The 144,179-nt window shown below is 37.3% G+C and overlaps 2 protein-coding genes across 2 annotated transcripts in view; both read right to left on the reverse strand.

Annotated features, from left to right (window-relative positions):
• Positions 1 to 14,118: 14,118 nt before the first annotated feature.
• cdc16 (cell division cycle 16 homolog (S. cerevisiae)) lies at positions 14,119 to 106,175 on the reverse strand. Its single transcript, XM_039744784.1, has 18 exons — positions 105,927 to 106,175; positions 105,031 to 105,085; positions 92,122 to 92,219; positions 85,859 to 85,897; positions 75,461 to 75,601; positions 66,201 to 66,360; positions 63,892 to 63,986; positions 58,350 to 58,483; positions 57,323 to 57,402; positions 42,387 to 42,436; positions 37,808 to 37,881; positions 34,831 to 34,956; positions 27,452 to 27,604; positions 26,304 to 26,367; positions 21,822 to 21,883; positions 16,636 to 16,771; positions 16,372 to 16,462; positions 14,119 to 14,811 (listed from the first exon to the last, which is right to left on the reverse strand). The coding sequence occupies exons 1-18, from the start codon at positions 105,972 to 105,974 to the stop codon at positions 14,564 to 14,566; spliced, it is 1,854 nt and encodes a 617-aa protein (XP_039600718.1). The 5' UTR covers positions 105,975 to 106,175; the 3' UTR covers positions 14,119 to 14,563.
• A 27,148-nt stretch (positions 106,176 to 133,323) lies between these two features.
• The window catches only part of cfap97d2 (CFAP97 domain containing 2), an 18,818-nt gene continuing 7,962 nt past the window's right edge, over positions 133,324 to 144,179 (reverse strand). Inside the window, exons 4-5 of the mRNA XM_039744785.1 lie at positions 138,895 to 139,087; positions 133,324 to 133,704 (exon numbers count right to left, since the gene is read on the reverse strand). Of these exons, the coding sequence (XP_039600719.1) occupies positions 133,546 to 133,704; positions 138,895 to 139,087 (352 nt within the window). The 3' untranslated portion in view covers positions 133,324 to 133,545. The remainder of the gene's footprint in view (positions 133,705 to 138,894; positions 139,088 to 144,179) is intronic.

Genomic DNA, 144,179 nt, shown 5'->3' on the forward strand with positions numbered 1-144,179 from the left:
TTCCCTGCAACTGACCCAACAAAAAAAAATGCCTTTAGAAACTGGGCGATGGGTATTTTGCTGGAGAGCCACCTCTTCTGCAGGGGTTAGGTCTGGACCACGTGGACCTCCATCTGTTTTTTGCTTGTCTGCCTTCTTATTAGCTTTAAAATTAATGTTTCTTATATATGATTCTTTATGTCAACAATTCTTTAAATAGTTATATACCAATATTTGCCAGTTTGAAGTATATTCTTGTACTTCACTTTAACCTGTTCCCATGTTCTCCTTGTGCTCACGTCTGATCTGGAATTATGACATATTAAATAATAATTAATCTGACACATAGGAAATGTAACGCTGCATTCAGTAAGTACAATGCCCACTACTTAGCGTTTAATTTGTCAGCCACTTTTTACCAGCTGTCTTTTCTGGTTTGGGCTGCTTTTGCAGTGTTACCCCTTGTGCATATTAAATCTTGAAATTCTTCATATCCTTCGAATAAAAGGTCCTGCTCCGCTTGTGTAAAAAAAAAGTACCCGTTCTTTCGTCATTTTGTTACAGCCTATCAAAGACTTGCTGATCATGTTTTCTAGACTCAAAATACTGTATATGGCTTGTCAATCAGCGCGGGCGCGCGCATTCATCTCAGATGATTAGATCCAGCTAAACCAATACTACAAGACTGCGTTTGAAAAACTGACTTATCACGGATGAGTTTCACCGGCATTAACTCATCCAAGATGAGGCATCTGATCTTGGATGATTTAAGCGACGTACGGAAAATACCCTCCATCTCTATTAACTAGTGAATCTTCCTCTGCATTCATTGATTCGTACTTCTGCAGGGTCTTCCCAGCATCTTCCTCTTTCATGGTCAGTATCTGGGGCAACTGAACCAGACCAATGAATTGGTGCTGGCTGTCACTGCACCACTGACTGACTGTTTTTGCGTGTGCAAGGACAGATACCTTAGAGAGGAATAAAAATTTGGTATATTTATGTAAATCTGTTTTATGCAATTATTATTGATATATAAAAAAAATGATAAAATGTACTTATACTGGCGGTATTGACGCACCCTCACAGTAAAGTATAGTATAGTACGTATTACAGTTCTGATACATAAGATTATTAACGACACAGAATTGTTCTATTTGTTTTATTTTCATTTTACTCTTTATTCACACGTAAATACTGTATACATTAAATTTAAATAATGATAGCAAGTTATGATGGTTGCATAATTGTTTTTTCCTTGGGATAACAGCGGGAACACTAAACTAACACGCTCTAAACATCAGCGCTCTCACTACGCTACCACGGCCATGACCTTAGTAATTACAATAACAGGCAAGCATTTACCTGATCTGTTAAAATGGTAAACATGTTAATAAACCAACACAGGCCTGTCAAACAACGTGAATATGAACATGTTAACATGATTAAGAATATTCCATATCGTTCATAAATGGTAAGACTATAACTAGCAAACGTACCAACTTAGCAATCAGGAAACGACTCCCCGGTTGCACTTCCTGTTGTGGCTGAGTGTGCATCTGACGTCAGTGGCTGAGCGTGCATGTGGCTGAGAGTGCATGTGGCTGAGAGTGCATGTGGCTGAGAGTGCATGTGGCTGAGAGTGCACGGTCTGCAGCCAGACCCTTTTCGATTTTTCTCTCAGACAACCTTCAGCAGTTTTATAGCGTTAGTCACAGCTAGTGCAGTATGTGAGGACTGTCCATGAGACAAGATCATAGTTAGAGTAGGTCTGCACCAGGGATCTTCTTTAAGTCCTTACCTTTATGATTTGGTTATGGATGTGTTGTGTGTGCCATGGGATAAAACACTAATCCCCTGGTATGTGCTTTTAACTGAAGACATTGTGTTGTGTAGCTCCAGAAATGAGGAAGTAGAGAGGAACTTGGAAGAACGGAGAAGGGTTTTGGAAGATTGAGGGTTGAAGATAAATAGGAAGACAGAATATACAAGGTTTGATGATAAGGATTTAGAAGTCAGCCTACAGGTAGAGCTATTGAAGACTGGATACATTTAAATATCTAGGATCAGTGGTAGTCCAAGATGGAAATGTAGATGCAGAGATAACCCACAGAGTGCCATGGGAATGGAAAAATTGGACAAAGGTATCAGGAGTATTGTGTGATTGAAGATTAAGGTTAAAGGGTTTTAAGACAGTGGTAGGACCAGCAATGATGTACAGGGAGATAAGCAGAAAAAGTTAGACGTGGCAAAAATGAGAATTTGAGATGGATGTGTGGAATTACAAAAGAGGACAGAAAAAGAAATGAGAAAATCAGGAGTGCAATAAAAGTGAGAAAAATATCTAAAAGTACAGGAAGGTAGTTTGAGGTGGTATGGATATGTGATGAGGAGTGACAATGAATATGTGAGCAAACAAGTGATAGGAATGGAAGTACAGGGGAAGAGAAAGTGAGGGAGGCCAAAGCAGAGGTGGATGGATAAAGTAAAAGAAGTTCCAAAGGAAAAAGGTCTGACTGGGGAGAAGGTGCAAGTTGATCAAGCACATCAACCCCAGACAGAAGTGGAAAATATAAAGAAGAGGAAGAATAAGAAGTTATTGTTAGTGCAGTCACTGGTGTACATGGAGAAAATGAGGAAACCCTGTAATCAGGATGAAGGATGCTAACTGATATTAGGTCACGCTAACTGCGTAATATAGCCAAAGTTCATACTGAGAACTACAGTATATCTGTATATGATGTGAAGTATATCTGGAATGATTGCATTAAATGATAAATTATAATCCACATATACAATACTTTAGTAGGAACTTCGGGAGTCTAGATATTACAAGATGTAGTGAACAGGTATTTTTACGGCAGGTTCAATGGGTTTCCTGGCATGCAAAGTAAATAGTAGCAGGGTAAGACGTGAACCAGTCATAGACCTAAGACAAAGAAGAATTAGATATTTAAATGTTTTAATTATTGCAGATGTCAGTAACACTGCTCCACAGCCATAAAAGGAAAGATTTTTCTCATTGGGAGCTGGTTGCTTTATAACAATTCTTTCTCAGAAAGGCAAATGTACTTATCTGGTATTTGCATTTGCACTCAGTAATCATTTATAGACCTTTCCAGAAGAAACCCTAATTATTTCTGCATAAGCATATTCTTCTGTTTGCACTTGCTATTCTTAATTGATGCATATACCTAATATGTCTAGAGACAACCATTAATGTAATATAGACATGTAATCCAAATCAGGCTTCTCTAAAAACATTGCACTGTTGAGAGATTCCGAAACTTCCTGCAATCTCTCCACAGCCTCAGTATGCAAACTGCACAATGATTTTATTTCTAATTAATAATTAGAATATTGGCTAATAAGAAAGGATCAGAGAAAACCACTGCATGGCCTCAGTTGCCCAAGAGTGTCCCGTGGGACAGCATGGTGAGTATGTGAATGTTGTTACTCAGTGTTTTTTTTTTCCCTCTAGCAGCTCATCTTAACAGCTGCTTATGTTTAGAGAGCACAGAGACTAACAAAATATAATTAGTTGAGAAGATGCTTGGGGGGTGTAATGCACCTAATCCTGTAGATATTCTTTCCCTGGTGCCTGAACCTAGGTCTCCCACAGGGCAAGGACAATAATTAGGCAGGGGTCTTAACTGAGAAAAGCAAATAAAGCCACTAATCAGCAGATGAGGGATGCCTATGACAAGTACTGTAGGTTGAGTGTCCCGACTATAAACGGCTTTTGGTGTTGCTGTCCATTCCCATTCAAGGAATTGGTTAGTCTTGTCCTATGGTCACATACGCATGTAGTCTCCCAGTTAGGTGGAATCTTACCTATCAGCTTTTCATTTTTAAGTAGAAATGCTTCTTCTCACTCCATCTGGTGAATATGTTAGTTTACTGATGATTTGACATTATTGCTTTGAACTGGTCTTTGCAGTTTGATTTGGTTAAGGACCCACAGGTACCATCTTTGCCATGTAGAGTAAAAAACTAAAATTAAGGCTGCTACTCAGGCAATGAATCGGCAGCACAAGTTGTACTGACTAAAGGTGTTTAATAATAAGGATCAGGAGATGAAACATAGTCTGGGAAAAATCAAAGCCAGAACCAAATTGTCAAGCTGATCACTTGTCAAGACTAAATGGCCAACAAAGAATTTAGGTACCAAAAATAAGAGTGGAGTTCTAAAGCCAGGAACTTAATTGTCACCAAAAGAATTGCACATTAACATAGGGTGTTTACACAAACATGGATTAGAACATGTCTGCCACTGCCAACTTTCAAAACCATCACATTAACAGCCTTCATGACCAACCAGGATCCACATCTTGGTAACTGGACTCACGAAATGGAGGTGCCCAAATACAGAACAATGTTGTTGTGGCGTAATTCTCTATTTTTTTTATTTTACTTTCTCAAAATGTCTTGTAGGAAGAAATTCTATTTTCACAATCTGCGGGTTCCAAACCCCCCAATTAGATGTATACTTAAATCAGCTAAGGGGAACCCACAAAAAAATTAATAAACACTACTAATCACAGAAGGATAGCTGCGAGGGCTCTGACAGCAGACAAGGAAGCATTTGTTAGAGCAATCTGTGAGCAAGTGACACATCATCTGTGTTTAAAGTTGATCCTCTGGCTAGGATTCTGGACACCTTTGGGTCCAGTGTTCTCGAGGCTGAATCTCCAATTAGTTGTGAAACACCCAATCTCACTCAGGTTGCACAAGTGGTGAACCAGCAGAGGGTAGGGAAGGCTGCAGGGATCTGTGATATCCAGGGTGAAATTCTCCAGGCTGGAGGTAAGGCTGACCTCCTGGCATTGCAAGCAATTTTTTCTTCATCCCAACTGACTGGAAAACAGGACAGATCTTCCCTATCCGAAAAGGGAAGTGTTTTCACCTGCATATCGGTAACTATAGGGGCATAACACTGCTCTCAGTACCGGGTAAGTTACTTGCTAGGGTCATCCTCAATAGGAAGTGTGATTACTTGCTCACCTACTAGCAACCAGAGCAGTCTGGTTTTATGCCCAAGAAGTCTACCATCGATCACATCCTGGTACCGAGGGTTCTCATGGGGCACAAACGCAAATATCAGCAGAAATTCTTTGCAGCTTTTGTCAACTTTCGTATTCAACTCAATTGATTGCTTATGGAGCCCCGAATGAGGCACATTACCTATATTGTGAGGGAATGTCAGTTATAAAACTACACCCATGTGGCTCGATTCCCCAAGGGAGATCCGACTCACAGGATCTTTATGGTTGAGGACCTGAGTAGCTGGATCAGGCAAAGAGGACAACACCTGGCTGCTGCAGATAGATGGTCATTTCTGGAGGGTGGGATTGGACCTCGTGTCTGCTTGGGGGATTGCCAGCTGGGATCCCAAGCTGTTTCATCGTATGGTGGATGCAGCAACATGCTGTACCAGTGCATTCTCCCCAAACTGACCTGACTACTAATCACAGCATCAGTCAGCACAATACACAATCTTAGTTACTACCTTAGACTTGATTATTTTAAAGATCATCTTGAAAACAGGGCCGACATTGTCTCCAAAGTTTAATGCCAAAGAAATAAACATTTATTCTGTTCTATAGGGTAAAATCACATTATGTTCTAAGCCAGCCCTTTGACATCCTAACAGCTTGTTTTTAAATACTGGAAGAAACAAAGTCCAGTACCAAGATAAGCTTCACCTTCCACAGACTTGAAGTACACCCAAACATAAGAAACTCCAGAAGAACTTACCATACTGCCCTGGACGCAAAAGCTTTAGGGAGTATAACGGCTCTAAAGAAAGTCAAATATCAGAATGAAATAAAGTGAAAAGGAGGCTGATGCATGATGAACTAAATTTGAAGAATATGTGTTGTTCAGATCTATGTATTCTGAGCACTTGAAATGAAAACACTGACAGCAGAAAATAGTGGAATATAGAGCTAAATCAATCTCTCTATTATAAAAGGAAATCCTGAGATGAGTTTTTTTCTGAGATAATTTCAACTCCCGCTTGAGATAATTTCAGGTCCCGCAAGACAAGACATTCTGCCAAGAGATTTTGACAAGTCCCGCTCTCCTCTCAGACATTTACAACCACGCCCACGGCCCACTCACTTCTCATTCATGTGAATGCTATTGTCAGACACAGTTCCTGCACTCTCAGCTCCAAGCAGCGTCAGAATTAGAAGACAAAGTAGAACATCGTAAAGAGTTCCAAAAAACATTGGTGAGATACACATACAGAGTAGGTTAGAGATGATGAAAGTACTAAAATTCTAAAGTCTCAACAAACTGATAGTAAAGATCGCATTAGCGCTAATAAATGGAAATTATAACTCAGTGAAATAACGGAACAGCAGAATATATGAACATTGAATATATATATTGAATATATGGACATAGGTGATATGACAGAAGTATGTACATATTGCTCGGCTTTAAACTTTAAGTCAGAGACTTGTAGATCGTCTAATTCATGTTGCCACCAGGGAAAAGTAGTGTTTCTTCCCAATGAAGAGGCGTATCCACGAGAATTAAAGGATTTGTTGTTTGGTGAAAGTGAAATCCATATACGTGAGCGGCAGAGACGCGAATTGGCTGGTGCATATCGCCAAAGGGTTGGCGAATGAAGTTAGCAGGGGGCAGAGCCTATTCAAACACTAATTCTCTCTGCTTAGCAACAAAAGATTTGAATAGGAAAATAAAATGTTTAAAAAACTGTCCTTATAATTTCACATCACTTAGCAATGTTTTTCATTGCTGCCTACTGAATGTGACCGTGGTAAACACAAGAATAGTGATGGCGAACCTTTTAAAGACTGAGTGCCCAAACTGCAACCCAAAACCCACTTATTTATCGCAAAGTGCCAACACGGCATATTAACCTGAATACTGAGGTTTTAGTTTAGGAAAACAACTCATAACGCACATGCACGCGCCTTCTGTCCCGCCCCGTCTCCTCCCAGAATTACGCCTCTTTAAATATGCAAATCAATATAAATAGACCTTAAGCTCCGTTTTCTGTGAAAAGGCAAAGGGAAAAGCAAGTGGGAAAATAGAAGAATTTCAGCGAATACCAAGTGGAGGCAAAGAAAAACATACTATTTGTTGGTTTAAACAGTGGAATAAACAAGAAAAAGAAGTTGATTGAGTGACATAGCATTTCGGGAGAAACAAGCTCAAGTTCACAATATCGCACAGTGCCAGACGTAAAAAAGAAGTTGTCAGATATCAAAGTCACCATGAAAAGGCGGGACGTGGCCCACCGTCTGAGTATCATATAGAAGCTTATTAGGGTACAGTGTGAAAAAAAGGCACAGGGAAGGAAAAAAGCACAAAATGTTAACTTCAATCTCGAAATATTCACTTTAATCACAGTTTATTTTGTCATTAAAGTAGAACATCATAAACTTCATCTTAAATTCATTTAATTTACTAGTTTCTCAAATCCCATCGTAACTAAAGTAGCAAGTTAAATGCTTTGTTTTGTATTTGATCTTCTGTGTGATCTATGTGTGTGAATCACCACATGCTTCTTAAACGTTCTTTCTGTTTCTCCGATAGGACACAGAATCCATTACATTCGTTGTATTACAGCTCTCTGAATAATTAAAATACTGAGATGTATACGTGATATCATTTTCATGATGACTGGAATGAAAGCATGTTATTAAGAACACGATGGCGCAGTGATTGTTCATGTCTCATACAAGATGTTGCTGCGCCATGCGCGACCTTCGATGAAATAATTTATTACAGCAGTCCTGTCTCTTTCAAACGTACTAACCTCCAATTCCTGTCCTTACTTTTCTTTCCCCAAATACCCAATCGCCACACAATCGGCTCTGTAAGAGATGTTAAGCCATCTGTAAGCTTACAACGACGACTCTTCAAAACCTTTAAGGAACATTGAAATATCTTCATAGTACGTGTTTAATTATTCTATTCATCTATCCTTCCAGTGTCATGCCAGTCTCAGCAAATATACAGCGCGAGGCAGGAACAATACGCTAGCGCTGCGGCACCATCTCCTCACATGTTTAATCAGTAACAATACAGATTATTTAAATGAAGTTAAAGTTTTGTCTGTACAACTGCATTTCATCTTACAAATGATATCGTCATCATATGTAAATGTGCGCTTTATTAAGTGGCGCAGGTTGTGTAATATTATAACTGCAGTGCAAGTTTACAGTGAGGTAATTGTACTTATAAGTACAAACAGTTCTACAAGGAGCAATTGATTGAGTGCATTTATAGTTCTTGGGATGAAACGGTTTCTGAGCCGTGATGTCCGTACAGGAAAGGCTTTGAAACGTTTTGCTGTGGCTTTGGCAGCGTGGGCTTGAAGCTGTAATACTGATAATTCTCTTTCCGATCAGCTGCTGCTGTGATTCCCCACTCAGATACAGTGTTATAAATACTCCGAGTGGTGCAGTGAGAGTACTATGGAAAAAGATGATCCGCTGTGGCAACCCTTAAAGGGAGCAGCTGAAAGAAGAAGAAGAAGAAGGTGCAGTTAGAGTAACAACGCTAAAGCAGTTATGGTATCTGGAATACTATGGCTATTCCCTGGATCATTATATTGTTACAAGTTAATTACAATCAGATACATTACACTAATAAACAATATGAGGTTAGTTTCAGTGTATTTATAAAGCCGTGTCAGGAAAATAAAGAGTAACCACACAGGAACAGTAGCACTGCTTTGACGCTGGGTGCCGCCAGTCTGCAAAACCGAGCGGAGAACTTGCGTACGACAAGGTATGAGATATTGTGGAAAAGTGCGTGGCTTTACGCCAAGTGTAGGTTTTATACATCGCGATTTGAACGTGGAAAAGTTCTTACGCAACATTTCTGTGCGTACGCACCGTTTATACATGACACCCAGGTGTGGCGATTAGCAGCTCCCGGCAACAATTACAGATGCGGACGACTCCTCACCTGTGCACTTAAGCAAGGACCGCCCGCATCACGAAGCTCCCGGGAACCACTCCAGCCACACTACCACACTCCCCTCTAAGCTGCGAGTGCGGTGATTATGTATTAAAACTGGCCTTTTCAATTTTGAGCTGTGGACCCGCTATACCACATCCGCTCCAACCCCACCATGGTAATCACCTTCACCACAGACTCAACAGGCTGCCATCCGCGCTGCACGTGAGCCACCCGCCTTACCCTAGACAGGGGAGGGAGGAAGCACTCCCATTGGGCTACTGGGCAGAGGGGTGGGTGATGTGAGAAATGTCCTCAGGAGTGCAAGGAGATGGGGAGGGGAGCAGCCCAGGCCCACATTCCTCTTGCTTTCTAGTAACAAACTCTGTGCTGGGGCAACGGCGTGTGTACCCACAGAGAGAGCTCCAAGTGCCCCCTCTGGCACGCATGCCATAGGTTCGCCACCTCTGCACTAGATGTTCTGATGTGATGTTCTATATAACTTTGCATTTATAATGTACAAAATGTAGTCCCAGGTCACTATGGCCTCTTGGTTGAAACTCAAGCTGCAGTGGCAAACACATTTTCTATTCTTGGCCCTGATAGCAGAGCTCCTATCTTGACATCTACTGAAAAACTAGTAATGCTTACTGTAAGTACTGCGTAGATTTAGCACTGTATTCCTAAGCATCTACCTACTTATTTATAAGACACACCTCGGATTTCTTCACCTACTTGCATTTCATTATGCTGTTTAGTAGCGTGAGTGCATGTATCCAATTACTAACATTAGACTAATTCAAGTGGCATGAAGCTCAGATGGTCATTGTAATCAATCAATAGTGAAAAACACTCCTAAAAATTAAAACTTAAGATGAGAAAAAAAAGGAAGCAAGCTAGAAAATGTATGTATACACAACACAGTGAAAACAAGAACAATGAAGAGAAACACTTCTGACTGAAGTGTCAACCTTTTAATAGGAAATAAACTATATTTAATGTTACTATTTTCAAGTAGAATTCTTCCTTCTCTTTGGGTGATCCAGTCCTGATTTTATCACATGCTACATTTGAATTATTCTTTAAACATCCTCCTTTCGAAACTCAGTGATGCAGGCTAGTTAGCTGTCATGATCATATAGTTAAACAGGAAATACTAACAGGGGATTTGAGAGAACAGTTGGAGACTCCATCCACCCGACTTGTTTTCAAGACACTGGTCTGAGTTTTGATAATTAGGACCCATTAATGGCAAATCATCAGTGTTTTCAATGGAAAGAGATACCTCTTAATCTTGGAAACAGCAGCACTTTGACAAGTGTGACCTTATTAGGGCTTCTTACCTTTCCCATATAAATGACTGCACAAACAACAGGCAGCAGGTAAAAATATGCACGTCACTGTAATTTCTGGCCAGAATTATATAGAAAAATAGTTTATGAAAATTCAGATGGGTATTACTCATTTAATATACCTTTTTGTCATGATCCACAATGAAGCTTCATTTTCTCAGTACGAAGACCAAATCTGATATGAATTCCAAATATGCGCTAACACCTAATCATCTTAGCAGTCATTCTTCTCTAGTCTGTTGCTAGCTGTCCTGATTTTACTTTAGTTTATTCAACCAGGAAGCTTAAACCAGAGCAACTGTAGAACTTTAACCTTTATAATCATGTAATGTTTAAGTATGAGCACAGAGTCTGTATAAAGTATTTTCCAATGTATTTTGTATAATACGGTTTTATACATTATGAGTTATAAATGTGAGTGATGTTAGCAAAACAATGTATACTTTTAAACTGATTAAAACTATGTGCCTGAAGACAGATTCACCTCATCATCACTACTGATGAGAGGTGTTTATTATGAGATGTCATGAGGAGGCTAGAAGATTTGTTTACACCATTGCCCAGGTAACATTCTGGCCTGACACTTACGCAAGACAAACCTATACTGTTGCCCAAGTAACACTCGACACTAATGTCTTTAGCAGTGTTTTTACACCCCAAGTGATGCTCAGGGCTAACACTAAGGAGGTTAATGAAGGGAAATGTGTTATTAGGGTTTGTTTGGATGAGTAATGTTATTAATTAAAATAATTCTGAAAAGATTTCATGTATCACCATTTTTAACAACATTTGGAAGCAAGAGAAGGAATAAAAGTTTTCTATTTACATTAATGATAATTAACTTGTTACAAAGGTGATTTTAGGAACAGATTAGCTTTGCAAAGCATACAAAACATATGCTTAAATGAGATTAAAAAAATCTAATGCAGCAGTACCACATGGACAATGCTGGGTACAACCTTCTACTTTTTTTTGTTTTGTTAGTTACTTATTCGAATAACATAAATGGTCTACTGACACACCCCTATCAAGAGTCTAAGCCTGAAAAATATAGTTTCAAACAACTGGAGCGGTAATGAACCTGATGTCACACAAAGGGAGGATGGCTTGATGAAGTAAAACTTTATTCAAGGGTCACAGTTGGACAGATGTTTGCATCCTGAGGTTACCTAGGCTTCAAATAAGTAGGTAGAAACCATCTCTATGCCAACACATTATTGAATACGCCTGTCAGAAGAAAGTGTAGTGATGACTCTCACCTGGAAATCATGTTAAGATGTATGGCATCAGGTCATTCAGTAAAATATCAAAATCTGTCCGCTTCTGCCAGGAGACTAAAACTGGATCGGTGTTAGATCTTCTAGCAGGAAAACAATCCAAAACATAAATTCAAATTGACAGAAAAACAGATCACAGAATTGAGCTTTTGCACTGATGATCCCAGTTCCCAAGCCTAAACCCCAGTGTAAACTAGTGGGGTTTGATGAAAAGGGGCTGTAAAAGTGGTCCAAGGACTCTTGAGGATCTAGAGCAGGGGTCTCAAAACTGAGATCCTAGAGGGCTGCAGTGACTGCAGGTTTTCATTCTAAACACTTTTAAGTTAGTACCCAATTACTGCTGCAAGACTCTTCTATCTTGATTTTAATTAACTTGCTTTGTAACAGTCTATACTATCAATTATTTCTTTTTCCTTAACCAGCACCCAAACAATGAGATGCAAAGGAAACCAACAGATAACCAGCTAAATCAATCACACTTGCACCTATGTATCCCATCATAGAATTTCTGTTTAAAAAACAACATTTGAAAAGAAAAAAAAAGTGATCATCTGAGAAATATATAAAACTTCTGGTGCACAAAACATTTGGATAGTGGTCTCAGAAAAAAGAAAATGAACAGTTTTGGAAAGGTCTGGTGCATCAAAATAAGAACACCAACAAACTACAGACATAACATTTTTCATTAATAGCAAGAACTGTCTTTTAATTAAACAATTAGTCTGAAATGGTGGCCCATCAGAAACTGAGTCTGAGACCCCCGAGTTAGCTGGTTATCTCACTTTCCAACTCATTAATGCTTGAAAACAAAAACACTATACCTTTCAGGGGCCTGAATCTTAAAATGTCATGTTAGTTAAGGTAATCGCAGTAATTGCTCACTAATTACAGCAAGGAACTGGCTGTAATGAAAACCTGTAGCCACTGCCACCCTCCAGGATCTGAGTTTGACACCCTTGATCTAGAGAGAGATTTTACATTGACATATAGTCTAAGATACCATCATGCTTGTTGTCTAGTCTCATCCAGCATTATAAGAAAAGAATCTGTGCTATTAGCATAATGAAAGGTGGGATGCACAAAATGCTATCTGCAGGGCATTATAAAACAGAAACCTTCACAAACCTTGAAACAACTCCTGTGTGAGTTTTTCATGAGGAAACCCATAGTAGTGAGGAAACTTTGATGTAATCTGTTTAGAGTTGAAAGAAAGATAAGAGATCTAGGGTTGAATTGCAGGAATGGATTCTGGGGATGGTAAGTGGTTTTATATAGACCTACTTATTAATTCATATAATGACCATCCCTGATGATGTATATTAGTCAAGTTTTCTTGTTATCTCCACTATGGACATATACTTAACGAGGTAGAGTATTTTGTTTTATAGCAAATGTTTTTTTCTGGACAAATAAAAAGACCCAAAGGGAGAACTGGACATGGCCAAAAGTAATGTATCAGTTTGATGTAAATAATAAAAAAAACTTCTTGCAATTTTGCTCTCAATCAATACTGCATATGCCAAGCCAGGTTACAGACTTTCTTTACAAATCACAGTATGTGATTCCAGACATACAGAGTACATACCAGTTTAACTGGAAACTATCTTCACAGTGTATGAGTCAATATTTATATATCAATATGGACCTGCCTTTTGCCAAATGCTGCTGAAAAAATCTACAAGACTTCATGCAATACTTTAATTGATACAGTGAGCGCATAAATGTAATGGATGACTGGATTTTCAGTAAATAACAAGAAAAGTTCCTTCTTGTAACTGAGGTAATCACTTCCTATTGAAAGATGTCTGCAAGACGACAACATACCAGCATAAAAGAAGACAGATCCACCATAATGTTTTATGTTTGGGGAATAAAGCATGAAAGGGTCTACACATAAAGTACTTACTTTGGATTACACATAACTAGTGCTTACTTAAATATTTTTAAAGAACTGAAGACTATAAAGTGAAATGTGTTAAGAATTCAAAAATAAGATGACACTTAAAAACAAATGGATGATTCAAGAGTTAATTTTGCTCTCGTGCTGTCTCATTTCTAAATTCCTTTCAATATTTTTACATTATCTGTAATCCATACAAAAATCCGCTATATTTTAAATTACATTTTTATATATTGGTCAAATCAGACAATATATTTTTACATCTCACTATTGAAATACAAATTGAGACAGTGGGATAAATCTGACAAACCTAGTCGTTTCTTTTTCCTTTTAGTTTTTACATACCCAAATAACAGAACTTTCATTGAAGAAAACAGAATGAGCTTTTCTATTACCCTTGATATTGATTATCAGGGTGTAAATGAGAACCATATGAAGTACACAATGAGAAGATTTCTTTGTTATAAACTTAAATGGTCAGAAAAGGTTTGGCATTATATAAACGCTCTCATCAAAAAGATTTACTGTGCATTAGGTTTTAAGGATGTCTTTTTAAAGATAATATATATCTTTTAAATAAATAAATGATCTAATTTTTTAATTTCTTAAGCTTCTAAAGCAGAGTCACAGGAATATAAATACAACCATTTGACAATATTACGTAGAATTTTGACACTAAGAATCTTTTATTTTAACTCAAAAATAAACAAGCAGATCTCAAAGTCTTGTTAAATTAAAGTTATTTGTTTAAAACACCGATACAATTAAAATTCTTTAAAAAAAATCTGTTTGGAAATTTTATATTCAAGTACAAAATAAAAAACACTTTTTTTTTTTATAAAAGCATAATGTGTGAAATTGTAAATATAAAAGGCTATTGAAAAGGTTAATAGCACTTCACATTCTATTATTTAAGTTCATATGAGCTTATTTTATTTATTATGCAAAAATCCACAGGTAAGGAATATACATGGATGATTTCATTGTCAAGAGATTTAAAGATTGTTAAAACAAAGCCACTCTGCAATCTCACTTTGTAATTCATCGTACACTTTTGAAACCATTAATTAGAAAATAACTATCTCACTTAAGCAATTGCTAGACTGGACTTATCATGTACTGGTGTCAGACATTGAGGCTTCAAACATCATGTCATTTTCATACATTTCAAAGTCAAACGTTTCATTAAGTACTTGTGTAGCATCATTTGATTTTTCAGTGTTTACAGGGTCTATTGCTGAAATACCACTTTCTTGTAGAGACTGTGTTTGAAACTCAGTTGTGTCAACTTGTTTTGTGAGCATTTTCATTAGTGCTGGGGTGTTCAGGGAGCTCCGTAACTTGTCCTTTACATCTGTGCCTACAGTAATCAAAAACAAGAATTAAAATATATTTTCAGAAAAAAAGTCAGGATCCAGTTTAAGGGTAAAATCAATAAATGTTTTGTATATATTAAATGAAAAACAATGCTAATTCAATCAAGCTGTTCTATTTTCCCTATGAATTGATAACTAGGATGGGTGACTACTGGGGGTAGGGAATGTGAATAGAAAAATAAACATCCCTGGCTTAGTTTAAAATAAAAATAAAAATAATAATAATGAATATACTAAGGACCTAATTTCACCTAAATTTTAAGAAGAAGATCAAGCTGGCATTCATTAGTATAATTATTTATATAGAAGATAATAACTGCCTATCAAACAAATGGGCTTTCTAAAGCATACAGTGTTAGGGGCAGACATTCACATTAACTTGGTTTGAAAAAACTTATACACAAAAGTTTATGATCACCCATAATATTTTATACTACTGATAGAAATGTAATTATTTTTTAATCATGGCACTATTAACTTGATTTAAAATTTAGCCAATACCTAATGTAATGTAGCAAATAACGGTTACTGCTTGAAATGACTGATTTTAATTCAAGTATTACTGTAAAGGCTCATTTGGAGTAGCCAATACTATAGTGTTATGATAGTAGACTCTTTTAAATGCTAACTGGTTATTACAAAAACTCTTGTAATTGTATCAGCATAGCCCTGTCACTTGAACAGCACAAGCAGAATTGTATGTTTACAAAAAAAAGATTGTCGAAATTGCCCTATCGCAAGATTTATGTTACTATACAGTTATATCATATTTTGCCACACTAATAACTACCAGGAGACACAGAAATAGAAGGATTAGAAGGTGTAGAAGTCTCAAAAATCAATTCAGATAGTCAGATTTATGAAGATAGGCACTAGATGTTTAATACAATTAAATTTGATGTTTCAAAAAAGTGAATTGCAAATATTAGATATAATTAGTTATTGGGGGAGGGTTGGAATTTGAAAGTACAACTTAAAAAAAAAGATGAAGTTGAGTTTATTCTATAAAATGAATCTGTAAGGCCAAATATGAAATGTTTTAATCTTTAGATCACAAAAATGACAAAGTGCTACAGGATGTCTACAGAAGAATTACTAAATAGGTTACCTGAATGAGCTTATTTTGTTTAGTTTAAACCAGCTGTAATTAAGAGTTAACAAGATTAATTGTTTATAATCATAGAAGTATAAAGTAGGGAGGACGACTGCTACTTTAAAAAAAAGGCAGGGTACAGGAACACAGAAGAAAGCTGGTAAATAGCAAATTTCAGATAGCATAAACAAAGATACCTGGAATAGATTACCGAGCACTGTCATAGATAATAGTACTTTTTTAACCCTGATATCTAACCTCATCTCAACAATGTTTTACAAAAATCACAAATACAGAATTTTCTTTTAATGGCCCATATGGCATTAAATACCATTTTATTACTGTAAGAACAGCACTCATTGCATAAGCAACTCCTGGTCTTATTCAAACATTCTGAGCTATCAAAACTATTTTGATTAACAAGCAAAACTCAAAAGAATCACCAACTTACCTATGTAAGCATCTGCATCACCAATGTACATTTCTATACAATGTCCTAGCATCGTAACGGAGAAAGTGTCATCTCTTCTAAGACCTAGGGCCTACAAGAAAATAAGGCTGTCAATGTATATAATTATAACTATTTTAAACAAAGTACTGTAATTAAAAAATTGTGAAAAAACTACAAACAAAAATTAAACATTTCCTAAATAAAAAATATAAGTAAAGGGTACACTTTTCATATTTATTAACTAAATAAAAAATAAAATCTTACAGTATGGAAATAATCAATTGCACTTTCAAAGTCTCCCATAAGGCTGTGGACATATCCTATAGCTGAATAGGTAGACGCTTGCTGGGGAATCAGCACAAGTGCCTGTCTGTGGTACTCGAGAGCTTGCTCATACTTCCTGTGTAACATTGAAAAATTGATTAAAATACATTGCATTTAACAGAGTAAATAAAATCACCTACACACTAAAACGGTCTTAAATTAACTCTATTCTATCTATTGAAAGAAAGCAATTTGATACATTTGTATTTTCTTCATCAAAATCTTATTTCTCCTTACATTTAAATAAATCTGTCACTGATTCATGAAATACACTGACCTGTCAACTTCAACTTTGTGCAAAATCACAAATCCTGTTAATACCTCTGAGCCTAATACACAGACAATTGAGTGGAAGACACCCCAGATTATTTTTCACTCTGCTCAGAGAAGTGTAGAATTACATTAATAACAAAATTGATATAAAATCATATTATAATATTATACATACCAGCAGTTAATGTATAAATAAGGTAGAGCGCATTTGATTAAAAAAATTATATATATATATATAACTGCTTATACAGTGCATCCGGAAAGTATTCACAGCGCATCACTTTTTCCACATTTTGTGATGTTACAGCCTTATTCCAAAATGGACTAAATTAATTTTTTTCCTCAGAATTCTACACACAACACCCCATAATGACAACATGAAAAAAGTTTACTTGAGATTTTTGCAAATTTATTAAAAATAAAAAAACTGATAAAGCACATGTTCATAAGAATTCACAGCCTTTGCCATGAAGCTCAAAATTGAGCTCAAGTGCATCCTGTTTCCCCTGATCATCCTTGAGATGTTTCTGAAGCTTAATTGGAGTCCACCTGTGGTAAATTCAGTTGATTGGACATGATCTGGAAAGGCACACACCTGTCTATATAAGGTCCCACAGTTGACAGTTCATGTCAGAGCACAAACCAAGCATGAAGTCAAAGGAATTGTCTGTAGACCTCCAAGACAGGATTGTCTCGAGGCACAAATCTGGGGAAAGTTACAGAAAAATTCTGCTGCTTTGAAGGTCCCAATGAGTACAGTGGCCTCCATCATCCGTAACTGGAAGAAGTTCGAAACCACCAGGACTCTTCATAGAGCTGGCCAGCCATCTAAACTGAGCGATCAGGGGAGAAGGGCCTTAGTCAGGTAGGTGACCAAGAACCCGATGGTCACTCAGTCAGAGCTCCAGAGGTCCTCTGTGGAGAGAGGAGAACCTTCCAGAAGGACAACCATCTCTGCAGCAATCCACCAATCAGGCCTGTATGGTAGAGTGCCCAGACAGAAGCCACTCCTTAGTAAAAGGCACATGGCAGCCCGCCTGGAGTTTGTCAAAAGGCACCTGAAGGACTCTCAGCCCATGAGAAACAAAATTCTCTGGTCTGATGAGACAAAGATTGAACTCTTTGGTGTGAATGCCAGGCGTCACATTTGGAGGAACCCAGGCACCGCTCATCACCAGGCCAATACCATCCCTACAGTGAAGCATGGTGGTGGCAGCATCATGCTATGGGGATGCTTTTCAGCGGCAGGAACTGGGAGACTAGTCAGGATAAAGGTAAAGATGACTGCAGCAATGTACAGACACATCCTCTTGACCTCAAACTGGGGCCACAGTTCATCTTTCAGCAGGACAACGACCCTAAGCACACAGCCAAGATATCAAAGGAGTGGCTTCAGGACAACTCTGTGAATGTCCTTGAGTGGCCCAGCCAGAGCCCAGACTTGAATACGATTGAACATCTCTGGAGAGATCTTAAAATGGCTGTGCACCGACACTTCCCATCTAACCTGATGGAGCTTGAGAGGTGCTGCAAAGAGGAATGGGCGAAACTGGCCAAGGATAGGTGTGCCAAGCTTGTGGCATCATATTCAAAAAGACTTGAGGCTGTAACTGCTACCAAAGGTGCATCAACAAAGTATTGAGCAAAGGCTGTGAATACTTATGTACATGTGATTTCTCAGTTTTTTTATTTTTAATAAATTTGCAAAAACCTAAAGTAAACTTTTTTCACGTTGTCATTATGGTGTGTTGTGTGTAGAATTCTGAAAAATTGGAAAAAAAAATGGCTGGAAAAAGTAAGTGAACCCTACGCTAATGACTTTTTAAAAAAGAATTTAGCACACCTGTAGTCCACTTAATGAAACGAGTTCAGAGGTATGGCCTAGAAATACTTTGATTGATAAAAAAACACTATAAAGTTTGAGTTTGGGCTTTTGATAAGAAGCATATCCAGATGGGAATCATGCCTCGCAAAAAAGAGCTGTCTGAAGAGCTACGATTGAAAATTGTTAATCTACATAAGGCTGGAAAGGGTTACAAAGTCTTCTCAAAGATTTTAGATATTCATCAGTCTACTGTTAGGCAAGTTGTCTATAAATGGAGACAATTTGTTATTATGTCTACTCTTCCTAGAAGTGGGTGCCCTGCCAGATTGACCCCAAGAACACAACGGGAAGTCAGCAATAAGGAAAAGAAAGAACCCTAGAGTTACAGCAAAGGACTTGAAGAAGTCATTAGAACTGGCTAACATCTCTGTTCATGAGTAAACTATATGCAAAACATTGAACAAGAAAGGAGACCATGTCAGGACACCAAGAAGGAAGCCACTGCTATCAAAAAAGAACACTGCTGAACGCCTGAAGTTTGCGAAAGAGCACTTGGACACTCCAGAACGGTACTGGGAAAATGTTTTGTGAAGTGATGAAACCAAAATTGAACTATTTGGGAGGAACAAGCAGAACTTCATTTGGCGTAAAAAGCATTGCATATCAACATCAAAACATCATCCCCACAGTAAAGTATGGTGGAGGGAACATCATGATTTGGGCCTGCTTTACTGCATCAGTGCCTGGACAGGTTGCCATCACTGAGAGGAAAATTAATTCACAATTCAATAATCACTTTTTATGACCAATTCATGCAGATAATTCCAAAGGGTTCACATACTTTTTACTTTGACTGTAGGTCTAAACTATAAAGCTTTATGCCATCCATGATGATTAAGTGAGTCTCCTGTAAAAATACTATCTTGGCATTTAGAACTGTTAGGTGAGAGAATACTTTCTCTTTAATTCATGATTGAGTCATTTGACATTCCAGTACACTGCTTGGTCATACCAGACATTGCTTCTGAACTTTTGTTGTCATTTTATAATCTATTCAAAGATGTCAACATAGCAAATTGTTAATTTTTGCTAGAGTTTCTACATGTGCATAAGCGAGACACTTGGTCACATGGTCAATCATATACTGATATTAGAAACAGAAGAGCTAGGGGTGTTCACCTTGGCCCTGATACACTTTAAAAAGTCAGCAGATTCATGTAGAATCTGGATGAAGAAGAAACAAGAACAGGTAAGAACGAGGACCAGGAGTCTCATGTCATGAGATATCTGAGTTGCAACAATGAAATCCAAAGGGACTGAATTCTGTCACACATTGAGTGTGTTGGCCAGTATCATTACTACCAGCTTCTGAAACATCCATGTTGTATGGTGCTTTATGAAATCTATTTCACTTTTACTTCCTGTTTTGTTTTTAAACTGTATAATAACTAAATAAAGTATATAAACCTGCCCAGTGATTTTTTTGCTGTTCTGTTTTAGTTTCACAGGGTCTAAAGATTTGTGGACACTAGAAGTCACAGTAGCAGTCAGCTCTAGGAGAAATTGTCCCAGAATCCCAGGTGTAAGTTGTCTGCTTCTCAGCCAGGTGAGTACAAGGATAAGAGGACAAAAGATGAGTTAGAGGACATATCTGTAGGTCTACTTAAAATCAGCATATGGCCAAACCAAAACCCTTCCACAATAAAAACAAATTCTCTTCCAGGAAAAAAAAAACTTATTGTTACCTGCAGGTAAGGAGGTCAGCAGCTACACCAAGTCAATGAGTTCAAATAGTTCAGGGTCTTATTTGGAATGATGGTACACGTGGATGAGAGATAGATTAACAAATTGAAGAAACATCAGCCTTTGTCACATGTCATACTTGTCATGGTGGTGAAACAGGAGCTAAGTCTGCAGACAAAGCCGTTGATTGGCTGGTCAGTTGATAGTATCATTCTCGTTGGTCTTCACGAGAATGAGATTCTGATAGAATAGTGAATACAAATGGCTAAAATAATGTTCCAGTGCAAGGTTGTTAGGCTCACTCACTGTTAGGCATTACAAGGTGAGGAGCTTGTCAATATAAGAAAACCTTGGATTAGATTAAAAGATTTGCCAAATCAAGGGAAGCCAATTAAAGTGGTCTTGTCATGTATTTGTGATAAGCCCTTGGCACCTCTCACGGAGGGTTATAGCACGGGAAACAGAAGGAATGATCGATGAAATACTGATGATGGTGCATTATCTGGGAGAATATGAGTGTTCACCAGCAAGGGCTGAAAGAATTTGTCAAAGTCTTGTTAGCCCAGTTTAGCACATTGCTACTGTGACCTTCACCAGGTAAAAGGGGAATTAAAATGATGATTGTGACATACAAAACAAAAAATAAATGTGACTACTCGTTAATCATTACTTGTAAACAAATTAACTCAGTAGTATAGAATTTTATGGAAAAACAGGTAATGTTTGTAACTACATATTAACTAGTCCTTTGTAAAAGTGGTGGTAATTTGAGAGAAAAAAAACTTGAATATGGACACAATTTTTTCTTGGTATTACCTTAGCTGGATAAAAAAATAATCAATCTGGCTCCATCTCCAGGGAGTTGTCATATGTGAAACATTTTTATTATTGCAAACATGCACAGGTGAATGGCATCAATGGAAATCTATTTAAATCCACTTTCTTCTCCAAACCTAACCCTAGAAAAGTATCTCCAATGCTAATTTTTATGGGAAAGGAAAACAAGGAATGAATAAATGTTTTGGTGTCAAAAAGCGAGCAGAATTTCAAAGGCATAGTATTTTCTTCTCCAAGTCATTTTAATTATGTGTATCTATAAGCTAACCTGCTACATTAGGGTATAATAAGCAGTTACGATGTATCTTGATGGAGAGCCAGTAAGAAAAATATATCGGGAATAATTCAAAGTCACTAATACGTATATCTTTTAGATGTAAGAGGCATTTTACATTCCTATAATGTATATAAAACTTACAAGAATACACAAATGTAATGATAAACTTACTTGAGCTTTCGACACACATGACCAAGGTTATTCAGTAAAGGTTCCCACTTGTCTACAGTGACCTAAACAAAATCAAAGAGAATTGTTGCTTAGTTGCAAAATACTATACAAGGCAATGCTAAATTAAGGACAATAACTAGAACCAGACTGTCTTTGTTACAAATACAGAAACATTATTTTCTTTGCCCAACAATGTAAAAATATGGCCAGAGGCAGCAACTGAAATTGCAGTGCAAAAAAGCATTTAATAGAGGATACATTTACAAATGAACACTTAAATTAAAAAAAAAAAGATTAACTATTTTTTGATGCAGTCTTATACATTTTATTTTGGCTTTGTGACAATCATTTCTTCACATAAGTATGCAAGTCTTCGATTGAACAAAACTACAGAAAGCACATATGGTACATCTTGCGGAAAATACTAAATACAGAAATGTTTTGAGCCATTGTTGTTGTTTATTTGCAGCTATAGGTGCAGTCTCATATGCCTTCCTCAAAGCACCATGGCAAACAAAAGACGAACAGAAAAGCTTCCTTTTATCAACTAGGTTCATTTGCATAACACATTTCAAGATATTTTAATTTTTACCAATCACCTTTATGAAAAATGGGATACTCCACAAACACACCCCTGAATTAAGTATTATGTAAATTCCAAAACTAGTTAAGCATAGTAAAAGTCATAGACATAAGAAATAACACTTCTCACATTTAAACTGTTATCACAGAACAAAGCACACAGTTAAATGTTATTTATGATCTCATTTTGTAATCCACAATGTGCTGGTACAAATGAAGCGAGGATGTCCTAGCTTAACTGGAAGGCAGGTTTAAACAGTAAAGTATGGAACAAAGCATTATGCTCAACATTTTACACTTGACTTAATCATTGTGACATCATAGTAATGAGAATTTCAGCATGACATTTTGTAGTACTAGGGTGTTGTTGTACCATGTTAGCCATTATGAATGTATTGAAAAGTCAAGCAAAATGACACCTTTTATTGGCTAACTAAAAGTTTTTAGTTTGTAAACTAAAAAGATTACAATATGTAAGCTTTCGAGGCAACTCAGGCCGCTTCTTCAGGCAAGATTTAAAAACTCTGAGGTTAAATACAAAAATACATTTGTTTGTTTAATGCTTTCTAAACATGTGAACATATTTGTGACATTGTTCAGTAATTGTTTTGTTTTACTTATTTAAATATATCTTCTCTCTTTGCAATATTTTATATTAATAAACATGCAGGTTTATGCACTATTCAAACTGCATCACTAAAAACACAAGGCATTGCAGAGTTGAATGGCTGTCCCAATACATGGCCAGCAGCACACAACATTTTAAACACTTCAAAAAGAAATCTTCTACATAAGAAACTGTGTTGAATATATTGTGTAAAACTGGAAAATATTGATTATGATGACTAATTTGAGTATGTTAGAAATGTGCTAATAATACAATAAATTATCGATAATAGTTTGCTGTTTAATTTTAAAAATTCAGCCAATACAATGTCAGTCTCTACAGGTGATGCCAGCTAGTTCAGCACTTCAAACTCAGAATTGAGGAGAAGGTAGCTACCCTGAATTGTGCTAGAGAATTAAGAGAAACTTACACACTATTTTTCTCAAAGGACATAAAGGTATCACTAAAGTACAGTTAGAGGGGACTCCAGTAAAGTGTGGTAAAGGCAAGTGAGTCACCGTCATGTATAAGCAAAAGGATATAGTCCATAAAAATTAGGCCCTGAGTTGGAGTGATGTTAATCATTCAGACAGAGATAAGAAATCTAAATGGGTCACCTCAAAACTAGTGACTGCTCAGGCCAAATTATCAGTATTTGGATACAATTAACAAAACAAACTCTGCTGAAAAAGTTAAATTAAAAAGGATATGGTAAAACAAAGAATGCATTTAAAGCTAAGACACAAAAAGGCACATTTTTAAAATGTGTTTTTATTTTAATATCATACTAGCACATTTTTCTGAATGCAAAATTAGAGAAGAAAATCACTAGTTTATTTAACAAATAGATTCATTAAAAATAAGATCAACTGACCTGTGATACCAGTGGGAATGAAAACATGTTGCCATAATCATGCCCGGGGACTAAAAAGGAGAACTCTGATCTACTTGTACCTTAGAGCCACATGTGAGAATAAATGTTCATTTTATTAGTGATGAGTGAAAGCTGTGTACCTACTGTTTGCAAATGTCCTATTTTCCAGACAAGTACATTGGGGACTAAGAGGGATGAGCGTTGATCACTTCTGACAGTGGAGCCAGCATTGTGAGGGGATCCAACTGAATTGCTGGTTAGAAGACTGCAGTGTTTGGGACATAGACTTCAGCTTGCTATAGGTAAAGCCAATATTACACTGCACAATTTCTAACTGAAGGATGATTGCAGCTGCTGAGCTTGTCACTGGAAATGTCTGATTACATGACTAGAAATCAGAAAGTATGTAAAATTAGATGTTTGCATGACAACTTCCCAGCAGAGTATTACACTTCCCAAGAACCAGAAGCAAACCACTTTTTCTGACAGCCAATAATGTGCAGCCTGACGGAGCCCATGTGAATGTTTTACAGGTACAGTGAGTACAGCTGCAATCTCTGTACTTTTTTCCTCCGATTCTGTTGTGGTATGTAAAATAAGCAACATCAGACAGACAAGTGTCTCTTCTGTCGATCAAGTCAAAAATAACCATGATCCTTATTCCTCGTAGCTGCAATACATGCTTTGAACTTCTAGGTAAACAGACATTGGATGTCATGTCTCACATGCACATAAGCCCCTCCCCACAACTTATGAGAAACACCTGCTTGATTTTGTCAGGGCAAGACACATATGGGATGAATTGAGTTGATGGATAAATCACATTATACAACTTATGGTCACTGAGCATGCCAAAATTGAATTTGACTCTATAAGAAAATGTAAAGTGTACACCTAAAAATTGAAGGAGAAGTCATGTAACCTCAAACGACCTTAAATTTAAATATTAACATGAAATTAGCTACTCTATAGTCAACATAAAAAAAAAAAAATTCTTTTAAGCAAATGAATTTTATAAACACATGTACTGAAGAAAATGTAGGCCATAACACTACTACTAATATTAAAATAATAAAGGACTTCAGAACTGGGGTGCCACAAAGGACAAAGCAATTTTTGTCATATGAATGTTATTAATTTTAGAATTTGCATTCTAGGATTTATTTTACATGCCTTACGTCCCATCCCAAAAACCATTAAAAAAAATGGTGTCTTCACACGCCAAATGAAACTTGGCTTTTCTGCTCATCAACAGTATATAATCCAGCAGAAACAGATTTCTGATGTCTTATTCTCTTTGGATGGAGAAGCCTATGACAGACTCAAACTGGGTTATTTATCTCAAAATACAAGTTTGTAAAATTCACCCAATATATTTGCATGATCAAGCTGACTCCAGCTCAGCAGTATGAGCAAGTAATATTAAATCTTGTTAATTACCTGTAGAATGTGTTGGAAGGATGTGAACAAGAAACAACAATGAAGATCTAACATACTTAAAATCTATGTACTGTATTACAAGGTAATGCATAAACCCCCTAATTTATATATTACAAAGTAATGCATAAAACCCAGTAAAAAAACAAGTATTCAAATATATGTTTTTCAAATTTGATTCCCTTACTTCCTTAATGTATTCCTCTTATGTTGAAGAAAGACGACTTTTGAGCAGGAGGGAAGATTTGACAGACTAATACTGGCTGGCTTTCAAAGTGACAATGTTAGCAGTTTCTGAACAAAGTCCGTGTATGGATGGAGTTTCGTAAGGCCAAGGAGAACGTAGCCTATAGAATATCAGGATAGCCTTCCAATTTGCTTTCAGCCAAGGAGGGAAAATGCTGTAGTCAACTAAAGATATTTTCAAGTTTTGGAAGGGGCACTTGTATGAACTCATAGCCCTGGTGGATACATGCATCCTACAGACTGTACCAGAAACAGCCCAGTGTAAGAATACACAAAATCAGATTTCAGATATGCTGTAAAGACTCCTCTTGATTGGCAAAGGAATGCCTGAGAATTCCGAAGAAAGAGGTAGAAACTGTTAGTGCTTAGCATGACCTGGTCTGTTTATGTCAGAACTACCAAATTCCATCCAGGGTGGATTTATAGCCCTGTAACTGTTGCTGCAAAGTGCCAAAACTTATTAAAATTAAACACAAGCTTTGACTGTAAGAACCAAATGAAGTGTTTAAAGTTTAGAGACTTTGAGACTATTAAAATGTTAAGCTAAAATCAGCCATTACTGTACTACTATATCTTTTTGTCACTTTTGTACAACTTTACTACTTTTTAATTTAAGGCAGTTCAAAGTCAAGTATTGTTTTAAAATTTTATTAATACAAAAGAAACATATGCACAGAATAGTACTGAAAACAAAAAAAAAAGAGAACACAGGTAAGAAAATAGTCTATAAGGATACCTCACTGCCAATGGCTTTTATCTTATCCATCGCATCAAGAAACCACTTCTCAGCAGTCTTCCAGCTAATAATAATGATAAAAACAAACAAGACAGCCACATTATAAAAACACATACAGTATGTGCATATAACCAACTTTTTTTATTGATTAAATAAAGTAAAGCCACCTGTAATGTGTGGTTTGTTAACTAATGTCAGATATATCTCATCTTAGAATATGCTGGGTAAAAGAACATAGGTATTAAATGGTGGATTTCTGGGTGATTCCAAACTTTTTCCCATTTTAACCCTTTTCTTTTAATTTACCAGTTTCACATATTGCTTTTTCTTTGAAGCTCTACCTGTAAGGCTAGCAATCCACAATCATCTTTTCACTGTTGCAGAAAACACTGGTATTTGCAGGGTACTATTTAAATAAGCAGCCAACCTAGGACCTGTAAGGCATCTGTTTCTCAAACTACAGACTTCTTTCACAACTTTTAATTACTTGTAGATGGCAGAAAGCTTTATGTAAAATTTGCTCCATCAAGTGTACCTTCCATCCTGACAAATGCTGAAACACCCTCAATAACAGATGGTCACATTAACTGTGTTATGTAGTAGTGAACTTTTGGGTGAAGCACAATGCAATATATCTTTTAAAAACATGTAGTAATATTCTTTTAGGCCAAAAACATGCAGAGTCATTGGATCACAAAATGTTTTTCTCATGTCACATGAATGAATCTACAGACTGTTTATTTCCATTCTTGAAGCAAATCTCAATTTGAAAATTTTCATTGCTTTTTCTTCTACATCCACTCTTACCATCAAGTACAGTGGAAAGCTTGAAATATTGCTCTAACTTTCATTCATAAACATTATAATCACTTTTTTTTGTCAGTTAACAGATATTAAAGGCTGTGGATCAATCAAAACTAGTACTAGGTTGCTGGTGGTGGTCTGATTAGTCTCCTCTTTGCACAATCAAACAACAACATGAGTTAAAATTCCAAAATAAGCTTTCTACCTTTTAAATAATTTAACAGTTTTAGACAACTTTATTTTAAATGTATTTTGAAATAATTTATCCATCTCCCAGCTTTGAACCTGCTTCTTACATTACAAAGTACCAGGATACACCCAAAATAATTAGAATGGTTACTTACTCTCCATTTTGATAAGCTACTACTCCCATTTCATGCATTACGAATGGATCCTCAGGGGCAATACTAAGTGCCTGACTGAAAAATCTTTCTGCAAGCTTAGAATTATTAGTCAGCCCATATTCAAGACCAATATACAACATTGGTAGATGACATCTGTGAATGGAAAAAAAAAAAAAATAATAAAAATGCATGTAAACATATTCAGGTCGGTTTAGGGAATATGGATTAAACAGAAATTATTTTTCTCTTTAATTAATTACAACACAAGAAACAAAAAAAAAGTTAATGACAGAGGCAAATAGTGTACATTCATATCAGTATGTGGCACCAATTCAGCATTCCATGTGATTAGCTGTTTATGTCAAGCTTATTAAGTGCTTCACAGATCAGCTTTCAAATGGTAGTTAAACGTAAAATATACAAAAGAATACTTTATATAAGTAAACAAACCACCCTGAAGTTTATCTTTAGTCAGCACTTAGTCGGTAAGGAAGACTATATTCAGTTGTGCCTCAAAAGCAGATTAGTCAAACTAGTTTCCTGCCTAGTTAGATGGTAAGCTTGAGCCAGTCTCATAGTTGTGCTGGAACACTCCTCAAAAGCAGAGTTCACAAACAAAGAGAAGCAGATAAGAGCAGAGAGGCAGAGTCGCACAACTAACAGGGCAAACGGATAGACAACAGTACCATTACAACATTGAGTTTAATACTAACAATAATTTTGCAAAACACTTGCTCAGCAGTCCAAAAAGCTCTAACTACTTTAGAAAGAATAGTCAGAGGAAGCAGGATGCCAAGCATAACAAAGATTAACTCCATCAATAACATACAGTATACTACAGGATCAACAGCAGATAATTAACCATTTTTCTTCTGGTTCGGAAACAGAGCACACCCTACAAGGACAGCCACAGGCCAAAGTAGAGTTTTGCCTGGCTACTGAAAATCATACCTAAGCCTGCAGCAATTTATACTCTTACATTAATTCACATCCTCAAAGTCTAGTATGCTTGCAATGGCAAAGAAATATTTCTCTCAGAAAAACTCCCTCTCGCTGATGCCATGATCTGGATTCAACAGATCAATACTGAGTTGTCACGGAGGAACTGTTTGTCACTGAGAATGAAATACAAGGCATCAAAGGCTCAAATATATAAAACTTTTTAATACAATATATACGCGTCATCAACAATTGATAGTCAGTGGTTTTGCAATGACAAATTTTTCCTTTGGCTTAACTGACTGTGAAGCCTTGATTGTTGCCTTTCCATAGGGAGGATGCAGTCATGTTGAGCACCCGTTTTCGTGGCTTATCCGAAATGCTTACTCACAGCTGCCAAATAAAATTTAAATTAAAAAAGATAAAAAAAAAATCAAAATTGTTAACACAGTGAGTATTAAATAACTGAGTTTTCTTTCTAATCTAAAATGTTACAATTTAACTGTTATTATACGCAAAAAATAAAACATATACTGTCTTGGCTTGGGTCTCCAGCACACCATTTTACAGCTCTTATTTTATTGACAGTTGAATAGTTGGCTCCTAATGTACAATACATACATTCATGCTGGGGAATGTTACAGGTGATTATAAACAATCTTTATGATGTGTACTTAGGCACAGTGTACCATGTCTCAAAAAATGAGGGTAAATCAAAAAATAAAGGCAATTTGAAAATTACACAGTAATTGCATCAGACTGATGCTGATGCAATATAGGATGTTCACAATGGCTTAAAGGTAGTCTGAATATGCACAGTGCAATGCTATTTGTCTGACTGAGGCCTGAGCTACCAGGTATTGAGCACAATTACAGTCTAATCCCCAACACATTTTATATAATCTCTACGGTAAGAGGTGAGCGATTTTCAACTGAATTAAAGCTTATTTTCAATAGACTGTTGAAGAATTAATATATATTGAAATATTATAGAGAAGTCTATTTCCCAGTACTGCTGAAAGGTTCTAGCAATGAGTACCTTGACAATAACTGATAAACTCTGGAATGCTGTCAATTTGCATCTCATTATTAGGTTGATATTTGAGTGTGGGTATTGGTAGAAGTTAGGCAAATTAAAGTTCCAAACTTGTGAAAATAAAAATAAGCGTGTTAAATGATGTGTGCTAAATTTACAACAGAGTAAATTAAAGGATACAAGAATATTATCAACATAAAGATCTCTCAAGGCTGAGATGCCAAACATTTTCCAAGATTTAAAAAACCATGTAACTGAGGAAAGGCTCAAATTCAGAGCTGTGCTGTAATGGAGCAGCAGACAGCTGTCCTTTTTCCTTAAAGTGCTTCCTGCATTGGTTCCATAATTTCAGTGAGTGAAGCACAACCTTATTACTATTAAACTGATGATAATTATTTATGAGAGGAGCACAGAAAACAGCATACAACAGGGCTTCTAACAAAATATTCTTTTCAGATAAAAGCAGGCAGGTGCATTTTCATCACTTTTTGTCTCAAATTACAAATATTTGCAACTCGCCATACAGCTCAAAGTCAAGTAGCGCCTGCTGCCTTCTGGTTTTGAATTTTGTTTTGTTGATTTTTTTAATATGTGGACTTTTAATATTCCATTTGAACAAAGTTATCCTGTATAACTGAGTCAAACTTATAATATAATATTTAATTATTAGAATACTCTGAAACAGAGGGCATTTATTTTAACTTTGTTACCTTTTTAATAATATGCACAAGGGTGTAGTATTCCAGTGGCTGTATAAGTCTACTTCTATTTCAAAAGCAGGCTAGCTTTTGGGTAACACAAGAAAGGAGCAGAAGTAAACATTTATTTTAAAGAGTCAATAAACTACTGAGTTTCAGGTGTCCGTGTAACTTTTCTCAGTACATTTTTTAGTTAGGGATGTAGTTGGGTTAATCAAACAACTAAAATTCTTTAAACGGCGGTAATAGCTGGAGAATTCCACAAAGTGCTCAACTTGTTTCAAGTTCTCTGAAACTTCTCAATTTAAAATCCTTGGACCATAGATTTTTCTATACATAGTCCATCTGTGGTAATTTCATAACCAAAACATTATTGATGATTTGTAAAATTGACATTTTTATAAGTTTCACAATTAAACTATTTTTTACAGTCAAGAATTAACTTCCCTAAAATGTATTTCCTGTTACATAATTTGAGAGGGAAAAAAATCAATGTCATATACTATATATAGACTAAAATATTGTATTTATGCCCAAAATTCCTCCGGAAGATGATATTAACAAATGAATGGAAAAACCTGCTGGACATCATCCAAACCATACTGCATAACCAGATATCTGCAGTGCCCCCAAGGACATGTTAAAACAGTTTTTTACACATCATGCTTCCTAATAGAAAAATTATAAAAACCTCTCAGATCATACTTTGTGGGGATGGCAGAGCTTTTGATTTGATTATATAGGGAGTTGATGAGTGGAAGATGGAAATTATTTTTAATTATAATTTTATTAAGTTCCTGACAACCAATACAAGCACATGAAGTACCATCTTTTTTTCTGTTGAAAGGAAAATCCAGTAGCAATGTGCCTACTGGAGTATCTGTTTTTATTTTGTCTCTCATAGTCTTTACTTCTGGTCTTGACAAAACAGAAAATATTTATCTTATTGTGCTCCTAATAAACGGTCAAAAGTACAATCATATTGTCCATGTGTTGACAATTATTTCTGTTTACTACACACATCTTCAAAATCATTGAATCATTGTGCTGTGAAGGCACAGTTTCTACTAAGCAACAATCAAAGAACCGGGGTTCAAATTTTTAAATAAATATCCACATTCTCTTCAAAATCTCTTTCTCTACCAATATTTTGAACACAATTTATATAACACAGGTGTGTTGGAACCTGGAGAAAGATCTGAAAGGAGAAAACAAGTTATTTTAACTGCTGGCTTGCAAAATCTGTCTCATTATTTATATCATGCTTTGGGGAATATGACAAACTTACTGTACATACTTCAGTTTGTTTTAAAATATCTATCCAGTGACCAAAACTTTCATAATTACATATAGACACCACACTAAACCTATATGACTAACTGAACTAAATGTTTAATAAATGTCCATACTACAGTGTCCTTTAGACTGAATAGGAATTCCACTGTTGTTCTAAGCACGCTTATTATTAATTCAATTACTGAACATGCACTTGAAATAAAAGCTGCGCCATAAATTTATGGTACTTGTAAAAGTTAGTTTTGTTTTCAGTTTTATTCAGTCAGTCACGTTCGCACTCTCCCTCCCCAGATCTCATCCTAAATAACAGCGTCAGCATTATTTTACACCCGATCTGACGCTGTTAGTCTTCAAATAATATTGCATTAGTGTGACAATGTTTTCTGATTGGTACTATTCAGATCATATAATGATTTCTTGAAAATGTCACACACAATTGTCTCTTTCTCTTTTTTCCCCTAGTGTAGCATTGACATCATGGACCAGAAGGCGTAAGCTTATTCAGTGTGTGCAGGAACACGCAGGTGGCCAATTGCTGTGTGCTACAACATGCTTGACCTGGCGGCGATCAACGCACATTTACTGTACTATACAAGGCATGCACGGGGGCAACTGAGAAAAGAAGAGTGCTCTTTCCTCACCTTGCAGAGGAACTTCATTGTCGCTTCTTACATGAAAAAGCGATGGAAAAAAAAAAAGAGGATGCAACATCGACAAGCTTCTGTTCCAAGACAGCTGCATTCCCCAGGAAAGCAAACTCAGTCAGTGTCAATTGCCCTTTCAATGTAATGGGAACCACAGCATAGAGAGAAATGTGTATGTTGCAATAGGTACACGTCGTAAATGTGTGTGTCTGGGGACTGTTAACATTTGAATTTGATGATTGTATATAGTGCGGAACTGACCTCTCTGTACTATTCTTTCCTCAGCATGTCCTGGAGTACAAAAGAAACACCACCATGCACCAAAACGTGGAGATCGGGGCAAGATCGTGGAGGAAAAGAAAAAAAAAAACACAGTCACTGATTACAGCCACAAGAAGGCATGCGAATGAATATGAATAATGTGCATCAGTGCCACAATGTTTTCCGAAATGTACTTCAAGTGACAATAAGATACCAGGAAGGCATGATACACCGACGTTTGTGTGTTAGCTTTTATCCCACCAGATCAGAGAATTCCAATTCCATTGTCTCAAAACACCACTCATACCTACAGTTATTCCAGGTTTCAAATAAAAACTTACAGTGTCAGATCTCTTTGTATCGTGATCGTGACTGAGAGAATAAAAGTGAAAAAAAAAAAAAAAGCTAACTTTTACAAATACTATAAATTTACACCAGCTGTTACAGACACAAATCAAATGTATGTTTTTATTGTATAATATTAACAATAAGAGAAGCTCACTAATCAAAACGGTAAATGTGTGCACCACCCAGGATCAAACCCGCAGCCTTTTGATTACAAGTCAGCATTTCTTACCGCTGTACCACAGAAGCTGTCATATTGCACTTGCACCTTTTGTGAAAGTGTTTATTTGATATTTGGACTTCAGCCTTGACACATTATACAGTACAAGTAACATTTTGTCATTTATTAGTAAAACATGAAAAACGTTACTGTTTTAACAATGCGTTTACATAGATTGTTGAAAACACATGAAATGTATGTTTTCCAAATAACGATCTATTATTTCCCCTCTAAAACTCCAGCACTTCACTCCCAGATAATCAAGACGTGAGGTGGGAGAACACTAGGGGTGGGTGTTTGGGGTTGGGGGGCTATGGGTCATATAGCAGGCTGCTTGCTGCTCGTCTTGATCGGCACATTTACAAGACAAACGACACTGACAGAGAGGGATTTAAGATGGGCCGGATTTTTCGTAGGCTTTGGTAATTCTAGTGTTAAAGTGACACAATTTATCTTGGTGATTAATCATGTCATTTAAAATTAAACACTGAAGGAAGGAGAATAAACATGCATTATAAAATATGCACTTCATATCTGTAGCATGCCATGCTGGCTGTTATTTAAAAAAAAAACGGAAAGCAAATTATACAACACAGAAACTGATCACTAAGGCTAAGAAAAAGTTTCTATAAATAATATTTCTTTTTACAAAAATGCCACAAGAATACATTTTTCATTATATAACATTATTTAAATTTTTTTAGCAAATATAAAAATTAAAAATAAAATTATCTAACATAGTGTTTAACCTGGCAAAGAGGAATGCAGCGTTCTTGTGTAAAATTAACTAATTACGCCTAAAGCATTGCACCTAGACAACAGTTTTAACATAAAGGTGTAAATATTCTGTCTGCATCTGTTCTGTTTGTCAATGTGCCTAGATTATAATTAAAGGAAGAGTAGGGTAAGATATTTAAAACCAATGGTGATCTTGTTAGAAAATAAAACAGCAGCTCCTAAAATGGGAAAATGTGACAAGCTAAAACCACTGAATGTTTCAATGTCTTGCAAAAGTTACCTCATTGCTAATGAGTTATTTGTAATAATTCCTGGAGGAAGTTTAGGGGTCATTTTGTTAACAGCATTTAAGCTGTTTAATTTAGTAAAACAAGAGCATACACCAAAGACACAGTTTCGATAAAAAATGTTTCTTTTTTTTAATGGAAATCTATTTTAAACAATTTATGTATACAGTGTCCTGACTGTGGTCTTTTTACCTTTTCATTCATCCATTACTGATAGATCTGTGAGGAGTGTACGAAATGTCACAAATATGTAAAATTAGAAGACACCACCTACGCAACAATGTGAGTGAGCATAGAATACATATTATTTAAATCATAAAAAAACAATCAGGTTAAAAGCACATGGTATTTCAGACTTGCATCCATGCATGACAAATGGGCTTAGGTCAGAATGTGTTTGTCCTTTGAATCATAGCACAAATGATTTGATGTTGTTTTTCATTTGACAGACCAAAAAAAGGACAGCAGCTTGGATCTTTTCAGACTGTGTGATAACACAGAACAAGTACTGCATACCTATGTACAACCACTGTCACACTATTCCCAGCATTTTCTTTTTATCAACACAATCTTTCAACGACAAAAAAAACTTAAAAATTTAAATTGAATTGAGGTGTTTGTTATATTTTTATTATCTAGATTCTTTCATTATTCTCTAAACTATTCTAAAATATACACAGAAAATTATTCCATTTTTAGTTTATGCAGCTAGTATGTGACAGAGAGGTGAAATGACAAATAGAACCACCAAAAATGGCTAAAAAAAAGTAGTGTAAAACGGCCGTTAATAGGTGCTGAACAAAAGTAACATGAAAAGACAGACAAAAAAAAATGAAGGTAACTGTAACAGAAGTAAAAAGTTAATGAGTCAAAACAAAGGTTTATGAGCTACCATAAAACTGTTATTATACATACCCTTTCATTAACTGCGCAGCTGTAAAATATGCAGCCATTGCTTGATCATGTTCACTTTCAACGGCAAACGAGTGGCCGTAAGCAATCCATGCTGGTCCATATGTCTTTTCTAGATTTGTTGCTTTGCTAAAAATAAACAGAACAATATAGCATTCTTAAAAACATTTAAAGTAGAAAAACAACCTACAAAAGATCATTTACAGTATCTCTTACTCATGTAGTGATTCTATGATAAGATTTCTCTGAGAATTAAATGTCTATGGAGTAAAGGTTGGTTAATATACAACAAATGTTTGTTTCTGCAAATATGCCACCACTATATTATATACCACAAGCAGTTTACATTACAAATGTTTATCTTAAAAAAAAACCCAGTCATCTCAAATTTTGTTTTTTCTATTTACATGTGACTGCATTCCACATAATCCTGTCACTTACTTATTTTCCATTCTGTCATCGTATGTAAAACAGGAGACATCATACAAGCATGTGCATTTCTTATTCCTCATCACTACACTATGAGCATTGTATAGTACTTTGGTTTTAAGCTCTCGTGCACACAAGCTCTTCACTATGAACTAGCAGATGTAAGTCGCTGGGCATGTCACGTTACACAACAGGTTCATGGGAGGGTGTTGCTGCTTGCCTCTGACTCACTAAGATTATGTAAATGAATGCTACAACTTAAAATCACTGAAGAAGTCACATAATCTGAAATGGCCTTTACTTGAATAAATTCTGTGGTATTCTTTGTTTTTTAAAAAGTATGTGAAGTCTTATTGTACATCTTGTTATTGGCTTACCTCATAAATAGGATCTTTTGGCCTTCTGCTCTTTTTTAAGGATGCCCAATATAATAGAAAGTGAGCTAAACAAATCTGATATTAAATGATCAATGATTAGTGCAACATTGTCCAATATACACTTTGGCAATGCAAGGTTAATATGCAAGTTGTCCTTTTATATAATAGGTTGATCTTGAATTAAGTATTTTGATACAGAAACACCTCCAATATCAAAATGTGTAGCCAGATATCTACTCAAATTTAACAATAAAAAGTTGAAACCTGTAGTTTTTATTTTTAATATAATAAACAGATCCATTCTTGTGACCTAGTCATTTAGAAAATTCAATTTCTATAGAGTTAGGTGGATGGGAAGGGGTGATAATAGACTCAAACTGTTAAAGAAGCTTCCATATAGGTGAGATATTATCTTAATATTTAATATATAACAGGATGCAGAGTGTTTTATCTGTGAATTCACCCTAATCCACCAAATTTAAATGATCATATCTACCCTGTCACCAATTCCTCTGCTCACTCTCCTTCCATCCAATAAAAAGTTTAGTTTTTATCAACATTAGGATTACCAGGTTTTAAAACCTATTTATGCGCAAGCTGAAGAAGGAATGAACCTTTGATTATGACCCCAAAGACTCTTGCATTTAACACTTTTAAGTTGTTGTATTTATGGCAATGATGTACAATATTGTATGTGTCAGATACATAATGACTGATAGAAAAAATAGATTGATATATAGATAGGACATGCACATAAGTCTGTACACACATACACATTTTAAAAGATAACAAACATCCTTTTCATTCAAAAAGGGCAGCACGGTGGCGCAGTGGTAGCACTGCTGCCTCGCAGTAAAGAGACCTGGGTTTGCTTCCCGGGCCCTCCCTGCGTGGAGTTTGCATGTTCTCCCTGTAATGCGTGGGTTTCCTCCCGTAGTCCAAACACATGCGGGTTATGTGCATTGGTGATCCTAGTGTGTGCTTGGTGTGTGGGTGGGTGTGTTTGTCTATGTGCCCTGCGGTGGGCTTGCACCCTGCCTGGAATTTGTTCCTGCCTTGCTCCCTGTGTTGGCTGGGATTGGCCCCAATAGACCCCCATGACCTTGTGTTAGGATATAGCAGGTTGGATAATGACTGACTGACTGACTTTCATTCAAAAAATCAAAACTATAAAATTTACGGAAGTTTCAAGTGAATTCTAAGTTTCTAGTCCACCTCCTGGCTTGGTATTATCTGCAAACATAACAAGCTGGTTAAATCTGCAGATGATACAAAGCTAGGTGGATTGTCAGATAACCTAGAATGAAATTTAATTTAGGTAAATGTACACTATTACACATAGGAAGTTAAAATATTAGATTTGAATACACAATGGAAGGGCTGAAACTTATGAGAAGTATTTATGAGTTGCAGTGGACTCCTCACTATCACTTCCGGACAGTTCTCAGAAGCCATTAAGAAGGCTAACAGAATGTTTGGTTATATAGCACAATGTGTAAAGTACAAGTCCAAGGAGGTTATGCTCGAAAAAAGAACATAAGTGCTAGAACCACAAAAAAGAAACATACTGTAAATGCTAGACAAAGTCAGAAGAAGAGTGACTATGCTGATTCCAGAACTGCAGGGAACAAGTTAGGATGAAACAATCAAAACAGTCAGAGTTTTCAGTTTAAACAATAGCAGATTAAGAGGTAACAACAGTGAAGTGTTAACATTTTGAAAGGTGTTAGTACGGTAGATCGAGATTTACTTTAAAATGAGTTCACCAGGATAAGGTTAAATTTCACAAAAAAATGAGGTAGTTTCTCTTTACAGAGAATCACAGACACAATGTAATAACTTACCAAGTAGTGTGGTAGAGAGTAGGACTTTAGGGATCTTCATAACATGACTTGATGTTATTTTGGGTGATTTAAGTAGATAGGACTAGTGAGCTTTGTTGGGCTGAAGGACCTGTTGTCGTGTAAATTCTTCCAATAGTCTAATGAATGCACTACTTATTATCGAGCTATGGCAGACTGTGCAGTGTGAAAAAGAAACATTCTTCAACCACCGGACATTACAAAAACAGTCCTTGTAAAGTTTAATACAACCATATTAATTGAGCTAAATACTTATAATATGCCTTTAAGAAAACACTATCAAGTCTCTTTTGGTATAGTTTGATTTCATACCCAAGGTATCTTCTTGCATGTTCATTCTTGTGTCCGACCATGAGGTAATAGCATCCTACAGCAAACCATGATACCTAAAGGGAAAAAACAAAAATAAATGAAAAAATCCCTCATGAGACAGTAATCCTAAAAATGAAAACCAAAACATGTTAAATGCTTGCTTAATCAATGAGAAATTACAGTGACGTTTAATATATACTTTTACTTCAAATTAATTAGATGTCTCAGCTTAGGAAAAAAGTAAACCACTTTACTGAAAACCGGGGCCTCATGTATAAACAGTGCGTACGCACAGAAATGTTGCGTAAGAACTTTTCCATGTTCAAATCGCGATGTATAAAACCTACATTTGGCGTAAAGCCAAACACATTTCCACGGTACCACATACCCTGTTTTACGCAAGTTCTCCACTCGGTTTTGCAGACTGGCGGCACCCAGCGTCAAAGCAGTGCTACTGTTCCTGTGTGGTTATTCTTTCTTTTCCTGATGCAGCTTTATAAATACACTGAAATTAACCGCATATTGTTTATTAGTTTAATGCATCTGATTGTAATTAATCTGTAAACAAGGAATAGTCATAGTATTCCAAATACTATAACTGCTTTAGCATTGTTACTTTCGTTGCACTTTCTTCTTTCAGCTGCTCCCGTTAGGGGTTGCCACAGCGGATCATCTTTTTCCATATTACTCTCACTACACCACTTGGAAGTATTTTTATCACTATATCTGAGTGGGGAATCACAGCAGCAGCTGATCAGAAAGAGAATTATCGGTATACAGCATCAAGCACACGCTGCCTCAGCCACAGCAAAATGTTTCAAATCTTTCCTGTACGGACCTCGCGGTTCAGAAACAGTTTTATCCCAAGAACTATAAACGCACTCAATCAATTGCTCCTTATAGAATTGTTTGTACTTATAAGTACGATTACCCCACTGTAAACTTGCACTACAAGTTGTGCCACTTTATAAAGCGCGTATTTACATATGATGACAATATCATTTTTAAGATGAAATGCAGCAAAATATGATTATATTATACAGATAAAACTTTAACTTCATTTAAATAATCTGTATTGTTAATAATTAAACATGTGAGGAGACAGTGCCGCAGCACTAGCAAGTTCACGTATTGTTCCTGCAAAGTGCTGTATATTTACTAAGGCTGGCACAACACTGGAAGGATAGAATAATTAAACACATACTATGAAGATATTTCAATGTTCCTTAAAAGTTTTGAAGAATCGTCGTTGTAAGCTTACGGATGGTTTAACATCTCTTACAGAGCTGATTGTGTGGCGATTGGGTATTTGGGGAAAGAAAAGTAACGACAGGAATTGGAGGTTAGTACATTTGAAAGGAATAGTACTGCACAATAAAGTTGGCGGAAGTTGGCGAACGCACAGATTCCTGCATCTGGATTTTTCTGTGCATAAGCACTTTTCGGCTTTTGTGCTTACGTCATGTTATAGTGCGAATTCTACACACGGCGTTATGCATGAGGCCCCAGATCTTTAGATAAAAGATTTAAAAATTATCTGAAGCCTGAAAAAGTACACTAACTGCTGTGGAGCAACTAAACTTGAATTTTTTCCCCACCAAGTTAATGCATGGTTTTGTTAGGCTTTAAGCATATAAATTGCTGGCTAGGCATGAAAGAATGCCCATATATGCATTCATTAAGAAAGAATTAAAGCAGATTTCACTCAGAATAACTATTTGACATATTTTAATTTTTTACATTATAAACTTAGAGAAGGTAAATAATTAGCATAATCAGCATGTCAGGGGCGATATCATAATATCTCTACATTGACATAATTCAGTAACACACACTGACTCACAAACTGATCTGAAGATTAAATAATTTAGCACTGGGAATATGCAAACCTGTTTATTTAAATATAGAGTCACAGCCTACCCCAGCATAAATCTGAATAGGTTGCTAAATGAGAGTAGAAAAAAAAATGTGAATAAACTTTTTGGCTTAACTTATGTATATGAAACGTGCCTACTGAAATGAAAAAGGACACACTTGGTATGAAGAAGAGATACCCCCAACAGTCAGAAGCCTAATTCGTTACTTGAGTTAATGGAGTTCGCCTTTGGCTTGACTGGTTAAAGTTGCTTTCCCCAGTCTGAATGAGTTATGAGTTTACATCCTAGAAGCACAGCAGAGAATGCTGCCTGAGCAAAAAGTTACATATACCGTCAGCTGAAGACAGTGTATAAGCCAATAACTGGGAAGCCAGAAACCTCTCAGACTGTGAATGCATGATAATCTTTTTAATAAATTTAACATACATCGTTCTCTTACTAGCATAGTTTATACAGTATATTCAAACTCTAGGTTGCTTCACTTATGCATCTATTTAAATAAAGCAGCAAGATCAACAAAGGCAAGGATGCCAACTACAGATGCTCCAACCGATCGGCCACCAATTTAAATTAGCCGTTTATCATTACAAAAGACTCTATTCGGTGATGGGTAAAAATGGCCAATCACAAAAAACTATTTTTTCAGCATCTGCTTTTCAAGCTTTATGGTAATGTAGCCGTAGTACTCTTTTACATAAGGTAATGTAATTCTGGCAGTGCACGTCTTTATTTTTTTCTGAACTTCGTATATAAACAGGGAGAAGCAAGGCAGGCTTTTGCAAAGAGAGAGAGAAAGAAGGCTAGATTATTAGCCTTTACAATAAAGTAAAGTAATAACCTGAGAAAAAGAAATTTGAGGATTCATCCTGAGCAATTTGACAAATGGCAAAGAATACAATTAGACTTGTTAAGCATGTTGCCTTTGTATCTTCTTGATCTTAGGAAAATGTGAAACTTTTGTGGCTGTATTGATAGGTTTGTACTATGTTTATTAATTGTATAAATATAGTAAATGTAAATTTTAACAGCAATAACAAAAAAAAACACTAGTACAAATAATGATTAAAAATGATTCAAAACTACAAGTGCCTCTTTATTTACATTTAAGTAGTGTTTAACTGCCAATATTAAGTAACTGAATCACTGTGTGAGAATTATTATATATATATATATATATATATATATATATATATATATATATATATATATATATTTACACACACACAAGGGGGCTTCGCCCCTGCTCGCTTTGCCTGCCAACCCCCGTGTTTGGTTTTCCGGATACACACTTGTTACATTTTTTTTTTCTTTGAATTGTTGCTATTTCATTAGTTTCACTTTTACTTCAGAACTTCTGTAAAAACATTATTTGGAATCTTTTGTGTCCCAATATGAAGAATCTTTTAAGTGAGGTCTGTGAGACTTGTGTTTAATGATTTGTACCATAATTTAGGATAGGTTTCTCTGTTTGGAATTTCTGCCATCAGACAAAACGATCCACATCATCAGCAGTTAATATTTTTTTTTGCAAAGTAAAAAATAAATGCATGTGAGTTAAAACGCGTTTTTGAAATTCTCTGACTTAAACTAATTTCCTTTTGTTTGTGTCGATGCGATCTGTACATTACAGAGAAAAAATTAAACAATATGAAAGCTTGTAATTATGAGAGGCATCTTTTTTGTCATTTTTATTTTGGATAAATATTTTCTGTACATATTATTCTGTACGTATTTTTTTAAGGTAATTTTGTTTACTTAATATTTATGTGGTCACTATAAGCTTACAGATTTTCAATTTGCCTTTAAGAAACATGTAAGCCCTTACCGATCATAGTTTAATTATATAAATACGGAAGTTAAAACTATAACAAATTAAAAAAACAAATTCTGAATTTGCCAATTCAGTATCATGAAATTGGTGATTGGTATCGGCCCTAAAAAACCTGATGGGCGAATCCATAATACTAACGCAATAACTGGACTATTTCCCAACTCCTGTACCTATTCATTTGAAAAGGGCTCTGCAAAATACTCTAGAAGCAAGTTTAAAAAAACTAACTTGTGCAGAATAGAGGACACCGTTTTGGATTATTTTCCTATAAGACTCTTACTATTTAACTCTTAAAAGTTCAAATGATTCATATAAAAATGTAATATTGCAAAGAAAAAATAAATTCAAATTAATAATAATAAATATACTTGCACAAATGTAATTAACTTTAAATTGACCTGGTCAAGTGGGCAACACAATGGGCTAGCTATCCAGTCCAGGGCTGTTTCTTATCTTTCTCACAAAATAGACTCTTGCCCCCACAACCTGAATCAGATTATGTAAGATTTAGAAAGTTTTCTCATGTTCATAAATGAAATAAAAGCAACAGAAACAAAGATTTTATGAAGGAAATCCTAGCCTACACTATAAACTTTCATCTTAACTTCACTAAAAAGTTAAGGAAATAAAAGCACATATAAATACATGTAAGATGGTGCAGAAGTAGTTTTACTTGTTTTATCACAGACACATTACTTAGATTTTAACAAGCATCCCATTCCTACCAGTTCAAGACTTAAAATGTAATTATTGCATAAAGAGTGAACTCTAAAATGTGTGTTGCTCACTACAACAAAAAATGGTGCAAGTAAAGACTAGTTTAGACATAAAGAAAAAAACAAAAGTTCTGTCCAACAAAAGTATACTTTACCGGACTGTTAGGGTACAGGTCCACTAATTTATGAGAAAGATAAAACAGTTCTGAAAGAGAAAACAAAATAATTTTTCAGATTAAAATTTTGATGTAATAAAATGTACTACTTTTAGTTCTGCTTCCAAATTTATAAACTATTGATGTAATTTATGAAATGTTACAAGTTATATATGATATAAATAAAATCCCATAGAGTTAAGAAAGAATTTATATTAAAAAAAACTACTAAATGGTTTAGAAGAATTGATGTTTGCAAAAGAAAAAAAAATATTCAGTTAATTAGGGATTACATCATGTTGTAAACAGTAACTTGGGTTTAGCACCTATTACTGCAACTGTTTTCTAGAGTTGCAAACAGTCCCTGACATCAGCCTTAAGAATCTATGTTTACCTGTTTTGTTCTCCTCTTATATGACCTGCCCACTTCAGATCTTACTACAACACTGCTCTTGCATTGTATTCTTTGGTCACTCAAAAACACAAAATGTATTCTTCAAAATCCACTCTGTCAAATGTTCCAAAGTTTAGGCCTGGACTGGTTGAAGCTGGATTTATATAGAAAGAGGTTTGGCTAATTTAGAGATATTCTTTTTTCTTTTGAAAGCAAAGGCTCCCTCCACCTCCAATGCTCAACCATCAATGCTAAGGCTGTTTACCATGAAACATATTACTAAGTAAAGAATAAGGATACAAGAACAAAGATCTGAAGATGGAGTTCCTGCTTGAGTTTTCTTTTGCACTTTGGTATAATTTTGAAGTCTGCATGTATTTAAGCAAATAAACTGTGACCTTAATCCCCCCGACCACCCCCCACACCCACCCAATTTCAGGTCCTCTTGTCCAACATTATACTGATGACTTCCAAACACTATGATTTTATAACAATTTTCTGACTGCAAAACACAAAAACACCCTCCCCTTGAATAAGCAGGTTGTGAGACTAGATAAGAGGATGGGTAAAACTTTTTCTGATCTTCTGGATATAAAAGAAAAATATCTAAAAATTACAAAATGTATCAATTTGTACGGGCTGTCACGGTAGCAAAATCATCAAACAAACGAAAAAGGGACCAAAGGTTCAATCTTGAACTGGTTGACTGAATGTGCAGCTGGTTTAATGCTGATAAAATGGACTAATACCTTGTAGGACAAAAATAAATATACTTGAGTATTGCAATGTTTTCCATCACGATATATCATCAATACGCAGAGTACAAGCCCCTGAGAGATTTTACATTTTTTTTGTTTCACTTATATGAGTGGGCAGGAGGATGAGTACAGAAAGTTAATCAAGGACTTTGTTAAATGGTGTGACTCAAACCACTTACACCTTAACACCAGCAAGACCAAGGAGCTGGTGGTGGATTTTAGGAGGCCCAGGCCCTTCATGGACCCTGTGATCATCAGAGGTGATTGTGTGCAGAGGGTGCAGACCTTTAAATATCTGGGAGTGCAGCTGGATGACAAATTGGACTGGACTGCCAATACTGATGCTCTATGTAAGAAAGGTCAGAGCAGACTATACTTTCTGAGAAGGTTGGCATCCTTCAACATCTGCAGTAAGATGCTGCAGATGTTCTACCAGACGGTTGTGGCGAGTGCCCTCTTCTACGCGGTGGTGTGCTGGGGTGGCAGCATAAAGATGAAAGACGCCTCACGCCTGGACAAACTTGTTAAGAAGGCAGGCTCTATTGTAGGAGTAAAGTTGGACAGTTTAACATCTGTGGCAGAGCGACGGGCACTAAGCAAACTCCTGTCAATCATGAATAATCCACTGCATCCACTTAACAGTGTCATTTCCAGGCAGAGGAGTAGCTTCAGTGACAGACTTTTGTCACTGTCCTGCTCCACTGACAGACTGAGGAGATCGTTCCTCCCCCACACTATGCGACTCTTCAATTCCACCCGGGGGTGTAAATGCTAACATTAATTTTATTTAAATTTTTTTCATTTTTATTACTATTTAATTTAATATTGTTTCTTTGTATCAGTATACTGCTGCTGGATTATGTGAATTTCCACTTGGGATTAATAAAGTATCTATCTATCTATCTATCTATCTATGACTTATAGTGCTTTGAAAGAAACTTCAGCCCTTTTTCACATAAACCAGGGATTTCCATCAAATTAACTGAGAAATTTTATTTGCACATCATTTTTATAGTACTACCCAAAAGCAAAAAATTATAAACTGTTGATATTTTTGGAATTCAGTTTTTAAATGGTTTGTCAGAAATACAATGCATACGGAAAGTATTCACAGCGCATCACTTTTCCCACATTTTGTTATGTTACAGCCTTATTCCAGACAAAGTGAAAAAAGTTTACTTGAGATTTTTGCAAATTTATTAAAAATAAAAAAATTGAGAAAGCACATGTACATAAGTATTCACAGCCTTTGCCATGAAGCTCAAAATTGAGCTCAGGTGCATCCTGTTTTCCCTGATCATCCTTGAGATGTTTCTGCAGCTTAACTGGAGTCCACCTGTGGTAAATTCATTTGATTGGACAAGATTTGGAAAGGCTCACACCTGTCTATATAAGGTCCCACAGTTGACAGTTCATGTCAGAGCACAAACCAAGCATGAAATCAAAGGAATTGTCTGTAGACCTCCGAGACAGGATTGTCTCAAGGCACAAATCTGGGGAAGGTTACAGAAACATTTCTGCTGCTTTGAAGGTCCCAATGAGTACAGTGGCCTCCATCATCCATAACTGGAAGAAGTTCGAAACCACCAGGACTGTTCCTAGAGCTGGCTGGCCATCTAAACTGAGCGATCAGGGGAGAAGGGCCTTAGTCAGGTAGGTGACCAAGAACCCGATGGTCAATCTATCAGAGCTCCAGAGGTCCTCTGTGGAGAGAGGTGAAGCTTCCAGAAGGACAACCATCTCTGCAGCAATCCACCAATCAGGCCTGTATGGTAGAGTGGCCAGACGGAAGCCACTCCTTAGTAAAAGGCACATGGCAGCCCGTCTGGAGTTTGTCAAAAGGCACCTGAAGGACTCTCAGACCATGAGAAACAAAATTCTCTGGCCTGATGAGACAAAGATTGAACTCTTTGGTGTGAATGCCAGGCGTCACATTTGGAGGAAACCAGGCACCGCTCATCACCAGGCCAATGCCATCCCTACAGTGAAGCATGGTGGTGGCAGCATTATGCTGTGGGGATGTTTTTCAGTAGCAGGAACTGGGAGACTAGAAAGGATATAGGAAAAGATGACTGCAGAAATGTACACAGACATCCTGGATGAAAACCTGCTCCAGAGCGCTCTTGACCTCAGACTGGGGCAACGTTTCATCTTTCAGCAGGACAACGACCCTAAGCACACAGCCAAGATATCAAAGGAGTGGCTTAAGGACAATTCTGTCAATTTCCTTGAGTAGCCCAGCCAGAGCCCAGACTTGAATCCGATTGAACATCTCTAGAGAGATCTTAAAATGGCTGTGCATGGAAGCTTCCCATCCAACCTGATGGAGCTTGAGAGGTGCTGCAAGGAGGAATGGGCGAAACTGGCCAAGGATAGGTGGGCCAAGCTTGTGGCATCATATTCAAAAAGACTTGAGGCTGTAACTGCTGCCAAAGGTGCATCGACAAAGTATTGAGCAAAGGCTATGAATACTTATGTAGATGTGATTTCTCAGTTTTTTATATTTTTAATACATTTGCAAAAACCTCAAGTAAACTTTTTTTCGCATTGTCATTATGGGGTGTTGTGCGTAGAATTCTGAGGTAAAAAATGAATTAAATCAATTTTGGAATATGGCTGTTACATAACAAAATATGGAAAAGTGATGCGCTGTGAATACTTTCCGGATGCACTGTATATATTTTTCGTACCATAAGACGCACCTAGTTTTTAGAGCAGGCAAACAAGAAAAAAATATTCTGAACCAAATAGTACCAGTATACTAAAATATTTATTAAAATATAGCAAAATACGGTAATATTTAACAGCATAAACTCAACAGTGGTGTTAAGAACCATCATCACTTCCATTAACAAATGAGGAAAGACTTTTCTAGTTTTCTGGAAACCCCAAAAACTCATCATCACTGGTGTCAGAATTTATGAAGCTCAGTTGCTCACAATCACTTATATCACTTTCTTCGCTATCTTCATATATGATATCTTCAGTTCCATCTAAGACAATGCTAAGGCCACATTTTTTGAATGATCGTGCAATGATTTCCTCCTTCACTGACTGCCATGATGTTTTAACCCCATTCACAAACTTGAGTGACAGTGGGCCTCTTCATTCGTCCAGTAGGACTCAGATCATGATTCCCAGCAGCCATCCATTTGTTCCACTCTTCTCTCATAAAGACTTTAAATGGTTTGTTGATTGAAACGTTGACAGGTTGCAACTGGCTGGAAAGACCACCAGGAATTACAGCAGGATAAGCCTTCACCTATTTAAATCTGTTTTTTGTTGTTTCGCTAATATGTGCTTTGAACTGGTCAAGCACTAATAAAGTAGATTTTTTCAGAAGCCCTCCAGGACGTTTGGACCACACTTTCTCAATCCATATTTTTATTTCCATTTTCGTCTATCCATCCTTTTTCATGAACATGTACAACAACTCCTCAAGGAATAACATCTTTTGGAAAGGTTTTCCTTTTGACAATTAGTATCGGTGGCAACTTGGTGCTGTCAGCACAGCAGGACAACACAGCAGTGTAATGTGTTTTCTTATGTCCTGGGGTTTTCACGGTTATGGTTTTGGCACCTTTGAGGTCAACCGTCTTATTAGATGGCACATCAAAGGTTAGCGGGACTTCATCCATATTCCCAATATTTATTTTTCCTAGCATTAATTACAAATTTATGAAAAGACAGAATCTTCGATTCATATTCTTGTGGCATTTTTTGTGCAATTCTAGCTTTGGTGTGCATAGCAAGGCCGCTTCTCCTCATAAATATGTAGCACCATGATGGTAAGACAGTAAAATCCTTAATGCCTTTCTCTATAGCAATGCGTCTGGCTTCATAGATGATCATTTTTGTAGAAACTGAGAAGCCCATATTCCGGTGACGTGTGATCCATTCTTTCATGTCTATATCTAACTGTGGCCATTTTGCAGCATGCCCACGCAGTGTGCTTACCGGTAGTTTTATCAAGTTTTTGCAGCTGATCCTCCCGTTTCCTCCACTCTCTTATTTTTTCAGTTGGAGGTGGCCCAAAATGTCTCTCCGCTACTCTGTTTCCGTGTTCTTTTGGATATTTTACTACCTCCAGTTTAAGTGGAATTTTATATGCTAATCTTTTTGTCTTTGATATTTTGTACCATTAGAGAATTGGTGTTTTTCCTGAGAAAAATACAGTAATGAAAGAACTGTCAGTTGTTATGAGAGACATATTACCGTACACATCAGTAATTTGACTCATACCGCTTGGCGCCAAGCGGTATTAAAATTAAAGGGCATCAACCAGCCTGACAGGCAGGGCTTTCTCTCCTGCCATGACGGGCTCCTTGCCTGATTGTCAGGGCACTGTGCGGCATCACATAGTCCCGGCCGGCCAATCAAGAGGCCGACTGGACGAACCCGTGCTCCGCCGAATGGAGCAGGTGACAGGGCGGACAGCGGCTCCACGGATGGGTGAATAACGTGATCAGTATCTATGCAGTGCACAACTGAGCCAATGGTTCTTCACTCTCTCTCTCTGCGGGATTCTGGGTAATAGTCTCCTATTCTCCGTCTGAGTCTGCGTGCCTCACTCATATAGTCAAACATCTGTACGCGCGTATACTGTTTACTACAGCATTGTGTGTTTGCTGTGACATGCAAGTCCCCGTCATGCACCCCAAAACACGAAGCTGTCTTAGTTTTTTAGCAGCACCAGCTTTATTCAGTTTGAAACAGCAACAGCGTCGTTATTTATGGGATCTGCCACTCTCCTGTACACATACACAGCAGTCAGGCAGGGTCGTGGTCAAGTAGTACTGTGCTCTGCGCATTTATAATGTTCCTTGTATATCACACATTGAAGGCAGGTGCTTATAGCATGTCTGCGATTTTTTCGGATTTGCGTTTACGGCGAACTGCTACAGCGCTGGGAGACTGCGATTGCTTTGGGACACTCTTCCGCGTGTCGTCACGTTGGGTAGAATCCCACAAGAGTTTAGAAACTCACACCAGCCATGATTCTTTTCAAAGCTAAAGTGCAGGTTAATTTATTTAATGTATTTTAATTTATATTTATGTTTTAATCATTTTAATCATTTTTAATTGAATAGTTTGGGTTGTGGAACGAACCGTCTGAGTTTATTACCGGTATTTCTTATGGGAAAATTCACTTTAATATATGAGTGCTTTGGACTGTGAGCACGTTTCCGGAACGAATTATGCTCGCAAACCGAGGTTCCACTGTATTTTGTTTTGTAAGTGCTGCTGGTTAGTGCCCTTTAAAAAAGCACCTAGGCAGGGCTTTTTTTTTTTACTTTTATTTTATTTTTTTAATATACAACTGTACATTTGTTTTTTGTTTAAACACATTTTGTTGTAGAAGTACGGTACCTAGAACACTTCTGGTGATGGAATTGAATCCTCCTGTCAGGACATCTCCTTGATGATCTGATCCTGTCAGTCAGTCCGTCAGTGTTACTCACACACACACACACACACACACACACACGCACGCACACGCACGCACACGCACGCACGCACGCACGGGAGGCATGAGCTGTGCTGATCGTGTGACCTGAATGACTGACTGACATTGAGACTCCAGGAGGCAGGACTACAACAAGCTGGACATGGAGCAGCACAGTAAGAAGCAGGCGGAAGGAGAAAGGGAGATGACTGTCACAGGCTGTCATGGTTTTAATAATCTTTTATTTTCCCAGGTACCGGTACATTAAGTCCTTCCCCCTCCCTCCTTTGCGCTGTCATTGGCGTCGAGGTCATCTGACTCCTACTGTTGGCGGACGCTATCCCGCCTCCTTTTGCGTCATTTGACGCAGGGTGTGTGGCGTGTCTGAGAGTGGTGGGGGGGCATTGCCTTGGCGCCTATCAGTATGGCGTTGCTGATTGAGCGGCTGTGGGTATGAGGGGCGGGGAGGGCTGACATCACCTCCAGCACCTGAATTGTAAATTGTAAGTACCGTAAGCGACAGTAAGTGAACGCAGCAATGGGCGACAGTGCATTGGACACCACGGGCAAACAAATATCCCTTTACAACAGCCTTGCTGGACAGCATTCGGACCATAAGACGCACCCTCATTTTCCCCCCACTTTTGAGGAAAAAAAAAAGCGTCTTATGGTCCGAAAATTACGGTGTTCCTGCTCTCCCCATTCAGCACTTGACCGAACAATCATAATGTAATAGACCAAGGTTTTCCCATCCTTTCTTGCAAAACTACCCAAGCTGGGGCAGTAGATATATATTTTTAAGTCTCACCACAGATATTTTCCTCTAGGATCTGCCTGTATTGTGCAGCATTCATCTTTCGATCGTACTGACCAGACAGCAAGGCTACTGCTGAAAAGCATTCCCACAGCATGAGGTTGCCACCCCACTTTACAGAGAAAAGGAGTTATCAAAACATTCTGTACCTGAACAAATGGGGTAGTCTTGGTGCTGATTTTTAAGTCGTTTAAATATTCGCTCTTGTGAACTAAAGTATGTGAATTAGAAGTTTCCAGTAGTTACTGTATTTAATGAACATTTCTTTTCTCTGGAGCATATTAACACTAGAATTACCAGAGCCTACGAAAAAACTTGTAAATCCAGCCCACCTTAAATCCGTTCACACCTTTCCGTCTGCATCTTTTGTCCTGTAAATGTGCTGATAAAGACAAGCAGCCTATTATTCCATCCCCTCACAGCTGCAGAACGTGCACAAAGTTCTTCCAGCTCATGCCTTGATTGATTGTCTGGGAGTGAAGTGCTGGAGTTTTAGAGTGGAAATAATGGATCGTTATTTGGAACACATGCATTTCATGTGTGTCCCGTTTCTACAATAATCTGTGTAAACACATTGTTAAAACAGAAATGGTTTTTCATATTTTAGTAGTAAATGACAAAATGTTGGCATAAACTAGATAATTGTGAATCCTGAAATCCAAAGATCAAATTAACACTTTCACAAAAGGTTCAAGGATAACACAACAGCTTCCGTGGCGTAGTGGTAAGATTTGCTGACTTGTGATCAAGAGTCCCTGGTTTGATCCCCACTACCTCCTATATTTGCCATTTTCAGGAGTGAGCTGCTCTTATTGTTAATATTATACAGTACAGTAATCCCTCCTCGATCGCGGGGTTGCGTACCAGAACCCCCGCGATAGGTGAAAATCCGCGAAGTAGAAACCATATGTTTGTATGATTATTTTTATATATTTTAAGCCCTTAGAAACTCTCCCACACTGTTTATAAATATTCTCCGCACAGTTATACAGTAAACCCTTGTTTATTGCGGTTAATCCGCTCCAGACAGATAAATGAATTTCCATGAAGTAGGATTCATTTATAAATCTAATATTTTCGCAGTTAGAGCATAGAAAACCTGTTTACGACCTTCTAAATAGGTTTTTTAACATTATTAGAGCCCTCTAGACATGAAATAACACCCTTTAGTCAAAAGTTTAAACTGTGCTCCATGACAAGACAGAGATGACAGTTCTTTCTCACAATTAAAAGAATGCAAACATATCTTCCTCTTCAAAGTGCGCGTAAGGAGCGGAGAATGTCAGAGAGAGAGTAAAGTAAACAATGAAAAATCAATAGGGCTGTTGCGCTTTTAAGTATGCAAGCACCGCGATAAAGCAGCGGCAATGAAGGGATCAATGCGAAGGTAGCTTTTCAGCATTTTTTACAGGAGCGTCCCTATCTTCTAAGCAAACAGCCTCTGTGCAAACACAGAGAGAGAGAGTAAACAATGAAAAATCAATAGGGCTGTTGCGCTTTTAAGTATGCAAGCACGCGATAAAGCAGCGGCAATGAAGGGATCAATGCGAAGGTAGCCTTTCAGCATTTTTTACAGGAGCGTCCGTATCTTCTAAGCAAACAGCCTCTGTGCAAAAAGCCCCTCTGCTCACATCTCCTCCGTCAAGCGCAGAGAACGTCAGAGAGAGAGCGAGAGAGCGCCAGATTATAGCAAACAATCAAAAAATCAATAAGTGTGCTTTTGGACGCACCTCGATAAAGCGGCATTTCTTAGAGGAGCGCCCGTATCCACTAGGCAAACAGCTTCTGTGCAAACAGCACCTCTGCTCACACCCCCTCCGTCAGGCGCAGAGAATGTCAGAGAGGGTGAGATAGAGGCAGAGACAAGCAAACAATCGAGCACCGCGCAGGAGGCATGTCTTATAGCATTGAGGAGTTTTAGTTAATATGTAATACGTGCTCTGATTGGGTAGCTTCTAAGCCATCCGCCAATAGCGTCCCTTGTATGAAATCAACTGGGCAAACAAACTGAGGAAGCATGTACCATAAATTAAAAGACCCATTGTCCGCAGAAATCCGCGAATCAGTGAAAAATCCGCAATATACATTTACATATGCTTACATATAAAATCCGCGATAGAGCAAAACCGCGAAAGTCAAAGCACGATACAGCAAGGGATCACTGTACACACATATGGTTTGCGTCTGTAACAGACAGTGTACATTTATAGCACTTTTGAAAGTTACCGTTTTATTTTCACTTTTATTTTCTCAGTAACGATCATGATACGTCCTACCACCCCCAGGGGGATCTGACTGTTACTTTTTATTTCAAACTGGGAATAACTGCAGATGTGAGTGGTGTTTTGAGGCAATGGAACTGGACATTCTCTGATGTGGAGGGATAAAAGCTGACACACAAATGCTGGTGAATCTACCTTCTTCGTATCTTACCGTCACTTGATTTTTTTTTTTTATTCAGTTTTATTGAGTGTTCCTACTCACGCTGAATTAGTATGCACCTCAATGTCTACGATGCCACAGATGCACTGATGAAAAAAAACAACAGAAACATACATATACATGACATTTGGAATTATTCATTTTATGACCTGTATAGTACACTTCGGAAAACATTGTGGCACGGATGCAACATTATTCATATTATTCATATTCATTTGCATATCATATTGCGCTTGTAATCAGTAATCGCTTGTTTTTTTTTTCCCCAATTTTGTCAGTGTCCACTTTTGGGTGCACAGTGCTGTTTCTTTTGTACTCCAGGACATGCAGAGGAAACAATGGTAGAGAGAAGAGAAGTTCAGTGCTATATGCAATCATCAAATTCAAATGTTAACAGTTCACACACATGCAAATACCGTCCTTCCTACATTTACGACATGTGTACCTGTTGCAATGCACACACTTCTCTCTATGCTGTGGCTTCTATTACACACCTGAAAGAGACAATATATGTGATATTTTGAGGAAATCATTTTATGACCTGAATAGTACCAATCAGAAAACATCTTCGCACTAATGCAATATAATTTGAAACCGAACAGTGTCATATCGGGTGTGAATTTATGCTGGCACTGTTACTTAAAGTCAGATCTGGGGGGTACAGCATGATCGTGATTGAGAGAATAAAACTGAAAAAAGCTAACTTTTACAAGTACCATAAATTTTTATGGTAATTTTCTTTTTTTCCTCCATGCTGCACTGACACCGTGCACCAAAAGGCATGAGCTTATTCAGACCTGGAGGCGATCAACGCACATGTACTGTACAAGGCATGCACGGGGGCCACTGAGAAAAGAACAGTGTTCATGGCTCACCTTGCAGAGGAAATCTGTAGTCGCATCTTACTAGAAAAGGTGATGGGAAAAGAAAAGGAGAATGCAACATCGACAAGCTTCTGTTCCAAGGCAGCCACTTCCCCCAGGATAGTAAACTGAGTCAGTGTCAGGTGCCCTTTCAATGTAAAAGAAAGCACAGCATAGAGAGAAGTGTGTGCATTGCAACAGGTACACATGTCGTAAATGTAGGAAGGACGATCCTTGCATGTGTGTGTGTGAACTGTTAACATTTGAATTTGATGATTGCATATAGCGCTGAACTTCTCCTCTCTCTACTATTGTTTCCTCTGCATGTCCTGGAGAACAAAAGAAACAGCACTGTGCACCCAAAAGTGGACACTGACAAGATCGGGAAAAAAAAACACGCAGTCACTGATTACAAGCGCATTATGTTATCAGAATGAATATGAATAATGTTGCATCCGTGCCACAATATTTTCCGAAATGTACTATAAAGGTCATAAAATTAATAATTCCAAATATCATATACACCCATGTCTCTGTTTTTTTGTCAGTGCGTCTCTGACATCATAGACCATAAGATGCATACTAATTCAGTGTAAGCAGGAACACTCAATAAAACTGAATAAAAAAAAAAAATCAAGTGACGGTGAGATACGAAGATGGTAGATTCACCAGCATTTGTGTGTCAGCTTTTATCCCACCAGATCTGAGAATGTCCAGTTCCATTGCCTCAAAACACCACTCACATCTGCAGTTATTCCCAGTTTCAAATAAAAAGTAACAGCGTCAGTCGGGATCGAACCATGGACTCTTGATCACAAATCAGCAAATCTTACCGCTACGCCACGGAAGCTGTTGTGTTATCCTTAAACCTTTTGTGAAACTGTTTATTTGATCATTTGAACTACAGGCTTCACACATTATATAGTTTATGCCAACATTTTGCCATTTACTACTACAATATGAAAAACGTTTCTGTTTAACAATGTGTTTACACAGATTATTGTAGAAACCGAACACACATGAAATGCATGTGTTCCAAATAACGATCTATTATTTCCACTCTAAAACTCCAGCACTTCACTCCCAGATAATCAATCAAGGCATGAGCTGGAAGAACTTTGTGCACATTCTGCAGCTGTGAGGGGATGGAATAATAGGCTGTTTGTCTTTATCAGCACATTTACAGGACAAAAGATGCAGACGGAGTGGTGTGAACGGATTTAAGGTGGGTCGGATATACATGTTTTTTCATCGGCTCTGGTATTGCTAGTGTTAAAATGAATAGAAAAGCTGTTAAGCATTATGCTTTCATTGAATTTGTGGAGAAACAATAATCCTTTATAATTTCTTTCTAGTTAACATAAATCAGAACCAGTCCTCTCTCTATGCCACAGAAAAACGACAGGTTATGAATTCCATCATGGCCAAAGTGCCTTACCCTACAACATTGACAACAGAAGGAACTATTGCCAATTTGAAGTGAACTGTAATGGAAAAACAAAGAGTGTCAATACACATCACAGACCAGACAGTATAGGCGTTGGTTATAAAGAGGGTCATTAGGATCCTTTTTTTTTTTAATAAAAAACTGAATAGGAACAAAGTCTGTAAATGCAGGTGGCTAGAATATTAACTCTTGAAACAAATGCATCACTGCATCCAATGTTCAAAGGAGAACTTATAGCTAATGAGTTTTGAACTGGTGGAAATTTAAGAAGCTCTTAATGAATAGGGATGTACCACTACAACCCAGTATCCAAGCAACTGAAGCCTGTGGTCCATATAACTAATCAATATCAGGCTGCTTTGCTTTTGTACATGCAGCAGTCAGTCAGTGAAAAGTGCTGTGGAAAACATCTAACAGTGCCACATGTGCTTCACAACAATGTATCCACTTACACTGAAAAGAATACATTGTGAAACTTTTGATACAAAAGACAGCGACATCCACCTTATTCTTTAGATCTTGCCAAATGAAACAGCCACCTGTTTCAAAACCTAAACCACTATGTCCATTGGACATGCTATTCCAATGATAAAGACATGTCATGAACAGAAAAGTAGTTACACATGTATGATAATATTCAGTGCAACAGAAAAGCTAATTAACATTTTAGCAAGTGTATTAGTGTTTGAATTATGCTAAAAATTACAGCTTGTTTGGTTTCAAAAGGGTTCCTGTGAAAAGTTCAGGCTCAAAACTTTAATGAATACATATATATTCCAGTGAAAGACAAATATATCACGTCAGGCTTCTAGATACACAAGAACTTTTGCACAACCAAAGCATTATGGAATTAAACTGTGGCTGCATTGTACTGGATGAAGCACTTCCTAAAGGTTTGCTTTTCAGCCAATAAACATAATTGGACAGTGTTAATGAAGATATTTAGCAATATGACTGCATCAAGTGACATGTTAAAAACGTAAAAGGATATGATGTTAATGAAAGAATAAAATGAACTAGTGGGACTGGGGAAAGATGACAAAGAAATTAAGAGTTCTAGCAAGAAAACTGAGAATTTCATTTTTGGCAATGAAAATATTTAGAAAAATAGAAGAAAGTTTGCTATGATTTTTCCTGTGATATGGATTAATATCACACAATATAAGTAGCAGAAATGACTGTTAAAAATAATGCAATGAGCAAGGAATTAGTATTAAATATAGTGGTTATAATAAAATTTGCACAAACATTTGAAACGGGAAACTTAACTATATCTTTAATTTATAAACCTGCAAGAATGTAGAAGATAAGGCAAAAAATTGGAATTTGTTTTGCTACATTTGGAAAATAAAGTTTAAACTCAAAATGAGGAGATACTGCTGGTTCTGTCAAGTTTGACGGTTCAATCACCTATCTTGGTGTTACGTACTATCATACTTTACCATCTGCCACTGCCAGTTTAAAATGTAAAATATAAAGTGAAGTCTGGCAACTCAGTACTGTTACCAAAACGATACTGAAGCAAATAAAAGATAACTTTTTATTTTACACAAAATGTAAAATGTTTTTCCAACCAGAATAGGGGCTGACAAAACTGAACACCAACTGCAGTTACAATAGTGGTGCATCTAATTATTTTAAATGTTTTAACAACCACAACCAGGCAGGGAAGAACAACACTGGTAAATGTGCCGAGTACTGAAATCACTGGTGAAACGTCTTATTCACTAATCAAATTTTGTTGTACAGTCTGTCTCTTGTTTCAATGTTAAGGACCTGAACCACCCCAATCATTTCCCTCTTTCCATCTTTTCTTGTATTTATGTGTGCCGTTCCTTCTTGTGCTCATACATGCTGCTCCTGCACATGGCATCATTACGCTCCTGCAGTGCCAGTATTGCATTCCAGCAAATTCTTATTCCGTAGGTCAAAAGCTTTATAACTCCTCTAAGGCAGGTTCTCAGCCATTACCTACCATACTCTCGTGCTTCTACCACTTGCCTCCTCTCTGCAAACTCCCCATTCCCAGGCTCACTGCAATACTTCATTTGCCTAACCTGCCAGACTGGTCATAACAATATGTTCAGTATCGCAAATATTTAAACACAAGAATGTTTCAAAGAAATAAGTAAAATACACTTTGAAAATATTTCCTGACAATTTAAACTTAACACGGAAATTAAACACAATTCAAAATGTCATTGGGGTTAATAAATATTAGTACTGAAACACTAATATGACTTTTACAGAATCACGATTAAGATTAAACTAGACTGTGTCTGTTCATCAAGCAAGCTCAGGAAAGCTTTGCTTGTGAACTAGCACTGTGACAAAATTCTGCTCGTTAATTCATCAGAATACATTAACCTTAATATTTATTATTTTTAACTATCACTTTCTAAAAACATGTATTAATGATCACCGTGGTTATATACATCTGGGTACTACCTAGTGATATTTGTCTGATGCCTATACTTGTAGTTTTTTTTTTTTTAAGTACATTTTCATCTCCCAGATTATGGGAAAACCTTGTTTATAATATTAATTCTTGTCAGCATTTACATATTTTATATCAATATGCTAATAGTCTGAGAATAAAATATTACATTTTCAAGATGACACACTAAACAAGGCTAAAACAAAAACTACATAGCTAATATTACTAATTAATATCAAATATAGTAATCCACTTTTTATCTGAGCAGTTATTGCCTTACACATCTAAAAAAACCCAACAATGGGAAAAAGCAGCAGCACAGTTTTACCACTTACCATTTGCTTTGCTTAACTCAACTAGTGTTCCTATGTAAACAGGTAGACAATATGCATGAAAAGGGTCTTTTTCTATTACCCTAAAAAAACACAAAGAAAATCGTACAATTAGCTGGCTTGCAAAATATGAATTTACTACAAGTACTTTGTGAAAACAAGTATACAGTACATGAAGAAAATATATTATCCTTCATAAAATACCTGAAAATGAAATATAATTAATAGTTAACTTCTGAGCTAACTCATAACTCCTTTAGCTCCTAAAACTAAATTAATTAATTTAAAATGCGGAAACACTGACCATGAGCTTATCTCTCCAGTTCAAAATGTGACCCTGTTTGAAAGGGATTTCCAGGTTGTGAGGTACTTTTGTCTTACTCGGGGAGATGAATTTTAACAATATTTTGGCTAAAAATGCATGCAATTTGCATGCCTTGAGTATACAATTGGATGACTTCATGTGGACTATGAGTCACAAATAACATTAGATTATTTTCATGGATATTTTGATATTTGTTCTTGTTGTGTTCATTGTTGGTCACTACCCACTTAATATTTAAGCATAAACTTTGTTAGTTCTCAAGCCACATGAGATAAATAATATTTAAAAATTATTTTGGGTTGAAGTACTCCTTTAATTAATTAAACAAGTCTTTGATGTATGCAAACAACAACAAAAAAAGCACAGAAATATGGAAATGATTTAGCTTCAGGTAACCATACAGTAAATTGACAGATTAAAACCAATTGATATTATTCAATCATTTAAAGATTAAAGTCTTACAACAAAAATCCTGATAAAAATTACATAAATCGTCATTTAAATTTTGAGACTATCAAAATCCATCTTTATTTTGGTACAATATACTGACTCAACAGTACATAGTTATTTGTTGAACAATCAAAATGATCTTTTTTTGGCTCTAACACATATATTGTCAAAAAGCAATTTTGTTACTAAAAGAATCTTAAAGAAAGACTCTCTAGCCAAACATCCTAAATGTAAATAGGAGAGGAAATCACTTACATGGATGTTAATTTGTAACACTTCTTAAAATCACAGTTATAATAATGCCTTTCTGCTAAAGAAACGACTACGTCCAAGTTGTCCTGAAGGCCATCAATTGCTTCTGGAATCACAATTTCACTTGGTTTGTTGTACTAATACAAGCAAAACAAAAAACAACAAAAAAAAAACTATAACTTTAAGATTGCAATTTATTCAATTTTTATAACTCACAATGTCACCACAATTAAAACAATGTATAATTAAAAGATAAACAACACAAACCATGCACAAAAATATACATAGATCTGCCTTGCAATAAGGAGACCATGATTCTCCTTGCAGGTGCTCCCCGCATTGAATTTGCATGTTCATCACGCATCTCTGTAGATTTCCTCTTGTTACTCCATTGTCCTCTCACAATTCAGACGTGTTGAAATTTTCGATGAAGGATCAAAATGCTTTATTATTAGTTTTAGTGCTATTAGCTATGAAAGTCAAGGCCTAAGACAGCTTTAAAAGGACACCATTTATTTTAGCAGAAGGGCCCCGACCTTTCTGCCTGCCTTTTCACTTGCTTTGTTGTGAACTTCTGTGAGTCAAGGACGTCATACTCTTTGAAGAAGCAAGCAGGCAGATTTTGTTTTGGGAACGTAGGTGCTGAGCTTTAAACTGACAGAAGACTAAACAAACTGCATGCAGGGCCTTTGCCTGTGTAAGTACTAGGAAATCTCTCAAGCCAGTGCATAAATACACAAGCACTTAAATGGTATTTAGATATACAGTGATCCCTCGCTATATCGCGCTTCGACTTTCGTGGCTTCACTCCATCACGGATTTTAAACGTAAGTATATCTAAATATATATCATGGATTTTTCGCTGGTTCGCGGATTTCTGCAGACAATGGGTCTTTTAATTTATGGTACATGCTTCCTCAGTTTGTTTGCCCAGTGGATTTCATACAAGGGACGCTATTGGCGGATGGCTTAGAAGCTACCCAATCAGAGTATGTATTACGTATTAACTAAAACTCCTCAATGATATACGATATGCTTCCCGCGCGGTGCTTGGTTGTTTGCTTTTCTCTCTCTCTCACCCTCTCTGACATTCTCTGCGCCTGACGGAGGGGGTGTGAGCAGAGGGGCTGTTTGTCTAGAGGATACGGACGCTCCTCTACAAAATGCCGCTTTATCGTGGTGCTTCGGCATACTTAAAAGCACAAGTATTGATTTTTTGATTGTTTGCTTTTATCTCTCTCTCTCTCTGACATTCTCTGCTCCTGACAGCGCTACTTTGAAGAGAAGATATGTTTGCAATCTTTTAATTGTGAGAAAGAACTGTCATCTCTGTCTTGTCATGGAGCACAGTTTAAACTTTTGACTAAAGGGTGTTATTTCATGTCTAGAGGGCTGTAATAATGTTAACAGTGTGGGAGAGTTTATAAGGGCTTAAAATATATAAACGTAACCATACAAACATATGGTTTCTACTTCGCAGATTTTCATCTATCGCGGGGGGTTCTGGAACGCAACCCTCGCGATCGAGGAGGGATTAATGTATTACATTAAACAGGTGTTAAAGATTGGAAGCTAAGTGCCTGCCTTAAATAAATCCAGTTTGGTCTTCTGATGTTATAGAAGGAAGCACTGTCTCAATCCTTTTAGCTAGAAATTTGGAGGGTATCTTATTAGTATTCAGAAGTGAGATAGGGCTGTATGACGCACATTGTAATAAGTCCTTATTTTTCTTAGGAAACGATAATTAAGGCATAGAGAAAAGTCTGAGGTACAAATTTATTGTCTAAAGCTTCTGTAAATGTTGCTAATAAAACAGGTGAGAATTCTCAGTTAAGTGAGAATTTTTTATAAAATTCTGCAGGGTAGCCATCAGAGCCTGCTGCTTTCTCACTCTGGAGTGAGTTTATAGCATCTAGTAATTCTGAAAGTGCCAGAGATTTATACAGTTCCTCTGCACTGAGAGTATCTAGTTGTGGCATCTGTAATGAAAGGAAAGGACATTTGTTATGAGAAGGTCTACTGGGAAGAAGATTATTATGGGGATGTCTACTGGGGCAAGGGTATTGTTACGAGAAGGTCTGCAACACCAGGTGATTGTTTTGAGAAAAAGTGCTGAGCAAGGTCATCATCATGAGACAGTGTACAGTAGATGCTGGTAAACTGGTGTGAAGGAGAGATATTTTGTAATAACAATTGTAATAAATTTGGGTTTCACAGAATGCTCAGGGCTCATTTCATGAACTGAGACAGGCTGTATGTTTATGCTTTGCAATAAAGTCTAAATTCTGACTGCCTTTCTGAAGACTCTGCTCATTTTGACTGATTATTAACTTTGATTATGATAATAATATTATTCATAACATTAGCTATTTATGTGCAATAAAAATAAAACAAAATTAAGTGGTTTATATAATATATAGTGATTCAAACATTTTAGCAATTTTAGCATAACAATTCATAGTTATTACTTCACTTATTACCTCAATTTCAGTTGAAAATATTTTATAGCAAAACCCATTAAAACACTGTTTTACAACAAAACAAAATCACACTTCATAGCAAGTCACTTACAATAGAAAAAGGAATATTAAAAAAAGTGGTTCATGCAATCTCTCATTTTTGATTTTAGATTATAACCACCAACTGTAAACTACAACATTTTGTGCAAAGGTTATAAAGTGACACCACAGGTCTATAGTTCATGCAAGCAAGGACATCAGTGAATTAATACTTTTGAGAGCAGAGGTTAACATCTAAATGGATTCAACACCTTAAAAATAGGCATTATCTCAAAAGCATCTTATGTAACACATGTTTTGTCTCCATTGCTAATCAAAAACAAATTGTCCATGTTACTATAAAATCAATCCACAGGCTAATTCATAATTTTCTGCAGACCATTGTCTATTTTATCATGTATATATCTAATATCAGATACAGTAAACCTTGGTTTTGCTTAACACTAGAAGTGACAGCCAACACCAATTGGTGATAATTTTTTAATTCATTTAATACATATTGCTGTAACTTTGAAATTCTGTTCAGAAAAAGTAATTGATGATATTTTTTTTTTTTTTTGAATAGGTATCTTCCCCTTCCGGCTTGCACTTGACTGCATTTTCAAATCCTTTTTACTTTAACAAAGCTTCCTTTTTGAAGATTATTATTTGTTGCTATCAAAATGTGAATTGATGTCTCTCTGTCTCTTTCTCCTCAAGATAACTATACAATAATTACAAAAAAATATTACTTATATTCACTTCACATGTTTGCCATATTAAATTGTGCTCCAAAGTCCAGCAATTTCTACAAATGTAAAAAATATATCCTGCACCACTGGCACTATACATCAGAATTAATGGCGCACAGGTACAGACAGAAAACAAAAAAGTCTTAAAACTTACCAAATACATCCATTATACAAGCCAAGCCCGTTAATGAATATTGAGCCATGTCTTTCGATTACAGACACATATTTATAAAATTCACCTGTTTTAAAAGAAAACCAGCTGTCCTTGCTACCTCAGCACTTGCCTTCCATGACAACCTTTCACCCAATGGGGAAGTGGCAACCTCTTGAAAGGTAAAATCATGGTAAACTATTTGAATGACATGGGTGGTATTGTTTCAACTTACTTCAGTATTTATGGGAGACCTTATACAAGCAAACAGAAAATGTATCCTTTCCTCGAGTAAAACAGTGACAGGAAAATAAGATAAAATATCTAGATTGTTTTTGCTGTTAAATGTATTTGTATAAACTAGCAAACCCCATGTCTTGCCATGATTCCTTCAATGCTAATCAGAAAAAGGATGTAGTGTACTCATTACAGTATTATTATCAACAAATTAAACAAATAAATAATTGGGCCAGCTATTTTTTTCTGTAACTTCACCAGATTTCATTAAAATCAGTGATTTTTTAGATTTTGGGTACTGTATTTTGTTTTCCTATTGTAGGAGTTGTTTCATCCATAAATAATGAAGTATCAAAATGTCCCCTTCTTAAAAAATACATACTTCCCCAGAGGTACAATTCTGCCAAATTCCAGCTTTGTAACTAAACATGAAAGTCTTTTTGTTAATGAGTGAGCCAATAAGTCAACTTTTCATTTTATAGAATACAGATTCATTAATCAGTATTACTACCCACCATACCATAGGAGCAAGAAACAGAGAAGAGGGAGATTTGAGAATGATTGAAAATTATAGTAAGCTGTAAGAGAATTATGAAAGTAAGGTGAACACTTTCTTGCTCTTTTTATATGTTAAAAAGCATTTTAGGAAGTGAGCAGTCACTTGCTAACATACTTTACTAGCAAAACCAAATCATTCAAAGCTGCACCAGTATACATTTAAATAATATTTAAACATAGTTATCTACTTGACATGTAATTTAGAATTTATTATGTACTACCAATTTGCACTAAAATCAATGTTAGTGTAAGCTTTTGATTTTGCGACTTCTCTCATCTCGCTTAGAATCATAGTTTGCTTGCAGGAGCGATATATTTGTGCTTATTCGAGACAGTGGCTGTGGGCCGAGGGAAGTGGGAAATGTAATGTCAGGAGTGTGAAGTCGGTTTACCTCTGTGTTTTTAGTGTACCTTGCCTCCAATTAGCTAGTGATACCTTTTGTTTATTGACGTTTGAAGTTTGTCCTGTTTCACTACCACGCGGGGGGAGCCGCGGGGAACAGCTAGTTCTCAATAAAGTCAAAACAGTGATTAGAATCTAACACAGGGTCTTCATATTCCATATCACTAGTATTCTATAACTTTTCTAGGACTTCCACAACAGTATGTTTCCTTTTATTGAGATTACCCTAGTACAAACTTCAAGTATTACTGAGCATCAAACGAACAATCTCCATTCAATCTCACAGAAACTTTGCATATCTGTGTATATAACCATGCATTAATTACACACACAATTTATTTCCTGCCTTTTCTGCACAAGCTGTTACATTTAGAATCAATGTCCAATCATAAACAAAATCGTCAAAATGCTATCAAACGGTAATGAGCATTTCACTGTGTGTGGCTCAATGTACATGGGATCTTTGATAAAAGGAGATTCTTTCATCAGTGACATGCTGCTTGTGTCAGCATATGTGTGTTCAAATCACATATTTCACAAATGAAAGACAGCAGGCAGAAAATTTATAATTTGTAAGAAGACACCCCATAGCATGTAAAAATAACATTATTCTTTTAATTGACTAGTGGGTTTATTGCAACATACATAAACAACTTGGAAATATGGCCCACCAAAGGGTCACTTCATGCATAAGTGGATACAAAATTATTTATTTATTTATTTATTTTTTTTAAAGTAAATTAAGTTAGTTAATTCTCTCGTGCACCCCAAGCTACACCCTGTAGGCCTCCTAAGAGGCCATAGACTTCAGTTAGAAAATCATTGGGTTAAAAAAAAAAAAAGTTTCAGGAATAAACTAATATTGAGCTTGATATATATACCACTTAAAAGATCCTAAATTTGATTGCGACTTTTGCAGATTTATTTCTTAATTTACTTATTTTACCTTTTTTAGCTTACTCTCAAATAGGAACAGGAGTAATTCTTGTTCTTCTTCTGTACATTGCTGAGAAAAGGGCAAAGAACCAAGAAAATCTTTTTCTAAAGAAATATGCAGAGAGAAAAAATATAAAATTCAGAATTTGAAAAATCAGTTATAACAGTTTTATGCTTTTTAGAAGTAGCAAGTATACACAGGGAAAACTACAGGTTTATCATAAATCAACTATCACCATAAAATTATTATCTCTTACTCCAGCACACAAAACAACAAAAGAGTCACAGCCTTAAAAACAGACAGGTACAAATACTAAATTAATGTTGTAAAGTTCAAATAATCCCTGTAATTTATGAAAATGCTTGAAATGATTTACTAGTTGTTCCAAGTGGAAGAATTTTTAAACTTAAAGATATAACAATAGATATGATTTCAAATACTGCTTACTTAAAACTACTATAATAATTATGTTGAAAATTATGCTGCATGAGTGTATGCTAGACCTGGGTTTCTTATCCTGCTGGTTTCATTTATTTATGCCTAAATGAATAAAAATGTATAGTAATCGCTGTATTAAAAACAAATAAAATATGCTTAAGTACAGGACTTATTAAAAGAGGTAAATGATACTGGAAGCTGAGTCCTTTCTACGTTTTTAAATCTACTTACTCAATTTAGACTATTGAAGGGCTGAAACTATTATGGTGGTACTGGAAGCAAGAATGCAACCAACCCTGGAAGGATGCCAATTCATGCCCTCACTCCAAACTGGCCATTCAGACTAGACTAACAAAATTAATATACACTTTTTTGAGAGGTGGGAGAAGTCCAAAGAAGAAATGAAAACATGCACAAACACAACAGTGAGAGTGCCTAAGCTGGGATACGGCCAGATGACTGTGGAGCTTTGAGAAAGTGGTATTAACCACTTTGTCAAAGAACTGTGTACTGCAGAATATGCTTATATCTGCAAACTAAGAAATCCTTGTAGTTTCAGTAAGATGTATGGGGCCAGAAAATAGGAATCAACCATGATTAAGTAGATAAAGCCACCGGATGATCATAATCAATTCATCACTTCTCCTATTTTCCCAACTGCTAACTGAAGTGCATTGTTGGCAACAAAAAAGATGACATTTCTCTAGCAACAGCCTTTAGATCCATCTTAGAAAGTTTCTAGACATTCCCTGGTGCAAGACGCAAGTCCTTCAATGGATGATAGGTCTACAAAGGTTCACTCCAAGTAATTCATATGGAGCAGATGGCAACTTTATCAAACAGTCACACCACCTATACCCAATGCTCTCACAGAGACAATGAAAATACTGTAAAGGTTTCCCTAACTAGTAAACTGCTCACTATGTTCAGGGAAGTATATTCACACACAAGTGCAAACAATGCCCATACTTATGATAATGAGTTAAGAACTGGAATGTTTATTAAATGTCATGAAGATTAACAGGTAAAAATAGAACTTCATTTTGAAAGCCTTTTTACAACCTGAAAAACTGATACCTTTATTTATTAGTAAATGTGTTTAGCTTGATCAGAATATTAGGTTTGCTGATAAAAGAAAACTCTACAGCAGGTATAAATAAAATGTTTACTTGTTTTTAACTAACACAGGTTATGTGATCCCTTACTCGCAAAAACATCAGCAGTAAAATGTTATAGAACAAATGCTTTTAAAATGTTTATGGTAGGGGTTTGTGCAGTATAACTGCCAGGTTTACAGCACAGTATATAGTTCTGTTAACAGTACCTCCATGGCTTTAGCTGGGATGTACGTGCTACTTTCAGTGTGCTTTAGATGCTAAATCTTATCATTGATGTTTTATAAGATGAATACAGACTGAACCACATGGCTTTGATCTTTTATGAAGTATTACTCGTGAAAACCTTTTATAGATAATTTAATAAAAGCTGTTTACCACGTCAATAAGGAAACAGCTCACTTTACTATCACCGCAGCCATCAAAATGGCAACTTCATTTGTAATATAATTATGATTTTGGGCACTTAAAAAAAAGAACACTCATGGTCATTGTAGAAATCACATATAATGCTTTTAAAACTACTAGTTCTAACAAAAGAGTAGGTGTCACTGAATTTTACTTGCAAATGCATTTTATTTTTTACATTTAAGGCATTTATTTATAAAATAAAACTTTAAAAATTAGGTAGGCCATTCTAATAATAACTCACTGTATTACAACAACACAGGAAAGCAACTGCTCTATGACATTGTGATCTTAAAAAAAGTTATCACCCAACATTTAAATAATTGTTTATATTTGCAATGTATTACTCTAACGTACCTTCTTGGGCAGTCAGCATGTGGTGAGATGTTAAAAGGTCAAATGCTTCAAAGCAATATACATCAAGCTTCAAGGCCTCTTTGTAACTGGATGTTGCCAAGGGTCTGTTATCCATGGCTTCATAGATTTTACCACGTAAAAGGCAAATAGAGCTCTTGATCTGTGAGAAGGCATTGCAGGGAGTCAAATACAGTCTTATTGCAAATAAACACATTCAATAACAACATTTAATAAAAAAATTGCATTTAGTTTGGTAACAGTGATCAATGAAAGCTGAAACAGAAATCCCTGTACAACAAATAGGAACACAGAAATACAAACATGTTGGGATCTTTAGGATTTTAGAAAACCAATGAAATTAATTGTTCCAAGGCCAAGGTGAATGAAAATGGAAAAATAACTATATAGGTTATGATCCATTACCATGGAAGATTTAACAAACTTTTTGCTGATATAGATATATATATATACAGTATATATAGATATATATATATATAGATATATATATATATATATATATATATATATATATATATATATATATATATATATATATATATATATATATATATAGATAGAGATAGATATATATATATATATATATATAGATAGATATATATATATATATATATATATATAGATAGAGATAGATATATATATATATATATAGATAGAGATAGATATATATATATATATATAGAGATATATATATATATATATATAGATAGATAGATAGATAGATAGATAGATAGATATATATATACACATCTTTCATATGAATATATATATTTCACATTGTCATTTTGGAATAAGGCTGTAACATAACAAAATGTGGAAAAAGTGAGGCACTGTGAATACTTTCCGGATGCACTGTATGTGGCTAGGGACAAAGCACTACAATCAATGGGCATTGGCTAGAAGGGTAATATCACACATGACATGAAGGCATCTTAACTTAATATTTAGTACATATGTATTGCTAACATTTTATTTAATTTTGAAAGATTAATAAGGTATCGTGTTTTTTGCAGTGACTGAATGTTGCATTATATTCAACAACACACAAATAACAAAACCAAATAAATTCATTGGCATTAAAAAACAAATGTAGTATAAATATATTTTCCTTTTTTTATATGCCCGATTATAACATGCTTCACTTTTAAAACATCTGAACAGAAAATTAACTTTAACTCCAATTCAGGGTTGTGGGAAGACAATGCAGGGTTTACATATATCAGCAGTATAATGCAAGAACCAACTCTGAGCACTGCAACAGTTCATAACAAACACCCATACAGATTCACTTGTATCTACTCCATTGCAATACATAAGAGCACCTGCCTAACATGGGCAAAATCATCGCTAGGCTTGAGAACATTAGTTTAACTCAATAATTGAATGGCATGCAGAATCTCTATAGGAATATTTGTTTGAAAATACATACTAAACCTATGAAAAATGTTGGATATCACAACAGAGAGCTGAATGTAAAGTTGACTTCACAACATTGGAAAGAAAGGCAGTTTGGTGGCTAAGTGGTATGTTACCACAGCATTTAACATCAAGAATACCTGTGCGTAAATTCACCTATGTGAATTCTATCTGAACTATATCATCAATAGTGATGAGCAAACCCCACAGAACTTGCTTTGCTACAAGTTTGGAGATATCACAGAAATGTTCAGGAACTTCACCAAACTCATCAAAATGCACTGAAGTCAATTGGGAAGGAGGAACATGGTTTAGCTGATTATAATGGTGCTATTGTCTTTAAAGGATCCCTGAGGGCCATGGAAGTGTCTGCCAACTATGCTAGACTGATTATTGTAGCCAAAATGTGATCAGAGCTGTGAGACAGCAATGCTAACCACTGCACCACCGTGCTACAAACAATAAAAGATGCAGACAGAACAAACATCATAAACAAAAATGGCCACAAACTACCAATAAGCCAGCCACAGTGTGAATTTCCAGGAAGATTACTGGTGAAGTCAGCATATTTGCAGCAAAAATGCTTTAGCGAATTTTACTAATCAACACTAATCATTAACAATAAGCAACATGGCTTAACCACAGAGAAGTACTAAAAGGATTATTTTAAACTCAGTACAAATTAATCCATATATGCTGTTAATACCTCATAACTGCACTGGGTGCTGCCTGAAGCTAAAACAAAACAGCCCAAATGCTTCAGACCGGAGATGAAAAATAATAAATTACATAGTAATAATCATTAAGAAATCAGATGGGGAAAAATGCAGCAATTAGAACAGTAACAACAGGAAAGAAACAAAATGGGGAAAGAAATAACAACCAGCATCTTCTTTTGATATACATTTAAATTCCATAAATGTAATGCACCCATTCTGATTATTATTATTAGGTCTACTTCATCATTGATAAAAAAAGAAAACTCTAATCTTTTAGCAAAGTGAATTTTTTGATACAAAGAACATTTTCTTTTGTTGTGGGCAGTGCCAGTGGCTCTAAAATGTAGCAGGCAGATGAGAATATGCATTCTGTAAAATAAACAAATAAATAACCATTCTTCTTATGAGCTCCAGTAAGAATGTTTCATTTGATCATAATGGGAAATACATTGAAAACTACACCATATTTATCAGTACAATTTGCTTTACTAAAATAACTATTACAACCTTAACTGTTTGTAAGACAAGGACTTAGGTCCATTTTATGTGTCATTTTTGTTTTAACTTCTACATACAAGTATGTTGGTACTATTTATTATACACTACTGATTGCATTTACTTTACTGTAATAGTAACATTTAAAATAGATGAGTATTTTATCCTGTTTTGATAACAGTTGCAGGTCACAGAGCTTAATAAATAGACTGATAAAGGTTTCTTTTACTATAAATATAGTTCCTTACTTAACTGGTATGGAAATGTGCAGGGGAGAGATGCTGGGTATACTGTGAAAATGATGCTAAGAATAGAGCTGCCAGGCAAGAGGAAGGCCTAAGAGAAGGTTTATGGATGTTATGACAGACATGCAGGTGATGGGTGTAATCGAGCAAGATGCACAGGACAGGAAGATATGGAATAAGATGATCCGCTCAGGCAACCCCTAACACAAGCAGCCAAAAAAGGAAGAAGAATTATGAAGAAGAATGTCCTCTGTTCTATGACTGTTATTTAGGAGATGCCCTTACTCAATAAGACTTGCCTATATGTTCACCAGTCACTTTATTAGGTAAACCTTGCTAGTACCAGGTTGGACCCCCTTTTGCCTTCAGAACTTCCATAATACTTCATGGCATAGATTCAGCAAGGCACTGGAAATATTCCTCAAGGATTTTGGTCTACATTGACATGAAAGCATCACACAGTTGAAGATTTGTAGGCTGCACATCCATGATGTAAACCTCCCACTCCACCACATCCCAAAGGCTATTTATTGGATTGAGATTTGGTGACTATGGAGACCATTTGAGTACAGAGAAGTCTTTGTCATGTTCCAGAAACCAGTTTAAAATTATTTGAGCTTTGTGACAAGGCACATTATTCTGCTGGAAGTAGTCACCAGAAGATTGGGTACACTGTGATCATAATGGGGTGGACACGGTCAGCGGCAATACTCAGGTAGGCTGTGGCTTTTAAATGATGCTCAGTTGGTTTTAAGGAGCCCAAAGTGGGCCAATGAAATATCCCTCACACCATTACACAACCACCACCACCAGCCTGAAGCATGATATAAGGTAGGATGGAGCCATGCTTCCATGTTCTTTATCCCAAATTCTGACCCTACCATCTGAATGTCATAGCAGAAATTGAGACTTGTTATACCAGGCAACATTTTTCCAATCTTCTATTGTCCAATTTTGGTGAGCCCATGCAAATTGTAGCCTCGGTTGCCTGTTCTTTGCTGACAGGACTGGTATCCAGTGTAGTCTCCTGCTGCTGATGCCCATCTGTTTCAAAGTTTGACATGTTGTGCATTCAGAGATTCTCTTCCACATACCTCGGTTGTAATGAGTCTGTTTGAGTTCCTGTTGCCTTTCTATCAGCTCAATCCAATCTGTCCATTCTCCCCTCAACTCTGGCATCAACAAGACACTTTTGCCCAGAGAACTGCAGCTCACCGGATATTTTCCCTTTTTGCACCATTCTTTGTAAACCCTAGAGTTGGTTGTGTGTGAAAATCCCAGTAGATCACCAGTTTCTGAAATACTCAGACCAGCCCACCTGGCACCAACAACCATTCAACATTCAAAGTCACTTAAATCAGCTTTTTTCCTGACATTCCGATGCTTGGGTTGAACTTCAGCAGGTCGCCTTTGACAATGAATACATGCCTAAATTGATTGAGTTGCTGCCATGTGATTGGCCGATTAGTTATTTACATTAACCACCATGCAGTCCCTATATTGATAGATGGAGGGCCAGATGTTCACATGACCATCATCACCTAACTCTTTCACGTGAAGCCTGAAAACCACGAGGACTGATTTAGATCACTTATGTTAGGTTGAATGGCCATTGAGGGCTAGGTGGTTTCTTGGCCTTGCAACCTCTGCAGATTTTGTTTTTTTCTCCAGACCATCTGGAGTTTTTTTTGTTTGTTTTTTCTGTACTCCTGGCCATCTGACCTTACTTTATTCTTTGTTACTTAGTACTGCCTAATCTTATTTTTGTTTCATATAGACTCTTCTTTTTCATTTTGTAAAGCACTTTGAGCTACACCATTATGAAAATGTACAATATAAATAGATGACCTTGCTGTTGTGAACCTCATAGGGTAAACATGTATCTTTATATGTAGACAATATGTTATTAGTAAACTGTAATTTGCAATCTGCAAATGAATTGTACCTGTAAATTTGTTACAGTGCTCTGAGCCTACAATCAGTGAAGACTGCTGCACAAAAATAAAACTTAAAAAATTTAAACTGTATGTCACCTTAGTGACAAGCTGACAGAGATGGGAGTAGATTTATACCTGGTGGCATGGATCATGGACTATCTTACAGACAGACCTCAGTATGTGCGTCTCGGGAACTGCAGGTCTGACATTGTGGTCAGCAGCACAGGAGCGCCGCAGGGGACTGTGCTTTCTCTGGTCCTGTTCAGCCTATATACATCGGACTTCCAATACAACTTGGAGACGTGCCACGTGCAAATGTTCACTGACAATACTGCTATCGTGGGCTGCATCAGGAGTGTGCAGGAGGTGGAGTATAGGAACCTAATCAAGGACTATTAATGCAACTCAAACCACCTACACCTGAACACCAGCAAAACCAAGGAGCTGGTGGTGGATTTTAGGAGGCCCAGGCCCAGCCCAGAGACTCTGATTATCAGAGGTGACTGTGTGCAGAGGGTACAGACCTACTGCATAAATACCTGGGAGTGCAGCTGGATGATAAATTGGACTGGACTGCCAATACTGATGCTCTGTGCAAGAGAAGACAGAGCCAACTATACTTCCTTAGAAGGCTGGCGTCCTTCAACATCTGCAATAAGATGCTGCAGATGTTCTATCAGACAGTTGTGGTGAGCTCCCTCTTCTACGCAATGGTGTGCTGGGGAGGCAGCATAAAGAAGAGGGACACCTCACGCCTGGACAAACTGGTGAGGAAGGCAGGCTCTATTGTAGGCACCAAGCTGGACAGTTTGACATCTGTGGCAGAGCGACGGGCACTGAGCGGGCTCCTGTCAATCATGGAGAATCCACTGAACAGTATCATCTCCAGACAGAGGAGCAGCTTCAGCGAAAGACTGCAGTCATTGTGCTGCTCTACTGACAGACTGAGGAGATCGTTCCTCCCCCACACTATGCGACTATTCAATTCCACCCAGAGGGGGGTAAACGTTAACACTATACAAGATTATCGACTGTTATACCTTTCTCGCACTCTCTACCTTGCATTTTTTAACTTGCACTGCGCTTTTATTGCTCTTTAATTAATATTGTTTTTATTAGTATGCTGCTGCTGAAGTATGTGAATTTCCCCTTGGGGATTAATAAATTATCCGTCTATCTACCTACCTACCTAACAAGCATGTGTGTTTGGCAAGTTGATATGCCTCACTGCAGAAGCCGTACCAAAAGTCAGACGGTTAAGACAAATTGAAAACCTTTACTGTAAAAGTATATACATTATAAACATAGTGTTTTTATGGTGATTCTTTTATCTTTTTTAAAATCAGCAAATAAAGTACAGGATATGATTATACTTTTTAGTGTAGAATTCATTCTTTCTGGACAGGTTGCAGGGCTGTAGTTGCTGCCAGTTTTAGTTCCATCCACTTAACTATTAACCAGCTACTGCAACAAATTTGACATATAAAAAAAAAATTGATTAACTGCCATATAAACAATAGGGAAATGCAAAGCAAGCCGACATATGACAAGCTAACTCAAGGGTTTCAAAAAGTCTTCTGAGTGCCACCATTTTCACTCTAATCAATGAATGCAATACTATTAATGAAACCCTGTTATTTGATTACCAATAACGGTGCACTGCACAGGAACATGCAGGGAATACACTTGACTTGAGCATTCCTAGTTTTCATACTGTTTCTCTGTACGTTCATCATTCGTTTGCTCAGAGGTTGATGCACTTGCTGCTTAATAAGCAGCTCTTCTTTACTCCACCCTAATGGTCCACTGCTTCTCTTCTTCCGTCTGCATTTTTTTGCATTAAAACTGATTAAGTCTGTGCTTGTGTCGCCATTACTTCACTGCCGGTCCACCACACACGGCTGCCTCGTTCGTTCTCGGTAGACGGCTGGTAATGCTGCAAGCGGTGAGCCGGTAGTGGCTGAAAGGAGGCCATTGAGGGTGAACGGGGCAGCGGGAGGTAGCATTATAGGGTGGCTGCCTGTTGAATGTGGGCGGTGGTGGCCGATTCACTACCCACTTTTGGCCACACCATGTTCGTTCTTGGTGGGCTGACGCTGCAGGCAGCATACTGCAGTGGAGGTGACTGTGTGGTGGGCGGGTAGTGAACCACCCCTCGCCACCCCCATTCATTTTCAATAGCAAGCCGGCTTGGACTGTTACGCACATAGCAGGAAGTTGTCTCGTCAGTACATCAGATGTGATGACGATGGGTGCCTTCCTTCTGTGATAGCATGTACAGTGCTGTGCAGAAGAGCTCATCTTAACCTTTTGTCTTCAACCTTCAAGAATGTCTCTGAAACACAAATCTGATACAAGTGCTGGTGATAAAGTACGGGAAGCCAGAGTCGGAAGGCAGAGTATGGAGCTTGCGACTGGAGGAGTGAGGGCGCAGAAAAATAGAGAAAAGTAAAAGAAAGGACTGTGAGCAATAGTGCTGGTGATTTGTACACTGTGTGTGTGCTGTATTGAAGAAAGAAAATTAAACGTGTGTTTTTGTACTTCTCTGTGTCCACTTTTACAGCAATATATTAAACTTAATTAAACTGATTAAAATAAAAGCAAACATCTTAATGAATTTGAAGTGTTTTTATTTCCAGCCACACTCTGTTTTTTGTTAGTATATACAGTGGTGTGAAAAACTATTTGCCTCCTTCCTGATTTCTTATTCTTTTGCATGTTTGTCACACAAAATGTTTCTGATCATCAAACACATTTAACCATTAGTCAAATATAACACAAGTAAACACAAAATGCAGTTTTTAAATGATGGTTTTATTATTTAGGAGAAAAAATCCAAACCTACATGGCCCTGTGTGAAAAAGTAATTGCCCCCTGAACCTAATAACTGGTTGGGCCACCCTTAGCAGCAATAACTGCAATTAAGCGCTTGCGATAACTTGCAATGAGTCTTTTACAGTGCTCTGGAGGAATTTTGGCCCACTCATCTTTGCAGAATTGTTGTAATTCAGCTTTATTTGAGGGTTTTCTAGCATGAACCGCCTTTTTAATGGTCATGCCATAGCATCTCAATTGGATTCAGGTCAGGACTTTGACTAGGCCACTCCAAAGTCTTCATTTTGGTTTTCTTCAGCCATTCAGAGGTGGATTTGCTGGTGTGTTTTGGGTCATTGTCCTGTTGCAGCACCCAAGATCGCTTCAGCTTGAGTTGACGAACAGATGGCCAGACATTCTCCTTCAGGATTTTTTGGTAGACAGTAGAATTCATGGTTCCATCTATCACAGCAAGCCTTCCAGGTCCTGAAGCAGCAAACAACCCCAGACCATCACACTACCACCACCATATTTTACTGTTGGTATGATGTTCTTTTTCTGAAATGCTGTGTTCCTTTTACGCCAGATGTAACAGGACATTTGCCTTCCAAAAAGTTCAACTTTTGTCTCATCAGTCCACAAGGTATTTTCCCAAAAGTCTTGGCAATCATTGAGATGTTTCTTAGCAAAATTGAGACGAGCCCTAATGTTCTTTTTGCTTAACAGTGGTTTGCGTCTTGGAAATCTGCCATGCAGGCCGTTTTTGCCCAATCTCTTTCTTATGGTGGAGTCGTGAACACTGATCTTAATTGAGGCAAGTGAGGCCTGCAGTTCTTTAGACGTTGTCCTGGGGTCTTTTGTGGCCTCTCGGATGAGTCGTCTCTGCGCTCTTGGGGTAATTTTGGTCGGCCGGCCACTCCTGGGAAGGTTCACCACTGTTCCATGTTTTTGCCATTTGTGGATAATGGCTCTCACTGTGGTTCGCTGGAGTCCCAAAGCTTTAGAAATGGCTTTATAACCTTTACCAGACTGATAGATCTCAATTACTTCTGTTCTCATTTGTTCCTGAATTTCTTTGGATCTTGACATGATGTCTAGCTTTTGAGGTGCTTTTGGTCTACTTCTCTGTGTCAGGCAGCTCCTCTATTTAAGTGATTTCTTGATTGAAACAGGTGTGGCAGTAATCAGGCCTGGGGGTGGCTACGGAAATTGAACTCAGGTGTGATACACCACAGTTAGGTTATTTTTTAACAAGGGGGCAATTACTTTTTCACACAGGGCCATGTAGGTTTGGATTTTTTTTCTCCGTAAATAATAAAAACCATCATTTAAAAACTGCATTTTGTGTTTACTTGTGTTATATTTGACTAATGGTTAAATATGTTTGATGATCAGAAACATTTTGTGCGACAAACATGCAAAAGAATAAGAAATCAGGAAGGGGGCAAATAGTTTTTCACACCACTATATGTTTGATACTGAAAAAATACATAACCGTAAGGAATTTCACTCTGGTCAATGAATTCTTCCACAATGCATACTCTTTCAAAAAAAAAAAAAAGAAATTTCATCTTCACAATTCATGTGTATATCAGTTAATACTAAACTATACTTACTGAAGAAAGTGGCATTCCCCAGTCTTTTGATACATCCTTAATACCACTGTCTTCGTTTGAATTCTTATCAAAAAGTTTCTTGTTAATAGGCTCTTCCATGTCAAGTATATCAAGGGCTTGTTGGTATTCTTTTGCTGCATACTTAACAAAATAAATAAATAAAAAATTAAAGTCACATATAATTCTTTTTTTATTTAATAAATGCAGTTAAATACATGCCAAAATAACATTTTTTAAAAATGCTTTAAAATTCCTATTAAAGTGCCTTAAAAATATTTCACACCAAAACCATTCCACATTTTATTTTCACGGATTCTAAACTTGCATTATAATAAAGTAAGAACTTTTCCAGCTTATTTACAAAATAATGTTCAAACCATAAGGTCCGACAACAGATATATATATGGACCTGTTTGCATCTGCAAGGCCAATGGCATTGTGAAGGATTGCTCCAACCCCTCCCATGGTTTTTCTGCCCCACTTTCATCTGGCAGAAGGTGCAGAAGCATTTAAACCAGTTTTGCCAGTTTCTGCAACAGTTCCTATGGCTAGGCTTTCTTGACTTTGAATTATGTGCGGCCCCCTATCCTCAAATCTGCTCCTAGTAGCTTATTTATATTCAAGACATTTGTTACTACTGTGTTTTATGATTGTTATTATTTATTGCTATTTCAAATTATCAATATATACTTACTTATTTTTTATTTATCTGTTTATAGTACTGTATAATTCTTTGCACTTGCCCTGTGTCGGTGTACATGTTGTCCCACTGTCCGGGAAACATTATTTCCTGCCATTGTATGCTGTAATATGGAGTACGGATGGTATGACAATAAAGCCACTTGAACTGTGCCAAATCAAAGGACATAAACTTGAAAAATTTTTTTCACAAATTTTCTAAAAGAGAATAATCTAAATTGTGAGATTTAACAAGTAATTATGTGAGTTGTAAACATAAGACTCACTTTGCTAAGGTGAAGTGTACTACCTTACCGACAGACCCAATGTGTTGATGATTTCCATCTGTGTAGGAACTGGATGAACCCCCTGTTCTTAATTTATGAAAGTACTAGGGGACTCTGCCCCCTACTCGCTTCTCTCGCCCACCCCTGGGTTCGGTTTACTGGATATACAATTTAAAGAGATTGCTATTTTCATGGGAATTGTTACATATGCATTCACTTTTACTTTAAAACTTTTAATAAAACAATACTTGTCCTTTATTTCCAGCCCCAGGCGTGGTTATCTCTCATTCTCACAAGACGCATAACGCTGCTTGCGTTGGAATGGGGAGGCGGGAGTGGGCCTCTGAACACACGCTAAAGAGAAGCGGTTGGATTATCTGCTGGCGACCTGCGTGTTCAGCCTGTCACGCTATGATTTGATCTTTTGAAAGCCTGTACAGCAGCTGTAGTTTTGCCACTTCACATCTCTGCCGCTCACGTTGTGAAGGGGGGGTCGGATCATCTGCTGGCTTGTTGCTGCTGGTGAGCTGCGTGTTCTGCTTCTCGTTGTTTTAAGAGGACATGAAGTGTGTGTAAAAACGTTTCAGTTTATTTCTCAGGTGTCTGCTTTTTGTTGACAGCAATTCACCTGCCACTTCGCACAGGAGAAATCGTTTTTACTTTCCCATATACGAAGTATAGAGAAAGTATAGTAATCATGAAAAAATTCGACCTTGATATTTAATGAATCTTAATGTTATAGACTAACCAGTGTCCAACAATACTGTTTTTTGGAATTGTGTGTGCGTGTGTCTGTATGTATACACGATAACTCAAAAACGCAACTAGATAGATGGATGAAGTTTGGCATGTGGTTGTTACACCATAATTGCAGATCTCAATTAACTTTTGGGCCAAATCCATCACCCGGAAGTGGTACTTTACCTGAACACATACTCGATGTTTTTTATTTTTTTATTTATGCTGCAGAGTCTGATTTATTCAACTTTACTTTTATAATAATTGATCAATATATTATTAATTTGATTTGTTGTTGATGGTTCCTCAATGTACATAATATACAAATATAATCATTGTCTTGCGGTTTACTCTTCAAATATCCATCCCCATATCTTAGTATACAAGAAAGTTGAGGGGAGACCACTCCCAGTTTTTGAAAATAAAATGCCTCTAATCGAGATACTGACTTGGTCATCATACAAGATCAGCATATTGTTACTGACCAATCACTTTTGCTTTAAAAACATTGTTTAACAATGAAGTGATGCAAACAAAGGTAGAGCCTGACAAGTAATGAAAAACTACTAATGGGTTTTTGTATTTATTCCATATTTATTAATTTATCATTTTTAATATATATTCACAACTCAAAACCTGTCTATATAAGGTCCCACAGTTGACAGTTCATTTCAGAGCACAAACCAAGCATAAAGTCAAAGGAATTGTCTGTAGACCTCCAAGAACAGGATTGTCTCGAGGCGCAAATCTGGGTAAGGTTACAGAAATCACACAGCCAAAATATCAAAGGAGTGGCTTCAGGACAACTCTGTGAAAGTCCTTGAGTGGCCCAGCCAGAGCCCAGACTTGAATCCGATTGAACATCTCTGTGGAGAGATCTTAAAATGGCTGTGCACTGAAGCTTCCCATCCAACCTGATGGAGCTTGAGAAGTGCTGCAAAGAGGAATGGGCGAAACTGGCCAAGGATAGGTGTGCCAAGCTTGTGGCATCATATTCAAAAAGACTTCAGGCTATAACTGCTGCCAAAGGTGCATCGACAAAGTATTGAGCAAAGGCTGTGAATTTCTCAGTTTTTTTATTTTTAATAAATTTGCAAAAACCTCAAGAACACTTTTTTCACATTGTCATTATGGGGTGTTGAGTGTAGAATTCTGAGGAAAAAAATGAATTTAATACATTTTGGAATAAGGCTGTAACATAAAATGTGGAAAAAGTGCTGCGCTGTGAATAATTTCCGGATGCACTGTATTTGAACTGCTGCATTTGAAGACATCGAAAAAGCAGTTTTTATGTGGTTCAGTGATGCTCGTTCAAGAAACATTCCTATTAATGCGGAACCCATTCAAGAAAATTTGAGGTTTGTAAACCCTCTTGTGACCTCCCCCAACTAGACAGCACGGTGAAGTGTGATCTCCGGGGGCCTCATGTATGAACGGTGCGTACGCACAGAAATGTTGTGTAAGAACTTTTCCACGTTCAAATCGCGATGTATAAAACCTACACTTGGCGTAAAGCCACACACTTTTCCAAGGTATCTCATACCTTGTCGTACACAAGTTCTCCGCTCGGTTTTGCAGACTGGTGGCACCCAGCGTCAAAGCAGTGCTACTGTTTCTGTGTGGTTATTCTTTCATTTCCTGATGCGGCTCTATAAATACACTGAAGTTAACCGCATATTGTTTATTAGTGTAATGCTTCTGATAGTAATTAATCTGTAACAATATAATGGTCCAGGGAATAGCCATAGTATTCCAAATACCATAACTGCTTCAGCGTTGTTACTCTCACTGCACCTTCTTCTTCTAGCTGCTCCCTTTAAGGGTTGCCACAGCGGATCATCTTTTTCCATATTACTCTCACTGCACCACTTGGAGTATTTATATCACTGTATCTGAGTGGGGAATCACAGCAGCAGCTGATCGGAAACAGAATTATCGGTATACAGCATCAAGCCCACGCTGCCTCAGCCACGGCAAAACGTTTCAAAGCCTTTCCTGTACGGACCTTGCGGTTCAGAAACAGTTTCATCCCAAAAAATATAAACGCACTCAATCAATTGCTCCTTGTAGAACTGTTTGTACTTATAAGTGCAATTACCCCGCTGTAAGATTGCACTACAGTTATAATATTACACAACCTGCGCCACTTTATAAAGCTCGGAATTAACATATGATGACGGTATCATTTGTAAGATGAAATGCAGCAAAATATGTTGATTATATTATACAGATAAAACTTTAACTTCATTGAAATAATCTGTATTGTTAATAATTAAACATGTGAGGCCACGGTGCCGCAGTGCTTGCATGTTCACGTATTGTTCCTGCCTCGCGCTGTATATTTGCTGAGACTGGTGCGACACTGGAAGGATAAGTGGATAGAATAATTACTATGAAGATATTTCAATGTTCCTTAAAGATTTTGAAGAATCGCCATTTTAAGCTTACAGATGGCTTAACGTCTATTACCGAGCTGATTGTGTATTTGGGGGAAGAAAAGTAAGGACAAGATTTGAAAGTTAGCACGTTTGAAAGAGACAGTACTGCTACAATAAATTATTTCATCGAAGGTTGCGTATGGCGCAGCAGCATCTTGTATGACACGTTCTTAATAACATGCTTTCATTCCAAACATAATGAAAATGATATCACGTATACATCTCAGTATTTTAATTATTCAGAGAGCTATATCACGAATGTAATGGATTCTGTGTCCTGTCGGAGAAAGAGAAAGAACGGAAGCACGTAGTGATTCATACACAAACAGCACATTGAAGATCAAGTACAAAACAAAGCATTTAACGTGCTACTTTAGTTACGATGGGATTTGAGAAACTAGTAAATTAAATGATTTTAAGATGAAGTTTATGTTCTACTTTAATGACAAAATAAACTACGTGATTAAAGTGGATATTTCGAGATTGAAGTTAACATTTCATGCTTTTTTCCTACTCTGTGCCTTTTTTCTCACTGTACCCTAATAAGCTTCCATATGACATTCAGATGGTGGGCTACGGTCTCGCCTTTTCACGGCGACTTTGTTATGTGACAACAACTTTTTTATGTCACTGTGCGACTTTGTGAACCTGAGCTTGTTTCTCCAACATGCTATGTCACTCGATCAACTTCCTTTTGTTCATTATACCACTGTATCAACCAACAAATAGTACGTTTTTCTTTGCCTCCACTTGGTATTCGCTGAAATTCTTATATTTTCCCTCTTGCTTTTTCCATTGCCTTTTCACAGAACGCTGAGCTTAAGGTCTATTTATATTGATTTGCATATTCAAAGAGGCGTAATTCTGGGAGGAGACGGGGCAGGACAGAAGGCGAGTGCATGTGCGTTTAGTTTTCATGCTAATCATGATTTATGGAGCGGAAGAACGCGGAAGTTGGAGTACGCAGAGATTCCTGCATCTGGAATTTTCTGTGTGTAAGCACATTTCGGCTTTTGTGCGTACGTCATGTTATAGTGCGAATTCTACGCACGGCGTTATACATGAGGCCCCGGGTCTGTGAAAGACAGTTTATCAGTTGCCGGGGCAACAACAGGCTCACAGCTCTGCTTTCTCTCTCCAGCAAAGCAAACAGAAAAGATCTCAATGGGTGATGCAAGGTTAGGAGCATGTACATTCTAAGTGCAGATAACAAGATTACTTGGACACTGACCTGGCCACAACCCTGCCTGACTGCTGTGTCTGTGTATAGCAGAGTGGCAGATCACGCTACAATAAATAACTGTGCCGTTCCTGTTTCAAGCTGAATAAATCTGGTTTTGCTACAGTACTGAGACTAAGCCTCATGTTTTGGGGTGCAAGACAGGGACTTATAGCACAATCCTGATCTTTTATGATTTGCTTCTGTGGCGCTTCCCTCTAGAGCTGTGAACCTGCTGTTGCCTCGCCCCAGCAACAGACAAACAATCTTCCACAGACGCTGCAATCGCGCTTTGGGATGCACTTCAGCATGCCGTTCCCGTTGGGTGGGGAATGGGGGGATCCCAAAAGTGTTCAGAAACCTCACAATATGAAGAAGTAGTAAAGGATGATTCGGCTTCTGATTGATAACTGTGCTGCACACAACATGCTTCCACATTTAGATAATCTTCCTCCCACCCAATTGCAAAGCTGTGCTTCAGCCATTGGATTTGGGCATCATTCGCACCCTGAAAGTGTATTATGGCAAGGAAATGCCGAGAAAAATTCTCGTCAGCATAACTTGTAGGCAGGAGGAGATTAAAATTAACGTGAAAGAAGCTATTGAAATGATTGCAAACGCCTGGATGCAAGTTAAAGAAAGCACTATAGTACCAAATACAGAAAACATTTTTTAGGTCCCTGGGAGTTTGTTCTAACAGAATTTTACCTGTATATCACTCTGTGTGCAATGAATCTATATAATAAATGAGTTTCACTTTTTGAATTGAATTACTGAAATAAATTAACTTTTTGATGGTATTCTAATTTATTAAGATGCACCTGTATTTACTTATTGCTAATTTGTCTCCATTTGTTGGTTGCAGCATTAATACAGTAAGGAAGACAATTGAGAGACTGTTTCCTCTGCAGCTCCACTACCACTTCTCTCACCGCTTCTATGCAAAGTGTATCATTCCATGGCTGGCAGCACTTCCTCAAGTATGTGATAAACAAACAGTCATAGCCGTTGTGGGCTGTAATGGAAGGTTTTGGCAATTTCTAGAACATTACCATTTTGTTTTCCTGTGGTCTATCGCCAAAAGTACAAATTGCCTCAACACGGTCAGGTGTAAATCTGCATAGGACTGCATTTATCTACTGTATATAGATCTGTGTGTAATGTGTACTATTTAATGTTGATTATTACTGGTATACAACTTGTTGCCATAAGCTTACCCAACTTTTTTTTTTTTTTAAACCTTCAACACCATCCAGCCTCTGCTCCTTAGGGACAAGCTGACTAAGATGGGAGTAGACTCACACCTGGTGGCATAGATCATAGTCTTTCTTACAGACAGACCTCAATATGTGCGCCTCGGGAACTGCAGGTCTGACATTGTGGAGCACCGCAGGGGACTGTACGTTCTCCGGTCCTGATCAGCCTATATACATCAGACTTCCAATACGACTCAGAGTCCTGCCACGTGCAAAAGTTCGCTGATGACACTGCTATTCTGGGCTGCATCAAGAGTGGGCAGGAGGAGGAGTACAGGAAGGTAATCAAAGACTTTGCTAAATGGTGCGACTCAAACCACTTACACCTGAACACTAGCAAGACCAAGGAACTGGTGGTGGCTTTTAGGAGGCCCAGGCCCCTCATGGACCACGTGATCATTAGAGGAGACTGTGTGCAGAGGGTACAGACCTATAAATACCTGGGAGTGCAGCTGGATGACAAATTGGACTGGACTGCCAATACTGATGCTCTGTGTGAGAAAGGTCAGAGCCGACTATACTTTCTTAGAAGGTTGGCGTCCTTCAACATCTGCAATAAGATTCTGCAGATGTTCTACCAGACAGTTGTGTCGAGTGCCCTCTTCTGCGCGGTGGTGTGCTGGGGAGGCAGCATAAAGATGAAGGACGCCTCACGCCTGGACAAACTTGTTAAGAAGGCAGGCTCTATTGTAGGAATAAAGTTGGAGAGTTTAACATCTGTAGCAGAGCGACAGGCATTAAGCAAACTCCTGTCAATCATGAAGAATCCATGCATCCACTGAACAGTGTCATCTCCAGGCAAAGGAGTACCTTCAGTGATAGACTTTTGTCACTGTCTTGATCCACTGACAGACTGAGGAGATCGTTCCTCCCCGACACTATGCGACTCTTCAATTCCACCCGGGGGAGTAAATGCTAACATTACTCAAAGTTATTGTCTGCTTTTAGATGCATTTTTATTACTCTTTAATATTGTTTTTTGTATCAGTATACTGCTGCTGGATTATGTGAATTTCCCCTTGGGATTAATAAAGTATCTATCTATCTATCTATTAGTTTGATTTGCACATACTCTATCTTTCAGCCATCATAATACTGTATCTGTTTATAAGATTTGATAGTCTACTGGAAAGCTTAAATTTGCATATCCCCCAGATTCCCAGTTGTCAAGAGATGGATAACAACTAGTCACATTACAAGATTTTATAGACAAATGCAAAAAAGTACAAAGGAAAATAAGCTAAGAAATAAACAGAAATAGAAATGAAGATGAGTGACTAACACAAATGAAGCAGCCTTTTATAAGAAAACAAATGCTGGAACAGTAGTAAATGCTTATCTGAAAACTCTCACAATGTAAATTGCTCTATCATGCAATCACTGCAGCATACAGAGACAAATGTATAACCATTTGAAAGTGAAACTTCTGCTGGTTCATATTGGATAAATGCCTGATCTTTGCAACAAAGATGATCTTGCATACTTGGAGTAGGCTGTGTAGTGGCCATTTTTTCAGGGATAAACAAATTGGGGAAACGTAGAGAAACATGGAATACTGCATTTTGAAAGGAAAATTGTGAACTTCAGGTATAAAAGTAAGTTTATGACTTAATGCATCTTATGTAAATATAAATTACCTTATTGTAAGTCCCAAAGATGAGGAAAGCAGGCAAAGTTCAGCCTTTTTAAGTAGAAGTGATTATTTAGCATGTCCACTGTTAATGCTCAGTTTGTTTCAGTCACTTTGCATATCAGTCAAGGGAAGTGGCATTTCATACTGAGGTCTTTCACACAAGAAAAATAATGTAATAACCAATACTGATACATATGTAATGACTAAACATTGGCTCGATATAATGTATCAGTACCCTATATCATCTATCATGCTCTAATTGTGACCATTCACTCAGAATGTTTTTCTATTCTAATGTGGTAGGTTAATATAATGGGAATTTAAAAAACAAGTTAAATGAACTTTTCAATGATGAATGAGTGGTCTTGTGTAATTTTTTCTACACTTTCATCATGTTGTTCTTACACACTGAAACTCAATATAAACACTTCAAAATGTAAAACTTTTTCATCTCTTTAATTTGTGCAGCTTCCTTAAAGAGATGTATAAATACCATACAATTGTGTTGGCACCATTACAGTACCAATGACCCTGATTCAACTTCTACTCCTGTTAATGTCTGTGTTGTGTTTGCATATTCTCCTGTTCTTCGAGACATGAATTACTAATGTTTTCAAAAACAGATGGATACATACTGCATTTCTTACAAGCTTAAATGTCAAAAAGAAATGCATCATGAATAAACAACCTCCTCATTTGACATTCAATCGTATAAAGACAATTTTCTTCAGCTAATTGTGCATTCAATGGTATGGAGTATGAGAGTATTATGCAGTCAGTTCCTAAAAATGCTTCCTTACAACTTGGAACTCAATACCTTCAAAACAATCAGAAGGCAGGAAGAGGAACCTGCTCCTCTATATATCAGAGAAGACATAAGGGAGAGAATACCAAGCTTTACATTTCTTGGCACACACAAATCATTAGGGACCCATCTCACCCAGGCCACCATCTTTTCTCTCTGTTGACTTCTGGAAGGCTTTACAATTACATTAAGATGCACACTTCCAGACTACTGAAAAGCTTCTACCCAAGAACAATAATAGGGCTGCAACTAAGGATTATTTTGAAGCTCAATTAATCTGGTGAATATTTTGTTCATTACTCAATTTGTTGGATTATTTTAAAAAAATCATTTGAAATTAAAAATAAAGTTCATGAAATAAAAGTTTTCACCAAATAAACAGATTTGTAAAACATTTTCAGAATTTTTTATTTTTTTTATTTTTTATAAATGAAGTACCTGTAGACATTTTAAACAAAATATAGGTTTTTATATTTACATTTATATAATAATACATTGAAAATAAATAGTTTTTCAATAAATAGCATTTCTGGCTCTGGTTGTGCAACACACACACACACACACACACCCATTCCTTAAAGATTGGACCAATAATGATGCAGGCTAATAATTTAACCCTCCTGAAGCAGCGCAACATCTTTTCCACAACCATAGGATATGTCTTCCGACATGGTTGTTTAAGAAATGAATGAGAAGCTGCTCACTGCATCAGTTAGGGTTAAATAACTTGTTGCCAGCTGAAACATATTAATCAATACAGTGCGTATCCAATGGATGGCTGTAACCTATTTGTTTAGTAAAATCCAGGTAGTACGTTTTTTTGGGAGGGCAGTGTATTTCCATTTCATAACACTGAAGTAACATTCAACCTGGTGGGATAACTACAAGTCTTCCTTCTCCACACAACCTGTAACAGTATATTTCCCATTCAAATGTTTGTGTATCTCCATTGTGCTCGCGTGCCATACAAGGCCAGACCTATACATTTTGTCAACTCACAACCTTTCCCAAACCCCCCCCGAGTTCAGCTCCAAAACTATGGAAGTCTTAGATCACATAGTCTTTTCTGGCACTTGCTTACCGTCTGTCTTTTTAACAAATGTTTTACAAACGAATGAAGTGACACAATTGTGTAGCACAATCTATTCAACCTAAAAACGTAATAAACCAATCAAGAAAAGTGACTGTTTCCAATGTTTTAAATAATCAATTATTATTGATTATGATGATTAACTGTTGCAGCTCAAGAAGCTTCCTGTAATGCATTTTTTTAACACAGAATCTTTTTTTACACATTTCTTACATTTAATTATTTTAAAAAATATGCTTATTAAAAGTACTCACATGACATCTTGCAGCAAGATATTGACAGGCTTCAAACAACTGAAACATAAAGACAATTTAGGTTTAAAATCATGCAGTTATTAGTCAATACTTCAATTAATACAACTCATGAAATACACCATCTTTGCTTTCTTTACAAGAATTATTTCAAAGGAAAACTCATACAATACTGTAAACAATACATTAACTTCTCATACTGTTCTTAGTTTTAACATATTTTACCCAATTGCCCTGTTGCTTTCAACAAAGGAAGATTTATATAAAAAAGAAAAAAGTAACTAAAAATTATATACAGTAACCAATAATCTTTAAAATTATGTTCAAGAAGTAACATAAAAAAGTTGACAAGAACAAAACAATTTCAGTGAAATTGAGCTTTTTTTATATTTTACTGATTAATCTCATCACAATGAATAAATTACAAATAAGTACGGCATAGATTATTCATATCAAATATTTCATCCCATAATCTTTAATAAGCAGAGAAAGTAAAGGATTAAATATTCAGAAAGTATTTACTTAAAGATAGATAAATATATAAGAAGCAATGGTTCAATATTTTCAATAAACTGAGGACAACATTAAAATGCCTTATTGATTCTTAACAGTGTTAACAGCATTCCTTGAAAAGTGAATTATTTTTTTCCTTTAGCCCCCATGTTAGGGTTAGGATTCTTTCTGGTGAGCAGGATAAAACAGCATATTAGTAACAGTGTAAGTTATCACCATAGACTGCTTATTTAGCAGATATTCTTGAACTGGGCCTTGCTTGTTAATTTTATACCAACAAGATTTGAGCAGTGTACATTGTCAAAACATGCTATAATATTTTAGGAAGGTGCATTTTCTCTGTAAATTTGGTAAACAGACAGAATTAAATTACATTATTTAACAAACGGTTATTACATAATTGCTGATGGATAGGCAACTGGGCCTGGAGATTTTCACCCTGAAGAGACTGAATAGTAATGAAGATTTTGTAGCTCATCTACATATGGAGCTATAACATTTTTTATTAAATAAAGTAATAAGAGCATCCTTTTTTGATGAGTCTAATGAGTAAGAATATTAAAGTATCTTTTAAATAAGTTATTTCTGCCTCTTTACATTGAGTAACTGTTGATAATACAATAACATTAAAAAATACTTTATATATTTGATAGCTTAGCATTATTCTCCATGACCATAAGATTGATGTGATCTAAATAAGTGGTTCAGTTATTCTTGTGGTTGGTTAATTAAATTCGACTGATAAAGACAGTAGTTTTTGGAGCTTAGTGATAGATTGTCTTTCTGTTGTGTTTCTGGTTTGCAGTTTATTACTGTGAGAGACCTTAAGAAATACTTGATTCCTTCAGGACTGGGATATCCTGCAGGAGTCACATAGTAAGAACATTGAGGAGGTTGTTGACTGCACTACTGAATACATCAACTTCTGTATGGACATTGTAGTTCCAGTAAGAACAGTACACTGCTATGCTAACAACAAGCCATGGATTACAAGTGACACCAAGTGCCTTTTGAACCAGAAGAAAAGGGCTTTTAAAGGCAGTGATCAGCATGAGCTCAAGCGCATGCAGAAGGAACTCCGAGTCCAGCTCAAGGCAGCAAAGGAGCAGCACAAGAGAAGCTGGAGCAAAAGTTGCAGAATAACACCATGAACGATGTGTGGGATGGGATGAAGATCATCAGTGGTTGCAGCTAGAAGTGGGGTGCCTCCATTGTGAGAGACAGGGAGAAAGCAAACCTAATGAACAACTTTTTTAGCAGGGTTGACCACCCTAACCCATTCTCACCTCAGAGTACTGCATCTTCCACCCATCCTTCTGCTGATACCATCATAGGAGAGAGTCCCCCCCCACCCACAATTACAGCAGCCCAGGTATGCAGAGAGATGAGGAGACTTCGTGCCAGCAAAGCAGTGGGTCCAGATGGAGTATCGCCACGACTGTTGAAGGCCTGTGCATTGGAGCTGGGGAGTCCTCTACAGCGCATCTTCAACCTGAGACTGGAACAGGGGAGAGTCCCAAGGCTTTGAAAAACATCTTACGTCACCCCTGTCCCAAAGGTATCATGTCCTGGTGAGCTGAATGACTTCAAGCCTGTCACCCTAACGTTACATGTGAAGAAGACCATGGAGCGGCTGCTGCTTCACCACCTGAGGCCACAGGCCCGCCAAGACCTCGACCCTCTGCAGTTCACATGCCAGGAGAAGGTGTTAACGAAGGATGCCATCATCTACATGCTACACCGATCCCTCTCCTACTGGCACAGAGGCAGTGGTACTGTAAGAATTATGTTTCTGGACCTCTCTAGCACCTTCAACAACATCCAATCATTGCTCCTTAGGGACAAACTGACAGAGATAGGAGTAGATTTATACCTAGTGGCATGGATCGTGGACTATCTTACAGACAGACCTCAGTATGTGCATCTCGGGAACTGCAGGTCTGACATTGTGGTCAGCAGCACAGGAGCGCCGCAGGGGACTGTTTTCTCCGGTCCTGTTCAGCCTATATACATCGGACTTCCAATACAACTCAGAGTCCTGCCACATGCAAAAGTTCACGGACAACACTGCTATCTTGGGCTGTATCAGAAGTGGGCAGGAGGAGGAGTAGAGGAACCTAATCAAGGACTTTGTTAAATGGTGCGACTCAAACCACCTACACCTGAACACCAGCAAAACCAAGAAGCTGGTGGTGGATTTTAGGAGGCCCAGGCCCCTCCCGGACCCTGTGATTACCAGAGGTGACTGTGTGCAGAGGGTACAGACCTATAAATACCTGGAAGTGCAGCTGGATGATAAATTGGACTGGACTGCCAATATTGATGCTCTGTGCAAGAGAAGACAGAGCCGGCTATACTTTCTTAGAAGGCTGGCATCCTTCAACATCTGCAGTAAGATGCTGCAGATTTTCTATCAAACGGTTGTGGTGAGCGCCCTCTTCTACGCAGTGATGTGCTGAGGAGGCAGCATAAAGAAGAGGGAAAACCTCGCACCTGGACAAACTGGTGAGGAAGGAAGGCAGGCTCTATTGTAGGCATGGAGCTGGACAGTTTGACATCTGTGGCAGAGTGACGGGCACTGAGCGGGCTCCTGTCAATTATGGAGAATCCACTGCATTCACTGTAGTATCATCTCCAGACAGAGGAGCAGCTTCAGCGACAGACTGCTGTCACTGTCCTGCTCCACTGACAGACTGAGGAGATTGTTCTTCCCCAACACTATGCGACTCTTCAATTCCACCTGGGGGTTAAACGTTAACATTATACAAGATTATAGACTGTTATACCTGCCTCGCACTCTTCACCTTGAATTTTTTAACTTGCACTGCTGGAGTATGTGAATTTCACCTTGGGGATTAATAAAGTATCTGTCTATCTATCTAGATGTGCTTTAATTGTTTCCAAGACCATTTTATCAGATAGTTAAGTGATAAATTCATTTCAACAAAAATATCAGTTTGTGTGGCGACAGATTTCATAAAATCTTCCTACTAACAATGAATTACATACACAACTGCATGTTGAATATGTAGTGCTTGAAATCCAAAGATCAAAGCAAATTGGATTTGCAGAGTCCAGAAACTATGCCATTACTCTGAGATCAGACTGAGTGTAACAAAATATTATTAATGGAGTGTTAATTTCTTTCCAGCCTTTGTCAATTTCCATAAAGCATTCGACTCAGTTGATTGAACTGCCCTGAGACTTCACTGAATCCCCTCAAGGTTGCTGGATATCATGCCAGCCTATACACTGGTACTGTGAGTGCTGTGCAGAGTGGAGGCAGAACCTCTGCATTTTTCCCAGTTGATTCTGGGGTTCATCAGGGGAGTGTTCTTGCTCCTACTCTGTTCAATGGTTGCATGGACTGGGTGATGGGCAAGGTCATTGGTCCAGCTGCCGTGGGGAATCTGTTGGTGAAGAAAGAATCACTGATTTTGACTTTGCTGATGATGCTGTGATCTTCGTGTAAGCAGTAGAGGATCTCATCAGGGAGACTGAGTGAGGAGTCAGAGTGTATTGGCTTGTGTGTGTCCTGGATAAAAACCAAGACCTATGCCTTTAATGGCCTCTTAGGAACAGCCAACAGCAGTGTGTAACTCTGCAGAGAGAGTGTCAATCTTGTTGAGAGGATTACTTACCTATGCAGTGACATTCATGTCTCTTGCTCTTCCTATGAAGTCAGTTGACAGATTGGGGGAGGGGGTCATGAGGTCGCTGGAAAGGGGTGTGTGGTGCTCCTGATATCTATGAAAAGGATGAAGGTCCAGGTCTTTAGAGTCCTGGTGCTTCCTGTATTGCTATATGTTTGTGAGCCATGGACACTCTCCAGTGACCTGAGATGAAGACTGGACTCCTCCCGTACTGTCTCTCTTTGGAGAATCCTTGGGTACTGCTGGTTTGACTTTGTGTCGAATAAGCGGTTGCTCAGAGTCCCAAATGAGGCACATTACCTGCATTGTGAGGGAGCGTCAGTACGACCTTACAGCCATATGGCACAATTCCCAAGGGTGATCCAGCTCACAGGATCGTCATTGATGAGGACCCGAATGGATGGACCAGGCCAAGGGGACACCCACGTAACACAGTTTGTAATGCTTTAAGGAATGTAAAATTGTCAAGACAGTTTCATATATTGTCATTTCCACTGTTAGAATCATGTGACATGCTACAAATGGCTGCTTAGCTCTGCATCTGTTTGCTTCTTTTTATATTTTTACTTAATATTAACAGTGTTTGCCACATAAAATGCATTAAAACTCCACATTAGTGGCAATTTATCCTGCCATTTTTGATTTTTAGAACTACACAAAGTATCCTATCCCTCATACTTTTCTTTCTGGTTTGATAAAGAAGTCACCTCATGCTGAAACTGGCTCAGATGAAGACTCCACCCATTGCACAGTAACACAATTTTTGTCTTTAATGAGACAAATTGTTTTTTTTTTATGTCATATGTAACTTTTTAACTCTGTACCATCCAGTATGACCAAACTTTGCTCCAGGATGATATGAATGTACTTATGACTGCCAATCAAGGCAGGAACTGGGAGAACTTCTTGCTCCTTCTGAGGCGGTGGGGGGATGGTATAGCAGGCTGTTTGGGCTTATCAGCACATTTAGAAGACAGAAGATGCTGATGGAGAAGTGCAAAGGGTTTAAGGTGGGCTGGCTTTATGAGTTTTTTCATTGGCTCTGGTAATTCTAGTGTTAAAAGAATACCCACTGAATGTCTGTTGTCTTTTCCAATGTTTTGCTCTATAATTGATTACAAAATTTGGTCCTTTTTTACACAGTGTTATTTTTTTGTCCCCCAAAATACAATTTTTTTAATTTTTTTTTTATTTTTTAAAGTGACCTGACTATACGACTAACTCAGTTAAGTTCTACTTCATAGAGAGTAATTGTTATGAGTGATTTTAATATTTGCATTATTACTGAAACAAAATTCATTACAAAAAAGACCCTTTAACATATGTTTATCCCAAATACTAAGCTAGGCAGGGTTTTTACTGCAAAATAAACAACTCATACTACTCATTCTCACAGTTATACATTAGATCTACATTGACATTTTGGCAGATAGTACTGGACTTGCAATTATTCCTAATCTTCTACTGGAACTATGTGGAGTAACCACACTGTTAATGTGCTCACTGATTTTAACTAATTGGAAGACACCTAGTGCACACTTTATAACTCACTGGGAAATCAATATTTTACATTAGTTAAAACTAGAAGGTAAGAAAAACTGGCATGAATAAAAGGTACTAATTAATAAACTCCTTTACATGAACATTAACTGAAGAAACAAAACATAAACCAGCAATCCACTGCTGAACATGTGTGTAAATATCTGTATAGAACACCAAATCAAAAACAACAGTTGCAATAAGTTGCATACATATGCAGCTTTTTTCATTCCATTGGATGGAAGAAAAACTAACTACCACTCTCTCAGATTTTGATTTAAAAAAAACGCATACAAATTTTCAATTGTTGAATGAGAAGACCATTAAAAACTAAACCTTTGTTGAAATGTTCAATATCTGCTGCATTTCTTCTAATCTTTCCATGAACTATTTACACACTATGTAGTAATACAATAAAATATGATTGCAAATTGTAAGCTGAGTTGTTGTTATCTTATGTGTTAAAGAAAAAACATTATAAATGTATACTTTATATGTCTTAAAAAAGAATTTCAGAAAAGACCGTCTTTAAAATATTGTAAGGGAACAAAAAGTACTTACCTTATCTAGTTTGCGGGAACGCAGGGCATGTGCAGCTCTGTGGTATTGTGATGTGAGATAAAGGCACTGAGCAAGCCAATAAATATCCTGGGGATCTTCTGCAGGAAATTCATAAGTATTTTGGAAGTAAAGAACAACATTAACCATACAATTCCAGAAAAACAAAAACTCACTTTAAAAACAATTCAAATGAGAATTGGACTGACTGTTCATATCAAAAGAATAGAACAAGCAGTTGAGGAATTTAGAATATGTTTGTGAAATTAGTCTTTAAATTAACAGGTTTATTATGTTAACCAGGAAAACAAAACAAAACAATTCTCTAATTGTATAGGAACCATTTTAGAAACCCCTGCTTTGCTCAATAACTGAAAAAATGGTTATCGAAATTTAGAGTTTGTCTGTTATGACAAGTATTTAACCTGGACGTGGTATACTTTATAATCAGATAGATGTTTAAAAGGGAATTTTAATCAGAGGCAAACTACACATGCATTCTAAAAATGCAGTAAAAAGGTTCAAATGCCAAACAGTTGGTCAGAAATAGAGCTAAGTGACCCCAAATTAATTTAACAAAAAAATCCTATTTCATACATTGTGTTGATATTTAAAATTAATTTATTTATGTACACCATGGCTTTTGATTCTGTTCTTGCCCCTGTCAATAATTAACTAAGAGATGGAACCTCAAATTTAACAAATTATTAAATGTTAAAAATAAAAATATAGATCAGATGACATGTCACAATATCCCTAAAAGAGGATTTATATACAGGACCACTTCTCAAAACAAAGATATTTGGAGCACACTGAAATTTGCCTTGGTTTAATTATCTCAAATGCACACTTAAAACACTTAATACATACTTGAAAAACTAAAAACTGAAGAGTTCATGATGAGCAACGTAATGACTGACAGTGTTAAAAACAGATTTTTATATGGTCTGGTGTAAACAGCACTTCAGATTAATAGATGGGAACAGAAACAACTGTCAGTTATTCTTTAGAACAGGGACTAATTCAATAAATCAGAGATTTGAATTGACAAATAAAATCCATCTTTATAATTTAAAGAGCTAAGGTTGCCTCTGAAGCTTAGTTATAGACATTATCTTTCCAAGGCCACCTCAGGAACAGGAAATTAAAACTTTGATTTCTGAAATCTTCTTGTTCCATAAACCAAGTCCCAAGAAGTCCAATTACAGTACTGGAAGGTCTAATTAATCAAAAGAATTTCTATGTACAAGCACAGCTCTTGATGCACTAAAAAGGGACAATTCTCAGCTATTTATTATTGTTGAAAAACTGAATTCTAAATCCAAATATGCTAAATGATTATACATCAGTTTCAAATATGGCCATCTTTTCTAAACTGAAGGAAAAAACAATAGTCATTTCATTTCCACCTTTTACAATAAAGCATGCTGAAAACTAAGTTTGGCGGCTGTTCAGGTTATACCAAAAAAGCTGCATTAACCTGGGTGTTAACAGCATCTTGATACCTTCTAATTGAGGAAAATATCGCAGGTATTATGTTTGTTAGAGTTAATGGGAGCTCTCAGTATAAATGACCACACTATTTCATTACCTGGATTTGAAAATTATGTTGGATTCAATAGGTTGTTCTGGTATTAGATTCTGCAACTACAGTGGTGTCCCTCAGGGCTCACGTTTACCTCTTAGAAGTAGCATGTAAAGTAATGTTTAAAAACATAATATTCATTTTCACCTGTAATCAGAGGATACTTAAGGATCCCTTTCCTTCAGAGAGGCCTTATTATATTTTTCCTGTTTTGGCTTTAATTGATTACTGATTAGTTCAAAATACAGAATAGACAATAAGTAAATGTCTAAATATGGGAAATTTAAATTGTACTACAGATAATACAGAATACTACAGAAAGCAGTAAGTTACTGTAACATTTTACCTTGGAAGAGCCTGCAACTAAGGAGTTATCTTATGTGACATCAAACAAATGTATATTTACACACATTATGCAAAACCAGCATTCTCCAGCTATTAAAAAAAGAAAACTGTTTCTTTCATATGCAAGATACAAAGTAGTCACCAGATTCGTTTTATGTTACAAGCTTTTGAAATTGTTCTAGCTGTGGCTTTTTATTAATTTAAAATGATGCTCAAATATCAAAACCTGGAATGAGAAATGAATCTGTATTATTTCTGTTCAGAAGTTTCCATAAGTTTATTAACTGATGGCAAATTTCAAAATTCCCCTCTTCTGACATATGAAGACTTAAATGATTTGAGACACTTTTTTACAGAACACATCGATGCATTCATCCTGGAGAATGTCACACTCTAGATAGATTTGTTATAAAAGTTGCAAGAATATATAAAACTACTTTAACTAAGGGGTTACAAACCTGGCTTTTAATGTAAGAGATGCTTTATCACTCTCAGCATTTAAATTCAGGCAGAAGAATCACTTTTTAAACTAATACATTTGAATTAGGCTGTCAACAGTAAAACTACATCTTTTAATTACTTTCCTAACAATATAAGCATTTGGTATTCTCTTGTGCCACCTGGTGACATTGTAACAGTTTCTACCCTTAGAATGAGGTATCAGAATAGTTGTGAACCTTTGAACTGCACTGTATATAAACCCATCCATACATCCTCTTCCGCTTATCCAAGGTCGGGTCGCGGGGGCAGCAGCTTGAGCAGAGATGCCCAAACTGCCCTCTTCCCGGCTACTACTTCTAGCTCTATAAGGGGAATCCCGAGGCGTTCCCAGGCCAGCCGGGAGACATAGTCCCTCCAGGCTGTCCTGGGTCTTCCCTGGGGCCTCCTCCCAGTTGGATGTGCCCAGAACACCTCACCAGGGAGGCGTCCAGGAGGCATCCAGATCAGATGCCCAAACAACCTCATCTGACTCCTCTCGATGCGGAGGAGCAGCGGCTCTTATGAGCCCCACCCTGATGACTGAGCTTCTCAACCTATCTTTAAGGGAAAGCCCAGAGACCCTGCGAAGGAAACTCATTTCAGCCGCTTGTATTCGCAATCTCATTCTTTCGGTCACTACCCATAGCTCATGACCACAGGTGAGGGTAGGAACACAGATCGACTGGTAAATTGAGAGTTTTGCCTTACGGCTCAGCTCCTTTTTCACCACGACAGATCGATGTAGAGCCCGCATCACTGCGGAAGCCGCACTGATCCGCCGGTCAATCTCACGCTCCATTCTTCCCTCACTCTTGAACAAGACTCCGAGATACTTGAACTCCTCCACTTGGGGAAGGATCTTGCCCCCAGCCCTGAGAGGGCACTCCACCCTTTTCCAGCTGAGGACCCTGGTCTCGGATTTGGAGGTGCTGATTCCCATCCCAGCCGCTTCACAATCAGCTGCAAATCGTTCAGAGAGAGCTGAAGATCACGGCCTGATGAAGCAAACAGGACAACATCATTTGCAAAAAGCAGTGACCCAATCCTGAGTCCACCAAACTGGACCCCCTCAACACCCTGGCTACGTCTAGAAATTCTGTCCATAAAAGTTATGAACAGAATCGGTGACAAAGGGCAGCCCTCCTCCTCCTCCTTAGAAGAACAAAAACCTTGGACGACGTTTTCCCTTGCCCTAACGCGGGTCACTGGGGCCCACTCTGGAGCCTGGCCTGGAGGTGGGGCTCGATGGTGAGCACCTGGTGGCCGGGCCTGCACCCATGGGGCTCAGCCAGGCACAGCCCGAAGAGTGAACGTGGGTCCCCCTTCCCATGGGCTCACCACCTGTAGGAGGGGCCAAGGAGGTCGGGTGCAGTGTGAGTTGGGTGGTGGCCGAAGGCAGGGACCTTGGCGGTCCAATCCTCGGCTACAGAAGCTGGCTCTGAAGGGGAAGGAGCCTGAGCTAGTGTGCGAGGTTGAGAGGTTCCGGCTAGATATAGTCGGGCTCACCTCGACACACAGCTTGGACTCTGGAACCAATCTCCTTGAGAGGGGCTGAACTCTCTACCACTCTGGAGTTGACCCCGGTGAGAGGTGCCGAGCAGGTGTGGGCATACTCATTGCCCCCCAACTTGAAGCCTGTTCATTGGGGTTTACCCCAGTGGACGAGAGGGTAGCCTCCCTCCGCCTTCGAGTGGGGGGACAGGTCCTAACTGTTGTTTGTGCGTATGCGCCAAATGGCAGTTTGGAGTACCCACCCTTTTTGGAGTCCCTGGAGGGGGTGCTAGAGGGCATACCTTCTGGGGACTCCCTCGTACTCCTAGGAGACTTTAATGCTCACGTGGGCAATGACAGTGAGACCTGGAAGGGTGTGATTAGGAGGAATGCCCCCCCCAATCTGAACCCAAGCGGTGTTTTGTTATTGGACTTCTGTGCTCGTCACGGATTGTCCAAAACGAACACCATGTTCAAGCATAGGGGTGTTCATATGTATATAAACCCATATCCATTTATTTTACATCAGTTTACACATTTGTAGATTTTAGGGATCTATTTATTAAATTGTACAATGCCCAGGAGGTAGAAGAGCAGCCAGTTAGGCAAGGTCAGCAGAACTGTGACTCTAATGGTATATTTAACTAGAGTGCTTTCTTTTTTTTTCCTCATTTGTTGTCAATTGGCTATTTCTCAGTTTTGATACTAAAGAGATTTTAAAGAGGTATAATTTGGTTTATGTGTAAATGTTGAGATCAGTTTCTGTTATTTAATGCCTCTTCATTAACTTTAAGCTATGTTTGTTTATACTGCAATGCTTTAAAGGCTTATATTTTTCTGTTACTTTATTACAATAGTAATTTGTTTAAGCGCTCTGACCATAAAGAGCATTTAATATAAAAGAGTACCATGAATTGCCACAAAACAAAATGAAAAAAATAAATAAAAATGAACTTTTTGATGCCCTCTGGGCATCAAAATTAGATACCAGAATAGGAATTTAGTATTCTGTTTCAGGGGTCTTCAAAACAAAGTGCACAGAAATCTGTTCATTTTAAGAATTTTAATAAAGCTACAGAATTCTCTCCTTGACTCACACGGTGGTCAGATCAGGAAAACAACACTATTTCAACATCACTGGCTAAGTTCAGGCTGCAAGAGGCAGAGAAGTATTGATGACTGTCACAGCACACATTAGATAGCATTTGCATTGCTATACTATGAAAAATTTATTTTCAGCACTTAAAACTTCAAAGAAACAGCACTTATAGCTTAAAGTGGTCAAAGAGATTAATATTATCGTTTTAAAGCATAAAAAAATGGGATACAGCTTCCTGATCTAAAATGAAGTGACTGATTGTTCTTAACAGAGTAAGAAAATATTTATGTCATCACAATATTTCACAGCTCTAAAACGTGTTTGCAAATGCATTCACTTGCTAGTAATAACTAAAGTGACTGAAAAAGTAAAAAGAAAAGGTTGAGAACCTCTGACTGAAAGATATACTCATACTTGCCAATGGAACTACTGTGCCTTCTGTTTTTGATTATTTTTTATTCAAAAGACAATTCTTGCCCTCAAAAACCTTGGTCAATTAATACAAGATGAAAGAAAACACTTATTTGCCACATTTGTTCTATAATGGTTAAAAATACACAGTCTGAAACATTCATACATTTTCTCTTCTTTCTACTAGCCCTATCCAGTTCCAAAGTTATAGAAAACAAGTACTGTCTCTATCCAAGCATCATTAGACACAAGGCAGAAAGCAACTTTTGAGAAGATGCCAGTTCATTACAGTGCATACTCAGACACACACTGTTAAGTCAGATCTATTTACAAGTATCAATTAAGCTAATCTGCCAAATCTTTAGGAAGTTTCAGGAAACCCTCATGACCATAGCAAAAACAAATAAACTTCATAGAGATAGTAACCAAGTGGTAAACACACATGTGCCTGAAGATATTAAGTTGCAATTTTAATTACCACAGCATCATTAAAATCTATTAGCATTATAAGCAATCTATTAAGGCAAGTGAATGAAAAGGAAATAGAAATTAAATGATAAGCTGAAATACAAAAATACTATCATACATTTATTGCACAAAATAAGTTACTTTCATTGTAAGTTTTTCCCTATAGTATCTATGTACATTACTGACACATTTACATCAAAAATGCTAGTAATGTTACAAATTCATTTCCAAAACTGTTGTGAAGAGTTAACCAAAAACTGCTGAAAACCAAGCAATATACAGTGCATCCGGAAAGTATTCACAGCACATCACTTTTTCTACATTTTGTTATGTTACAGCCTTATTCCAAAATGGATTAAATTCATCTTTTTCCTCAGAATTCTACAGGTTACAGAAAAATTTCTGCTGCTTTGAAGGTCCCAATGAGCACAGTGGCCTCCATCATCCGTAAGTGGAAGAAGTTCTAAACCACCAGGACTCTTCCTAGAGCTGGCCGGCCATCTAAACTGAGCAATCGGGGGAGAAGGGCCTTAGTCAGGGAGGTGACCAAGAACCCGATGGTCACTCTGTCACAGCTCCAGAGGTCCTCTGTGGAGAGAGGAGAACCTTCCAGAAGGACACCCATCTCTGCAGCAATCCACCACTCGGGCCTGTATGGCAGAGTGGCCATACGGAAGCCACTCCTTAGTAAAAGGCACATGGCAGCCCGCCTGGAGTTTGCCAAAAGGCACCTGAAGGACTCTCAGACCATGAAAAACCAAATTCTCTGGTCTGATGAGACAAATATTGAAGTCTTTGGTGTGAATGCCAGGCATCACGTTTGGAGAAAACCAGGCACCGCTCATCACCAGGCCAATACCATCCCTACAGTGAAGCATGGTGGTGGCAACATCATACTGTGTAGATGTTTTTCAGCGGCAGGAACTGGGAAACTAGTCAGGATAAAGGGAAAGATGACTGCAGCAATGTACAGAGACATTCTGGATGAAAACCTGCTCCAGAGCGCTCTGGACTTCAGACTGGGGCGACGGTTCATCTTTCAGCAGGACAGCGACCCTAAGCACACAGCCAAGTTATCAAAGGAGTGGCTTCAGGACAACTCTGTGAATGTCCTTGAGTGGCCCAGCCAGAGCCCAGACTTGAATCCAATTGAACATTTCTGGAGAGATCTTAAAATGGCTGTGCACCGACGCTTCCCATCTAACCTGATGGAGCTTGAGAGGTGCTGCAAAGAGGAATGGGCAAAACTGGCCAAGGATAGGTGTGGCAAGCTTGTGGCATCATATTCAAAAAGACTTGAGGCTGTAACTGCTGCCAAAGGTGCATCGACAAAGTATTGAGCAAAGGCTGTGAATACTTATATACATTTGATTTCTCAGTTTTTTTTATTTTTAATAAATTTGCAAAAACCTCAAGTAAACTTTTTTCACGTTGCCATTATGGGGTGTTGTGTGTAGAATTCTGAGGAAAAAAATTAATTTAATTCATTTTGGAATAAGGCTGTAACATAACAAAATGTGGAAAAAGTGATGCGCTGTGAATACTTTCTGGATGCACTGTACAGTAATCCCTCCTCGATTGCGGGGGTTGCGTTCCAGAACCCCCCGCGATAGACGAAAATCCGCGAAGTAGAAACCATATGTTTGTGTAGTTATTTTTATATATTTTAAGCCCTTATAAACTCTCCCACACTGTTAACATTATTAGAGCCCTCTAGACATGAAATAACACCCTTTAGTCAAAAGTTTAAACTGTCCTCCATGACAAGACAGAGATGACAGTTCTTTCTCACAATTAAAAGAATGCAAATAGATCTTCTTCTGAAATTCTGCAGAGAATTTCAGAGGGAGAGAGAGAGAGAGCGCTCGCAAAGAAAAGCAAACAATCAAAAAATCAATACTTGTGCTTTTAAGTTTGCCGCAGCATTTTTTAGAGGAGCGTTAGTATCTTCTAAGCAAACAGCCTCTGTGCAAACAGTCCCTCTGCTCACATCTTCTCCGTCAGGCGCAGAGAACGTCAGAGAGAGAGCGAGATTAAAGCAACAATCAAAAAATCAATACGTGTGCTTTTGTGCTTTTAAATATGCCGAGCACCGCAATAAAGCAGCATTTTTTTAGAGGAGCGTCAGTATCTTTTAAGCAAACAGCCTCTGTGCAAACAGCCCCTCCATCAGGCGCAGAGAATGTCATAGAGGGTGAGAGAGAGGCAGAGACGAGCAAACAATCAAGCTCCGCGCGGGATGCATATCTTATAGCATTGAGGAGTTTTAGTTAATATGTATACATGCTCTGATTGGGTAGCTTCTAAGCCATCCGCCAATAGCGTCCCTTGTATGAAATCAACAGGGCAAACAAACTGAGGAAGCGTGTAGCATAAATTAAAAGACCCACTGTCTGCAGAAATCCGCGAACCAGCGAAAAATCTGTGATATATATTTAGATGTGCTTACATTTAAAATCCGCGATAGAGTGAAACAGCGAAAGTTGAAGCGCGATATAGCGAGGGATTACTGTATATAGAAACTAGGGGTTCCCACCTGCTTGCTTCGCTCGCCAACCCCCCCAGCCTGCGCTACACGCCAGCCACTTCACGTCTCTGATGCTTGTGTTGTGAAGTGGAACTCACCCCAAGGGGACGTAGTCACTCCTCCGAAACCCCCTCTTAAACAGTGATACAATGTGAAACAAATATGTTTTTTGGTTTTTTTTACCTCCTCTTTGTTCGATCAGTTGCTGGCTTGCTGCCGCACCGTGTGATCTGTATCTCGTACGGTGCTTTGAACATTTAAAAGCCTACACAGCAGCTGTCCTACTCTTTGCCTTTTATTTCCGGCCCTGGGTGTAGTTAAATCTTTTGGCACAAAGTCTCGTCTCGCAGGACACAAGTTCTTGATATTTTTTAGTTTATAATTTAAAAATGGAATAAGAATATGCAAATCTAACAACATCACATTAAAGTTCGATAAATCCCAAAAATAATGATACCAAACATGTATATGTAAGTTTTAAAATAAGCCCAATTTAAAGCGTTACAAAAAAGTGACATAAAACATCACGTAAAATTGTTGCACAAAATCATTGCACTTTTAGGCTTAGGATTTTATATATACAGAGTAGATACTCTGTTGCACAAACTGTGCAAAGAGTAATATCTAAAGTAATGCTTTAATTAATAAGCAGAAGCATTAAGATTAAATCCCATTAATTTCTTGAACCAAAAAAACTAAAGCGTTATTTTTAATTTCCATTATAAAGGTAAAAATAAATCACAACTAACGTACTATGAAAAATGCTTAATGTTGGAGACTGGTTTAAGATCGAGCTAATACAATAAAAAGTATGAACTTGCAGTGGGCAACTTAAATAGAAATCCAATAAAAAATGATTTTTTTATGTACACTGACATATATGTGGCTCAGATTACAGTACAAAATTATAAGAATGATGCAGTTTGAATCAAGACCATTTAAATGTCAAAGAGACACACTGCTGTGCTACCTAGAGATTTAAAGACACATAAATGATTTTGCCAGATTTGTGTAACTGAATCTGAAGTATCATCACTAAAACGTTCCCAACTTGTGAAAAATCAGAGTCTTTAGGTGTACCAATTTTCCTTTCAAGCAAGCCAGCCAAGTATGCATGCAGATGTTTCCAAAACTACACAGATGTGGAGTTTTATATTATAGCTACACTTCAAATGAATCTCCTACCAAGCCACTTATTCCATTAGAAATGATGTAGCTTCTGTTCTAGGACTCAGAATTTCCAATCACTGTACGCACTGTTTTAGACCTACTAACTTACAAACTTTAGTTTTGGTCAGTGCAACCTGCCTTGAGAAAACAGGATAGATGTGTAAGGAAATGCAGCTTGAAGGTAAACAGCCTGACAACAGAATCAATACATTTCACTTACATACTCTTATCAAAACAGTGTTGACCCCTGAAGTTGTGCATTACAATCTATCAGCCCAACTTATTCTTGCGATGAAAATGATGAACAATGATGGAGTATCCTGCTGAAGGTGCTTAAAAAATTAGGTTTTTCTCTGTATAGTTTGCACTGAAACTTAAGGATATTTTTTTCCATGTGTATTGTAAAGAATCTTTTACAGAAGCTCTCTGTGGAAGATACAATATAAAATAAACTTTAATAGATGGCCTCTTTTAAAAACAATCACTTCTGCCTGGCCAAACTTAATGCATTTCAAAGACTCCATTCTGCATGAGCTGCCTTTCTACATAAAAGTATTTAAAACAAAGCTGATCCTTCAAAATGTGGTTCTTTTACGATTGCTTCTAGGCAATTAATACATTTTCAAATGAGATGTCACAATGCTCTGTATTTGTTTGTCATTACCTTTAAAAACTCGTCCATAATAACTAGTTCATTTGGGAAGACAGTAAATATTAGTACTTCTAGTTGCCAGTTAAGCAAAGGAGAAAAAATTATATATTTCTTTCTGTACTAATATCTAGGGAAACTATTCTTTTCACCTTTTTCATTGCAGAAATTGCTGATACAGTAGGATCATGATTATTCATGACCTGAGGCTCTGAATTTTCTGAGGTGAACCTATAAGTGTAATACACTTCATAAATAATTCATAAAAGATTTGCTGTGAATACTGTACAGAGCACATATTACTTTGACGTGGTCTGGACTTCACAGCTATCAAGAGGGAAACTATGCATAGTGTGGTGTGTTGGCACGGAACACCAGGAAGGTACAAAATTGTGTTGCACACCTGTAAGGCTCGAGTAAGACAAACAGTTTTGTAGTTATTGCTTATTGCATGATCAAGACTTCAAGGCTATCATGATGGAGGTTGGAGTAAGCTCAGGGAGGGTGGGGTTTGTAGTTATTGCTTTAACGTGATTAAGAATTCACAGGTATAGAGAGCAAAGCAGTACACAGTGCGGCACGCAATTTTGCGGCGCACCAGGAAGGCTGGAGTTAGATGGTTGGGTATCACTGCACCGGTACTGAGGTCAGAAAGTTAGTATTGACATCAAAGCAAAGGTTTAGCATCAATTCAACAGTAATAAGGTATGAAAAGAAGATTAAATGATACTGCACCATACACTGTAAATTGGCAAAATCTTTGATATCTTTATTTTTAATCTGAAATGGCCACAGCCATCTATTATATCTGTGTTTTAAGTTATCCAGTAGCATCAGTCCACATTAATTGGCATTTTACTGTACAAAGCAACAATGGCAAAATCCAGTCTTCTACACTAACAAGGCTACTTGGGTTTTATGCGCAAAAAAAAAAAAAAAAGTGGTTGACCAATCTTTATGCATCATTTGATTTTTTTCTTCACATTAACTTTATCATCGCCTACAATCTTGACTGAAGATCATTAGCTATAGCTAATATATATATATATATATATATATATATATATATATATATATATATATATATATATATATGCATACATACATACATATACCCAGGCACACATGTCCACACACCTGTTTTTTTCAGTTTAATGTATTATTGCTTCATGAAATCAAGGCACAGAAGAATTAAACAATGGCAAAAAAAAGTCAAGGAATCTTTAAGTGTACAAAATTGTATTCATATTTTTGATTTATCAAAGCAGCCACCTTTTGCCAATGTAACAGCCAAACTCTGGCAACCCTTTTAATTCAGAATGCCAGTCACTCTATGCAAGCCATCAACTCCACCTCCTGCAAAAGAACCCCAGACCATCAACACTTTTTCCTCCATGTTTGACAGCTGGTATCATACACTGAGGGTGCCATCCTTTCACCAACTCGACGGTGTACAAACAAATTTTGATTCACTAGTCCAGAACACTTTCTTGCAGTCTGCAGTAGTCCAGAGCCGGTATTTCAAGGCCCTATTTTGTCCTATAAAGAATGGCTTTTATCCCCCAAGATTGCTTATTCCATGCTGTTCATTTTGAATTTCTGTGAAGCTCTTTGAACATGGGAAAGTTCAGCAAACACTTCATTTACTGTACCACTGCCTATAGTTCTTAAACTTCAAGTTCCAGCACCTTGTAACATTTCTTCAGCAGACAAGACAGCTTTATGGCTCCTGTCATTGCACATATTTACTACTACTAGCCCTTTTTTATTATTAATTTTATTGCATTCATTCCATACAAATCAATCAATTTTTACAAAAATTTAAATTGAATTAAGAACAAATCGACCCCTACCCCTGAGAGAGAGCAAGGCAAACGGCGTAAAATTTAAAGCTTGCAAACATACCTAAATTAATAAGTTTGATAAGCCAATAGAGATGAATGCAGAAGATAAAGAAATACGGAAATAGTTGTTTCCTCTGTGCTTTAAGAGCTTATTTTAAAATATTACTGATTAGATCCTGCCATGTTTTGAAAAAAATCTGCACAGATCCTCTAACTGAGTAGTTGATTTTTTCCAATTTCAAATAGTATAAAACATCGGTTTCCCACTGACTTAAAAGAGGAGAGTTTGGTTCTTCCAGTTTAACAAAATAAGTCTGTGTGCCAAAAGTGTAGTGAATGCAATCACAATTTGTTTGTCCTTCTCCACTTTAAACCCATCTGGGAGAAACCCCAAACACAGCTGTTAATGGGTTAGGAGGGATTGTGAGTCCAAGGCTGTCTCAAAGGTAATTAAAAATTTTGGTCCAGAATGATGTTAATTTGGTGCAGGCCCAGAACATGTGGCCAGTATGTGCCTTCTAACAGTACTCTGTGTCCTAAGCCACTGCAGTATTGTTATGCTTTATCAAATAAAACTATTTATTTCCAAGTTAATATATAAGAATACATTATAATGTAAAAAGATCAAGAAAAATATCCAAATTTTAAAAGATACAACAAAACCTTTAGAGTAACATTCACAACATAATTTGAAAAGAAGGCAAACATGAGACATAAATAAAATTTATAATAAAAATTAACATATTATAATGGAAGAGAACACATAAATAGATACCCATAGTCTAATTAATGCTAACATAAACGTGGGTACAAATCATTGCAAAATATAATAAAATAACATACCATGAGATAATGATGCAACTTTATCAGCCCAAAACAAAGCACTCTGATACTGTTGCTGAAATGAAAATAAAAGTATCTTTAATAGTTTTTAAAAACGTACCATGTTTGAAATCTTTAAAATGTTTCATTTTTACTACCAAAGAGTAAAGCAAAATAAGAAAGAAAAAGATAACTGCAGTTATCCTTAAATTTAAAAGACTTATTTGAGGTTTCAAAAAACACAATGAAAAGCTGGCAATACGACAATTGGATATTGTTTCTTTTTACTACTTGCAATTTCACGATCTCCTATTAGAAGAAACATAAGCACAATATTAACTTGTACAAATGACAGTTAATAATTTACCCAAAGTGTAATATTTTGTTCCGTCTTTGTCAAAACAACAACTTGAATTGCTTTAAACATTGAAATATAATTTGTAACAGTTGTTTTAACATATATACACTAAACATTATAAAAGAAGTATAATATAATTCATATAATTTTATTTATTTTCTTTATTAGTAGGATGTAAACCAGCCTAAAAATATCTTTAAAAATCCCTGCCAGTTCTCTCTCAAAAAAAAAAATCACTGATTGACTTTACAGAATTCTCAATAACTTTATATTGCCATTCGAAGGGACACAAACATGCGAGTTGGACTTTAGATACTCTGCAGTGTATAAAAAAAGTTCTGCTAACGGAAACATAGAAGCATGCTCTAGTTCAGAGGGGTATGCACAATACACTGCAAATGGGCAATCAAAGCAAAGACAAACAAAAAAAGATTACCAATGCAAAACTTTCGTTTTGTCTCCTTGTTTAATGCTGCCTAATTTTTTGCATATTATTTGTATTCTTATTACTACCATAAAGCATGCCACTTTTCCTCACACATTTCAAACAGCCTCTCACCTGGTCAATATACTGCCGGACGCGCTTCCGCAGGCTGTCTAGGTTCATGATGATCTTCTTACAGCTTTAAACCTGGACAACCACCCATTCTATTTAGTGACAAATTGACATATACACTTGTTCATTCTGCTTTTTATAAGTTCGTGGCTTTTGTCGGCGTATTTGCTTTTCGTATCAGTAATTTTTACACTGAGCTGCAGCAGATTCTTGAAAATCATACGTGTTACATTAATTTCTACTCGCCCACAAATAAAGCCTGCAATATTTAGAGCCGATGTGGAAGAAACTTTCTGGTCGGACGTATTAACAGGTTGCACCGTGTGCGACAATTCAAATCTTATTTCATAAACCAGTTACAGCAATACACGCTTTCCGAAGAAATATTGTAGAAAAGGTTCAGCAAAAGTGTAGAGTAATACTTTACATGTAATATACATAACTTTCATATATATAATTTTGATTAAATATAATATTTATTTTAGCTGATAATTACTGAGACACATAAAGTTAACTCAGTATCCGAATTTGAGCATCTATTTTTATGTATTTTATTTACTGACTTCTTTATTACTAGCCGTAGGTTAAATACTGTATATGCGTATAAAATATATGTTGCCGTACCTTGCATAACTGAATAACCTTTATGGTACAATAACAATGCAATACATTTATGGTCACTACAGTATTTGGATTTAATAATCTTCATGTGGGAAAAGGCTGACTCGCATAAATAAGTAGAGCCGAATAATGCAGTCAAGGATGTAGCACATTTCCTCATGTTTGGGTACTTTTCCTCTGTGAGTAAGTTCCAAAACTGTCCAATAGCCCCAGACTTCAGCTGAATGTCATCCTGTAGTGTTAAAGTTTTAGGTGAAACAGTGTTGCAACTTTTGATGCTGGTGAATCACCCTCAACATCTTCCCTAAATGGATAGCACTTAAATGTAGCGATTGGCTAAAGTAAAGCTGAGTCTTGAAACCATTTGTCAAAGTCTGATAGGCAATTTTCAATCTGCTCTGTGTAGCGAATGCTGTCAAGTTGTGCACACGCCTTCCATTGCGTCTCCAGCTCTGACGCGAGGTTTTGGATATTCCCCAAATCAAGGCACTGCAGCTTTGAGGACAGATGTTGCATTTTTCGTTTGAAAGCATTAACTGAGCTAATCATATTGGCCATGTAGTTCTCTTTTTCTTGCAGCTGTAAATTAAGCTCATTCAACATGTTGGTCAGATCGGAAAAAAATGGTCTACCGGCCATTGGTCGTTATTAAGTTGCATGTATTCTGCATGATTAATGACATGGAGAAACTCCTCCGGATAGGGGTCTTGACATCTCAGCAGGAATTTCTCCCTATCCATCTGTCTCAGCGAAGGCCTCTTTTATCATCTCTCCATCATGGAAAGACTTCTTATGCTTAATGATCGAGTGACTCACTCAATGATGCTTCGGTGTGTTTGCCTTTGCTTTTGATTACAGCCGAGTGAAAAATGATGGCTTTCCGATTAACTGCGATTTTACTTCCTTCTCCTTTTTCTTTCTCAGATCGCTTTTAGGAAGGAAGTCAGTTTCGTAGTTTTAATGAACAGTTCGAAAGTGCCTTTCCACATTTTCCTTCTTTGGAATAGCAATGATAGACTGACAGATCAGACAAAACACACTTCGATTGTGACAGTGTGAGAAAAAAAATCCTCTTCCAATTCCACATCCAACCCATACCCTCCCCAAACATTTTTTTTTAAATCCCCTCTTTAGTCGATATAAATTGGAAGGCTAACTAGATCACAGTAGCTCGCACTTTTGATCGTACGTGCGGGAGGACCTGTGTGTTAGTAGAAAAGAGATCTCAGACTGGCCGCCCTGTATGTCAATCAAGTGGCAAATGCCGTAGAGAGGATATATAGACTAACGTTTAAAAAAAATAACTTTTTTTGAATGCAACGCGATCTACCTGCACTACCTTTCCGATCTACAGGTTGATCGCGATCGACGTATTGGACACTAGTGCTCTAGGGTGCTCTTTTTCTTGCACAATTTGGCTCAAAAACTAATCAGCCTACCGTCATATCATAACATGTTTAAGTTTCAAGTTTAGTATTTTTCCATCCCACTGTTTTAGCTCTATACCGTCCTCAAGAAACTGTGACACACACAAATAGTCAGACACACACTCATCATCGAGATATTGATGTTTTCGACATCAGGTGACACTAAAATGTTGAGATCCTTCGAAAACCGGAGAGCGAACATTTTCACGAATCTAAAGCTTTCACTCCTCCCCTATAGATGATAGGTTATGGTGGGGGAGGGCGCAAAGTAAAAATACACTTCACAAATAATATTCTAGAAGGCGGGGGATGCCACTGACTGGAATAAAGCAAAGATATAATTTTTTTTTATGTTTCATATGAAGATTAAGCCACTGTTTGTAGATTACTGCAAAACTGGTTTAAATACAGATTAAATTACAGTTATTGTTAGGTAATGGCTACGTTTTTCAAATTAGCTTATGAAGGATGCTTTGAAAGGAAAAGAGGATGCCCTGATGCTTAAGTAGACAATTTAACAAGAAGTTCTGAGTTTCCACTACTCAGAAACTCAAAATATGAATCAAGAAAATGCAGCAGAAGCTCTAACACCCGAAAAAAAAGAGGTCGAAAACAGTAGTGGTTCACTCCAAAGCTTTGGGGGCTGCATATGCACGCCTTTTTCTTAAATAGGTGGAATGTGATGACATTGCATATCACCTGACATTTGTTTCATTTAGCTGGCAATAGGTGCAGTGCTATAAACAAAATGGCCACTGCTATGAAAAACTATATTAAAAGATACAGAGATGACTGTACCAAGCATAATGCTTAAAAAATATAGATTCCAAAATAACAAACGTAAAGCATAAATGCCCATTTGACAGGATGGAGTATATCAAAGATAATGAAAGTTGGGAATCTCAAGGATCTGAGGCCCCTGCTTCTCTCAGTATATACAGTATAAATGATCTTGCTAAGACTGTAACTAAGAAACCTTTTAAAGTTTTTTCTATAAATGACACGGAATATAGTGAAATGGCAGATACTGTCAAGTCAGGAAAATCATTCTAGATGGACCTGAGAGATATGTGGTAGATAATATGTAATGTAAATAAATGTACAGTGTTACACTTTGGAAGTAAAAATTTGAAAGCAAAGTCTAAAAACATGAACATGCACCATATTAGAAGGAGTTAGAATTTATAACGGACCTGTCACTATCCTTTCCAAACAGTATGAGTTATTAAGAATTTTAGATTACATAGAAAGTTTGTCAAGTACAAATCAAGGGAGACCATTCATGTGCCACCTTATATGGAATATTTTTCGGATTCTCTCTGCCTCTGCTGAGAGAAAACCAAATACACTTATTCCATACTAATAGATAACATCTATGAGGAGAGACTGAAGAATTTGAATCTTTTCACTATAAGCAATAGACGGCAAGAGGAAACATGACAGAGTTGTTTAAAAGGGTTAGTAGGGTGGATTCCAACTATTACTTCTGTTAAGGGTACATTTTGCATGAATGTTAAAAAAGTATTCACATAGAGAGCAATGAATGCATACATTAAGTAATGAAGCAGTATAGTAGACAATAAAACTTAAAATTTTGACTTTATGATATTTTGAAAAAGTGAAGTGAGGAGAGATTGATTGGCAATGTTTGACTAAATGCACTACTCTATTAAAAATGTTCTTATGATCTAAACAATGCGTTGATTTATTACTGTAGAACATTGCAATAAACATGAAAGAAATTTTATAAAATAATATTTTTAAAACAAGTCCATATTTTGTGTGACCCACTCCTAAGAATGAAAATCTGAAGCACTTGGCTTTAGTACACTACTCTGATTTTTTGCAATCAATGAACCCACACAGCTTCAGTAATGTTTAGGCTGAGAGCATGGAGGCCAATATAATACTGTTAGTTTTCCTACTTCAAGCTTGCACACCAAGTAGGTCTCAATTCCCCAAAACTGGTTTCTTAGTTGCAAAATGTCCTACTGGAACATTTATTCTAATACTTCTTCAAAAGGTCAAAGCATATAATTTGGTACCAAATAATTCTACCAGATGCAGAACAGGCATTTCACTGGATTCCCTATTGTCCCTAATGAAGTGTCACTTAAGTACTACTCGTGAGAGGCAAACAGTTTTTGGATATTCCTTCCTATTATTGTTGTTTCAGCTAGACGCTTATCCCTGGGTAAAGAATGTTTTTTGTTTATTTGATTTTGCTACTGTTTTTATGTTATGTTATGAAATTTGTTTTTGGTTTTGTTTTGTCATCGTTGTATTTATGTGATATTGTGTTTTGTAATTGTTTTGTATTTTTGTATTTTCTTTGTAAGAGTCACTCTTAGAAAGTTAATGTTAAATTCACACAAGTGTCAGCTTAATTTTAATAGAATTTCAAGGTCACATAGTTACTTAGAATCTGGTACAGTCTTTTACCCTCTGCAAGGCAACATGAAGTAGAATTTTCTTAGCTAAACCTATATAAGAGAGTGTTAATTAAGATAGTTAAGAAATAGTCACACTTCTAGAAGCACTGACTGTTAGGTTAGTTTGCAAGTAGGGTATTGGCATACAGTTTTCTGACCATTTTAGATAGATAGATAAATAGATAGATAGATAGATAGATAGATAGATAGATAGATAGATAGATAGATAGATAGATAGATAGATAGATAGATAGATAGATAGATAGATAGATAGATAGATACTTTATTTTGATATGGACATTTGAAATTGTGACTGTATGACCAAACCTGTAAAGAAATGAAACAAGATAAATAAGCCTTAAAAAGTTTCTTTAAACAAGAGCATTTCTTTTCTTTGTTTTGCTTTGAATTTTACTAAAACTTTTAAAATGAAGATATTTGAATTGGGGAATCATTTGAAAATGTTTCATACTATATATGAAGCAAGCTAAAAGCTACAGATCTTTAGTAATTTTGGACAAACACAGCTATAAATGTTGTCAGAAACTGCATACATTTTAATTTTAGGTCATCTTAAGAAAGTGAATCATTCATTTGATCTGGTCCTTTTGGCCACTCATGTTCTGGCTTTAAAGCCAATTATACACTGCACCCACAATTTCATATACAATACAGGCCAAAAGTTTGGACACACCTCCTCATTCAATGTGTTTTCTTTATTTTCATGACCATTTACAGCACTCCATCACTCTCCTTCTTGGTCAAATAGCCCTTACACAGCCTGGAGGTGTGTTTGGGGTCATTGTCCTGTTGAAAAATAAATGATCGTCCAACTAACCTGACTTCTGCACAACACAACTGCTGGTCCCAACCCCATTGATAAAGCAAGAAATTCCACTAAATAACCCCGATAAGGCACATCTGTGAAGTGAAAACCATTTCAGGTGACTACCTGTTGAAGCTCATCGAGAGAATGCCAAGAGTGTGCAAAGCAGTAATCAGAGCAAAGGGTGGCTATTTTGAAGAAACTAGAATATAAAACATGTTTTCAGTTTTTTCACCTTTTTTTGTTAAGTACATAACTCCACATGTGTTCATTCATAGTTTTGATGCCTTCAGTGAGAATCTACCAATGTAAAGGGTAATGAAAATAAAGAAAACACATTGAATGAGGAGGTGTGTCCAAACTTTTGGCCTGTACTGTATGTAGTTTAGTTAAGTATCTGCCCTCCCTCCTGTATATGGAGCCTAAAGAAGCAGGACTCCCTAATTATGGAGCTGGAATGCTAACTCCAGCAGTATTTAAACCAAAGCTCTTGGTGAATTAGCAGCTTTGACATTGCCTTTGATTTCTGTATTCCTGTGTTATGATTTTATTTGCATTGGCTCCTGCTTCTCTCCAAAGGTAATATTGGCAATATTTTGCAATTTGGATTTGTTTGCTTTGGATTTTTTTTCCTTTTTGGCATTTATTTTTTTTATTTTTTTTTTGCATTTTTCATGTTTTACCTTTATGTTATTTCTCTTTCTGTAAATAAAGTAAAAATATAAAGGAACTTTGTTTTTGTTGTCCATGGGATCAGGCATTCATGGTTTCTCTCTTGTTTGTTTATTGTACTTGTAAAACATTTTTATCTTTGATTATTTAAAACACTGAGCTCCATTGTTGGGCCTGTGCAAGCTTTGTTTGTCTTTGAATTCGGGGCTAAGCTGCTTAGACCTGAAATATGGGGCAGTCTAGGTTTTTGTGTGTTTTTTAAATGAATATTCCCTTTTTAGAGCTTTGTTGTGACAAGATCCATGATAGTTATCTGTCCTCAAATGGCCCTGTTTTTTCAAATTTCTGTTTTGACTCTGGAAGTGTCATGATTCTCTGGGATATTTCCTACATGCTCTGTATTTAAGTAATTATTTTATTAGTATATTACTTTACTGCAGCACCATTTTGATTTTTTATGGGTGCCATCTTGTTGTTTAAGTGTTGCTACAGTTGTTGCTGGACACATGACACACATGCCATTTAACATGTGAGATCACGGCACTCAACTCACAGTGTCTAAGCGTATAGAATTTTAAAATATTCATGACTACTCATGGTTTATTTGCATTTTGAATTCTGATTTAGAACTCTGAGCTTTTGTCTACTGCCTTTTGACTAAGATTTTCGGCTTGTTTTTGGTTGTGCTATCATAGTATTCTGAACTCTCATTGTTACCCTGTGCCTGCTTTTTTATGATGCTTTTTGACTTTCCATTTTTGGAACATTTATCTTCTGGTCCATCTGCCTTTGTCCTTTTCAAAAATAACATTTATTTCAATGATTAATACTTTCGTAATGACATCTTCAGCACTACATCTTGAATATTCGGTTTGGTGTGATGTTTCTCGCTGACTAGCCTGGTTGATAAAAAAAATTAAGATTTATGTTAGCTTAATTATTTCTAAATGTATCCCTAAGGCACCCCAGTACTTGTAGTTACAATCCAATGTTTTTATTTATTTGTTACTTTACACCACTAGCAACCTGGCACACTTAATCACTACCTCATTAATTCTGGATCAGCTGTGCAGTTGGTTGAATTTAACAAATGCATGGCTTGGCTGCCTTGTCACAAGGAGAGGTTTGGAACCAAACCGGTGTTGTTTTAGCCATCTCACAAGATATCAAAATGTTTTTGGAAAATACTGAAATTCTTTTTACTTTTAATTGCATCAGTGTTGTATATGTTTATTTTAATATTTTATTATGTTTTCATGAGAAAATAAACACTTACTGCCTACCTATTTTTCTTTTGTGCCCTGTAAAATAGTTTTTTCTTGGAATGAAGAAGCCTATTTCTTCTTAATGTAAATATATATTACATGGTAAATTTATTTTTTACCTTTTAAGCAATATATTTGCATTCTTTAATATATGATTTTTGCTAATTAATTACTGTTTAAAGAAAATGTAAATGAGCTACACAAATATAAAGTGGCAGAAGGACATTTATACTTTTACTATATATACTATAAAAATAAAGCAGTAACTGATTTTAGTTAATTAGAATAAAAGTATGCATAAACTATGTACTAAAAGAGGTTACTGTAACATACTTCCATTCTGTTTTGAACTTAAAAAGAATAGGTTTGTAGTTGACAGTACACAGTATAAAACCTACTTTATTTCACTCTTAAAATGTTCTGTCTAGAGAATAATGCAATATTTCTTATTACTGTATGCATTCACAGTTCCTGCCATTTAGTCCAATTAAGTATCTTTGGACTATGAGAAGAAACTTGATGATTAATTGGATCACATGCCACTTGAAGCTTATCGAAAGAAGGTCTGTGATGAATAACAACACTTACACTGTCTAGTCAAACAAAAGCTGAAGAGTTTTATTTTGGCACAGTTTTGCATTTTAGATTCTTCATGGATGTTAGTAGTATGTCACTTTTAAGTTTCATGTTTCACATGGCAAAATAGTAGCTTCATAAACAATTTCAGAGTAATGTCTGACTTGTTTTCTTTAATGGAGATTTATTACATTTTTCACATTTTAGACTATGATATATATAATGCAGCATATATCTTGCTGTGTACATTATAAGTTAATATTTAGTTAAAGTACTCTGAACACTGTGCTTAAATATCTATGACTTAAAACAATAACAAATTTGATATTGCAACAGAAGAACACACATTTTATAGCTGTTTACTACTATGGGGACCATCTTTGCTTCATATACTGTAAGTAAAATACAAAGTCTGCGAGAGTCAATTGTAATTTTCAAGGTGTTAAATTAGCTTGAATGACACAGTATAGAATTACTATCCTAAAAGGTGCTACTTTTCCGCATGACCAAATTAACTTTAAAGTAAAACAGCTGGGAGCAGTATGAAAGGTTATTTATTCTCAGAAATAATAAGAAGGGTTAAAAGCTACATTGACTTCACAGAGCACCAAAGAAAGCAAATGTGAGTAAAGAAAATTGATAAACATAGTCCGTATTATGTTTTTAGTGATAAAAATATATCAATGCCTAAAAAAGACATCAATAACTACCTTTAATACTCATAGTAAATGTAATTATTGCATTTACATAAATACATATGTATACATATATGCTGTACTGGTTAAGTAGTCTGAGATTTCCTTTTTTTGTTTTTTGTTTTTTTTTTCTTTTTTTGCATTTTTCTTAAATAATTATATAATTTAATTATGCAATTGTTTTCAAACAAGCAATGAAACTCTGAGAAGATATATACATTTGTGCTTCATAAGAATTTTAACTCCTCATTTAATAAGGTAAGCATTTTCAGTCCTGAATTCTAATTTGCTGTTTTCTTTCTAATTATTTATTTTATAATGAAAATTAAACTCAACTATATTTGTTTAGTTACATAGCAGATTTTGCATTTAAGAAATACAAACATAACTACCATAAGAAAGTAAAAATATTGTAATGGCAGGAAATAAAATATAACAAATCTTATCCATGCTGTATTTTAATAATATATTGTTTGGTTATTTTCAAAACTTGCATGCACAGTAGACTTCTTGCTGTTCTGTGGTTGGCTCCTCAGATTTAGGAAACAAAGTTTAATTCCCAGCCAAGTTACTAAATGTACAGTCAATCTCTGGTTTTCCTCCCACATGGAAAACAATAAATTAGCCGTCCTTAAATGTTCTATGTATCCTTTAATGGACATTGTCCAGTTCGTTCTTAAAGTAGGTCATTCTTACCTTGGACCTGATGCTGTTGGCATACATTTTGGCCTCAGTAGCCCCATATTTCAATCAGCAAGTTCATAAAATGGAGTAATTAATGAGATCAGTCAGTCAGTCAGTCATTGTCCAAACCACTATATCCTAACACAGGGGTCTGCCAATCCCAGCCAGCACAGGGCGCAAGGCAGGAACAAACTTGGGCCTGGCACCAGCCCACCGCAGGGCACACACACCCCCACATCAAGCACACACTAGGGACAATGTAGGATCACCAATGCACCTAACCTGCATGTCTTTGGAAACCCATGCAGACACAGGGAGAACATGCAAACTCCACACAGGGAGGACCTTGGAAGCAAACCCAGGTCTCCTTACCGCGAGGCAGCAGCGCTACCACTGCGCCACCATGCAGCCCACTAATTAATGAGATGTTCATGATAATTTAAATGTATTATAATGGATCCAAAATCGAATCGACATTCAAAAAGGCCTTACAATTTACACTATTAATGTGGTTAAAGTCAATACACATACAATATATAAGAAATATATAAATCTTTTCCCAAAATTCCACCATCATTTATTGTATGGCATAAGCAGGTTGCATTTCAATGATAATATTAAAACAGTGGTGGCTTCATGAGGACTCCCCAGCTAATAATTAGATGATCCATGCTTAAAAAATAAGAAGGGAAACATCAAAGACTAGTATACAAGAATGCTGATTCCAAAACAATGATTAATAGTTTAATTCAGATTGCAGAGTGAAGCAGATGTGCACTATAAGCAAAGTATATAGAAAATTCACTGTGGATTATACAAACCGTATGGTTTTTCACTAAAAGCATTACATGTGGGTGAAAACCAATGTGACATGACCACCTTATAACTACTATGAGCATCAATTTCTGACAAAGTAGATATTCATACACTCTCATATGGAAAAAAACATAACTAGATATAATGCACGAGAACTATGTCTACTCAAACAAGTCCCACAAATGCTCTGTTTAAAGTGGATGGACATAACTTACCTTTTAAAATTCATACATTCAGGTCTCATTAACTTTTTTAGCATATATTCAGTGTTTGATCTATTCCAAAGACATGTCACATATATGATGATTCATTTTTTTTATTTTGTGTTTTGTGTTCGTATGGCAATACCTACCTTTATTTGACCAATGCTGAAAGACTTTGAATTTTGTAGAAATTAAGTTAATAGGATTGTTGAGCATTGTTGGGCAGCTGAGTGTCCTGATTTAATCAAAAGTATTCTAATACTCTAATGCAAATAGTCATTTTCATATTTAGAATCAATTAACTTAAGATGTGCACCTTTGGGATGTTAAATGAAAATTGTATATTTGTATGTACTGAAAATAAGTCTCCAGTGTTCTACATAGCATGTTTTAATTTATTTTATTGCCTTCATGCTCATGTATGGACTAATTAAGAGGAAAATATTAAAAAAAAAAATGTAAATATTTGTTTATCAACTGTTTTTCATTTTTTTAATGATGTAAACAGTAGCTCTGCAATTTAGTTGCAAGGCTGCTCATATCAAAGCATGATTATTTAATAAATGCTGATTTTACAGTATCTTACAATTGTACTTTTTCTTCCTGTCACCTTTCAGAGATTTCTGCCTACTTGTAAATTAGGAAAATACTCAACATGATGGCCTTTTCTAGCTGCAACAACCAGAGCTTACAAAATGGATTAAATACTACTTCTTCAGACAGTCCTGTTACTGAACTGCAGTATGAATTTATTTCCATTCTATCAGGAATATCCAGTTTCTTAATGCTTGTTTCTGGAGGCTTTGTCATATTTATAATTTTATCCGATACAAAGCTGAAAGACGAATTTAGGTATGCTCTGTTAGTTAATTTTTTAGTCAGTAATATTAGCTATTTTTGCTTGCAGACAGTAATAAATATAATACATTCCCAAAAAGTAGCTGTAATTAGACCTCTGTGTTCACTTTTTCGTTTGATCACCAAAACATTAATGGGAAATGAGATAATCTCTATGTCTGTTATGGCTCTTGATAGATGTATTGCAATTTGTTTTCCTTTTAAGTATTACAGCATCTTTGGAAGTCACACTCATAAAAGGATTTTTCTCACACTGTGGTTCCTGTCAGCATTGCAACCGGGGATATTCCTGATCAGCGAATACACTGTAGTTAGCACTTCATTATTCCTTTGCTCTTCAATGGGTTGCTACTTCCTTGATCTGTTTCCACAAATGGTTATTTCTCCTGACACCATTACTGCCATGATTTACATTATGTTCTGTTTGCTAGTAATTCTTGTTACACACATACTGATTTACTGTGAAGGAAAAAGTAGTGGAGTTATACATTTAGCCAATATTCAAGCCAGAAAGGTATTGTTGATGCATTTTGCTCACATGAGTGTTTACATCATTCCCGCTTTCACTCTTCATATGATTTTGTTTCCTAATATTTTTTGCAAGATTGATCCAACATCTTATTCTGTTATTTCTTTAGCGATGTTTGCATTCTTTACAGCAGGACAAAGTGTTTGTCCGTTAGTTTATGGCTATTACTTTACAGAGATAAGAATAGCATGTTTAAGAAAGATCAGGTTGTTCCAAACTTATGTGGCTCCACAGATGTGAAGACACCCAGGAGTGAAATGTTTCCACAAAGCACAAACTTATATATATATTAAATTTAGTGGAATTCATTTTTTTATCCAAAACATGCACTATTGTCTCTGCATTTTACCCTACTTTAAGACCTGACATAAACCCTGAGATCCAATTTTCACACTTCTGCTGTACTTATTATACCTAAATCACTGCTACTCTGTAATGTCGAAAATAATTAAAATTAATATTAAGCAAAATGGGTCTTGTATTGGCATTTAATTACTAGTTGAAATTATATTTTGATGCTACAAAGCAATTAATATTTATTTCATGTGTTGCCTTTGCTAGTATAGGTCTTTGGGCATATTTATAGCTTAATCACTTTTTCTTTAGGCTGATAAACATTTTCTGCTCTATATAATTAAGTAAACATTTATTATGTTCATATACTTCACTGCCCACTTTATAAAGTAAATTCTTACATCTCTTAGATATGTTGACACCCTGTATCTTTTCACTCCTTCGTTTTTCCTTTGAAATATTTAGACAATGGTTTTAATTCACAATAAAAATAGTAAATAACATTTGTTGTATTCATTATTGATATATCTAAATTTAAGACAAAGTCAGTGAAATGACTCTGCATTATCTATCTGTGGTTGAACAGATAAATGAATACTTTTTAAACGGTTAAGTACAGCATGTTTTACATTATATGTAGTACATATGTTTTAATGAAAAAATATACTGTATATAGTGCAGACATTTAAGTTCTTGCCTATCACTTTAACATTACCTTCACTTTACTTATCCTGATGTTAGTCACAGTGGCAGCATACAGTACGTAAAAGGCATGCTTATCCTCAAAAAATTGTTAGAACACCTCCTTGAGAATTCCCAGATATCACCAGGCTGCCTGATACAATCCCCAAAATCTGTCCTGTGTCTGCCCCCAGGGTCTTATCCTAGTAGGCTGTGCTTTAAGAAGGACTTTCTAAATGTATCCACTGACCATTGAATGGCTGCTCGCCAAAATCCTACCATTTCTCCTAACCCACCTCACTTCCAATCTTGCTTTTCTCCCAAATGGCTTTCACTAGTGTATCCAATGTGTATGTCTTGTTTGTATTTAATTATGCAATGTTAATTTATGTGTATAACAAGCTATTTGACTTGTAAACATCCATCATTATCATGTAATTCTTAAAATTGTGGTTATTTTGCACTACTTCATTCATTTTTAAAATACATTAAATGTCAGGTCTTATCAACACCACTTCGTTCCTGTCTCAACTAGTATTCCACTTTTAATTTAACTTCCCTAATAAGTTGGTCCAATTGATACTGTTTTCTAATCTTCTTTGTCCTGAAAAGTACCTTAAGATGGTGTAATAAACAGAAATATACAAAATAAAGATTAATTGATTGAAAATGTTGATGTTTGAACTTTGTTAAACAGAACCTTCCAGATTTTCCTCATCTTGCACCCTCATCCACGCTGGAAAAAATATGCTCAATCTCAAGGAATTAGACTCCATCTCTACAATATATAAAATTATTTTACAATCCCTTTCTTTCAAAGATCCAAGGGGACACTGAGAAAAAGATCTCTAAATTAATATATCAGAAAAGGAGTGGAAAGTAGCAATGCAGAGAATTCACTCGAGCTCCATATGCGCAAAGCATACAATTATACAACTCAAAATTATATATCGAGCACATCTGTCTCTACTAAAACTCTCCAAAATGTTTCCAGGGCATGATCCAACCTGCGAACGTTGCAGCCAAGAGCCCAGCCTCACTGGGTCACATGTCTGGGCCTGCACCAAATTAACATTATTCTGGACAAAAATTTTTAATTACCTCTCAGACAGCCTTGGACTCACAATCCCTCCTAACCCATTAACAGCTGTGTTTGGGGTTCTTCCAGAGGGGCTTAAAGTGGAGAAAGACAAACAAATTGTGATGGCATTCACTACACTGTTGGCTTGCTCTCTCTCTCAGGGGTGGGGATTGATCTGTTCTTAACTCAATTCTTCTTTTTGTAAAAACTTGATTGTTTTGTATGGATTGTAATAAAATTAATAAAAAAAAAAGAAAATGTTGATGTTAATAAAAAAGGATTCTTGGATTTTTTTACACAATTTATAGCAGATTTTTTTATACCAATTTTGTTTTGTGTTTTATCTGATTGTATAAAAAACATTTTTATTTTATAAATTTTGGATGTGTGTTTTTTAACTTCTTTTTTTTCTTTAATTCTCCCATGGAAGTATTATAATACTAGCCAACCCACGGCGTGGAATATGCCGCATATAATTATTTATTGATGAGTGAACACTTACTTAAAGACACAGTTGTCCAAATGGGGAGGGTTTTCAGGATACAACTGTCAGTGAATGAAAAGATGGAACTCTGGAGAGAGTAACATACAATTGTCCCTGAGTGAAAACAAGTTTTGGCAGATACAGGCATATTTTTTTGAAAGTTTGTCTTTGTGCCTTATAAATAGTCATTGCAAATGCCAATCTAACAGGAAATTGTGTGCGTGTTAAAGTAAAAGGCAAATTAGAATCTGATGGGGGTCAGGGAAATCCGGGGAATAAAGACAGTTTGTTAGGTAGCAGATGTGATAGTCTTACACTCCAGTACATTGCGGTGAATGCTGGTAACAGAAAGTCTAGTGCCATTACAGAGACCTTTTGCTGGCATGAGGTTCCTGAGAAGTATGATGACTGAACTAGTTTTAATGTTGAGTTTATGCAGAGGCATGCTAGTGGGAGTAAGACTATTAAGAAATTCTTCGGGGAATGCAAGTTGATATGCAGGGATTGTCTGTGACGATGGAGTCAACGGTGGTGAAAGTTATTTTGTCGTTAGGGATAAGTTTCAGCACCTGTTCATTAAGGTGTAGTGAGTCTTCTTTGGTGACACTTAATATAGCTTGCGTACTTAGTTGTTCCAGAGTGACAATTGAGAAGTCGATGTCACCATATAATTGCCTTGAGAGCGATGCTGGAAGCCTGCATAGGGTGATAGTTGGCGGGCGTGGCCTTGTCGTGCGTTCCCCATGACGTGGGAGGAGGGTTAGAGTGGGCGTTCGTGGCTCTTTCGTGTGTAACCCATGGGCAGGGCTCTGTTAGAGTTGGCGGGCGGGGCTCTCTGTCTTGCTTGCGGTAAAAAGTCAACATGGCTAAGAGGTGCATGTGGACTTTTGCACAGACGAAAGCGACTGAGGCTGTGTTTGGTGAATTGTTGCGTGCTGGCACATGAGCAGGCAGTGCACATGCCTCGAGAGCAACGCTGGATGTGGGAGGACGATTACAGTTGCCGTGCGTGGCTCTGTCGTGTGTATCCCATGACACAGTAGGAGGGTTAGAGTTGGCGGGCGGGGCTCTGTCAAGTGTATCCCATGATCTTAGAGTTGGCAGGCAGGGCTCTGTGAGTTGGTGGGCGTGGCTGTCTGTCTTGCGTGCCCTTAGTGAATTATATATATATAGATCTTTGTAAGTTAATATCATGCAAAAATCACACTTAATCCAAAATAGGGTACATGTTGTAAAGTTGTTACTGTGGTGCAGGGCTGCAGGGCTCACACACATACATACCCATGTTCACTTAAACCATATACATTTCCAGTTTATAGTTAACATAACATGCATGTCTTTGGGGACTTGGAGAATGCAACAGAAAAAAAGAAACAGGAAGAACATGCAAAATACAAACAGACAAATATCAGATGTGGGATTTAAATGGAGAACTCTGTATGCATGAGGCAGCTTGGCTAACCACTATATAACTGCAAATGCAACGGAAACATTTCATAGACTTTAAAATGGATGAAAATGAGCTGTCAAGTTTTTAGAACTTGACAAATGAAAACTAAATTAATCTATACAGCATGCAGGCACCTAGCAAAAGAAACATTTGTGAAAATGAGAAGTACAAACAATATTGAGTAAGTTGCTTTTATGCAGATGCGAACATCCCATCATTTTTGAGATAATGCGTTAAAGAGCCGGGCAGACCCAGTTGGTCATTATGTTGCCTACCCTCTCAGGAAAGAGATCTTACTGATTTTATGTAATATCTGATGGTTGTGAATTTTTTGAATAGCTCTGATGGTAGTGTGGCTTTACTTCCTGATGTTTTTCAAGGAATAATGGCTAAGAGAATACTGACACAGAAGTTATAAGGAAAGACATGATCAACTAACTACTCTGAGGAAAAGGTCTTGCATTGGTTTAAGGTTCAAGGAAAAACTTTGTCTACAAAGTTCAGTCTGAGGTAGGAGCAGGTAAAATGTCTCATTGTCTTAGGATATATTGTCTATTACTGAATCAAAATTTTAACCTAAATCAATAGATAAAGTAAATATGTACAACCCCAAATCAGAAAAAGTTGGGACAGTGTGGAAAATGTGAATAAAAAAATAAAGCAGTAATTTACAAATTTCCCTCAACTTTTATTTCATTGCAGACAGTATGAACACAAGATAATTCATGTTTTTTTGGTCAACATCATTTGATTTGTAAATAAACATCCATTCTTGTCATTCAGGCTTGCAACACATTCCAAAAAAGTTGGGATGGGGGCAATTCAGGGGTAGTAATGAGGTATAATAACTAAATAATGATGTGATTTAAAACTGGTGATGTTAACAGGTGATTGCAATCATGATTCGGTACAAAAGCAGCATCGAGGAAAGGCCTACTCTTTTAGGAGCAAAGATGGGTAGAGGATCGCCAGTATGCCACCAAGTGCGAGCAAAAATCTTTGAAATGATAAAGAAAAACATTTCTCAAAGACAGATAGGAAGAGATTTGGGCATTTCTCCCTCTACAGTGCATAACATAGTGAAAAGAATCAGGGAATCTGGAGAAATTACTGTGCGCAAAGGCCAAGGCGAAGCCTAAACTGAATGGCCGTGATCTTCGAGCCATCAGACGGCACTGCATTAAAAACCGTCATTCATCAATAAATGATATAACTGCGTGGGCTCAGGACTACTTTAGGAAGTCACTCTCAAGCACTACAGTACGTAGTTACATTAGGAAATGCCAGCTAAAACTGTACTGTGCCAAAAGGAAGCCCTACATAAATAGTGTCCAGAAGCGTTGTCGACTTCTCTGGGCTCGGAGGCATCTGGGATTGTCCATTGTGCAGTGGAAACGTGTATTGTGGTCAGACGAATCGGTTTTTCACATCTTTTTTGGAAGAAATGGACGCCGTGTGCTGCGGACCAAAGAGTAAAAGGACCATCCAGACTGTTACCAGATACAAGTCCAAAAGCCAGGGTCTGTCATGGTATGGGTTGTGTCAGTGCCTTCGGCAAAGGTAACTTGCACTTCTGTGATGGCACCATCAATGCTAAGAAGTATATCTCAGTTTTGGAGGAACAAATGCTGCCTTCAAGACGACGTCTTTTCCAGGGACGCCCGTGCTTATTTCAGCAAGACAATGCCAAACCACATACTGCGCGCATAACAAAGGCATGGCTGCGTAAGAAGAGGGTGCGGATCCTTGACTGGCCTGCCTGCAGCCCTGATTTGTCTCCTATAGAGAATGTTTGGCGCATTTTGAAACGAAAAATGCGTCAACGAAGACCCCGTACTGTTGTGCACCTAAAACGTTGTTTGCAGGAAGAATGGGACAAACTAACAACTGCAACACTTAGTCACTTGATTTCTTCAATGTCTAAATGTCTTTTAAGTGTTGTTAAAAGACAGGGGAACTGTACAAAGTGGTAAATGCTGTACTGTCCCAACTTTTTTTGAAATGTGTTGCAAGCCTGAATGGCAAGAATGGATATTTATTTACAAATAAAATGATGTTGACAAAAAAAACATGAATTATTTTGTGTTCATACTGTCTGCAGTGAAATAAAATTTGAGGAGAATTTAAAACTTGCTTTTTTCTTTTTTTATTCACATTTTCCACACTGTCCCAACTTTTTCTGATTTGGGGTTGTACTATAAAAACATTATTGCAATATACCATTTTTTAAACAGTGTATACTATTCAAACAACATGACAGGTGTTTATAGTTTTAACTTTATGTATTAAAAAATTAACATGACTGCAAATGAGTATTTGAGTGAAAGAAAATTGATACATTTAAGATGTTTCTGTAGAAAATTTCTTTATTTACGGTGGACAATCTAGATCGTCAAAACCATCATAGGCAAAGTTGAAATTTGTCATTTGTGATTGATGAAAAGAATTAATGACTATAGAATTACATTGTCTGTAACACAGGTCATATGTGTCTCTTATGGGGATGCATTACTTGGGTTCACCTTGGGTACACAGGGAAGAATATGTACACAGTCTTCTAACTGTTCACCTTTTCTGCGTTCAGTTTGGAATACCCAGAACCAGAAGATAAAGTAAAGACCTGTAACCTTCTGCTGGCACAAATCTCCAGAAAGAGCATCAACGACTGTCACTTGAAAACTAGATAACATTAGAGGCACATCACCTATCACCAGTTATCTTGTCCCAACTGTCACAAAAGTTTTGCTATTTAAGCAAATAGCTAATAAATAAGGTGGCCACTTGGTACCCCATCTCTTTATGTTTGTTTATTAACTCTTATGCTTATAACATGTTGATTGAGTTATTTGGTGACACAACTTTGACCTGTGGTTGTAAATATCATTTAGTGAAATATATGGTCACCAACCAGATGTTGTTGTGCAAAATGTTAGGTGTCCATGGCTGGCAAGGATTTTAATAAAAACAGTGAAGCAGCATATACCCGGTGAGTGTAGATGTGTGGGAGGAAAGCCATGCAGCTGCAGAGAGCTTGAGAGAGAATGTACTAATTATGCTTAACGTGCATGAAGGCAGCTGTCCCTTATCGAAGCACCGCAGGACATTTGGCACACCTGCACTCACTGAGGATAAAAGGGATCTAAGAGCAAGTGATCAGGAGAGTAAGAAACCATCAGACTGGAAGTAAACCATGGAAAAGACAAAGAAAGAAAACTATGTCATGGTGGAGCAAGGTGCAGAGAAAATGAGGCAAGGTTCTCAGGGAAAAACCTGTACGGAGCATGAGGAACAATACTAAGGGGGTAGGGTTGCTCCTGCTGAGCATTGGAGAGGAGCAGGAGTGGCTGATCACTCTGGCAAAATGTTCAAAGTACATTGACAAGGGACAAGGAACAGGACTCGGAGGTCTCCAGGTATGCTGAGGAATGGTGGTGGGAAGGCGGTTTTCGGACAAGTGATGAAAGAGGCTGACTGCACTTTCCAGCATCTCTGTCTTCAGCGCAGACCCAAAAGATGAACAGAGGAGACAGGTTCAACAGAGGGACACACTAGAACTTGAGTTGTAGAGGACTGGAAAATAACTATTCTGACAGTGTTTTAATTCTAGATTTTAACCTACATCTCCTATTGACTACACTGTTTTTATCAGGGATTATTAATTTATTTCTTGAAGAATACAAAGCAGTGCACTTTTGTGCATTGCTTGTTTTCTATGAAATAAACTGCAATTTGCACATTTTACACCAGTTTTTCTTTTTTGTGTCCTCAATGCATAAGTCAGTCCTCAATTCATGACTGTTGATGCCAAGGCTGTGCCTGTTAGGATGTAAGCCTTACATATTAAGCAAAAAAACCTAAAGCTTAAACACTCAATAACATTCCTATGTTTAAATAGGCAAACTCCAAAAAAGACAGGAAAAACCACCAAATCCTCTGGACTAAATAAATAAAAAAAACTGTTATATTTAATTTATTAAGTCAAATTCAAAAGAAATTAATAAAAATGTCCAAAATGCAAGATTCAAAGAAATTGTAAACTCCAAAACAGAAGACTAAATTATGAAAAATAGAAAAACAAATTAAAGACTTAATAAACAAAAGAGAATCCAAATAATTCAAAATCCAGTCTATAAAACCTATAGAAAATAGTTAGAAGAAGAGTAAAAGTCAAGACCAAAAATAACAAATGAAACTGTACAAAATACCTAAAATGTTTTTCCTATTTTCTTTCATAATCTCACTGCACTCAACTTAAAAAAACGTTTTTCTAGAATGTGAAATTGCCTTTGTGCTATTTTTCCCTAAGGGCTGGGCCAACCGGCCCTGCAGTTTCGTTATATGCTTAGCTCTGTATGTACATGTGTTTCCTGCTTAGCAATAGGGTTAAATGTCATTGTCCATAATAAAATAAAAACATTTTTTAATATGCAAAAGCTCATCAAAACCTTTCTAAGTTGAGGCCATGCATCACAGGGAAGTGTAAATCTACAAAAAGAATGCTACTATTTACTCCTTTAAAGGTAGCCACAGTAATTTGAATAAAAGGAAGGAGATCAATATCAGGAATTCATCGTTCACAAGACTTTATGCTGTACTAACTTTGAAGAAACAACCAATGAAGCCTACATGTACTTCTTCTACTTTGTGGAAAAGAAGAAAGCAGTATAATGGTCCTGTTTCATAGAAATGTACAATCCTGGTGCAAAAAGAACATGAATGTATGTAGAAAATAATTTTTGTAATGCCCATCAAACACTTGGTCATGTAATAGTGCTGCTACCCAATGTACAGTGTGCACTTCAAGTCATACAGTGTGTAGTTTGCGTATTCTTCTTATGTTATTGTGTCTTGTCCTTTTTACTTCAAAGCCCCTTGAATGAAAAGTGGTGCCATTTTTTTTTCCTGAGTAGTAGGTAGTGGCAAAGCATTCACTTTACTTAGATTTCCAATTTATATGAATGTATTTTGTCAGTTGATGACAATGTTAAGAGTGCATCAAAATAACCTAATACCAATCGAGACAGACCAGGCACCAGCATCCCATTATTTAGATAGATAGATAGATAGATAGATAGATAGATAGATAGATAGATAGATAGATAGATAGATAGATAGATAGATAGATAGATAGATAGATAGATACTTTATTAATCCCAAGGGGAAATTCACATACTCCAGCAGTGGCATACATAAAGAACAATATTAAATTAAAGAGTGATAAAAATGCAGATAAAACATTAGTATTTGACAGATTTTTTGTGATATGAAGGGTGTGTGAATTTCCATATTTCTCTAGTTATTATCAAAGGAACAACAGATATTAATAGTTGTTTGAGTTATTTTTTAGGTTACAGAAGTCTGCTCTCATGCTGGTATGCCTCCTCTAGAATTGCCATGCTAAAAATACTACTGCCTTATGTCATACGAAAACATCTGTGGTCCCAGGCCGGGGCTGGAGCCCAGCCGGGACGCCCAGGAGGACCGGAGGAAGGCTTGTGCCTCCTCCAGACCGCGAGGGGGCGTCCGTCCTGGTTATGTTGGGGGCCTCGGGTACAGGGCTTGGAAGCCCAGCCCTGTAGGGACCCGTGGCCACCACCAGGCGGCGCCCCAATGCCTGCATATCCCTGGAGCCCAGCACTTCCGCCACACCAGGAAGTGCTGGGGGGAAGACGACAGGGGACACCCGGACGGCTTCCGGGTGCGCAGCCGGCACTTCCACCACACTGGGGTGTGGCCATGACTGATTGCCGGGAAGCAGCTGGAGCCTATCCGGGTTCCCATATAACGGGCCGTCTCCCTCCAGTCAGCAGTGGATGTCGGGTGGAAGAGGACAGAACTGGAGAGAGGACGGGAGGCGGACAGGAGAAAGGCATTAGACTTGTGTGGCCTGGACATTTGGGGGAACGGTGCTGGAGGCACTGGGGGTGCACGTGAGCACAAATTTGTAAATATTATTGTATAATAAATGGTGTGTGGTGGAACTATGTTGTCCATCTGCCTGTGTCCGGGTCCCACTTCACACATCCTAATTGAAAAATAATGAGGAAACAAACAAATATGATTGTAAACAGAGAACAAAATGAGAAGCTGGAGAAAATCAAAGCATTTAAAAAAAATTAAATTGCTAAAAAAAAAACAAAGACACAATTGTAACAGTATCAAAGAAAAAAGTCCAAACTTTGGGTCTCAGTAAGCTTGAAGCATTCCTCACACTTATACGGCAGGAAACTCTAATGAGGACCACCCAACACTCTTATACACTTATCCCCCACTCCCCATTCTGATTTGGAGATAAACTACAATGGGAACTGCACTCCCTGTAGTATTTTTTATTTCTATGTCCTCATTTTAATTCTGGAAAATATGGTCATCCTACATAGCATCCAATTCGGCCAGTAGAGGTCAGTGGCAAAATACATGCAAAAGGAGACACTATGGGTGAAACCCTGGCCACTCCTGAACGAGATGAGCTACATGTTCAGAAAACTACTTTCAGATTCTGGCCATAGTCACTGTTTGAGTGGAGCTTATCCATTCAATTTTTTTTTTCTTCACAAAGTCCAGTTTTCTTTCTACATCCAAATGATTCATGGTTTAGGCTGATAGGTGGAAAACTGTACTGTGATGTGGAAGAAGGTGCGGCGAAGGCAGTGTGTTGTAGTGTTTAACACTTTGGCTTTCAAACCCTGAGGTCATGGGTTCAGATATCATCACTGATACTGTGTGACCATGGGCAAATCACTTCACCTGCTCCAGTTGGAAAAATAAAAGAAGTGTAACGAATTGTATCTCATACTAGCTAACATAGCTAAATGAAAAATATAATAAAAAAAAAGTAACAAATAAAAATAAATTAACAAACAATGAAGGCTCACTCATGTGCTTGTCTTGCGGTCTTGTATGGATGTTATTATCCAGTTGACGCTTGGAACCAGCCAACTCTATTTAATTTCAAAAGCAACAGGAGCGCGGTGTTGCACAAACATAAAGATTGCTAGCAGTCACCTCCAGTTTGTCCTCTGGTAGTCGTTGCGAGTGTCAACTGGATTATAAGATACATACAAGACTGCAAGATCACCCACCACCCTACCCAGAAGGAGGTGGGTTAGGGTTGATTTCACCCTACAGTATTTTTAGTCGATCAATGAGAAACATGTGTAGAAGGTTTCATGAAAATTGCTCCAGCCATTCGGAAGTGATACTGAAACATACATACTTACACACACAGATACACTGACTTTTATATATATATATCCTGGTAGTTATCCTGGATAAAAGTGTCAACCAAATAAAAACTAATAATATGGCTGCCTGTTCAGGGCTGGCTCTTACCTCACACACAGTACTTCTGGGATAGATGCCAGCTGTAACCTCGAAGTTAGTACCAGTTTTAGAGAAGAATTGTATAGGAAGAATCAAACAGCAAAGGTGAAGAAAATTTTCCAGTTGGTCCAAACAATTGTTTTAATTCTGTTTTGTTCTGAGAAAATTAACAATATGCAAAAACATAACCTCAACATAGTCCTTATTTTCAGCTTTTAGAAATCACAATAGGCACTGTTTTCTTATCAATTGAAAATGCCATTGTCTGTAATGCTTTCATGTTTATTTGGGTTTCTATAGGCCACTGAAATTCTCTCCCATAGTCCAAATTGTTACAGTGTGTGTGTGTTTGACTATGTGCTGAGATACACTTTGCACTGTCTAAGTAAGACTTGTTCTTTCGTTGTGCTAATAAAGATGCTTGTGTGTGTGTTTGTTAGTTTAAATTGATCTGGTGTGAATGAGGGTGTGTGTATCTGATTAAGTGTGCCCTGTTATAGATTCATTCCCTGTGCAAGGTTTGTTTCTGCCATCCACCTGAAGCTGCCCAGGATAATCTGTGAGTGCCATGACCTGAATTGGAATTAAGGAGGGGTTGGTTATAAATGTTATACATTTAAAATGAAAGAAATCAAGCGACTTCCAGGTTAGGCTTAAGCTCCATTTTCCCCACCGCATATGCCCTCATTTCATGTTTTATACCAAATATTTTGTGGGTGTAGTTGCTGATACTGATTTGTTTGCAAATTTATATTCTTAATCCTTCTGTAAATTCTTGCTCTGAATGATAGCAACAAAATAACCACAACTGATATTTATTTCCATGCTACATCACTGTGATAAATCATGCTGAAAGATGGAGAGGGAACAGTAATGGACGACATCTCAGCAATGTAACTACTACGTTGTTCAAGGTAAAATAATACAATCACAAGGATGCCAAAATCATGCAGAAAATGATAATAGTGATGCTTTATTTCAGTTTAACTTGAACTAATTCTTATGTTTTTTTTTTGTTATTTTTTGTGATGATAATTTTATTAGCTCTTTAGAAATTGAAACATATTTCAATATATCCAAAAATATATGGGTGTATCTTTCAATGCACTGAAACGTATATGTAATTCAAATATACTGTATATTTTAATATTATTTTTGAAATATAAAGAAACATATAGTTCCTTTAATATATTACAACAAGTAAATTTCCAAATATCCATCCATCCATCCATTATCCAAACCGCTATATTCTAACTACAAGGTCACAGGGTTCTGCTGGAGTCAATCCCAGCCAACACAGGGCGCAAAGCAGAAAACAAACCCCGGGCAGGGCGCCAGCCCACCGCAGGGCACACACACACAAACACACCCACACACACACCAAGCACACACTAGGGACAATTTAGGATCACCAATACACCTAAACTGCATGACTTTGGACTGTGGGAGGAAACCGGAGCACCCGGTGGAAACCCACGCAATCATGGGGAGAACATGCAAACTCCACGTAGGGAGGACCTGGGAAGCAAACCTGGGTCTCCTAACTGCAAGGCAGCAAAGTTACCCACTGCGCCACCGTGCCGCCCAATTTCCAAATATGTTGTGTATAAAATATACAATATGCTGTATGTCCAAACCCATGATAGGTCATTTATAGCTTATCTTTTTACCTAAAAAACACTAAACACAGTCTTTCCAATGTTTGCAGTTTATTCAGAAATCTGTGTAATGCACCTAAAGTTGGTAGTTCTACCTCCAAACGTTGGTTTCAGTTTATAGCCTTATTATTTAATTGTACGTGGTTAATGATATGTTTTTAATTTGTGTTTTGTCACATTGTGACTTGGTCAAGAACATGTTTCAATATATATTGGATAATGTTTGCAATGCCATGTTAATATGTTTATAAAATATACTGCAATATGCAAAAATAACAAGTATCTTAAAATATACAGTCTAAAAATATAGTACAGTATACCCCTAGTATTTACATGATGATGTATAAAAATTTAAATTCAAGAAACACTACTATGAATAAAAATAGAAGAAAGGAAGCAGGAGAAATCTGTACCAAAAAACCAATGAGTTCTGCAAGCTAGTTGATGCTATAAGGACATCTGATTTCTGATATGAGATACTGCAATCTTTGTTTATTTTTAGAATCTTTTTAAGTAAAAATGGGATTTCTACAAAAGATTGGTTACCCAGCTTCTCTTTAGCAGTGCCATTAATAAGGAGGTGAATATATACCAAATAAAATATATACCATTATTACCACACATGAAGATAAAACAAATTTGCTTTTTATAGAATGAATACACTTAATTGATTGATATATGCACGATCATCAAGCCACCATATGTAATAATTCCACACCCCTATGTAACTGAAAGGAGTAATTGAATCCTCTATTTGAAGATGGCAAGTTTTAGTTGGAATGCCAATTCCATTAGAAGCTCATTTTCATTTAAATTGTCAGCTCTTGCAGAAGCTCCTTGGTCTCATGAATTGTGCAGAGACTTGTCTTATTCATTGGCTATTATTACCCTTCTGCCATCGACAGCCTCTAATAAATGTAAACATTTTTTTGCCACAGTACTGTAAGACACAGAAACAAACTCCCACAACACTGGGTAACCTAGCTGCTTCAAACAATTTTTGGCACCAGACACTGACTAATCATATGTTTTTTTAAAGATTATTAGAAAGACCTTTCAATCGTGATTTAATGGGATAAAATTAGACAAAATGCAATCAGTAGGTAACTTAGATTTTTTCTGAGAACAGGTTCTACAAAGAAGGTTTAACCTTTTACAGCTATACTTTGACAATGCATCCAGGAAACTGAATACTTCATATTGTGAAAGAAAAGATAATCCTCTGTGGTGAAATGTGACCCACTAGTGTGAATCTATGTGAAAATCAGGATACATTTATTAAGGATAAAAAGAGCATGCTCTACAGTATAATGGATTCTCTGTGTTCTGTTTAATTGTATTTGACTTTATAAGTTATGGGTTGCATGGCATTTAACCTAACAGCCCCAGAGAAAAAAATATTTGAATCTTGACTTGGACAGTGTCTGTGTGAAGTTTGTATATTCTCTGCATGTATCCATGTTTTCTTTTTTTTTTCTCTGAGATGCGAATATTGAGTCCTCCAAAGTGGCCCAAAGTGTGTGTGAATGTATCTTGCAATGGACTGGGGTTGATCAATGTCTTATACCCGAGTCTGCTCCTTACTCCTGAATTGGTTCAGGCAACAATGGGTAAAAAGATGGATAGTTCTCTAAGAATTTCTGTGCAAATACACAAAAGAGCTAAAGCATTTTTATTAATTCGAACCAATTTACTACGATATATCTACTCTCTCTATATATAAAATCCTAAGCCTAAAAGTGCAATGATTTTATAACAAACCTACATATATATGTTTGGTATCATTCTTTTCAGAATTTATCAAACTTTAATATGATGTTGTTATATTTTCAGACCCTTATTCCGTTTTTAAATTATAAAGTAAAATATCAAGAAAGTTGTGTTTTTTTATGAGATCATCTGATGTTGAACATGCAAACTGGCTATTAGATGTTGGCAACGGCATTATCGAAACTTCAGAAATTCCAGATAGTTGGAAATCTTCAAACATCGTTCAAGATATTTACAATGAATCTATTTCATTCAAGGCGCAACCGAATTGGCCTACCAAGCTGCAACTGGGTTGGACGCCCCCTAGTAATATATGAAAATAAATATTGATAATGTCAGCATTGATTTTATAAGTCTTACTGCTGTACAATAAAAAGAAAGAAAGAAAATGACATTAAAAAAAAACACACACACACTGCATAACATAATGAACTACACATTCATTGCTGCTTAAGATTTTCAGTAATCTCAGATTTATTAATAATTATTTGTTTTATTTATGAGATATTAAATATGTAAACAATTACACATAGTGAAACAAATAAAAAGCTTTCAGATGTGGTCTGTTTGTTGCTTAAGTTACGTAAGCTATTATAAACAAGTATAGTGAAGAAATTGCTAAAGGAAATAAAAAACAAAGCTAATTAAACAATGTATTACATAAAACTAAGGCCATCAATATTATTCTGGAATTGCAATAAAAATTAACATTTTTAACATTTTGCTTTTCCTTCATTGGTATATTTTTAAAGATCAGTAAGATATCTAATTTTTTTTTTGGTTCATTTTTAGGAATATACTGATAAAGATTTCCATTATATTTTTATTATTAAATATACAGTAATTCTCACAACATTTCATATTATATTTATGTTTTAATGCATTAATTGCCAATTTTTACAGCTAACCTGCCTTTTATTTTTTTTATACTTCATTTTTGAAAATCAGAACATTACAATAGCATTCTACTAATAATAACAAATTTTAAAATGTACTGGATACATCAAATTCAATGTAATAAAAGCAAAGAAAAAATAGAAAAAAAAAAAAAAATCCCCACCCCAAAGAAAAAGAGAAGGAGAAGAGAGACACAGGTAAAAAGAAAAAAATAAAATATTTTTTGTGAAATCATAAAACAATTAGTAACATTAGAGAGTCAGTGCTTTCACATTTTTTTAATTCTTATTCATCAATAATACATGATAAGAGTAAAGCGTTCTTCTTCAGGTTACTCTCTGTCCACTAATCCTGCATCACTTCATGTTGCTTTTTCAATGTCACTGTTCCTTTTCATCGTTTTCTTTGTTGATTTCTCCAGATTTTTTATTCTGATCTTCTCTAGATAAATCGTCAGGCTTTTCTTCTTGCTTAGTCTCTTCATCACTTGTTTTAACCTCTGCACCATTTGCTTTTCTTACAGAAGATCTAATTTTATTCTGGAAAAAAGGCCTTAATTATTTAATAAGATTGAGAATGATAAACATCTGTTTAATCATGATTTTTAACTGGTTAATCTGCCACCTAATTTAGGCTATGGAAAAGGAATATGTATTTTTAAGAATTAGATTAAAAAAAGAATTAGAATAAAAATGGTATATAGCTTTTGCGTCATAGGTCTTTCAGAAGCCAGAGCTGTGCTTTAATTTGAGAAATAACTCAGAAAGTCTTCTAAACTCTTTAATTTTAGCACATTCTCTTTAAAAGGGGCATTTCAAGTCTGTAGTTTTTGAAATTTAATTTATTTTATGTAAACTGCATTTTCATCCGGTTTTACTTTGTCTACACATACTTTTAAGAATGCATAAGTAATGTATTTTTACATTATATGAGTATATATTATTATATGAGTAAAATGAATGGTGAGAGTTCTACATAGTCACCTTCCTTTGTGATGCAATTTTCCTAATCACATTAGGGTTAGTAAATTTCTCTCAGACATAACCAATTACTACTACTCCTGCCTTCACCGTTTTCAACAAAAATATAAAAGTGCGTAAAATTTTTGAATATCCCTCGTAGATAGATCCCTGGGGCTCAGCCGGGCACAGCCCGAAGAGGTAACGTGGGTCCTCCTCCCCATGGGCTCACCACCTATGGGAGGGGCCAAGGAGGTTGGGTGCAGTGTGAGTTGGGTGGTGGCCGAAGGCGGGGACCTTGGCGGTCTGATCCTCGGCTACAGAAACTGGCTCTTGGGGCGTGGAATGTCACCTCTCTGAAGGGAAGGAGCCTGAGCTAGTGCGAGGTCGAGAAGTTCGGCTAGATATAGTCGGACTCACCTCGACGCACAGCTTGGACTCTGGAACCAATCTCCTTGAGAGGGGCTGGACTCTCTACCACTCTGGAGTTGCCCCCGGTGAGAGGCGCCGAGCAGGTGTGGGCATACTTATTGCCTCACGACTCGGAGCCTGTGCATTGGGGATTACCCCGGTGGACGAGAGGGTGACCTCCCTCCGCCTTCGGGTGGGGGGACGGGTCCTGACTGTATGCGTATGCACCGAACAGCAGTTTGGAGTATCCACCCTTTTTGGAGTCTCTGGAGGGGTTGCTAGAGGGCATACCTTCTGGGGATTCCCTCGTTTTGCTGGGAGACTTCAATGCTCACGTGGGCAATGACAGTGAGACCTGGAAGGGCGTGATTGGGAGGAATGGCCCCCCCCGATCTGAACCCGAGCGGTGTTTTGTTATTGGACTTCTGTGCTCGTCACGGATTGTCCATAACGAACACCATGTTCAAGCATAAGGGTGTTCATATGTGCACTTGGCACCAGGACACCCTAGGCCTCAGGTCGATGATCGACTTTGTGGTCATGTCGTCGGACTTGCGGCCATATGTCTTGGACACTTGGGTGAAGAGAGGGGCGGAGCTGTCAACTGATCACCACCTGGTGGTGAGTTGGCCGATGGTGGGGAAGATGCGGTCAGACCTGGTAGGCCCAAGCGTGTTGTGAGGGTCTGCTGGGAGCGGCTGGCAGAGTCCCCTGTCAGAAGTAGCTTCAACTCCCACCTCCGGCAGAACTTCAACCACGCCCCGAGGGAGGTGGGGACATTGAGTCGAATGGGCCATGTTCCGTGCCTCTATTGTTGAGGCGGCTGACCGGAGCTGTGGCCGCAAGGTGGTCGGTGCCTGTCGTGGCGGCAATCCCCGAACCCGTTGGTGGACACCAGCGGTGAGGGATGCCGTCAAGCTGAAGAAGGAGTCCTATAGGACTTTTTTGTCCTGTGGGTCTCTGGAGGCAGCTGATAGGTACCGGCAGGCCAAGCGGAACGCGGCTTCGGTTGTTGCTGAGGCAAAACTCGGGCATGGGAGGAGTTTGAGAGGCCATGGAGAGCGACTTTGGACGGCTTCGAGGAGATTCTGGTCCACCGTCCGCGTCTCAGGAGGGGAAGCAGTGCAGTGTCAACACCGTATATGGTGGGGATGGTGCGCTGCTGACCTCGACTTCGGACGTTGTGGGTCGGTGGGAGGAGTACTTGAAGACCTCCTCAATCCCACTAACATGCCTTCCAATGAGGAAGCAGAGCCTGGGGACTCTGAGGTGGGCTCTCCCATCTCTGGGACTGAAGTCACCGAGGTGGTCAAAAAACTCCTTGGTGGCAGGGCCCCGGGGTGGATGAGATCGCCCGAGTTCCTTAAGGCTCTGGATGTTGTAGGACTGTCTTGGTTGACACGTCTCTGCAACATCGCATGGACATCGGGAACAGTGCCTCTGGATTGGCAGACCGGGTGGTGGTCCCCTCTTTAAAAGGGGACGGAGGGTGTGTTCCAACTATAGAGGGATCACACTCCTCAGCCTCCCTGGAAAAGTCTATTCGGGGTTCTGGAGAGGAGGGTCCGTCGGATAGTGAACCTCGGATTCAGGAGGAACAGTGTGGTTTTCGTCCTGGTCGCGGAACAGTGGACCAGCTCTTCACCCTTAGCAGAGTCCTGGAGGGTGCATGGGAGTTTGCCCGACCGGTCTACATGTGTTTTGTGGACTTGGAAAAGGCATTGACCGTGTCCCTCGGGAATCCTGTGGGGTGCTCGGGAGTATGGGGTACGGACCCCCTGATAAGAGCTGTTCGGTCTCTGTACAACGGTGTCAGAGCTTGGTCCGCATTGCCGGCAGTAAGTCGAGCCCGTTTCCAGTGAGAGTTGGACTCCGCCAGGGCTGCCCTTTGTCACCGATTCTGTTCATAACTTTTATGGACAGAATTTCTAGGCAGCCAGGGTGTTGAAGGGGTCGGTTTGGTGGACTCAGGATTGGGTCACTGCTTTTGCAGATGATGTTGTCCTGTTTGCTTCATCAGGCCGTGATCTTCAGCTCTCTCTGGATCGGTTTGCAGCTGAGTGTGAAGCGGCTGGGATGAGAATCAGCACCTCCAAATCCGAGAGCATGGTCCTCAGCCGGAAAAGGGTGGAGTGCCCTCTCAGGGTTGGGGGAAAGATCCTGCCCCAAGTGGAGGAGTTCAAGTATCTTGGGGTCTTGTTCACGAGTGAGGGAAGAATGGAGCGTGAGATCGACAGGCGGATCGGTGCGGCATCCGCAGTGATGCGGGCTCTGCATCGGTCTGTCGTGGTGAAAAGGAGCTGAGCCGTAAGGCAAAGCTCTCAATTTACCAGTCGATCTACGCTCCTACCCTCACCTATGGTCATGAGCTATGGGTAGTGACCGAAAGAACGAGATCGCGAATACAAGCGGCTGAAATGAGTTTCCTCCGCAGGGTGTCTGGGCTTTCCCTTAAAGATAGGGTGAGAAGCTCAGTCATCCGGGAGGGGCTCAGAGTAGAGCCGCTGCTCCTCCGCATCGAGAGGAGTCAGATGAGGTGGCTCGGGCATCTGATCAGGATGCCTCCTGGACGCCTCCCTGGTGAGGTGTTCTGGGCACGTCCAACCAGGAGGAGGCCCCGGGGAAGACCCAGGACACGCTGGAGGGACTATGTCTCCCGGCTGGCCTGGGAAGCCTTGGGATTCTCCCGGAAGAGCTGGAAGAAGTGGCGGGGAGAGGGAAGTCTGGGCCTCTCTGCTTAAGCTGCTGACCCTGCGACCCGACCTTGGATAAGCGGAAGAGGATGGATGGATGGATGGATGGAGATAGATCCCTACTGTTGGGCTTTTACGATGTTTTAGGCTTTGTGAACAGAGATTTTTCCACAAGTAACCTATTTCTTTTTCATTTAAAAATATATTACCTGATTAATATATTTCTAACTTTTTAAGCAATGAATCTGTGTTCTTTAATATTTTATTTTTTTACCTTATTAATAAAGCAAAAACTGATTTATTTCAGTTAATGAGAATATAAATATGCTTAAACTGTATACTAAAAGAAGTTACTGTAACATATTTTCAATCTATTTAAAACTTTAAAAAGAACAGGTTTGTAGTTGACAGTACACTGTATAATAAATACATACTTTATTTCACTCTTAAAAAGTTCTGTCTAAAAAAATAATGCATTATTGTTATTATTTTTGTTCAGTAAATGTTTGTACACTTTGGGCAAAGTGAAACTTCATTTACTTTCATAAAGAAGAATTAATTTACCCTGAGAACAAATAAAGAAACTACCTATTCTTAAAAGATGATTAAGCACTTGTTTTATAATTTGTATCACAAAGCATTCTCCTAAACATTGTCTTATTCACAATTATCTTCTGCACCAGTTTTCTGTTGCCACCTCTTGAGAATTTGGCCTCGGGACTACAACTGCTGATATCAAAGTCTCTGAATTAGCATTTACTTTCCTGAATGTGGCTAATGATACTTTTTGTAATAATCATAACAAATGAATTGATGTACACAGTACTATTATTCTGTATCCATCCATCCATTGTCTAACCCGCTGAATCCGAACACAGGGTCATGGGGGTCTGCTGGAGCCAATCCCAGTCAACACAGGGCACAAGGCAGGAACTAATCCTGGGCAGGGTGCTAACCCACCGCAGTATGTTATTCTGTATGCTTATTAAATATTATTCTTGTCATTTTTATGCTGTAGACATTTGTGGACTATTGTACATACAATGTTTGTGCAGGGCTAATTGTTTTCATTTTGATGTCTGCTAAAATATAGTTAGAATTACTGTAGCAAATTTGATCTTTGTAAATGATAGAGTAAGTGTTCACCCTATAAACTTTGAAATAAAATTTAAAAACTTACACTTAGATTTTAAATTAAGCAACGTTGTTAAAACAGACATACAGATTATTACTGCATACAGTATTACAACAACATATTTTCTATTTATTAGCTTAAATGTATTTATTTACTAGGCAATTATCATAGGTATCCACACCCAGATCCAACAACAATAATCACAAAGCAGCCCAATATTAGACATAACATTGTTGAGGGTATGTATACATTCAGAACTCCTGGCATTTTAAACCGATCCAAGTACGGTCTTTGAACTATGTGAAGAAACTTTTATGATTAATGGGATCACATGCTGCTCCCAACCATCAGAAGAAGCAATGTTAAGAATAATATCACTCACACTGTCCAGTCTTCTGTATTTTCATTGTTTAGGATTCAACATAATTTTTTTTCTGTTCTACATTAATGCATGTTTTTTTGATGGCAAGCAAAACTGTTCAGTTACAAATTCTGCTGAAGTAAAATAGTATCCATTTAACTATCTGTTACCTTTTTGTGCATCTCTTCATACCAGCCCCGAGGATAGCGGGCAATGCTGTCCATGTACTTCTCATTCTTCTCCCAGTCCTCCTGCCACTTTTCAGTACTGTACTGCGGCCAACACTGGGAGATACGCTCCAGGATTTGCTGGTTTTCCTTAGTGATTTGGAGCAGTTCCCTTTGTCGCTTTTCTTTGTTTAAACTAAATAAAAAATACAAATACAAGTTCAAGGGTATGAAGAATTCAGAACATGTTGGCATATTCATACCCAATAATCATGTCAAAGATATTCAGATTTCCTTTTCAGTTTCTATTTCCAAAGTATTTCTGCCTGACAACTTAAGGATCAACCCCAAAGCGCTACATACATGAGGAAGAAATCACTTTTGGTGCATATATTTACATTTTCTTTAATATTTTCTGCTCAGGTTAAGATGGGAATTTATTAAAATACCATGAGCAGTGCAGATATTATTAATATGAACTTCTCTCAATAAGTAGGCAAAATGGACACTTTGTATAGCTATTGTGGTTGTATGTTACACATATGTGGAGATGCTGCTGCACCTTCTTAGCTATAAAGGTGGTTTAAAATTAAGTAATAATGCAAATTATTTATATAGCGCCTTTCCCATGCTCAAGGCACTTAGCGAAAAATGTTGTTAACAGGTAGGAGCTGCAGCTACTTGCGTGTGCCAGTGTCCCCTCACATGCTGTTCAAGTAAGTAAGGCCAACTGCCAGGTGCACACCAAAGAATTTGGAGCTCTTGACCAAATACATTGCAGAGCCCTAAATATGCAGTGGGGTTTGGAAAGCATGGGCCTGAATGAAGTCAACAATCATCTTTTTTACTTTATCCACATTAAGAGACAGATTGTTAAACTTGCACCAGTCCACTAATCATTTTATCTCCATTTTGTAAGTGGACTCATCCCTATTGCTGATGAAACCCACCCCTGTTGTGTTATTCACAAACTTAACGATAGTGTTAATGCTGAACTCAGCTGTGTAATCATGAATCAGCAGAGTGAACAGAAGTAGGCCCCTAGTGGGACACCAATGCTTAGTGAGATGATACTCAAAATGGTGCTTCCAATGTAGACAGTCTGTGGTCTATCTGTAAGGAAGTCCAGGATACAGTTGTACAGGCAAGAGTTGTAGCTTAAAAGACCCAACTTCCCTATGAGCTTCTGAGGGATGATGGTGTTGAAAGCTGAAATTAAGTCAATGAAAAGCATTCTAGCATACAAATCTCTTTTGTCCAGATTTGAAAAGGCCAGATTAACAGTAGATTACATGGCATTGTCAGTGGAACAGCTCAGGCAGAAGGTCAATTGACGGAGGAAGTCTTTCTTGCCTAAAACTAGCCTCTCAAATCACTTCATGATGACAGATGTGAGTGTTACAGGGCAGTAGCCTTTGAGGCAACAAAAAGTAAGATGGTGCTGATTTTGAACCAATTGAGGATACAGGGAAATGTTGAAGACATCTGTAACGATACTTGTCAGCAGTTTTACACACTCCCTGAGCACTTGGGTTCTTGGCAACTTCTCTTCATGTCAGCAGTAGGGAAGCACAGTACATGTTCTCCTGTGGAGGGATGGACTTCCTCACAGGTATGTTGTTCAGGGATTTAAACTTGTAGAAGTTATTTACAGTATAACATCTGGAAAGGAGACATCACCACTGCAGATGGGTGGTGTGGGCTTATATTCTATGATGGCATGGATTCTCCGTGCTATGTGTCTCTGGAGGAGGGAATCTCGGAGGACATACTATCTCTATTGTTATCCCTGGTAGGAGGAACAGCAGCATTAAGAAAAAGCAAGAGAAAACCATAGTATAGACTAAAATCTAAACAAATGATTTCAAATCTTGACACGTGTACATTTTTAAGTTTTCCAAATAATTATAGTCATATCTTCTTCCTTCATTCTTGCTTTGTAGGCAGTGTTACCAAATAGCTGATTCTGCATAAGACAAGGATGCTGCTTCTAATTCAACCACGGATTGTTGTTTTTGAAGTGGTCATTACCTTATTGAATAAAAAGCAAAGACTACATATTTAACCAAGTCATGAAAATCATCATCTCCTTTTTTTGTCTTATTTCTTAAAGGTATGCCAATGAGGCATTATCCCATTAGGAAACAATAGGGCCTGGACTGAATGGAAATGTCCTATTTTTTAGTTGTGGAACAGTTTCCACAATGCCTTTAGAGCCTTAATTCATTGCTGTTTTTAAGTAGTGTAATCAATATTTCTTCCAACTGTATGTAATTTGTTTTTCTCACGGTAAGCTTGCATTTTTAAGTAGAGTCAATGCCAGTACAACAATGGCTGTATGCTGAAGAAGGTGCTCTAGAGCATATACTTTTTATTCAGTAGTTACAGAGTTGTAGCCCATGTCTTAAATTATCAAAGGTTTGAAGGTGCTATCAGTGAAGATGCCTCCTAGGCAAGTATCTGGTTTACATTTGATGGATTTCTCTTGGCTAGCCTTGGGGTTTGTTTATTATCTGTATATGATTAGAGGTGGAGTTTTACTCATTGTGAGATATTATATTGCTGTCAAGGCCTGTCTTTGTTCATACAACAACAATAAGGAAATTGATAGTAAATATGTATGTGCGTAAGAAAACAATAACACATCACTGTCACTAGCTTGGTTAAAATTACAGATCAAGTTGCCACTCATTTAATTGTATGACACACATATAATTTTAAAGCCTACTGTAGTTTGCATTCTGATTCTCACTTTAAAATTAGGCCATGTACTTTATCCATTCTATGCAGGCGTAATCCAGTTCAGGGTCACTAAGCCAGAGCCTGCCAGGAAGTCCGGAACCAACCCAGGATTTTTCACCAGTCAGCCATATGATACTCACCCTGGGAACACTTAAGATTCACCAATCAACTAAACTACGAATCAGTCAGTCAGTATCTAACCTGCTATATCCTAACACGGGGTCACAGGGGTCTGCTGGAGCCAATCCCAGCCAGCACAGGACGCAAGGCAGGAACAAATCCCGGGCAGGGTGCAGGCCTACCGCAGGGCACAAACACACACACACTAGGGCCAATTTAGAATCGCCAATCCACCTAACCTGCATGTCTTTGGATTGTGGGAGGAAACCGGAGCGCCCGGAGGAAACCCACGCGACACGGGAGAACATGCAAACTCCACGCAGGGAGGACCCGGGAAGCGAACCCGGGTCTCCTAACTGTGAGGCAGCAGAGCTACCACTGCGCCACCATGCTGCTCAACTACAAATCAGTTGAACTGAAAATTAATTTTAAGAGTGGCAGACATGAAGTCACTACTTTCTTACAGGGGTTAAGCAAAGAGTTCTTGTATTCCAAGCAAAAGGAGTGCAGGGACTGATGCCAAAGCGTTTAAAAATATCTTGATCAAACAAGAATTGCAAACTAGATTTACTTCATTAGTAAAATTTTATTTTGTTTGAGAAAACGTCATAAGCAAAGTTAATTAAAAAATCTGGAATTTGCTTAATGCAACTGGCCATATGCCATCTTATACAGGTATGCCATAGCCCCCAAAATTGCAATGGACGTGCACTTCCAGGCATCTCAGGAAATATAATGCTGGCAGTGACCTTGGCAATGTAAATGAACTATCAACAAAATAACGTTTTCACTGCACCTGAATTTCCATTTCTTCTTTGTTGGCTATTATCATTGCTTCCAGTCTAACACCCAGGAGTCATAACCATATATTTCTTGTAAATTTCTAACCAGAAATCTCTATTCAAGGACCACAGTAATAAATTACCTATTGCATGTAAAATCATTTTGAAAAATGTTACACCTCTGACAAAATAGTAGTCATTTTGAAAAGAGTATGATCAGATTATTGTTACCCCTCTGGCTTGGGTGCTAATTACAACAAATTCCAGCTTTTTGCTAGTTGGCTGCTTCCCTGGACCGTAACAGTGCCCCGGATTCCTGCAGGGCACAACTGGACATAAACTTCTTTATCTCAGCCCTGTTGGGAGCTGTGGGTGCCACCAGGGGACGCTGTGGAACAAAGATGGGAGACAAGGTTCTCACCTAGCGCAGAAGTACTAGTAAGCCATGGGGAGAGAAGCCCAGAAGTACTTCCAGGCTGATTAAAAACTTAACTGCTTCATCTGACCTGGGTCGGATACTATATAAAGCATTGCTTCATACCCAGCATGCTAGCACGAGTCGGGAAGAGGTAGACAGCACTTGCTGGATGGTGTGGAGGAGAAGAAAGAATTGTGCTTTGTGTTAATTTACTTGCCTTGTAAACCTGCGGTTGTGGTGCTTGGAGGGCACTGTACAAGAAGAAAAAGAATTAAACTACTTCTTAGTGTTTTTACCCTGTATCCTGCATGTCTGTCTGTTGGGTTAAAGGGGGCAACAGTGACCCCTAGCATCCACAGTACATTGTTGGACTGGTGAGCCGACTGGGGGGGCTGATGATACCTTTCCCAGATGGGAGGTCAACATAATGGAAGGGCAGTAGAGAAGTGCCTATAAGGGCAATATGTTACCCAAATATTCTGGGTGTCAGGATACCTCTGGAATCACTCTGGTGTGGATTCCCATAGGGCTGTTTGGAAAATGTTGAATGTGCAGTCCTATTGGTCTCTTCTGGGGAACATCTTCGAGGGTGCATTCCTTCCCCTCATCTGTTTCACCCAGTAGTTCTACCAAGGTATGGCTGTGGAGTACTAGAAGTACTTCTGAATCTGGCTTTAAAAGAGCGTCCTCCTCAGCCTGATGAGCTGCAGTTAGAAATGGAGTTGGGACACCTGGAGCTGAGGAGAAGAATGCTGTTGTACTTCAGAAAAAGTCTTCTGCTTGTGAAGAAATGGAAATAATAAAGGATTACTTTAATCTAAGACCTGCTCAGAATAGTTGTGTTCAGAGTTTGAGGTGTAGAACAACCCCTTTTCATCAACATGCTAATCTAAACATTCATTCACTTTTTATATTATGTAAAATTATACTTTGTTCCCTTTTAGTAATTTTGAAATACCCTAGTTAGTTAAGCCTTTGCAAGCGAATGATCACACAAGTAGAAATCACAATAATGTGGGATCTTCTTGTTTGTATCTGTGTCTGCTCCGGTTTACAATCAAAATAGCAAACTTAACAGAAACAAGTGAAATATAAATTAAAACAAAAGTCATACGTGCTTTACAATGTATTATATAAATACAAAACACATATTGTTATGTCCGTATGACTACAGAATATGGGACAAAACCCTAGAATATTAAACAAGAAATTGAATTACAAGCAAA

Source organism: Polypterus senegalus, chromosome 2 (assembly GCF_016835505.1).
Source record: "Polypterus senegalus isolate Bchr_013 chromosome 2, ASM1683550v1, whole genome shotgun sequence".
Lineage (NCBI taxonomy): Eukaryota > Metazoa > Chordata > Cladistia > Polypteriformes > Polypteridae > Polypterus > Polypterus senegalus.

What these genes read in the sequence shown, in the direction of transcription:
- cdc16 (XM_039744784.1), bottom strand. Translation starts at nt 105,974, where the DNA reads ATGAACCTAGACAGCCTGCGGAAGCGCGTCCGGCAGTATATTGACCAG. An exon ending in TGTTACAAATTAACATCCAT is followed by an intron (nt 57,403 to 58,349) that starts GTAAGTGATTTC and finishes GTGTTTTTTTAG; the next exon opens with GGTAATAGAAAAAGACCCTT. An exon ending in GTAGCTTATCAAAATGGAGA is followed by an intron (nt 26,368 to 27,451) that starts GTAAGTAACCAT and finishes CATTATTATTAG; the next exon opens with CTGGAAGACTGCTGAGAAGT.